The following is a 133,404-nucleotide window of genomic DNA, read 5'->3' as shown; positions in this document are numbered from 1 at the left end:
GCAAGATGTTAACTACCTCGCCTGGTATACAGGTCGTGGGTTCAACCCCGACGCTTATATATACGGAGTTTGCATGTTCTCCCCGGGGTCACATGGATATTTCTCCGGATTCTCCAGTTTTTCCCTCCACATTTAGAAACACGCGTTTAGAGTATTTGGCTGATATACATTTGCACGTGACAAGCCACTTCGTTGGGCTATCATTTGTGATATCCAGGTCGCTTCTGAAAAATATCTAAATCGCTCAGTGGGCCTTATCTGGTAAAATAAAAAAATAGTTTTAGTATCGTTTTTAAAATGTGTATGTTCTCTCCCTGTTCTCCATCGGTTTCCTCCAGGTTATCTAATTCCATACCCATTGATAAATACCATACAATGTAACTAGTATTGGCCAAACATTCCAAATCATAAAAGTTATCTGGGATTACACACACAGTACGCATACTTGGTAGGACCCTCCAGATATGGAGTACTGAGACTCAGCGACGCGATTGTGGTTAAACAAGTATACTGGTAGGAACCTCCTGGTTCCACCAGCCCACAGGGGATTATACTGGTAGGAACCAGGAGCTCCCTCGGCAGGAATGTGTTAATATCAAGAACAATCCATGCTCAACAGGAGACAGAAAAGCTGATAAGAGTGATGAAACAAACACATGGTCACTCCCTTCTGCACAGGAAACATTCTACTCGCCCCATAAACCGATTGGACAAGTGAACGCATGTAGTCCAAAAGCATTTGTTTAAGGGAGAAAACTCTGGGCTGGTTTCGGCCTTTTGGGTCGAGTCGGCAAAGTCAGTCTTGTCAAACCAATACCCGCTGGGTTGCCAGACGGTATCGGTGAGAGCACTCCCTCTCTGCCACGAGGACCCGTTCAGAAAATTAAAAAGCAGTGCTGTATCAACACTCATTTACCCACTGGTGTGAAGCATTCGGGATACAGCGATACCTTGACTTTCCTCCGCTTGACTTTCGTCGCTTCGCTCTTTCGGCCATTTTCAACTATAACCACATCTCAAATTCCGTCCACGCGGCTCTCCTCTTCCGTCCGATTTCATCCCAAACCTTCCGCGACGTTCGCGCTCCGGGCTGTCTTTTTCGTTCAATAGAAGCCGTTCAGTGAGCATCTCTTATATTTGTGTTTATTCATATGATTAATACTGTACTTTTTCTCTGATGATACTGTAAACAATTCATAGTTACATCATGGGACCTCCTTTGCCAGTACCAAAATATGAGAATAGGTTTTCCCCTTTAATCTGGCAACAAAACAGGTGCTAAGTTGTTAAAACACCAAACTGAAACCTTTTACAAGGAATCATGTCTGCATTAACCACAATACTTGTGGTCAGAATGCAAACAAAAACATATTCTGATAATATATGCATTGTCTTTGAAACCTATTCTCAAATTCATAGTTATGTTTGTGATAACAGTACAATACTACAGTGTTCATAGTTACTTTCGTGATTATAAAACACGTGTACAGTATTCATACTGCGCTTATTTTTTATAATTACTGCAAAATAAATGGACAACCCATAACGTTCTCAATTTGCAAGAAGAGCTTGACAAGACCAAACTTCATGGGCAAGGCATGTCCCATGCTGATATAAGTCGCAAGCCCGGCATACCTCGACCCAACAGTCAGTACAATTCTTGAGAATGAAGCTAAAGTGTTAGAGGAAATAAAAAGCGCTACGCCAGTGCATACCAAACTCATTAGAAAACGGCACAGTTTATTTGGTGAGATGGGGAAAGTTTAAAATGTGTGGATTCAGGATCAAATCAGCCACAATATTCCTCTAAGCCAAGGCCTTATCATGGCTAAAGCCCTATCTCTAGTTAATACAATGAAGGCTGAAAAAGGAGAGACATCAGCAGAATAAATATTTGGGGCTAGCAGAGGTTGCTTTGACAACTTTAAGGAAAGGTCCAATTTACATAATAGAGTTACTGTAGTTATTTGCATGTATGTTTTATGCCGGCCAAAATAAATTTGCATGCTAAATAAAGGCTCTGCTTTAACATTCGTCCATTTTTGACATTCGTCCATGCTCTGGTCCCTATCCAGATGAAAGTGCAAGGTATTCCTGTCAAATAAATTAATCAACCTCCTTTCTGGGTATGTTATCCAGCAGCATTTGTTCAAGCAAAGAAAGTGATATTGACGAGACCCAAATGGTTGAAACCAGTCCAGCGTTTGAAACCGAGGCAACATTTAAACTACTTCATGTATACAGGAGAGCGGCACAGAGTCATAGGACTCATTTTCAGGAGGCTCCTTCATTGGGTTTACACATGTAGGTGTTTTCAGTCGATTAATTTATCCCCATACAGATGGGAACAGATGGCGAATAGTCCACTTGCTGTACTGCCTTCTCCTGGCGAGCCAGGGTATGGCACCTCAACGCCCATGGGAAGGGAGTTTCACGTTTCTGTGACCCTCCAACCACCCCCTTCACAGTGCTGTGTTATAGGCGACGTGCGTTGCCACCACCACCACCCAGTAAAAGTCAATAGTGTCCTTTCTGCTGCTTTCATCCTCCCATTGCTATCACACCTTCCACCACATTTAAGTTGGGTTTTCCGATTCCTAATCTCGTTATTTTCCCAACGGTTTGAGAGTTTTGTGAATTATATTTATTTGGCAAATTTCATCCTTTCTCATATCTTCCCTCTTCCCCTTTCTCCCCTGTGGTTACAGTTGGCGTGTGTGGCGGTTACTTTGCCCACCACTTTCTGTGCACTGTCCATGACAATGCGTGTTTATATGCTGGTGCCATCATGTTCATCATTGTTTCTCTTTGGATTTTAATCTGTTGCTGAAAAAAAATCAGTCTAAACACGTGTACCCCTTGAACGATATTGTATTTCTATTTCCTGCCACTTTTGCCTGTAATTAACCTTGTCCCCTGGCTATTTTGAAGACTAACCGGCCACACACCCGTCTGCGGTTACTTCCTGTTGTAAATCTTCTGAGGACAGAGACATCCATAATGTTTCGGGGTTTTTTTTCCTGAGATAATCTAAACCTACACCAACACATTAAGAAAATCAAGTTAATTTAAACTTTACTGTCATCATTAGGGCTCCTCCATGGTCATTTTCAAAACTCATCTTTGAAAAATGTGTTAATAATCTTCATGTCCCCGCAGGCTGTGAACTCTAATAGACACCTCTCTGAAACCTTTTACAAGGACTCATGTCTGCATTGACCACAATGCCTGTGGTCAGAATGCAAACAAAAAATATACTCTGATCATATATGATGCATTGTCTTTGAAACTGATTGGCCTACACCAGAGACAGCTTTCTTTTGAGCCTTGTCTCAAACGGTGTTAGACCAGAGGACGCCAAAAGGCGTCACACAGCACAAAGACAACGCCACTATCAGAGTAATGAGAGCTCGGGGTGAGCATCTACATCATGAGACCTCCTTTGCCAGTACCAAAATATGATAATAGGGGTTTCCCCTTTTATCTGGCAACAAAGCTGGTGTGGACCAATCATTTTCAAGGACAATGCATATATTATCAGAGTATGTTTTTTTGTTTGTATTCTGACCACAAGCATTGTGGTTCATGCAGACATGATTCTTTGTAAAAAGGTTTCAGTTTGATGTTTTAACATCATAACACCTGTTTTGTTGCCAGATAAAGGGGGAAAAACTATTCTCATATTTTGGTACTGGCAAAGGAGGTCCCATGATGTAGACACCTCTCATATTCTAAATTAGAAAGTCCTCCTCCGATCTCTGCTCCTCATCACCTATCGCAGCATTGGTAGTGTCGTGTGTTTTGCCCTCACTTTTACATGAATCTCTTCATACATTTTGTATGCTTCTCCACCCTCAAATAATCTTATTATTGGGCACATGCATTTGCATTACCTTTCACTTTTAGTGATTTGACAGCCTTAATGTTAGCTGGGAAACCCTCTATGAAGTACTCTCGGATCCTCAAACTCCCGGAGAGATGAAAAATTCCACTTCGTAATTACCGTCGCATTTCCCTCTACAGTAGAAAAGGCTGCAACTGTAAACGTATTACCTTCTCTCACTTCCTCCTCAACCTCGCCGAGTCCAGGTATGCCCCATCAGTCTCGTACAGTCTCGTCGTCGCTATCGAATGTGCAGGCGGTCCAACTTCACAAGGGGTGTAGGGGACAGAGTGACGCAGCCACGAGACTCGGGCTGAACGATTAATCGATTTCAAATTGAAATCGCAATTTGAAAAAAATGCGATTAGCAAATCGCAAAGGCTGCGATTTTTTTTGCGATTTGAAAAGTCCAATTACTCTCTTATTGGAATTGTTTTAAAAAAAATCATTATTATAACTTTATTTATTTAACTTAATTGTTCTATGTTTGATTGTTCTATTTCAATTAAAACATTTTAATAAATACATGTTGGAAGCAATTCATATATTTTAAGTTCTCATCCTTGCATTAGAATACATAGAGCAGTTCATATTTTGATGGCATCATGTGGCAATGCTCCATCACATGTTTAAAATCTATGACACAGTGAATATTGAACTGAAGCTTGACTTACAAAAATGTAATCGCAAATCAAATCGCAATCGCAATATCTGTCAGAAAAATCGCAATTCGATATTTCCCCAAATCGTTCAGCCCTACACCAGACTCCAGAGAGGGGGGAGGATTTGACGGATGAGGCGGGAAGGGGGGTCCCATTTCATTCTGTGCACCAGGAATCATGCCAGCTACAGATTTCAACGTAAACAAAGTTGAGTTGATTGATACAGCACTCATCGATTCACTCCAGCAACTCGCTCACGGATAAGCGGTCACCTCCTTATCACCCTTTTATCACTACTATCATGTGTCATCGTTCCCATGAACTTCACTCATTCATTCTTCCTCCCGTGTGGACGACTTAATTTAACCAGGCTGACTGTTTGGTCTCATACGCAGTGTGTGCTCACCACCGTAGCTCAAAACAACACACTCACCCACCCACCGCAAAGCAGATTACCTCACTCCCCTTTCGCCTTCTTCCCTCGCTATCATCGTCAAACTTCTCAAGTCGCATTCTACTCTGCTGGCCCAAAATTGTGTTGTTTCCCCCCCCCCCCCACGACAGGGTGTCTTTGTTTATACACGAGCGCACCTTTCTAAAAAAAGAGAGAGAGAGAGATATACACGCGCGCACCCTTGGGCATGAACACGAGTCCATACATAGCAGTGCACGTATGCATGATCGCGTGTGAATGCGTGACACTTATAACGGCCTCACGAGCGTGACGAGAGACGCGCACCCGGACCACGATGCCCTTTCCCTTCATCGAGGCAAGCCGAGCTCGTCGCGGTCGAAGCAGGTGAGGAATACATCCTTGCTGTCATCCTGCCCAACAGGTTCAGCAACTACGATGAACCTGCACTCGCAGGAATGGCGGTAATGACCTCGCTGTGATTGGTTCGCAAGAGACAGGAATTTGAAATGCTTTGTTGGTTAAATATATTCATTTAAAAAATAAATAAAAAAATATATAGTTTGGATAAGCGATAGGCTATTACAGGTCAAGTGGACGATAGCCCAACACCTAGGATGCGGATCGTAAGAGAATACTGCACCGGATTACAAGACGCACCCGAAAGTTAGACGCACCCCTAACTTTGTGATATTATCTCTCTGCCACGCAACATGTACACACACGCTAAGCAGACTGTAAGACGCATCCCCGACTTTTGATTAAATCTACTTTCGCACCCCTGGTTAGCACGGTTGGTTCCGCGTGGCGCGAAGTTCAGCATACACATGTGCATGGGCGAACAACGTGCGTCGTATAATCCGAAAAAAAAAAACAGGATAGGTCCTACGAGGTGAAGTGCTCGTATATCTATCATTTCCTCTTTTATATCCCCACTGAAACCAGCCGTGATATTACTCACCGAGCGGCGATGTTTGTGACGTCCGCGGCTCAACGTTGGGGGTTTCTCAATTGTGATTTGTTTTTCTTTTTTTTGTTACACGGCAATCATCGCGCCGTGCTGGCAGTCTAACGCCCAACTGCGTGGCGTTGCTGGACCACCTTGTGCCCCCCAGAGGGACATGTTGCCAAACGGGAGTCCCCGAAGCTAAACAAAAAAACGCTGCCTCTGAGAATTTTCGTTATAGTTATTGTGCTTTGAACTTCTTTCGCGCCGTACGTGGCCGACCGTGCTAATCGGATGTACGGGGCGACAGATATTGTTGCAGTGATATAGACGCATTCGTGATATTAATTGTGTTAATATTTCATCACAAAAAAATGTGAATCCGGTACTTTTAAAGTATATACATTTTCATGAGCCTGGATGGGTCACCACCATGCATAAACGAGGTGTTGTCGGCTGCTTTGTATAATTCCACACGCAATTCGATGCGTACAATTTAATAGTCAATGTTAATCACTGGCTAATCCATGTACGTACAGTCGTGTATCGCTCAACCCTTAATGTATAGTCGACGGATGTGGTATCAGAAATATAGTTTTTCTATTAAGGTCGCCACTAACCTAGCTTCCAAAAATAATTGTTACTAAATCACATGGTTTTAGGTGTCTTCAAGCATCATATATTCGCAGTACAATGATAATGATGATCTACAGCCACGTGTCAACCGGTGGCACAGCGGCAAAGTGAGAGGTGGTGTAGGGGGGGGGATGACTCAGCCCATCATCATCATCATCATCCCTTCCTCGGGGGGGGGGGGTCTATGGAATGAGCACCGCCTTGTGGTAAGGGCAACTGTGGTTGTCCCTGTGCCGAGACGTATCCCCCGCCATGAGAGCGTGGAAATGTCACGTGCATTTGGAAACGAGCGCCTCCTGAACGCTTATTAGAGTTTGCACTTTACATGCTGTGAATCCGACGGAGTCCCGTGAGAATCGAGACTCCGTGTTTAGAGAGGTCGCCGATTCTGTCTCCCGGCGCGAAAGATGAAACAATGGCCACAAAAAAACAAAGTATCCCACGGCTCTGTCCACCGGGCACGACAATTGGGGTAGTACACCACCGTCGATCGACAGGTAGGGCTTGATGGGATGAAGTGTGGGTAACTCCCACCTCTTCCTGAGCGTTTGGCCAGAGTGGAAGAGTAGGCCAAAGATACCCGCTCTACAGCGCCCTCTAGTGGAGACCCTTCGACAAACAGTGGCGTGAGCAAGCCATTGCAGGGCTGCCCTTTTACCTTTATACCCGCTTAGGTAATGTTTGGTCCGATGCCTTCTTAAGAACGCTTCCCGTGTGGCACGAAATCGATATTTGTAACTTTTATGAAGTCAACATTCAAGAATGAACTATTTTGAAACACAGCGGTGAAGCTAGCGGCCTCTAGCGGCAGCAGTGGCCACGTAAAGTCAACGCAGACCACGCGTGTTCCCGCTCTCTGTCCATCCACTGCTGGATGAAAGCATCCTCACGCCGTGTCGCCAATGGGGGGTGTGGGTGGAGGGTTTGACCATACTTCACCACGCTGGGGAAGGGGGGAGCGGGCGAGCCACCGATGTGGCCTGCAGCCAGCGTTGACCGATGGTTCCCGGATTCTGCACTGCACAACGGCGAGCCCAGATGACAGAGAGTGCAGTGATGTATACTCAAGCATCGACTCTTATACGTGTCCCTCAACATAAAAAACAATCTCCACAACGACGCAAATGATTGTTTCATTATTATTATAGTCGTGTCTCTCTAAGTTTTCTTCCGGACAGCTGCTGGGTTTGGCATGGAGCAGGTGGTTATGGAGCGTAAGTCACTACCACGAGAACAAATGATAGCTATTCACAATTGTCCAAATATTATTGTACCCTATATTGCTCTAATACCATTCACAGGTGTATCAATGGAACTGCACGACTTGAATAAGGCGAGATGTCCGCGGGTGGCGTGCCAAAAATAATTCCAGGTATAGCATTCCCGCAATTAAGCAGCGATCGCTACAAAGTGACGAATCGATGCGCTCGCTATTCCACACCGAACGCATAGAAAGACACGGCGGGCGAGTGAGTCACGCGTAAGCCGTGACATAGTTCACACGGCTGCTTTGTTGTAATCGCGACAACGGGCGAAGCTGAAATTACACGGGACGGGCACGCGCAAGTGTGTGCAGTGTGACAGAGAGGCCGGGCTTAACCGCATAGCGCAACATGAACCTTTGGAAACACGCTATCGATTACCCGGCGCCGAGCAGCACCGGTGACGAGTGCTATCTAAACAGGTCGTGGTAGCCCCCCAAACACCACCACCCCCCCCCACCACTTCGCCAAAACATTCCGACGTGGTGAAATATGGTCAAACGTCACCCGACAACCGGCACGGCGTGGGGGGAGGGGGGCTCGTCCAGCAGTGGACTAATAAAAAGGCCATGGTACAATCCCAGATGACGGACGCATAATGCATTTTGTGCACGTTGTTAGCGTTGTAATAAAGCAATTACAAGACATAGCCTAGAGGTTGCCTTTGTGCCTGAGTCACATACAAATGCGATTAGCATCGTCAGACAACGACTCTTCAGCTAACCATGAAAACAAATGTGCGAAGGACCATTCTGAAGTCCGGTATTCACACGTGGGCGGCTCGACATTTGACGCGAATACTTGGCCTTCCAAAAAAATCGGCCAGTATGCGCCTGTCTGCATACCTCGCAGAGCCAAGCGTGGGGCTTGAGCCTGGTCAGCGCCTGGATGGGAGGCTGCCACTCGGGAATGAATACAGCACAGGGCGTTGTTAGACGTGGTGGGGTTTGCAAGGTGGCCACGAGATATCGCAGGAGGAGAGTGCCACCCATTCACTCATACGGGTGGTGGGCTTTCACACACTCAAAGCTCGACACCGAATGGTATTGGCCAAACAATCCAAATGCTGGACCCTGCTGAAAATGATTTTTCTTGAGACTAAGTGTGTCCTTCGCGGGTTTATAGTTGGTGTACATTCATTTCTGAAATTATTTTCAGTCTTTTGTCAATGCTGGATGAACACCCTCCCCATGCCGTGTCGGTCACGGGGGGGGGGGGGGGCTGTTTGAGCATACTTCACCACGCTCGTGAATGTGGGTTGGTGAAGGGAGAGGAGCATAAAAGAACAATGGATTTTGCAGCACTGCTGCTCCCTGTTTAGATAGCACACGTTCCATGCGTGGTGATTGCCCATTGATGTACTATCCAGTCTCTGCTCTGTTAGGCTACCGAGATCTGACGCCGCAATCAGATGCATTCCGGGCGATCTGATCACAGGCGTTGTTATTATTATTATGTTTATGGCAACAGCACTGTACGTTCAGTATTACATATGGGGAAGACAACAATGTGTGCCCCCCACATAGACCATCATTATATGACTGCGGAATTTTCACTACTGGCTCAGGGCTGTGAACAAGGAGATGAGTACGTACCACCGCAACGCTCATTTGAGCAGAAAATAATTGTAACATTGTTGCAGTCACTCTGTCACGAATGAACCCCACTGCCTGCGTTTTCATTAAGTTATTATCACTATTGAATAACAAACTCGCTTCACCTCTACATACAGCAGGTACATCACATCTCTGGGACACTTTTTGGCAGGATCAAGGTGTCTATTTTGGTGTTTGTAAATCTTAACACCTGTATTCTTGTCGGAATGGGTAAAGCCTACCCTTTGTTTGCATCATCTTGATACTGGCATACAAATGGGTCCCAGAGATGTAACTGCCTGACCCGAGCTATGAATGCTTTGATATTTGCATTGCCTTTGTGCTGTTCACCTTTCGGCGTTCTTTGGTCTAACGCCGGTGAGAAAAAGTCATAAGGGAATCTCTCTCTGGTGTAGGCAGATGATTTTCAAGGTATTTAACCACACGCATGTGTGGTTAATGCAGACTTTGTGACGGGTGTCTATTTGGCGTGGGAACATCTTAACACCTCCTGTATTCTTGCCGGAGAGGATAAAATACATTTTGTTATCAACTTCTCCAGCAGTCTTTTCAGTCATCCGGAAAATATTCCCGTGAGTCCCGTCTTACACCCAAAGGTGCCTTTCACCTGGCAAATATGGTACATGGGAGGAGTCGGTGTTGCCAGAAAGGGGTCAGTGGGTGAGGGTACAGTGAGGGAAAAAAGTATTTTATCCCCTGCTGATTTTGTACGTTTTCCCACTGACAAAAAAATGATCAGTCTATAATTTTAATGGTAGGTATATTTGAGCATTTATAGACATAATAACAACAACAAAATCCAGAAAAACGGATGTCAAAAATGCTATAAATTGATTTGCATTTTAATGAGGGAAATAAGTATTTGACCCCTCTGCAAAACATGACTTAGTACTTGGTGGCAAAACCCTTGTTGGCAATCACAGAGGTCAGGCGTTTCTTGTAGTTGGCCACCAGGTTTGCACACATCTCAGGAGGGATTTTGTCCCACTCCTCTTTGCAGATCTTCTCCAAGTCATTAAGGTTTCGAGGCTGACGTTTGGCAACTCGAACCTTCAGCTCCCTCCACAGATTTTCTATGGGATTAAGGTCTGGAGACTGGCTAGGCCACTCCAGGACCTTAATGTGCTTCTTCTTGAGCCAGTCGATTGTTGCCTTGGCCGTGTGTTTTGGGTCATTGTCATGCTGGAATACCCATCCACGACCCATTTTCAATGCCCTGGCTGAGGGAAGGAGGTCCTCACCCAAGATTTGACGGTACATGGCCCCGTCCATCGTCCCTTTGATGCAGTGAAGTTGTCCTGTCCCCTTATCAGAAAAACACCCCTAAAGCATAATGTTTCCACCTCCATGTTGGACGGTGGGGATGGTGTTCTTGGGGTCATAGGCAGCATTCCTCCTCCTCCTCCTCAAAACACGGCGAGTTGAGTTTATGCCAAAGAGCTCCATTTGGGTCTCATCTGACTACAACACTTTCACCCAGTTGTCCTCTGAATCATTCAGATGTTCATTGGCAAACTTCAGACGGGCATGTATATGTGCTTTCTTGAGCAGGGGGACCTTGCGGGCGCTGCAGGATTCCAGTCCTTCACGGCGTAGTGTGTTACCAATTGTTTTCTTGGTGACTATGGTCCCAGCTGCTTTGAGATCATTGACAAGATCCTCCCGTGTAGTTCTGGGCTGATTCCTCAATGTTCTCATGATCATTGCAACTCCACGAGGTGAGATCTTGCATGGAGCCCCAGGCCGAGCGAGATTGACAGTTCTTTTGTGTTTCTTCCATTTGCGAATAATCGCACCAACTGTTGTCACCTTCTCACCAAGCTGCTTGGCAATGGTCTTGTAGCCCATTCCAGCCTTGTGTAGGTCTACAATCTTGTCCCTGACATCCTTGGAGAGCTCTTTGGTCTTGGTCATGGTGGAGAGTTTGGAATCTGATTGATTGATTGCTTCTGTGGACAGGTGTCTTTTATACAGGTAACAAGCTGAGATCAGGAGCACTCCCTTTAAGAGTGTGCTCCTAATATCAGCTCGTTACCTGTATAAAAGACACCTGGGAGCCAGAAATCTTTCTGATTGAGAGGGGGTCAAATACTTATTTCCCTCATTAAAATGCAAATCAATTTATAACATTTTTGACATTTTCTTGTTGTTATTCTGTCTCTCACTGTTCAAATACACCTACCAATAAAATTATTGACTGATCATTTCTTTGTCAGTGGGCAAACGTACAAAATCAGCAGGGGATCAAATACTTTTTTCCCTCACTGTATGTGGAGGTGATCGTGGGGGGATGGAAATTGTAGTGGTTACCACACTGTGCTACGTATGCGGCAAACCGAATTCGATTTCCGTTCACAGCCAGCACCAGTGACGATTATGATGGATTATCTGAACCAGTCCTGGGCCTCCTCTAGGTCGACTCAGCCTCAAATGAGTACCTGGTGTACGGTGTGTAAACATCGCCACTGGGGAAACAAAGGCGGTCGGGCGTGGTGTTGGCCACGCACCCCTTCGTGTGCCGTGCCGGCCTTCATAGGTGCTCGCTAACAGCACTTGTCCCAAACGTCTGTTAAGGCTATACGGGGGATCTTTGTCTTGGGTGAGTGGGTGAATGGATGTCAATTGAGGTGGCGATGGTAGGGGGAGGTGTGTGTGCGGTGAGTGAGAGAGTGATTGAGTAGATGGGAAGGCGGATGGTGAGTGTAGGTGTGTGTGTGTGCTGAGTGGGTGAATGGACGTGACCAAAAAGTGGTTATGGGGGGGGAGGTAGGTGTATGTGTGTGTTTTGAGTGAGTGGGTGTGAGAGGAGGCAGTGGTAGTTGATGGTGGCGAGGGAAGGAGGAGGAGGAGGTGCCATGGAGGCGTGGCTCTCCGCAGCCTCTCCACGCGGCATCGCTCGCCGAGCCACAAACGCGCTGCCCGGCGCGATGGCAACAAGTGTCATCGCCGTCTGCAGACGCGCGGACAGGGCGCACGCTCTCCATCGGAGAGCTCTTGAGGGCGGTGATGGAGGGCCTGGGGATGGGTGTCATGGGAAGGATGCTGCAGCAACAGCAACAGCAGCAGCAGCAACTTTGATGAGCAGCAGATGAAGTCGCGTGCGGCGCGACTCGGGAGTCGGCGTGGTCACGCGCACCTCGTCGCCTCGCCACCTACGAGCGCGTTGCGTGAACCTCCACCCACCACCACCACCCACCCTCCCACCCTCCCTCCCACACCTCTCCAGGCGCGGTGTTGGTAACTTGTAACCGATCGCGGCGGTGCGGACCGCGTCCGATTTGCGGCTGGACCTCGGCGTGTTGAATTGTGACCGCACGCGGACAAAGCCGGCTCGCGGCATTGGCGCGACTCCAGCGGTCGCGCGCGATCGCCATCGCAGCGCCAAATTGTCAGTGGTTCCCGCCGCGATGTGCGTGAACGGATTAATCACGGACTCTACAGTACTAACCCACTGCACTCTAAAGAAGTAGGGGCTGTAGTGGTGGTGGTGGTGGTAGAGGGGTTAAGGAGGTTTCGGGAGGGGGACGGAGTAGGCGGACGGGCGGGCGGGGGGGGGGGGGCTTCACAATTTTAATGGGAAACCAAATCGACCGCCTCACTCACCACCGCTACGATGAGGTCCCGCTAAGCGACCCCTCTTACCCGGACAGCGAGAACGGCTCCGCGTGCGTCGACTCGGACACGAACACCGCTTCGTCGCTCGACGTCCGCCAGCTCCACAACGGCGACGAGGAGGAGGAGGTGGTGGGGGTGAGCAGCGAGACGCGCGCGCACGTGGAGGCTTCATCCCCGGCGCGCGCCTACGACTACGAGGAGCACGTCCTGCGGGAGGAGCTGCACTTCGCCGCCTACTACGCGGGCGAGTGCATCTTCCGCAACGCGTCCTCCTCCTCCGCCGCCGCCTCCGCTCCCTCGTCCTTCCTGACGCCCGCGCGTCTCCTCGAGGCAAGCGTGGCCGGAGACCTGCTCGAGTTCACCGCGCCGGGCGGCGGCGGCGGCGGCAGCAGCTGCACGCACTGGGCGGTGAGCACGGGGGACGGTCGCGCCGTCTATGTGCACCACGGCGAGGTTCGCAGCGACCCCGTGGCCGTGCTGAGCGCCGGGCGGAGGGGTCGCGTCGTGAGCGACTGGTACCGCTTCAAGGCGCAGTCGGCCGAGACGGTGGTGCGCAGGGCGCTGGACCAGGTGCTGCTGCAGCAACAGCAGCAGCAGCAGGAGGCGGTAATGGTGAACGGCGGCGGCGGCGGCGATGAAGATGAAGGACGGCAGCAGGCGCACGGTGCGTCGTGGAGGAACTCGGAGTGCTTCGCGGCGTGGTGCAGGTACGGCAAGAGGCAGTTCAAGTCCGGGCTGGAGTTGCGCATCGGGAAGACCCCGTACCTGCTCAAGACGCACCTGGGCGACGGCGTGGCGACCACGCAGAGCTTCCAGTGCCTCGAGGACCTCATCGTTGAGAGGTGGCGCCTCGAGAGGATCGGGCGAAGTGCGCTCCTCCTTGACTCGGGGTTCGCCCAAACGTGCTGCGGGTTGTAGCAAGATTCAGGCGTGCTCACCTGGAGGGGTCACTTGGAGTGGTCACATGGAGGGGGTCACCTGGGCCTGACCTGGACCTCCTGCTGCGACCGCTGAATGTGTTCACTGCGCCACGAACCTGGCACGACCTGCGTTCGATCCCCCGCCACGGCTAACATCGGTGGCCCGCGGCGCCTGAAATGGCTCTGCAACCCCCCACCACCACCACCTCCTCCACACCATAACTCTGAGGTCGACTCAGCCTTGAACGAGTACCCTAGTGCAGTGTGTGAACGTCGGCATTGTGGAGACGTGCTTCCCGGTGTGTCTCTGGCCGCATCCACCTCAAAAATAGGTGTTCGCTGACAGCGCTTGGCCCGATGGTCTACGAAACAAATCGGAGCGCGTTGCGTGTGAGAAAAATGTGTGTTATACAAGTTCGAGTGTATTTTGTTTAACCAGGTGAACGCTCAAAAGACCAAGATGACCCTCGTGTTCAAGAGTGGCATCAGCCGCCAGTTGGGGGTCACGATTGCCGTGCGTCACCCCTAACTGAGTCGTTTGTCAGCGTAAACCTTTGTGCGTGCCGGTGTGTTTATACTTGCGTTGTAGATATAAATAGACTGCACATTGTTTGTGTGTGTATGTGTGTGTATGTATGTGTATGTGTGTGTATGTGTGTATGTGTGTGTGTCTACATGACTGCATACGGCCGTATGGGGAGCCGTAGTGTAGCGGTTAGCGACGCTGCGCTACGAACCCGGCCACCCGAGTTCGATTCCCGCTCACGGCCAACAAGCAGCGACGATTATCTGAACCGGTCCTGGGCCTCCCCTATCGCCGCCAGGGAGACAAAGGTGGCCGGGCGTGGTGGTGACCACCCAGCACCCCCCGCCTCCTCGTGTGCCGTGCCAGCCTTCATGAGGTGCTCGCGAACAGCGACTTGCCGCAAACGCATGTTAAGGCTACACGGGGGATCTTTGTCTTTGTGCACGCAAGTACTGTATGCGTCAATATTTGTAAGGGTTGTGTGTCTGTGCGGCACGCATGTGCGTATGTGTAAGTGTTTCTAAGGTTATTTACGTGTGTGTGTGTGCACGTGGTTGTATGCGCGCGTGGGTGTTTCGATTTTGTCAAACTTTATTAAGGGATGTGGGTGTGTGTGTGAATTGGAGGGTGTGTGTATATTGGAGTGTATGTGTGTATTGGAGGGTGTATGTGTGTCAAGACAAAAGAGCCCCCCCCCCCAACCCCGTATAGCCTCAACAGACTTTTGGGGCAAGTATCTACTGTATGCTGTTACTTCTTTCGCACCGTACGTAGCCAACCGTGCAAATCGGAACCGCGCCAGTGCTAATTGGACGTGCGAAAGAAGTTCAACATACACACCACCCTCACAGCTGTGGTGCTGACCTTCTTCATAGGTGCTCGCGAACAGCTCTTGCAACAACAGTCTGTTCAGGCTATACGGGGGATCTTTGTCTTAGTGTGTGCGCGCGCGTGTCAGTGTGCGCGTCTCTTTGTCTTTGTGACCGTGCGTGCGCGTGTGGCGGAAGCGAATCGGTGTTATTCTTCACGTGTCACGAAGTGGCGTTTTTTTTTGTTTGAGCGACACGCTCTTGCGAGCGGGAGGAGTCGGGGAATCAACCCGCGCATGTCGTGTGGTTGGGTTTACTCTCCGACACGCCGGTGTTGCTGAAGCCGTAACTCATTGGGCTCGTTTCGTGCACGTGACAACCCTTAAGAATTGGGGCTGTGTCGGATGGTGGCTATTTACGCGATATAACCCCCCCCACCCCCGCTCACAAAAAAGTACCCCTTATTTATGGATATTGGTCGGCAAAGCGTAACGTGGTAAACTGCGTGCCTCGCGTCTTCAATGCGCATCATGAGTTGTGGACGCCCGTGGCCGTGAGGCATTGCGGTCGACCTGCCACCTAATAAGCCCCTTAAAAAAAAAGATATAGATTTTAATAGATACATTTTTTTAAATTATATATGAAACATTTAAACCGTTCAAAACATGTGTAACTTAAACAAGTTGACGACGTATTTATTGTTTAGCAGTGTTGTCATTTCAATTGGAATATAATCTATTCAAATAAGGGACCTCCGTCTGAGCGCCCTGATGAGACGCTTCAGGATCTCATTGGATAACTTACAACCACTCCCACCAGGGTCAAAATGAAGAGAAAGGGGCACAAATAAAAAGCCCACTAGCCAATAACAAATCCCTCCTTTCCAAGGCCTCGTGCATAAACATATTCAATATGCAAATTAACAACTCCCCCCCCCCACCCCTCAAACCCTTCCAGCCCCAATTGTTGCAGCCTCACCAAAAATGTGGCCCGCCAGCTGCCGCTCGCTGCTCTCGTGTATGATCGGGACACCCTCGCGGCGGCCGTTTGTCGGCCTTTGTGAGAACATGGCCCACGCTGCAGCCGTAAATGTCTCGTTTTGTTGTCAGCTTCTAGTGGTGTCGACCTCTGTTGGCAATGGCGCCTATATCCCAGGACTTGTTAGCTGGGGTTATTGCCACCACCACCACCTCCACCACCACCTCCACACCGATGGTAATTGTGTCACGATCAGGATGGTTCCTGCCAAATGTCTCTGCTGCTTTCCTCGTGCCTCCTTCGCCATGAAGAAATGTAATCTCAATTCGCTCTTCTTTACTTGGGAACAGCTTGTACACTAATCATCGCCACCATCAGGCCCCGTGATCGATCCACTGCTGAATGAAGGTCTCCTCAAGCCACCTCAATTTCTCGTGATCCTGAGATTTAATAATCCACCTAGCACCTGCACACGAGCTGACTTCATCGTGCCATCTGTTTGGTGGCCATCTGTTTAGAGGATAATCTCTCAGATGAATTCCATTCTTAATTGCCACTGCGTTGCTATTCTGAATCACCGATCATCGTCCCTTCTAGTGACGCGTCGTGCCCAAGTCCACTTTCTTGCCTTAACAGTTTGAATGATGTTATTGCTCTAATCCACGTGTCTCAGTGTAATTGTTCATGCTTATTTGCACACTTGTATGTTCTCGTTTCATTTGCTTGTTAAATCGCACAATAGACTCACCTGAAAATGAAAAAAACATTGTTTAGCTATAGCTCGTTTCAAGACTCATCGCTCGTCTTGTATTTCAACCGAGGTAACTGGGTGGCATAACACCTAGCAAGCATTGCCAGGTTGCTGGCTTTTAATCTTGGTCAGCTAACAGTGATTAAACCGCACAAACAAGTTTGTGCGGTGTTAACCCTGCATATGATTATTGTATTGAATAAATATGCGTTTTTGCACTTCCTTCGGTATGACTCAGCTATTAGGATGTATTCGGCCAAAAGGTTTCGGAGTTCTCATCTCAGCTGTCTGCATGTCTGGTTAGTGCTCAGTCTCATTCTATTAGACAGACCCTCGAGAGATGTTTAACGAATGTCTGTGTTTTTAATTTTGACCTGATGTTTAAATTGCGATTGGTAGCTGATAGTGAATGGCGGCTGATTGGTGGTAGAGAATTATGCAAACAAGGCACTGCACTCTGTCTAGATATTGACAACGTGTTTGTATGGAAATATTAGAAATGCAGATAAAAAAACAGCTAAACTAACTCCAGTGATTGTGATAAAAATGTGTTCTACAATTTGATAGCTTTAGATAAAAAAAAAATACTCATGCGGCTCGTGTGGACATGATCGGCTAAATGAAGATAGCGTGAACACATTTGCAAGCGACTTATAAAAGCGCTGCTGTGGTTGCACCCACACTGCAATTTACACTCCAGTTCAACTGGGGATGGAGCGGTGGTGCAGTGGTTAGCGCGCTGTGCTATGAACCCTGGCAAACTGAGGTTGATTCCCAGCGATGGCTGACATGAGTGACCCGTAATATCAGAACCAGTGCTTCAACCCGCACTGACTGGCTTGGTGAAGTATGGTTACAAAGCCCGTGACTCACATGGCACGGGGAGGCCTTCATCCATTGGCGGATTGAGAACGTCTCTCATGTATTTATATTTTTATGTTTTTATTGATCGTACTGGCATTACATCTGATACTTTCAATCATTGCTTTTCACTGCAGTTCAGTGGTTCTATGTTGGTTTTTATCCTAATGAAAATTCTTAAGCTTCCTAGCATTGTTTGCCTTAACATTTGCCTTATGATGGTCTTGACGAATAACAATGAGCCATTTACGAATATTTCCCTTGTAAATAAACATTTTTCGTCTGGGATCAAATATTTCGATCATGACGTGGCTTGTGTATAAATTAAAAACATTATAAATAGCAACGAAAATCACCCCTCTTCATTATACTTTTTGGAACACACACCCACATACAAAAAATACAGATTAGGCTGTGACATTGTAAATATTTTACGTGACACTGGAAGCAAAAACATTTCTTATTGATAATTGTCGTTTGTAAATGAGCAGTAATAATTATTAAACAAATTAAAACATGTGCAATTTAAGTAAGCATTACATTTATTGAAGGCTTTCGTATGAGCCATTTTTTTAAAGAGCCGAAATGTTGATGTTCATATGTGTGATGTGTATATTCTAACTTATGTGTGTATATCTATATATGTACCATACATCGTATTCAAAACACACAGAGTGAAGTGGTGGTTAGCACACTGCACGATGAGTTTGATTCCCGGCCACGGCTAACATCAGTGGCAGGCGATATCTGTACCGGTCCTGGACCCCCAGCTTCACCAACCCACATTTGCTGGCGTGGTGAAGTATGGTCAAACAACCCCCTTGACCGACATGACGTGGGGGGAGGCCTTCATCCAGCAGTGGATTTGGCAAAGGACCGTGAATATACGCAGGAGTGTATACTTTTTTTACGAGGTGTATCTAGACCATAGAGCAACATTTTTTGCTCCATCATTTCTCGTACGCACCTTTTATTTTAATTCCCTCTCGAAGGGAGCTGGCCAAAAAAGCCGCAATGCTTTTCTTAAGAGCGTGAATTTGCAATTGTATTGTTTTTTTTAAATGTAATCAACACATGCAGCGTACCTGGGAAGCCGCAGTGATCTCACTGAAACTGACATGCCAAGTTAATCACGTAACCCCAAACCTTTCAGCACCATTCATTTAAAACTGAATCCATGAAACCCATCCCATTATACGCACTTTATAATTGTGTGTCTTCCTTCCAACATGCCAATTTTCACCAAGCCTGGTGCTGTCACTGCAATAATTCCACACCCATCCTTGAATGCACCATTATCTTTCGTATCGCAATCATATTATTACACCGCGTGGCATTCATGCAGAGCCAGCAAACCAACAACCGCTTCTGTAATCTTCGTAATAAGAAGTGGTTTCGTGGAAATAATGAAGATTCAATTTGCTCGCCAGAAAAACATCTAAAGCATCGGTGTGTTTATATATTTCAAATGTGTTTTCACCGCAACTGAATTGTGTTTCCATCCAGCTGATGATGGACCCACATGAATATAACATTAGGCAATTATGACCTAGCCACAGCTATTGAAGCTGAACCTAAAATTACGAGACATTTAAATACATTCATAATGAAATGTTAAGCCTCCAGATTTCCTAATCGTGTTGTACATTCCGAGATTGTGTACCTTAAAACAAAGGGGCACTGTGGCGACCTGTGACTCCAAAACAGCATTACGCGTAAGACGCTCAGCGCGGGCAAATAATTATTAATCGGCCCACTGTGGCCGTGTGATAATGCATATTAATCCAGATGAGATGAAATTGCACTCATGACTGCATTCTGGTGCTTTACCAGATTCAGTTTTAAATGAAAGGGCTGTTTTTGTTACGTTGATAAATGTAGTATTTTGTTTAAACGTTTGACCAAGGAAAGATTCTGACATGGCAATAATTACACGACAATTAGTTGATTCATGGATAACAAGGTCCTGGGTTCAAATCCAGGCGGCCACCCATTAACAGTATTAAACTTGGTTCTGGTCACCATTGACTACGTAAAAAAACCCATCAAATTCGATTTGCACTAATTTGGCAGTCTTCTACCACGGCCCAGAAAAGATTCAGTGAAAAATTACACCCTGGTTCAACACTCGAGAGTCGGGTTCATTGGAGCCGAAGGGTAAGGGCGTTAACACAGGCGTAGGTACACAGATAAACTCATTCCGCACGTAGATTATTTTACAAAGCAACGCGCAGGGCACTTGACTCGCAAGCCACGATCAAAGAGAGAGAGAGAGGCGGTATACTGGATGTGGTGCGCTGGGCGCAGAAACATTTTCTGTGTCGTCGACCCACACACACGCAGCCGAAATGGAGCCCCGGCGACACGTTCAGAACGATTACATCTACTCTGCCACTCGTGCAAAACAGACATTCGCTCCAACCATCAACGCTTGGAGCTTCTCGGTAAGCAGAGAAAGGCGACGTCACAACAGGTATAATTATCTGTGATGTAACCTCGTGTGACTTCACATCCTTGTGGAATGATCGCGTGGCTGAGGGTGGCAATCGTTTCAGCGAAATGACTCCGTCTCTTGTCACGCGCTTTGTTGCTCGAACGTGTTGCTCGTGATGAATCACACCCCACGTGCCTCAAGAAGAAAGTGTGAATGGGTGCATATTACCTACTCAGACGCACTCTTGATCAGAAACACGGACGCCGACGGAACAAAATATGAAGAGGAACACGTGGCTTCGAGAACGTGCGCATATTGAAGACATCATAGCAATTGTTCATAAACAGGCTTAGGTAGGACACGTCTCGAGAGGGGACGATGGCCAATTGTCGATTCTAATGACGGAGTGGCAGCGAAGTGAGGGAACCCGCCCGACGAGTGGACAGCCACCACGCAGATGGAGCGATGCAATCATCTTGTATGAGGGAACTCTGTGGTTGGTGCACTGTGAGACTGTGAGAAATAGCAATCAATTGGGTAAGCATCCATTCACCAGTGAATAGGCATGGCTGATGACGATCTTCGGAATGGCAGCTGAGCGATGGTCTCCGTAAGCCTCAGAGCGATAGACTGACGGCAAAACAACGCGCTTGGCGAACGGCCGAGTGATGTCGGTGAATCCGTTGGCAACAGCTGCCCGGTTGTCAGTCCCGTGGCGATTTCTCCATGCGGACTGCAGCTTCAAGACACGGCCGGCCGCAGAATCACCGCATGCGCCGGGTGTTTTAGTCCACCACAAATAACAGCCGCGCAAGTGCGCTGGAGTTATTGGTGTAACAGAGAGAGGTATTCAAGCCAGCCTCGTGGGACTACAAAACGGAAAAAGTGGTTTGTTGTTACGCCTGTTTGGGGCACTTAGGTTTATTAAAATGTGCGCCTCATTTATATTGATTTTAGTTTTGTTGTTGCGTTTTAGCTTCCTCTTCGACCCCCCCCCCCCCTTTCCCCTGCAAATTTGCACCCCGTGACCCTCCCATCCCAATTGGCGCACTAATGATGCCTTTTGCTAAATGAGCACGTAAAGTGTATTACACGTGGTGCCATGCACACGTCTCACTGGCGTGCGTGTCTTGGGCCGTGAAGGCGTATGCCAGAATAATATTGCTCAAGCCTTTGGGGGAAATGTGGAGGTTGCAAATCCAAAGGTTTGACACACACCATTAAATTCTGTATTTTTGCCACGTATCAACAGAGGCCGGGCGGCTCCACCGGCGGCAGAGCGAGCGGCTCACTGTCGGAAGGTTCTCAGTTCGACTCTTGGTTGGGACTCAGCCCATCATCCGTCTGGGGGTCCATAAAATTGGTTGAAACTTTACGGGGAAAGTTAACATTCGTTGTCCTTTGGAGAGACTCCCACCATAGGAATGTGGAATTTCCACCATCAGCTCAAGGCTGTAAACAATGCTAATTTGAGTAGGAGATAACGTTGCCTTGGCCGAAAGTCGGGTACCTTCAACTATGGCTCTTGAAAATGTCTATTTTCTGTTTTTACTTTTTTGCAGTTGTCTTCGAACATTTAAAGAGTTGGCTTGAATCCTGAAAAGGTCAGCGCGTTGACAATCATCACCCACTGCTGGATGAAGGCCTCCTCAAGCTGTTGCAGAGTGCTCTCATGCCGAGATAGAAATATAGAAAACAAACTCGCTGATAGATTAAAACGATCCTGTGATGCGACAATCCACCTAAAGCACCTGCACCCCGTGGGAATTGTGCATCGTGCATACTACAGGTTTCCTCTTGTGTGTCTGTGTTTTTCTGATGTCACGGCATAAAAGGGAGAGGCGGGGGAGATGTAAACGACTTGAGGGTGAATTTGCATCCAGCGGAAGCAAGTTAAATCCCGGCCACGTGTACTCAACAGTCTGAGGGCTTCGTTCAATTGGACCAATCGGCGTCGTAACCCTGATTCGTAACGCGTCTCCTGGGGCCGATGATGAGGGTAAGGCATTGATGGGAAATGTGTATTTGTACAAGTGAAACCTCTATTTTGAATTATTTTGTTTTTTTGTTTCAGGAACGATTTTTTTTCTCGTGGAAAAAAAAGCACACATTTAGATGTTATACTCCCCACAGGGTATGCAAGGATTGATGAAGGTTCATTTAACGGCGCATGTGAAAGGTCTGTCTTGTTCTTAACGCAGGCAACTCGACGCGCACAGTTGAAATGTCGACAGGTAATTACAATGCTTGGAGTCGTGTGTTTCACACGATGTTGAAATATTTTACGTCAAAATAATAACACACCCGGTGTTAATGTGGATCGCGTCAACACAGAGGGTTTCTACCCGATAATGGGATTTTATATGAAACCAATTTGTCCTCGTAGAAAAGCGTTTGCAGACTTTATTACGAGTCGGCGCTAAGTTACGACCTGTCATTTTCAGGACGAAGCAATTAGCCCGAAAGGCGCTAATTGTGCATTATTAGTTATTGTTCGCGAAGCATATATTTAACTCATTTAATGCTATCTTAGAAAATGAGAGGCTAATAAATGCAGAAGGTTATGCTTGTTGCGGGGGGGATTTATTACAGCAATTGAGATAGACCTCTACATATGAATCATCGTCGTCATCATCATCATCATCAGCAACCACGGTCCATTCGCTGCCAACCCCACGCACCAAACGACGCAACAATCCGAGCACACGGACCGATGTCATCGCTCGCATCTCCACGGTGGACGGCCCCTGGTTGCGAGTTCCTCACAACGGTTGCCACTCGTACGCATCACACATCATAAGACGCATTTTACAGCCACCTCCGCTTTAAAATGAGAAACGAAATAACAGACTATCAAGAGACACGGCCCCCCCTACCGCTACCCCCCTCCCTTCCCAATCGTGACCTGAATTCTGCCAGGAACAAGCCACACATAATAGCCCCTCGTGAAGGCGGTCGACTTTCTCGATATATGTACACGGTACACAGGAGACACCCTCGCACCGTCCCTCCCATAGCATCCTCCTAATCGCCCCCCCCCCTCTCCCCCATTTTCTTCCCCCCACCCTCCTCCATCCCACATTGAGTGAAAAAACCCACACCATGCACGTGGTTAGGGAATGCTAATTCATTTGCTTGTAATTAGTGCCGGATTAAGCTAGTGCGCGGCCTGTAGCATATGCTATAAAGGGGCCCTAAATATGAAGGGAAAAAAAAACACGTAAATATTTAAACGCTATTTTTTTACTTGCATTGTAAAGTAATTGTATTTTTTTCCCATTTTTTATACAGCCAGATAATACGACAAATGGCTAACCTTAAACACCCAGTTGTTCATAAAAAATGTAAGGCAGTATAAGACTATAGTAATAGAGCAAGTGCAGAATCACTGTACCGGAATTGATAGCTTGAAAGCATTTAGCGCGGGGCCCTTGAAAGTGCGGGGCCCGTAGCATTTTAGGCGACTTGTGCTACTGGGATAAATCCGGCACTGCTTGTAATGTGAGAACTATTTGAAACGAAACGTATGTGTCATTGCAAGACGGAAGATGCACTTGCAGCGTGTGCTAAACAGTGCTTTGCGATGTGACTTTGGTACTTTCGTTTCGAGTTTGTTTACTCATTCGTTTCCCTCCCCGCAAACAACTACCGGCTGCGCTTCCTCGTTACACACGATTCGTTGTAATGTATAGCTCGCAATATCGCTGCCTATCGTGTCGCCACTTGCGTTCGCACACCAACGGGGGGGGAGGTCAGAGATCATCTCTAGCCGTAAATGAACCCCGATAATTAACGCAAAACAAACGCCAACCTGGCTGCCCACCATGCACACACACACACTATCACACTGTGTGTGTACATGGTGGGCACACTGTGTGTGTGTGGAGACGGTTGTCGCAGTGGTTCGCATCCTGCGCGACGAAACCCGCCGAGCCGAGTTCGATTCTCGCTCACGGCTGAAATCGGTGACGAGTATATGCACCTGTCCTGGGTCTCCCCTAGGTAGACTCAGCCTCAAATGAGTTACTGTCGCGATGTTCAAACATCGCTACTGGGGAGACAAAGTCGTGCCGGGCTTCATAGGTGACCGCGAACAGCACTTGCCCCAGAAGTCTGCTAAGGCTATTTGGAGGATCTTTGTCGCACCAGGCCGTACTGCGTGTAAACACTTTGTACAACACACGGATATGTGACCTTCATGCCTTCTTCGACCTTAACACCATTAGACATTATAAGGTTTGTTATTTTTTTCATGTCGTGCTTAGAAATGGAGCAATATCTGTCATATGACCTTTCAATGGCAATTCTGGTTTGTTGTATCAAGACCACATGTTAGTTCATCGTCATTGCCCATTTATGAAAAAAAAAAATTGCATTGCATGAATACATACAAACTCGCGCTCAGGCACGCAGTTCATACAAACTCGCGCTCAGGCACGCAGTTCATACAAACTCGCGCTCAGGCACGCAGTTCACAAACATATTCTATGAAGAAAAATAAGTGGGCTTGGGCAGAACACATCGCTAGGAGGGACGATGGCCACCAATGATCGACAGTGGCAGCCAAAGTGTGGTGGTGGGGTGGTGGGAGGTCACAACCGAAATACGTCCACCGTGGAGATGGAGCGGTAAAATCGGCTCGCGTGGTGGTGGTGGTGGGGGTGGTGGTGGTGGTGGGGGTGGTGGTTGTGGTGGTGGTGGTGATGAAGGTGATGGTGGTGAATGCGCTGGTGATGGTGGTAGTGATGAAGATGGTGGTGGTGGGGGTGGTGGTGGTGGTGATGGTGGTGGTGATGGTGGTGGTGGTGATGAAGGTGGTGGTGGTGGTGTTGGTGGTGGTGCTGGTGGTGGTGATGGTGGTGGTGATGGTGGTGGTGATGGTGGTGGTAATGGTGGTGGTGGTGATGAAGGTGGTGGTGGTGGTGGTGAATGCGCTGGTCATGGTGGTAGTGATGAAGGTGGTGGTGGGGGTGGTGGTGGTGATGGTGGTGATGGTGGTGGTGATGGTGGTGGTGGTGATGGTGGTGGTGGTGGTGATGAAGGTGGTGGTGGTGGTGGTGAAGGTGGTGGTGGTGGTGATGAAGGTGGTGGTGGTGGTGGTGATGAAGGTGGTGGTGGTGGTGATGAAAGTGGTGGTGGTGGTGATGGTGGTGGTGGTGGTGCTGCTGCTGGACGGACCGTTGCATCGCGGGGCAGCGACGGACGGCGACAACTTTGCGGAGAGATCGCGGCAAGTGTCGTCTGTGGGTATTAAGTCACGTCACTTTTCCAGTCTATCAGCGACCGGGACAATATGCCTCGAGAGAAATTAAACCAGTTCATGGGAATATAAATAACGAGTATCTCATTATAATGAGTATCTCTACCGTGGGTACAGTTTTGAAAACGAAACCCCTTTCATTGCTATCCCGCGCAAATATTTGAGCATTTTATTTTTGGGTCCTTGCTGACACGAAAATGTTGGCAGTGGCCCACGTTGCCCGGACAGCCAGGGCCACGTTCTTCGCAGTCGCCCGTTGCCAGGCTGTGGATTGGGGTGTTTGAGGGCAGCGCTAATCTGCCAGCTCAATGAATATCATTGTGTTCCTGTTGGCGCCAATGGCTCCCACACATTCCTGTGCCGATATGTAAACCTGTGTGGTTGTTTACTGTATTGCCGTCATCGTGGTCATCGCCAGCTATATTCTATCTACTGCTGGGTGAAGCCCTCGCCCAAGATGTCAACATTCGACGGTCATCCAGTTCGACAGTGCACCTAGATGCTGCATGGATGCTGATGTCATCGCTCCATCTTTGTGGTAGACGTCCTCTCGGGCGTGTTCCCCACTTTGGCCGTCACCCCATCGTAAATTTCGACCACCATGCAAGTGACGTGACCTGCCCCATACCCCCTTTACTCTGTCTCATCAGTCAACATGATATATCTAACTTGCGCATGTTCTCTGATCCACGAGCCGCTCTTTCTCTCAGTGCAAGGATGCTTCTTCGTGAAATTTTCTGTCCATAGGCAATGTTTTTTTTGATCTGGGTGTCATAGCAGGTAGGAAGTGTTTATACCCTGAACAATATGATTTCCCTCCAGGGCAGTAAAACAGTGTTTTCTCAAACTGCGTTTGACCGCGTTCTACTCAGCCGATGCAAGCATTTTCGGCGGACCACCCAGACCCCACCCCTGGGGGGAGGAGGGGAGGGCATTTAGATCTAAGGATTAGGGTAGTTTAATCAGGGTAGTTTGCCTAAGTGAACTTTTTAAATATTAGCATCATAAGTAAAAACATTAATGTACGAAAAAACGAAATTGTTGTCCGGATCAACTTGCATTTTCATCAGTCCGCGGACAACCTGGAGGACCATCCCGTACGACTGTCGGTCCGGGGAGCAGACTTTGAGAAGCACAGCCCTAGAGCCAGCTATTTATTATTAATAATACCGGCATATGGGTAGGTGTGCATGCTGCCGTGGTGTGACGGTTCGCGTGGGGGACTTGCAATCCAGAGGGCGCCGATTATAACTCTCGGCGCAGCAGTTGAAACAATGAATGGCACGTTGCTTAAATCTCCCCGTGACATTGTCTACCCAGCAATGCAATGGGCACTCCGCCGCTAGTTACTATGCAGGTCGCGTAAAATGCAGGCTCTCCCACCTCTCCCGAGACGTCTGGCCAGCGTGCAGGAAGAGTAGGCCAAATACCATCGAAGGGGGCTCTCTAGAGCCCCCTCTACTTGAGACTCTTTCGTCAAAAGTGGCATGGGAAGGTAATTGCAGGGGCTGCGCCTTTAACTTTGTTTACGTTTAAATGGGATGTCTTTTCGGCTGCCTTCTTCTAAATATCTTTCACTGGCTTAGTCTAAAGGGCGACCTTTTGTTTCTTTGTTATGAATGCATTCCCCTTTCCAATTGTCTCCACTGGGTACATACTGCAATGGATTGGTCTGTTCCTCAGTGAATTCATCAACGATATTTTACAAGTAAAATCGAGCTAATTGGGACAAAAGGGAGAACTGCTCTTACGTACAACAGTACTTTACTATCGAGGTCGAACATTTATGAGTCAAAAGTTCCGTGCTGAAAAATCACAACGTAAATACAGTATGAACAAACGTGAGTTCACGTGAGCAGCAACGTTTACTAGAAACAAAGCACTCGGGATGCGCCCGATCCCGTAAGATACTTGGAAGCTAAGCAGGGATTTGTGGCTGGATAGCGCTTGGATGGGTGACCACCAAACACAAACGGGCCGTCATAGGCAGCTACGGGGCTACATTGCCATCAGGGAACCAACCAGTGCATCAAGGTCCGTTGTACTGCACGATGCTCCAACGTCTGTGCTCCCCGTCTTCACGAGCCCGCACTGACCAGCGTGGTGATGTGTGGTTTTAATAACCCCCAAGACCCGCACAGCGTGTGGAGGTCCTCATGCAGCAGTGAATTGATTGACCGAAAGGGATGTGAACGGACGCGTGTTTGCAACTTCCCATCTTCAGTGTCCCGCACGCTATGCACACCCCCTTGTTTGACCCTTCACGACGCTCGCCTTACAGCCATCTCTGGCCCAGCTTGTCCGACCATCTCGAGCGGTGTTTCTCAAACTCTTTTTTTATTTGTCCCGCGGACCGCTCAGCCGATGCAAACATATCCGCGGATCACCCAGCACCCCACCCCTGGTGGCAGAACGCATTCGCTTCTCTCTAAATACCGCATGCAAAATGAATCATTTTACTGGAACTGTTTCTTTTACGCAGCTATAAGGTTTATTTTTTTTTTGGGGGGGGGGGGGTGGGATTTCAATCTTAGAGTTAGGGTAGTTTAACCAGGCTAGTTTAGCTAACTCAATTTATTTATTAAATACCATGAGTAACAATATTTATGTACGAAACAAAAGGGATACACATTGTCATTATTTCTAAATTTACATTACAGCCCCGCGGACCATCTGGAAGACGCTTTGAGACCCGCTGATCTCGAGCAATGCTTCTGCGTTGTCATACGGCTCTCCCGCACCACACTGCGTCTCATTGTTCCACCCTAAGCAGCTCCCCCCGCGCAGGATTTTCTTTCTTGATGCGGGAATATCGCCTTTGAAAATCTAATTCTGTTAACAATGAGGGCAATGTTTCATCACAGCATACCAGCGCCTAAGTCACCCTGCTTTGCTCTTGAGCCTATTACGGTACAAAAATAACACTAGATATTCTCAAACCGCCCACCAATGGATAAAGGTTTCCCCTTCACCATCTCGATTGATCAAGGGGGTGTTGTTTTGTTTGACAATACTTCACCACACTGTTGAGTGCGAGTTGCTAAAAGAGCAGAGGGTAGTGTTAGTTTTGATATCATTCGCCACTGATATATTGGGAAGCGTGTTAACTGCTGTGCCACAGCTTCACCACGAAACCTATCACACAAAAGACAAATACCCCCCATATATCCTTGAACAGGCTGTTGGGGCAAGTGCTGTTAGAGAACATCAATGAAGACCGGCACGGCACACGAAGGGGGTGAGTAGCCAGCACCACGCCTGGCCATCTTTATCGCCCTAGTGGCGATGTTTACCCATCGCACCAGGTGCTCGTTTGAGGCTGAATCGACCCAGACGAGGCCCAGGACTGGTTTAGATAATCGTCACTAGTGTTGGCTGCGAGTGGGAGTCGAGCTCGGGTCACCGGCTTTGTAGCGCAGCGCGCTAACCACTTCGCCACCGCTCCCACACAAACTATCCCACACACACACAGTTTTGTTATTTAGCAGGCGCGATTGTGGCTTAGGTCCTGAGGGAATTTTGCTCCTAATCAGGTGGCGGTGCTAAGCAATATCCTCCTCAGTGGGCTCTCTAACAGCGGATGGAATTTTCCGATTAAGTTTGCTCAGCGGATAAGCATTTTTTTCGGAGTACAACGTGAAATTCATGATATTACTCCACGGAGGAAAACCCCAAAAATGCCTTTTTTTTGGGGGGGCGGTAAAATGCGACGTGAAAAAATGTAAACGAAATGCAAGCGTGGCAAACGAGGTCTCACTTCACTCTTCACTGAAATTGTGCTTTGCAAGATTGATAAACGAGCAATCTGGAGACATTCAATAGCAGTACCAGTTCGGTCAATATTTCTGCAGTCACACCGCGAAATTTAAGGGTGCTTGGATAGTGAGTGCCCTAGCTTGGTAGACATAGGCTTTGGTACAAGGAATTAAATCAATTCCCCCCCCCCCTCACGCCCTTCTCCTCCTTCGTGGCCTCGCGCCGGTCCGGTACAGTTGCACCGCCTGCACACCCAATGGCAACTTCACGAGGGTGGGTGCCTTTCGCACCTCCAATTAGCACGGTTGGCTTCGTACGGTGCGAAAGAAGTACAACACACGTATATGCCGTCAACGTTTTTTTGGCAATGCACCATGCTGTATATTTTATTTATTGCGCCTGTAACTCCCAGTAGGTCTGACTGCTTGTGAAACAGCTCTCGGAGAATTTTCACTTTATTTTGAGCCTCTTTAATTTCCTGCTACATTGTAGTGGTGTGCAGTTCACGCGTGACATTTTCATAACTTTTATAAATGTGTGTTCATCGCCCATCAAGTGTGGCTGCGCTTTTGTTGCTATTGTTGTTTGCGCATCTTAGCATTCTTGCAAAGCAGCTGGAAGGCACCGGCACTGCTGTTTCTTCAAATTGTATCCTGAGGCCCTAAATCATCGTTCAAGGTGGGCAAAGTTATTTTCTGGCACGTAAAGGAAATTTTATTGCTGATAAACACAGCTGCCTGGGTGAAGCCGACCCCGGGTGTTTCAGCTTTTATTATTCACATCAAATGGAATGTACAGCAAATGCATCACTGCAACTAATACAACAAGCAGTGCAATGTTGTAGCAAGTGTGTAACAATTAACCCCCACCCCCCGGCGAGTCGATGCACTATCGTGACTCAGAGCCACAATTCCATTCAAGGTTTAATGACCGTATTCTTCAGTTTATATAAGACTCTCCCCCCCCCCACCGTGTTTTTTATTACAGCAAAGGTCGGCGGAGCGTCTTACAATCCGGTAGGTGTCGTGTATGGCCATTTTAATCAACCTCATTGACCCCCAGAACACCTTTTGGGCGCATCTTACTTTTAGGAGATTCTTATAATCCCATAAAAATTGTATTTATATTGTGGTGAATCTAGTGGCTGCTTCCGGCAGCGGGAGTCAAGTTGACCCATGACATATACTGTGTACACGAGGTGCAGTACTGTACACGTACGAACGTATACGGCGCTTTTGTCATCCACTGCTGTACGAAGGCCTCTGTACCAATGTGCGGTGATGGGGGTCATTTGACTACACAGTATATACACACACACCGGGTTGGTCAGTGCGGGTTGCTGAAGGTGGGCAGCATGGGCAAGGAATCATACGCACACTGCAACAGAGGTACAAGTATCTCTAGATTTTGCGAAAAGAGATGCGTCGTTCAAAAAAAAACCACACGCGTCAAAACGAAATTCCGTACATTGGAATGGCTTTTCCCATTGATGTAATGCAAAAATGTAGGGATGGGTTTCGGACAGTCATTCTAACTCAACTTCTAACCTAAAAAAAGTACACATACCACTTTGTGCATTACAAAAATAATAACAATAAAGAACATGAACCTTAAAACCATTCACAAATCATGAATTTAAAAAAGAACAATTATTTACCATTTCGGTGAACACACCAAAAGATGTGCATGTTGGAATGAGTGGAAAGGTGACGTTAGGGGTGCCACCGCTGCACTGCAGGGATACACCAACACGCTGTCGCGAAGGGTTGCCACGGGTTCCCGGGTGTATCTTGTTTGACCTCATGTCGCGTGCGGTGTGAAATTTCGTTGACGTGAAAAATCGATGTCGTTCATCGAAAAGTGTACAAAATATGTCAATTGCGTTAACGCCAAATTTCGTAAACCGAAACGTTCGTAAATCGAGGGATACCTGTACAGTACCGTATATTGCTGCACTGCCCTCTGCTGTCGAGGACGTACCCTCGCAAGTCCTCTGACAACCGGGTGATGTGCTCCAATGGTAGCGTGTTTGCCGCTTGTTATAGAGGGTCGTGTTTCCTTATTTGGCTATTATTGCCGGGTTTATTCACCCTTTCCCGTTCCGAGATGTCTGCAAGTTGCACGGTGCGTCCTGTTCACCTCTAAATCTCGGAACACGCAAACAGTTTATGCATTAATTGTATTTAAAGAGGCATAGCGCCGTTGCTTTTAAAGACATTGTACTCACCGCAGAGAACTGTAGCGACACGACCGCACTCTATGATAGCTGGCGCCAACTGTGCCACACGCCCTCCCGCATGGCCTTCTGGGAGCCTTTGTACCGATAAAGTTATTTTTTTCCAGTTTTTTTATGATGTACACGTACGTCGACGTACACGTATGTGCACGTACGCAATCGGAACGGGAAAGGGTTAACCATCAAATATGCGCCATCAGATTCACTGAGGACGTTAAACATCACGTGATGCCATTCAAAACCAGTATGCCACGTGTGTGCCGGCGTCGCGGTCCAAATTTTGCCAAATTTGAAAGTCGTATCCTGAGTTACTCAATTGTGATCACGCATGGCAGACGAATTGCTCACAGGGCTAGTGCTGAGGAGTCACCTTGTGCCGCACATGGTCGGTTGCCACTGAGGGTGCCCTTACAAATGTGTTGAGATTGTGACGTGGGTGACAGACATGTCGCGTGCAAAGCGGTTTGACACACCCCGGTGCGAAGGTTGCCCTATCAAAAAACAAATAATGATTCTGCCATTGCTATCCAGGCTCGAACCCGCTTATTCTGCCAGATCTAGCAAGATGAGGTGCATTCCGTGTAATCTGGTGAATGGTACGCAACATGTAGCAATCGAAAACTACAAAAAAATGGTATTTTGAGCTTAAGAATCGATATTACTTGGCAAATCGATGCACGTTACAGACCTAATAATATGCGTGACGTGTGTGCTTTCTAAGACAACCCAGCTGGCATATGACATGTGTGAAGGAATTGAAACATATACGATGCTGCGAAAATGAACAGGCTGGATGATCAAGAGCCTCACCAACGCATGCTAATGCATGGACGGTAATGGCCACAAACCAAACACACCGCAGTCTACAACAAAAACAGAGCAGCCTGCGACTGCTTTTCCACGAAATTCACCACACTGTGCAGAGAAGTTATAGGGCCACCCAGAGGTTCCTGGAGGCCCAGGGCAGAATGCCACGTGGGGCCCCTTATTCTCTAGCGACAAAAAAGGACAAGTCTATTGTGGGGGTCCTCTTTTGTGTGAGGCCCAGGACAAAGCTGCCCCCTTTTGTCCCCACCCCTTCCGTCCCTCTGGGTGGGCCTGCAAACAGACACCAGTATGAGCATTTACACTGGGAAACATTCTTAAACGTCATCTATTGGGTTAGAACAGTTTCAGCATATTTATATATCTTAAGACCACAAGAACTCAGGGAAATTTTAAGGTAATCATCACTGGAAATAGTTATCACAACGTTTTTTTTATATAAATATGTTTACAGTTTCCTTGAAAAGTTAGTATCAGTCATAATAAAGGTTTTTGGGTTAGATCGCGTTATTTATAAATGTGTCGCATCCCTCCACCACCCGACACGGCCAATCAGTAAAACATGTGTCAGGTTGACAAAAGACAAATAGTTCACTACTTTAGCCCACCGGTGTGTTGAAGAGTGAATCTACAACATTTACAATTTTTGAGTATGCCGTTTCGCTGGTATCCAGAATCATCGGGCAATTTGCCAGAATATCAGTATTCATCCAATTATTTTAATTGCTCAAATCTGGCCAAATGTGATCTGGACAAATGCGATCACTGCGCCCTTATTGGGTAACCAGGATGACAGCTTCCAATAAGATGACAAATAAAGGTCACATGATGGCCCAAGGATGTGTACTATGAAGACTGAACGTTTTTTTTTATGAATATAACTCTTTAGCAAACTCTTTTCATTAGACAGATGTAACTCTGTTACTCTATGTCATTCCCATACTGCGGTGCTACAGTTGCTCATGATAAATTAGTTGCTGCCTCTAGCAGAAGTTGTTTGAAAATCATAATCAAGCATATGTGGATTAGTATTAGTGTTTGTATGGTGTGGCTCTCCTCCTGAAGGCAGCATAAAACATATACAATTTGTCCTGACCGGGTCAGTTCAGACAAACACAGACCAATTAGAATTTGTAAACGCAGTTGTTGTGTGCGAAAAGTACTTGCTCATTAAAAATAAAAAAATGTGAAATGTCAAAAAACGATGCTTCCAAAATAATGGCCCAAAAAAATACTAATGTTCGTTGAGTGCCAGAGCTGCGGTGTAATGGCAAGCCTACTGCCCGAGTTCGATTCCCAGACATGGCGGCAAACATGAGCACCGAGTTCGATCTGAACCAGTCCTGGGCACCCCCTTTCTTCACCACCCCACCTCAATTAGCATGGTGAAGTAGGGACAAACAACCACCACGACCGACCCTGTATGAGGAAGCCTTCATCCAGCAGTGACTTGGCAAATGGCTTTAACATTCTCTCACAAATAATAAACACTCACCATGTAGGTGAGATCGCGCAAGTATGAATGTTTTGATTTAAAGCTTTCATGACTGCAGGGATTCATATTCTTGGTTCTTTCGGTAAAGTCACGTAGAAGGCAAACAATGAAATAATAAAAATATAAAACAATAAAAAAATTGTTTCCCTTCTACGTGACTTTACCGAAAGAACCAAGAATAAATATGAATGTGTCGTAACCCTCCACCACCCGACACAGCCAGTACCATGAACGGTGCTCTCTTTGTATCATGTTGGTGTTTTAATGAGCTCACGACGTTGGTCATAAACCTGTAAATGTTTCCACATTTGGGTGAATCCATCAACAGATGAGTCCATGTTCAGTGGCATATTGTATAGGATGCTTAAACTTTATTTGAATAATGCATGTTAAAAACATAATTTACTTGGTAATTTTTGCCATAAAAAATGTGTTTACACCGTTTCAATTGCTTACGTGACATTTTTGATGTTACAATTCTGATCTGTTAAATCACTGACATGTTCTGTTTTGCTATCCTTGTACCCCCCTGCTCTGGAGATCGCCCTTGAGGAAGAGCTAACAACCACACTGGAACTTCCCCCGGGGAAACCATGACATGAATTTGAAAAACGCACATTTTTCGCATCGGAATTTAACCGTCTTTACAACATTCAAAAACATTCAACAGAAGCGCGCGCGACGTTCACTTCAAACAGACATTATGCTGGTTATAAGTCGTAGCAGTCCCTGACGAGAGCCATTTCCGGCACCGTCTGATCGCACGGTGATCCCTTGGGCCCTGCGTCGCCAACCGCTCCGAACGGGCCTCCTTCGGCAACGGCTGACTCGACGCGAGTGAAATCTGTCCGGAACCACGGGTGCTCGAGGATTTCCGGCGCCGTCAGCCGCTGAGCCGGATCGTAGCACAGCAGGGCTCGCAGGAGGCAGCAAGCCTCTGGCGACAGGCGCTCCTGGGACACGCCGTTCTGGCCCCAGCACATCCCGTCGCCCTCCTGGAAGGGGTAGCGTCCCAGCAGCATGGCATACAGAGACACACCGAGGCCCCACACGTCCACCGCCCGGTCCAAGCGACCGACGTCCTGCGGAAGGCCCCCAGAACTCGTGCAAAAGTCAGTGCCGCGTTTCTCTGTGTGAAGGTCGCTCGCAAAGTGGTTGTCACTCGGAGCCGAGTGAGCATCTTCCAGGCTGACCAGCATTACGTGGGTCCTGGCGGGAAGAGAAATTATTCCCTAATTATGTTGAGTCACAATTGACGGGTACATCCTGTGTTGAGCGGAGCTACTGCCGGAATCATACGTTGTATTCAGGGGGTGGCCTTCATTCAAAGGGGGTGACTTGGTAACCGAGAAAATATTATCATCAAGAAGCTTTCGTTGAATAGGTACTAGATGAAAGTGGATTTTTTTTAAGTGAAATGATTAAGTTGATTGTGCAGCCATATGTGTATAGATGATATGATAAAAACTATCAAAAGTAAATTGCAAACTATTCTGATGAATTATGGTTGTCTTTCATTATGGTACATCCTGCTGATGAAAGCTTAATTTATATAATTTGTCAGGCTGATATGAGATAAAATGTACATGTGGATGTGCAGCCCTTTTGTCATTCCACTGCTGAAATGACCCAAATCTTGATTTTAGCTGGATCTCTCCAGGCTGGCGAAGGGAAAAATACCTATGCACCAGCTACCTGGAAAATATTCAGCGATAAAATGAAGCCCCGCGTAAAACAAAGGCAACGTTTACAACGCGATAAATAATACAAAGTGCGTCACCTCTCCGCATCTGCGAACACAAAGCGCCGCAGGCTGAGGCCTCCCAGGACCAGACCGTTGCTGTGGCAGTGGGCCACCGCCTCGGCCATCTGTCGGAAGAGCCGGGCCGACTCCTCTTCGCTGAGCCGACCTCGGGAGCGCACGTAGGCACGCGCGTCGCCTCCCGCGGCTCTTCCGAACAGTGCGTACGCGCGCGTCTCTCCCAGCACGACTGCGGACGGGCGCGCTACACATGTGTGCACCGGCAGGTGGAAGTAGGGCGCCAGCACAGCCTGCCAGGTCTGCAGCTCCAGCACCTGACGGCAGCCAGGGGGCATATGCAACAAAAAAGAAATGTCAATTATGTGTCATTAATATATCTTGCCCACATGCTCTGGGTTGTGTTTTGCTGTGGCCCGGTACTTAGCCTCGCTCGTGCAGAAATGCGTGTTGTTCGCACGCAGCGCAGAATAATTCGTGAAACATTTTAGATTCCTCCGTGGATCCCTGTATACATTGCGACTTGTGAATTAATTTAAGTTTTGATTACCGTTTGCTACTTTTGCTGATATATTTTTTTTTGCTGGCAGTATTTGTCACTTGTTCTGCTCTGAATGTTTTCTGCATCGATTTTTTTGTGTGTCCAATGTTTGTTCTGTGCTCATATCTTGTACCACGGGTCTTCTTTGCGAAAGATAATTCCATATGAATGGGTTCGCTCTAGGTTATAAATACAGCTCATTGATTTGTTGTTCTGCTGAGAGATTACCTCATAGTTGGGCTTTACCGATCTAAATGCACACACGTATTTCGGCACTTCTTCCTGGCGCAATGAACAATGTTGACCAAACTAAGATGAACAAACTCCATGGACATAGATTGGTACACTTATTATTCCTGTTTTTTCAATTCAGGTTAGAGGCTACATTTCAAACAGAGGATTTTGGCAGGACTGGCTCGGTCAGTTTATTATCAGCTCTGAATGACCTATTGACCCTATTTTATGGGAATGCCTAACCGACAATCACAACCCGATATATTATCCATCCCCCGTTGCAAAACATTATTTTGGTTCTTTTCTTAAGTCTTGCCAAAAAAATGTAACGATACAATAAAACCGTAAAAAACCGTGATCATTTTCACGCGACTACTTGTAAACATGTAAATGTCCTACTCGGAGCCCTTAAACAGTTGTGCAACAGCCATGTCGGCTCAACACGCCATGATAAAGATTACAACATCCATCGCACCATGTTTGCATAGATGGTTCTCAACTGGGTAAAATAAAGTTCACTAATGGACTACATTTCCTTTGAGCCATTATCAAACCAAGCAAGAAGCCACGTGTTAATTTGTAAAAAAAAAGAAGCTTGCTATCTTAGAATTCCCTATAGAGCCAGTGTGTGTTTCCGGCTCGCATTTATGCTGGGATAATGTGCTTGGAAATTGATCATGTGCTTTGTGTCACTGTGGTAATGGTCGCCGTGCATTGATTTGGCCCAATGAGCACTCAGTACTATCAATGGACACTGAGCATTATCTCCTTGTCTGCACGTGCAGGCCAAGCACTAAGGCCACATTACGTTGGGGCAATTTTACAGCAAATTTTAGGGCAATAGCTACCTGCATTTGTTACCGGCAATAGCTGTGGCGCCATTTTCTTTTGAAAAAATAATTTTCGGGACCAAAATCTGGATGAATGTGATCACTGCTACCCCTAGTGGACAACTGGGATGGCAACTTCCAGTCAGATCCCAAACAGGTCACATGACTCTACTAGATTTATTTTTTCTCTCTAAACCAATCGTTGTTTGTCAAACACACTCTTCAACGAGCTTTTCAAAACGTTGTCACTCATTGCAGTAGTTACTTAAATGAATTATGTTGCCAGTAATAATTTCCGGGTACGATATCCCTAAACTTAGCTTAGAATTTCCCCAGTGCACCGTGGCCTATAAGGACTGGGTTGCCATGGTGATTGCCCAGAGCACAAAGCTGTGTTTGGCACTTAAAATGCACGATTTTATAGTGTATACCCAATGTTACCGATCTATTATGAAGCCCAAGAGGGAGGCGTGACACTCACGCACACGGGTTAAATGACAACAAATAATGAGTAATGCTTACACAGACGGATTACATAACAAATAACAATTGAGAGCGCTATTGCCAGGGGATCACTTAAAAATGGGCACTAAATATGATCCAAGGGCAGGGGTGGGGAGCCTACTGTCCGTGACTTTCATTTCACAGACACTTCGACACAACCCGCAATCGATATTTACCCGTCACTGCAAGCATCTTAGCCTCATACATCGGGTTCTGGAGTGGAGCGTTTACGACCTGGAAACAACACACTTAGTGACAGAAGTGACTAAAGTGTGTGTATATGTTAATGCGGTTGTCTCCCAAAGATATTTGAACGTCCTATTCGGCGCTCGGTAGAGAAAGGATTTCCCAGTCGTGGCCTCCGGCCATCTAGGCTGGGCTTATGTTTGATTTCTTGAAGTAGGGAGCTTCTTGAGGAACTTCAATTTGCAGTTCAGGAACTTCAGTTGCTGAAGCAGCTCCCAGCACGTTGAGCGAAACGGACATCGTGCCAAACAACACACGGTTACTATTCTATGTGAAAACAGATCGGATTAACTTTCATAAGTGCCGAGGAGGGGGCGTCTCGCCTCACCTTGCACACCAACTCCTCGCCCGTGTGCGTGTCCACTGCCGAGAGCATCCTGTCCTCCGACGGGGCCTCCAGCAGCACGTACTTGTCGACGCGTGCCAGCGGGCACACTGGCGAGGTGGCAGAAGGCGGTGCAGGGTCAGGGGCCGCCCTCGCCGAGCAGCCTCTCGGCGAGAGGAGAGAAGGCCTTCTCCTCGCTCCCCTCGACGCGTGGTGCCGCTTGTGGGATTTCATCGTTCGCCGGAGGGAGCTCGACGCGACGCTAGAATCTTGGAGATTCATTTCCGCAGTCGCTCTCTTGAAACTGCAGGCGCAGGGGAGGATTCGCGTCCTCGTTTGTGGCGGTGTCTGCGGACGGTGAAAAGAACGATTCCCAATTTTGTTCCAACTGCGCTACCGTGTATCTTGTCGTGGGGCAAAGTGTCTCTCGGAGAGTGGCGGAATCATTGTTTACGAAATGACGGTCCCACAGAAGCCGATGTTACAAAGCTACCTCTGAGATTTCCATCCACTGTACACGTTCTCTGCATTTGCTCGTGCGGATTTTGTAACGCGAACGCAAGTGCATATCATCGTCATCGTCAGCATGATAGAAGGCCTCCCCAAACAAGCATGTGCACTATGAACCCGGCGACCTTTGTTCAATTCACAGCCATACATCAGTGAAGAACGATAATGTGAACTAGTGCTGCCCCCCACTTTAGCACCCCGGACTGCGCCGCCTGGTGAAGTATGGTCAAACAAATCCACATCACCGACACAGCGTGGTGAGGTCTTCATCCCGCAGTAAATTCACAAATAGCTGTAAACATTTTTTCGTAAGTAATTACTATACTCCATATGAATTCTACGTCGATAAATATAAGTTTACATGATATTAAACATTACTACTTCAGTGAACTCTCAGGATGACGAAAACAAGTTTAAATAGAAATTACAATAATAGGATTTGGGACAGGAAAGGAGGCTCTCACTCTATTTGACAGCTCTTAAGGCTTGAGCCCAGTCAGACTTCCTCCTTAAGAACCTGGCAATTTTTCTTCAATGATAAGTATTTGCAGTCTCACCATCATTGCAAGGCCTGCAATTACGTTTAAAATATAGAAATAAATTCCACAGACAGCACCTACCACAGCGCAACACTTACCCTCCCGCTTCCCGCAGATATGCGATGGCTGAGCATCGATCACGATTCGGCAAGCAAAGGTTCACCTGCCCATCTCTCAGTTCCAAGGAGCTCTCATCACACTTGCGATTGCATAACAAGGCATGGCTGTGAGGAGTTCTTCGTCTCGCTGAGCCGTAACATCATTATTACCATATTCTTGGTTCTTTCGGTAAAGTCGCGTAGAAGGGAAACAATAAAATAATACAAATACAAATCAAAAAATTCTCACGACGTTCCGACTGCAACACAAGCAATCATCATCAGTTGTGAAAACCACAGCAAGAAAATTTGAAAAATTTTCGAAAATTTGAATTTTTTTTGCTGTGGTTTTCACACCTGATGATGATTGCTTGTGTTGCAGTCGAAACGTCGTGAGAATTTTATTGTTTTATATTTTTATTATTTTATTGTTTCCCTTCTACGTGACTTTACCGAAAGAACCAAGAATATGAATCCCTGCAGTTACGAAAGCTTTAAATCAAGATCATTATTACCGTTACTAATTTGCAATGCATGGAGTTACATGCGGGCACGCAAATGCCATGTTAATCATACCAATGCTGGCCAAAGTACTAATAACTCGATGATAGTCATTATTAAGATAGAAACTTGTCAAATAAATGTGGAGTTTCCACAGCTGGATTGAGGCCGACACTGAGGATGAGCACTGCTCCATGCTCATGTTTTAGCAAGAAAACATTTGAACTGACTGATTAATATTCAGAATAACGATGCAATTTATTTATCCGTCACAAGCCTCACGGAATCTTTCCGCTACGTTTTGCTTCAGTAGTTACATAAGTGCATTGTTACGTAACACTGTGCATACAATTATAAGTGTTTACGTGTAAGAGTGCATACGTGAGGATTATTTGAAGACAATAAGAGACGCAGCACATAGACAATAATAATGCAATTGAACCAGGAAAGCTTCACCGAGACTCAAGCCTCTCCAAAGAGCATCCTATTACATTAAGAAGTTTGTCCAATTACGTTCCTGATTGTTTGGCTTCTTTGTAGGAAGGAAATCTGAATGCCTGGAGAAACCCCACCGTGCGTACGGTGAGTGGGAGACACTCAGCACCGCCATCTCCTGGCCACCTCGCAACCCCGTTGCTTCAGCAGCCTGTGGTCACCCATCCGAGCACGAACCAGGCTCAAAATCTGCTTAGCTGCTTGAGATCGTACGAGGTCGGGCGCCTTTAATTTGGTCACATGCAGCGAGACCGCGATACAACGCAACCGCAGCGTATCTCCACTTTACGCCGGATGCATGAAATAAATATGAACACAACTCTCAGACGCACCTTTGCATTTTAACCCTCATTTGCAAGGCAAATGCGCAGTGCACGGTCTGCCGAGGAAGTCTCACCTCCGCGTCGCCAATTCCAGGCGCATAAAAAAAAAGACTTGTGCCGCTACGAAACTTGGGGGCTCTCTCCTGCAGTCGAAGACGGGAGCGACGCTGCCGCTTCTGCCGCTGCCTGTCGCGGTGATGTGGGAGACGGAGTGAGGAGGATGAGGCGTTTTATGACAGCGCCTCCACCGGTCGGCTGGGATGACAACCGCGCGACACTCACCCCACCTTCCCCGTGCAGTCACCGCTACCCAACCCCCCTACCCTCTTCTCTTTAACACCCATGCCTCCCTCCACTCCAGCACCTCCCCAAGGGGGCGCATGCACAGAGTGTACCCAGTCGGAGGAGAGCCACGCCTCACTCGCAATTTCTCAGAGTGCAGCCAGAAGTGCGCGTGCTGGAACACCCTCGCGATGGGCGGGGGAGGGAGGGAGGGAGGGGGGGGCGTTGATGTATTTGACGTTCAACCTCGTAATGGCATTGCGTGCCATTCTGAGAAATACGTCCACCGGGGAGATGGAGCGATGCAATCTCGTGCGCGGGCGCGAGGTGGAACCTCGCAGGGCCACGAGAGACGGCGACGGCTTTGGAAAGCCTTCCTCCAGCAGTCAAAGAATCGGAGCTGATAACGACGACGACGATGATGATGACGATGCTTTACCCGCGTGATGACACCCTGTGATTCTGAGCAGTCAGTAGCATCGGGCTGAGGCCGTCAACTCGCTACGCTTGACAACCCAGTTTCATCACGGACAGGAGGCGTGGATTTGAGCTCAGGAACTCACCGTTGCCTGCTCAAGCGCTCAGACGTCCGAGCCATCCGGAGCCCCGTAGTGCGTTGCACTTCATTAGCACAGCACTTCCCCGAATGCAGCCTCCAGCAGTCAAGAGTGCGCGTGGCTCCCAATAGGAATGTCTTCAGAACAAATTACTGACGCTTGTCGATTCAGGACCTCACCTCCCCCGAGATGAGGTATACTGTATTAATCCCACGCGGTTGGAAGTTAACGGCGATTGGTTCCCACCATAGCAATATATACCGTTTTCTGTCAGTGGAAAAAATGATGGCCAGGTGGTGGAGACTAACGATGGAATGGCAGCCAAAGGGGAGGGGGGAAATGGCTGGAGAGGAGATGGAGCAATGAAATCAGGTCGTGTGCAGGTGCTCGATAGATTGTTGCGTCTCAAAGCCCTGAGAGATGGCGGCCGCTTGGGGCGGCCTTTATTTAGCAGTGCAATGACCATGGCTGATGATGATGAGTTATTTGTCGTGCTGAATTGCTGCACATTTTTGACAAATGTCAGGACAATTCATCCTTGGGATTTTTTTTTTCACTACCCAAATTCAACCCAACCCATAAAATAAATATAGCATCTTTCCTACCCTCATCCAAATTGCCCTAAACAAAGGAAGCATTAAATATATTCATTATCATTCAACTTGCGCCTGATTCTGTGAATGAGCACAATAGCGACAAGTCGTGCCGGCAAGGTTCGCGTGGTCTCGCGAAAGGCGTGTGTCGTTTCCGCGTGGATGCGCGCGTGTGCGCGAGTCGTGACTGGCAGCATCCACCAATCCGGCCCACGCTCACGGAGGCTACGTACGGTCAGCCACCGCAGAAACAGCGGGGGTTTTTTTTTGTCTTTGTGAACGTGCAAAACATCGTCCCGTTGTTATGCGGCGCTCGCTCGCTCGCTCGTACGCCTCGCAAAGGCGCTCTTGATCCCAGAAGGTCACAAGGGGGTGGGTTGTGGTGGGAGTGGAGGGGGGGGTGGTTGGCGAAATGAGGAGAGGCGCTCACGGAACATTCTGTGCTCCGCGCGAGCGGCCTCACGACGCAGAGACGATCTTTATATCGCGGCGGCCGCGCGGGGAAGGTGTTGACGCGTCAATGAGGCTGAATGAAAATCACCCGAAGAACGACTTCGCCACGCACATGTTTCTCGAATGCCTCCGCAGGGAGAGGAAGACGGATCGTTCCAGCAAATTAAGCTGTGTCGAGATGACTCACGCATGCGTTGCGATAATTCCGCGACTGTGAGCATTCTTACATGCACATGTTTGGGCATCTCGCGTTGTTATTTAACTGGCTCGTGAATGCAGCTTAAGATTGAGGTTCCAGTTACATTTTTCCTATTTTTTTCCCCCATTGTGCGCCACTGTAAAAAAAAAAACAACAACATAATTATTACCGTCATCATAAGCCATGATCTGTCCGATGCTGAATGAAAGCCTCTCTACTCCGACGTAAATTCCTCATAGTTTTCCGATGCCCAAACTCCAATAATTTAATCAACCCAGTCTATGAATAACAATAACAATACCCTAGCAACAATGCATCCAATTGGGTGAATTAGTGGTAAGTGCCCTTGCACTGTGAACCCGAATACAATTGTGGCAAAGTGGCGAGTCGTGTCTGAACTTGTCGTGACCACCCGTTCCCCTTTTAAAGATCCTCGTACGAAATGGAATACTTTTTTCAAAAATAATAAAAACACTCACCGACACAGACATCCCAAACCCCCATTATCGGAAAGCCACTTCTACTGTCAAAGCACGTTTGAGTACCAGAGTAATCCCTTCATTCATTATCACAAAAGGATAAAGATCCCACGTTAATAGTATTAAAGTGCATTAGAACATAACATCCCCGGCACATAAGAGTACCTGAGTGTTCACTGACCATTCTGCCATATTTTCCCTGCATAACATTGTTGGTAATAATCGCTTATTTTAATCTGAGTTGACCGAAAGAAGGTCCTCTCTTCATTACTAACATCCCTTCTAGCGACCTATCCTGCCCAAACCAACTGACTTTCTTTAACAGTCAATGTAATTGATTTAAAGCTTTCGTGACTGCATGGATTCATATTCTTGGTTCTTTCGGTAAAGTCACGTAGAAGAGAAACAATAAAATAAAAAAATATATAAAACAATACAATTCTCACGACGTTTCGACTGCAAGACAAGCAATCATCATCAGGTGTGATGATGATTGATGATTGCTTGTGTTGCTGTCGATGATGATTGCTTGTGTTGCAATCGAAACGTCTTGAGAATTTTGTTTTATATTTTTATTGTTTCCCTTCTACGTGACTTTACCGAAAGAACCAAGAATATATAGTCATAATAAAGTATAGTCAATGTAATGTTTGCAATCTGTGTATACGATCTAGTTCACATGTTCCTATTTTTGTCTCTCTTTGTAATTGCAAACATACACCTCTTCATGCTTCATTGCACATTTTCCAATTTTTGCACAATTTAAATCTTGGTGAATGTCCATGTTTCTGATCCATGTCATACGCAGTCCTAAAGCAAATGCAGGCGGTCTCCCGTTTATCAGGGTCCTACGTATATTTATACACACTTCCGATGTGTATGCCACTATGGCTCGATTTACGACGCGCGAACTAGATTTACGCCGTTTCTTCCCACACGACTGTGAACACATTTGAACCTGGTCAGTCTGGTTTCCGATGTTTCTTGGCGTGCAGCTTTTGTTTTTTTCTCAAGTGGTTTCGTGCGTGCATTTTTACCTATGAAACCTGTAAAATATGGTCGATAAAAGGAAAAACAACATCGGCAAGTGATGTTTTGACTGTTTCTGCTGTCTATGTGAAAATAGGGTGCGACTTATGACGATCTGATTTACGATGAGGTTTCCACGATCGCATTGTCGTCAAAGCCGGGACCGCCTGTACATACTTCTGAGCACAAATGCATATTGGAGAGCATTACATAACCATGGATATTCATGCGTTTATCTTCCTTGTACAGTATTATGTTTTGCTTAATAAATAAATGTGAAGCAATTCGTTTATTTAAAACAGCCCGAATGGGTAAGTAGCGTGGCTCCTGTTCACGACACTGTGAAGTCAAATCATGATCAGGGTGGACTTGACCCATCAATCCCTCAGGGGCAGTTAAAATAAGTACCACTTTTCAAGACGTTTACTTTGGTTTTTCTATGTCAAGACTGTTCCCGCCATAAGAATGTAGAATTTTATCACCTCAATCCACCCTCCATCTCTGCAGTTCTTTTCCCGTTAACCAGCTCATTTATTCTCCACCTTCTTCCATCACCCCCTACCCACACATCCGGAAACACCCTAGATGGCTATGTACGGTGCGAAAGAAGAAGTGCAACACACATACATACTTCATTTTCCTCTCTGACCGCACAGCTTCCCCCATCAATACTGATCTCCACCCCCGTCCGATCACCTTCTCTTCACCCTGATCATCACTTTACCCTCCCCTCCCACCTTTGTACCATCCAACCTCACCCCACCCCCTTCTCCGCCACAATCTCCGTGCTCTCGACCCTTCCATGCTGGTCTCCCTCCTATCCTCGAGCACCCCCCCCCACCACCACCACCACTTGTGACTTTTCCTCTCTTCACGATGACAACACCGCTTCTACTCTTGCTTTGGCTCTCTCTCTCTCTCTTCTTTTCTCGACACCCTTGTTCCTCTGTGTTTATTTACACCACCTCCACCTCAGCCCCCCCCCACCTCTGCCTCCCTCAATACTCGGCAAGGTTTGCAAAGCCCCCTCAGCCCAGACCCACATACCTTACCATTCTCTTCTTTCCACTTTTCTTGCAGCTTTTGAATCTGAAGAAAAATAGTAATATTTATTATCCCTCATATCGTCCCTTGCCCCTCATCCTCGACAACTCTTTTCCAACCGTCAACAACTTGCTCCATCCCTCTGCTTCTACCCTGTGTTACTGTCCCTCCTGTTACTGTCACACCTACATCTTCATCTGAGTTCTCCATGGTCATTTCCAAACCAACCCTACCTCTTCCTGCCTCCCTTCTTCCTTGCCTCCTCCCCCCTCATCCTTCTCTACCTTGTGTCCCTTTTAATGCTTCCCTCTCCAAATGTGTCTTCCCCTCCACTTTCAAATCTGCTATTATGTCTCCTCCCCTCCAAACACTTTCGCTTGACCCTACCATTCCTGGCAATTGTCATCCTATTTCTCTTCTGCCTCACTAATTTAAACATTTTGGAACGCCTTGTTGACAACCAGCTCTCACTCTACGTTTCTTTACATTTCCTCTATACCCAATTTCAGTCTGGTCTTCACCCTCTTCATTCCACCGAAAGAGCCCTTCTCATTGTCTAGAACCATCTTGCAAAGTCCTTCTAGGCCGGTATTCCATTCTCGTTCTTTTTTTACCTTTCCTCCACCCTTGACACTGTTGATCACCCCGCTCGTATTTGCACCCTCTCCAACCCCGGCATCTACGACACCCCCCTCTCTTGGCTGAAGTCTTTACCCCTCTTATCACACTTCCTCAGTCTCCTTCAATCACTCCATAGCTCCTCCCTCCCCTCTCAATGTCGGTGTTCCGCAGGGTTTGGTTATGGATCCCTTTCTATTCTCTCACTATATTTCGCCTCTTACATCTATTTCCTCTTTCTGCTTTCCTCATTTCTTTGCTGACGATGCCCAAATCTTATTCTCCTTTCTTTCATTTGCCCCTGACATTTCCTCCTGTCTGGCTGCCATCCAATCCTGGGTGGCACATCACACACTCTCTCCCTCTCTCTCTCAATTTTTCAAAACATCAATCATTTTATTTCCGTCCCCTCTCTCCCCCTCCCATCGCTAACCATCTCCTTCCCCCATTTCTCCCTCACTTCTGTTTCGTCTTCCCCTCAACCTTTGGTGTAATGTTTTACTCTTCCCTCACTTCTTCCACCAACACCTGCCACTTTCGACTATTCAACATCAGAAAATCCGCCCTCTCATTTAAATGTATACCCTCAAACGCCTTCTCTGTTCTTTAACCGTCTGAACTACTGTAATTCGTTTCTTCTTGGTCCTCCTGCCACTGCCCTCCAACAAATTAAAAATGATTTAAAGCTTTCGTGACTGCAAGGATTCATCTTCTTTGGTTCTTTCGGTAAAGTCACGTAGAATGAGAATAAAATAATAAATTGATAAAATAAAATAACACAATAATATTCTCACGACGTTTCGGCCACAACAGACAGTCTCGTCCCTTCACCTGATGAAGGCCGCTTGTGTTGTGGCCGAAACGTCGTGAGAATATGATTGTGTTATTTTATTTTATTATTTTATTCTCATTCTACGTGACTTTACCGAAAGAACCAAAGAAGAAAATTAAAAGTGCTTCTGTACAAGTCATTTTCAATCTCTCCTTTAACTCACACTTCACCTCTCCTCCTTCAACTCCCACCGGCTTCCCATTTACTACACCGCTGTCTTTTCAAATACCTGACGCTTGTCTTTAAACCTTTTCATGACATGGCCCACCATATCTTGCCTCTCTCATCTCCTTCCATGTCCCCTTTCGTCCTCTTAGTTCCCAATCTTCTCTGTACCTCTCTGTCCCTCCTTCTCCTTGTGCCAAATCCCATTTCCGGTCCTTCTCCCTCCTTGCACCCCCTCCACTGGAATAAACTTTCCTTGCACATTGACCTCTTTCTATTCCTCTCGTAAAGCACACCTCTTCTCCATTGTTAAGTCTCTTCATCTTCCCTCCCGTCGCCTCTCCACTCATATCCGTCCCTCGCCTACTCTGTCGTGATCCCTAAGTACCTACTATCGCTGTAATTCATTCCTCAATCCTTGAACACCCATGTCAGCTGCATTATTCCATTCTGTCAAGCGTCTTGAGTGAGGCGCTCTATAAATTAGATTCACAGAAATGAGAACTTCCTGCTGCTAAAATAGGCATGGGGAGACTTTGACGTTCCTTTTTTTTCATGCATGACATCCCATTGAGATCCTTTATTTTACCAAGAGCCAATTTATCCTAAAAGTGCCTAATCTTGTCAAATCTTAGCAGCAAAGCAGGGTGCGACTGTGGTCATCCAGAACAGACCATACACCATTTAATGATGCAATGCCTGATCCACAAATACGAAGGAGAGACGACAGCTATACACTCCGCTGCTCTTGACGCGATTGTCTGGCTTGACAACCTGAATGTGCAATTGTAGTTGTTGCTCAGTATCTACACCAGCCGTATAGAAGAATCCTGGTTTAATACTTTGATAGGAGAATGGAAATATCAGTTGTTATAGGCTTGATATTGCAAGGTGTCCAGGATATGGTCAATAAAGAAGTATATTCTTGGATCTATCTCTGCAAAGGTTTTATTTTTACCCCCCCGCCCCTGCGTTGTTTTTTCGGTTCCCTCCCACATGAAGCCAAACTCTCATTAGTGAACTCTGTCAAACATGCCAATGCAAACCCCTCCTGAAAAATAGTTCTGACACTCAATTAGGCATTCCTGGGTAAATAATTTGCATTGTTATTGTACATATGCACATGCGCTGTATCTCGTATTTTCATCAAATTCTTATAACATATAGTCAACATTTGTAATTATATCCATAATATTACCTAACATATGCCTACGAAAATATTAATATCTGATTCTACGAATGGAAAAAAACAAGTTCAACATACATACAATGTCAACAGTTCATATAATTCATGTACACTAATTGAGCCTTTCCTCAATAAATAAAGGGCATGTGTGCTATACTGTACTTCTGTGAAAAGGTGTTTTTATCTGTCTTTTCATTTTCCAATAAGTGGCAGACAATTTGCGCATTTGGGATATGTGGGCCATGAGGCCATTACACAAATCCTAATGTCATATCCCAGAAACAAGGTCCAATTTATAGCACAGAACACTTTTCTATATAGTGTGAGATTCCCCAATAGACATCAATGAGACCATTTACCAGTGTTAAGGTGTGTCTCCTGAAAAGAGGATACCAGAACATGATGGTATGAAGTCACTGCTTAAATTTGTAAACAGAAATTTGCAACAACAAAAAAAACATTACCTACATGAATGTAATATCCATCATCATTCGCCCTTGTCAATGCACTGATGGATGGAGGTCTCTCCATGTTATGTCGGTTGTAGGGATTTGACCAGATTTTTTATACACTAGTCAGTGGCAGGTTGGTGAAGGTCGGGGGGAGGGGAAGGGGCAAGACAAATTCAGCTGTCACTCGCCCGGTGATGTTATCCGTCACCGGGAATTAAACAAAATAAGGTAACCAGGTTCAGAGTGCAATGTCAAAACCGCTGTGTCAGTGCTTTGCCACACTTGCATGTATAAAAAAAAACGCAGGATGAAAACGCTGCTGGTAACCATTTCCTCTTCGACCTGTACTAAATAATGAAGCGTAATTAACATGAATGGCATTTCAATCAATTTTTTTTATAATGGCGATGAACTGAATTGCTCTTTGAGGAGCCCACAAATCGCGGCTGCCAGCACTAAGCTAGGGGAGCTCAGAAGGGGCTTTTCTCCGCGGGTAGTGCTATTTTGAGCTCGGAATCACCCAGCGAATGACATCTACGAGGGTCCTGCTGATAATCCATTCTGTTTGATTCTCAAAAGGTACGGCAGGAGAAAGAAAAAGGTTCACTTTGTACCGGCGGTGACTTTGTGAGCCAATTATGGCAACTTTGAGGGCGTCGATGCGTTATAAAAAGATGTGTTTAGTGATGTGGCATCGAGCCATGCACTGAAAGGTTGCCAGTGACATTTACATTGCAGACGTTTCACGGATGTGCGTCAAAGTCACTCCATGTACGTATACGGCTCACTTCGAGAGCCAACGTCTCGATGCCGAAGCGGATCGCCGCCAAAAAAGAAAGGACAAGGAAGCCAACCCGGCACTGTGGATTCTAATTCCATCTGCTGCCGCGTGCCCCCAATGCCCAAATATCTGCAGTTCCAGAATTGGACTCCTCAGCCACCTCGAGAGCCACCACTAAACCTGATGGACGTCATCCTCGAACCCCGAGGGACTGCCGACGAAGACAACGTAATTACGCTGTCCCGCTGAAATCACGGATAAAATGGAGCTCATTTGTGTGAACTGTCACGGTAACCTGCAGAGTGGTGTGAATAATATTTGTGCAGTTTTATTTTCGCGATTCATACTCATAATTGTATTGTTTTATATATATATGAAGTTGAGTCATTTAGAGACGTTATTTAGGAGGCAACAACGTTAATTCTACACTTTATGCTACACCGTTACACACGGGACTAAATACACCTATCTCTCACTCTTGTTACACATAGGGCCACACAATACACCTATCTCTCTCGCTTACGGGATAACTATTATCGGATCAGAGCAGCCAACGTGCTGCCTGACCCACGCTGTCGAAGACTTTGACGTAGCACTTGGGATCCACTTCACCTGCAGACAGCCCCGATATACGATCAGAGCTTCCCTTTTATCCTCCTCGGCGCGGCCTGGCTCCACCCTCGGCCGCGCCTACCTCTGGAAAATTCCCGACGGTTCCAGGCTACACCGCACCTTTTCCCTCTCTGGCTTCGCCCTTAACCACGCCCCCTTCGGGAACTCTCCAGACGTTTCTCAGATACTCTTCCCGTGTCCCTTCGTTCACCTTTGGCCCACATTCCTCACCCGGTGCCGGGGTGACTCGTTCTCACATGCCCCCCCCCCCTACCGCCAGCCGCCCCCACCACACTCCCCCAGTGACCGACTCTGTGGCGATTACCTGCGGCGCTGACGGAGGCTGCTATCCCCTACTCTGCCGGTAGGACTCATCTGGTTCTCTTCTTCTGGCACCCAGTACCATGCCCCTAGTGGCACACTGCGTGGTACTGCACGCTGTGTTAGCCTCTTGCGCCCATTTCTATGGCACTTGGCGCTACACACCGTAGTAATCCATTTAACGTTACTACATATTTATAAGAATATCATCATCAATCATAGGCCTTTGTGTCTCGAGAGACAATTCTTTTTGCGCCTTACGAGGTCAGCTGTAGGTTTTGCAGCGCCTAAAATGACTTAGTAGGCCAATCCTTGAGTGACAATCCTTGCCACAGCAATTGCAAGTGAATGCGGTGGCAGCTCCAGAGGTGTTTGTTGCTTTTTCTTTACGTCGCTCCCTCTTGGTCTGCCAAGCAGTGTGTCTTTTCTCCTCGCCTCTCCTGAAGCCTGTTTTCACAGCCTGCTGCCAGTTGAGGCGGTCGCCGGCAGTTTTCTCCCAGTCATTTGGGTTGATGTCGCAGCTCTTCGTGTCCCGTTCACAGACATCTTTTAAGCGCAAGACTGGGCGACCAGTGACCCGTGTGCCTGATGCCAGCTCGCCGTACAAGACATCCTTGGGTATTCTGCCATCCTGCATGCGGCGCACATGTCCAAGCCATCTCAGGCGCCTATGACTGAGTAGAGAATACATGCTGGGAATGTTGGCCAAGTTGAGAACTGAGGTGTTGGGAATGCGATCTTGCCATCTGATATCGAGGATGCGCCTGAGACATCGGAGGTGGAATGTGTTTAGTCGATGTTCTTGATGGGCGTATGTTGTCCAGGACTCAGACCCATAGAGGAGGGTGCTAAGGACGCAGGCCCGATACACTTGTACTTTGGTGTTGAGCGTTAGTGATTTGTTCTCCCACACTCTTTTAGTCAACCTGAACATAGCTGTAGACGCCTTCCCAATGCGCTTGTCAACCTCTGTGACAAGGGACAAATTGTAGGTGATGGTAGAACCCAAGTAGGTGAAGTCCTGAACGACTTCCAGGGTGTAGCTGCCAATGTTTATGGAAGGGGTGTCTCTGACATCCTGGCCCATGACATTGGTCTTTATTAGACTGATTGTCAGGCCAAAGTTGTTGCAGGCATTGGCAAGGTGGTCGATGAGTGTCTGCAAACCTTGTTCTGTATGAGCTGTCAGCGCAGCATCATCAGCAAAAAGGAGTTTTCTAATGAGGACTTTGCAGACTTTGGTTTTGGATCTGAGACGGCCAAGGTTGAAGAGTTTGCCATCAGATCTTGTATGAAGAAAGACTCCCTCTTCTGCTGTCCCTAAGGCATGTGTGAGCATAAGTGAGAAAAAATGCCAAACAGTGTTGGGGCAAGCACGCACCCCTGCTTTACACCGCTGAGTATGGAAAATTTCTCTGAGGTGGTGCCGCTGTGCTGTATTGTTTCTTTCATGTTGTCATGGAAAGAGGAGATGACTGCCGGCAGCTTCGGTGGACAGCCGATCACTTTGAGGAGTTTGAAGAGGCATCCGCTACTGATGAGGTCAAAGGCTTTTGTAAGATCAATGAATGTCAAGTACAGGGGTATTCTCTGTTCTCGACATTTCTCCTGTAGCTGACACAAGGAGAAAAGCATGTCAATTGTAGACCTTCCTGCTCTGAAGCCACACTGAGCCTCAGGATACGTCCTCTCAGCTAGTATCTGTAACCTGCAAAGGTTTTCCCCACAATGCTCAGCAAGGAGATGCCGCGGTAGTTATTGCAGTCCCCACGGTCACCCTTGTTTTTATATAGGGTGATGATGTTAGAGTCTCTCATGTCTTGAGGCACTGCTCCTTCTTCCCAGCACTGGCAGAGAAGTTCATGGAGTTTTGTGAGCGCGGCGGGTTTTGCACATTTCAGTACCTCAGGTGTGATGCCGTCCTGTCCCGGTGACTTGCCGCTGGCTAGTGAGTTGATGGCGTTGTCAAGTTCCTTCAAGGTTGGAACATTGTCCAGTTCGTGTATCGTTGGTAGGGGCTTTACAGCAGCAAGGGCAACTTCTGACACACCGTTGTCTCGTGAGTAGAGCTCTGAGTAGTGTTCCACCCACCTGGCCATTTGCTCTTGTTTATCAGTGATGATGGCCCCTGTGCTGGATTTAAGGGAGCAGTCCTCCTGATGTTCGGACCAAAGGCTGTCTTGATGCCTTCATACATGGCACGGATGTTGCCAGTGTCAGAGGCGAGTTGGATCCTACTGCTGAGATTCACCCAGTAGTTATTGGCGTAGCGTCTGGCAGTCGTTTGAGCTGCACTGTGAGCAGCTTTCAGAGCCGTTAATGATTCTGTACTTGGGTCTTGCTTGTATTTCAGGAGCGCCATGCGTTTGGCTTGGAGGATGGGTTCCAATATAGCCAGGTGTTCCTCAAACCAGTCTGTGTTCCGCCTTGTCTGCTTGCCGAAGGTATTGATGGCTGCATTGAAGATGGCATCTCTGATGTATGCCCACTTTGTCTCCACGCTTCCATCTGGTGTGTCGTGTAGGGACTGCTCAAGGCTGTGTTGAAATAATTGAGTGAGCTCTGGGAGGGATGTCTTGGCAGAGTTGATGCGTAGGTAGCGCTTTTGTTTGAGTCCGTGTATCTTTCTGGGGTGTAGTCTGACCTTGCTGGATACCAGCGAGTGATCGGTGTCACAGACTGCACTGTGGTAGCTGCGTGTGATGAGTACCGAGTTGAGGAGGGCTCGGCGGGTGATGACGAGGTCCAGTTGGTGCCAATTAAGAGACCTTGGATGTCTCCATTATACTTTATGGCATGGTTTTGTGAGAAAGAATGAGTTTGTGATACAGAGATTGTGGTATGAACAAAGCTCCAGTAGTCTTTGGCCACTGGCATTCATCTTTCCAATGCCATGATAGCCAAGGCATGCGGGCCACACGTTGTGGTCAGCCCCAACCCTTGCATTGAAGTCTCCCAACAGAAACATGAGCTCAGAGCTGAGGATTTTGCGAACAATATTGTGAAGCTCTTCATAGAACTGGTCATGAATCTCCGGAGGTGAGTAGAGTGTTGGGGCGTAGACACTCAGGATGTTTACATGGCCAGAAGCAGTGAGAAATCTCATGAGTAGAATCCGCTCGGAGCCTGCAGTCGGTGGTTCTATCATGCCAAGGAGTGTATTTTGACGGCGAACCCAACACCGTGTTGCCTTGGTTCGTTCTGCTGTTTTCCTTGCCAGTAGAAAGTGTAGTCACTCTCTCGTAGTGAGCCACTGCCAGCAAGCCGGGTCTCCTGCAGTGCTGCAATATCAACATGGAGTCTCGCCAACTCTCTGTCGATAACTGCAGTCTTGCGGATGTCCTCAATCTGCAATAGATCTTCAGAGAGTCCAGAACACATTGTACGTACATTCCAGGTTGCAAAATGAAGGGCTGGAACCTTCTTTCGTTTTGTTTTGCTTTTGTCTGGTGCAGGTTTTGCAGCCCACTTGTCTGGTGATGAACCATAAGCTCCAAGCACCCATTGGAGCAGGTGAGCCGTGGCGGGAAAGCACCTTATTGGCCGGGGGCTGCCCAGCTTTAGGCGGGTGGCGGTAGCTATCCATTGGGGTGCAATGACCCCTCCCACCGACGATGGCAGCCCGTGGTGCCCATTTTTTACGCCAATCTAAAATGAGCTTATAACACGTGACTGCTGCCATCCGTGTTTCTTGGCCACGATTAGGTGGCCGAGGAGTGTCCTCTCCCCATTTTTGCACCTCTTGTTGGCGCAAAGCCCGGGGCAGGTTATTCTGGAAATCCTGGGTTGCCCATGCGTCAGGATACCCCCCTCGGCCTTGCTGGTGATGTCCAAAGGAGTGCGTAGCACGACGTTTGGTACCAGTTTGGCTGCAGGGGCTGCCGGGATTGTGCCGCAGTGAGTCACAAAACCGCCTGAGGGGCCCCACTCCTGATTTTCTGTCGGGGTTTACTCCCTTAGCCATTGACTCTCCCGAGACACTCACAAGGCAGTGAGAAAACCGCGTAACCCTGGGAGGGGCCCTTACCAGGTACTGACAGCCGGGCCAGCTGTGCCTGGGACTCGCGTAAGGGAGGGTCGTGACGCCCTGAGGTAGTTTATCACAAACTACCCGCTTCCACAAAGAAGAATATCAAACGTATAAAAACAAACTTGGTATCTTATTGTTACATTTCAGCTGACAGTGAACGAATCTGTATAAACCAGATGGGGGAGGGTGTGAGGAATGAGATACAATACAAACGAGACAATATAACATGAGACAAAACAGTTGATTATTGAGAGGTGGCCAGGTAGATTAGAGGTCAGGGTTGGAAATGCTGAGATACTGGATTTGAATTCAGGCAGCCACCTGTTTAACCAGATAATGGTCTCAGCCCAATTTACAGTTGGGGCACAAATAAAAAATGTAGTCTTGGCAAATGTAGTCTTGGCAAAATGAAATTTCTGTGAATTAAAAGCCGCAAAATAACAGTCTGGACTGCCATGCGACAAATATGTTGTCCACGGCAGCATGTGGGAAACTGTGCCCTTTGGTATGTGTGGGATTTAAATAATATCACTTGAAGGGATTTTTAGGCCATTATATCTTCTTCTGCAGGACATTCTCTAAGCACACAGTGCGATGCACTACTTGCCGGTTTCTGGATGTATATAGTTCGTCTCATGCTGATGGCAGGATTGGAATACAATTACATGGATAAAAAATATACTGTATGTAGAATTTATATATATGTCAAGCCATTGGTCAAGTGGGCCCAGGTTTTAAAAAGTCGATCCCCAGGATCAATGGGACAATAGAACAGTGGTGGAAATGGCACATTTCCTTTGTTGAGGACCAATCTTTGCTATAGTAATCCCATAGCTAGCTCTCACCTGCAAACGGATGATGAGCTGAGTCAACCCCTGACCTTCATTTGAACTCACAACCTTCTGTGAGTCGGGCACCTGACTAACAGATAACGATACGGCCTCTAGGAATTTGATGAATTGTCAAGATTTGGGGGTTGTGATTTTATTCCAGAATCTATATATTTGTTGTTGTATAATTTCCACTGTAATATGTTTTACTGTCATCATCAAATGTGTATAATTGGTAAATAATTTAACATGAGCTGTGAATGTAAAAATTAATTGACAGTAATTAATAAATCGGGTTATGTACGTTCCTGTCTCGATCCTATCTCAAATCACTGTACCACCTGGTTGATCTTCAAATACTGTAAATACGAGTAATTTGTAGCGGGCTTCCCAGGAAACATCGAATGCTGGGCAAAGTTGGTCAAACATTGCATGTCTACTGGGTTTGTTGGCGTTATATTGGCTTTAGGATCCCATTGTTCATAACAGTACCTATTGGAAATATGTATTTGGATTCAGCAACATTCAACTTCTCCAAAATTTGTATGGACACTCATGGATTCTTTTACGCATACAGTACATTTGTCCTCAGAAGCATTTAATAGAAATCACATGTAATGCCGTCACCGAAAACAGAGGGGAGTGCAAGACGTGTGACATCGCCGAAAAGACTGGCCCATCATCACAGTTTATTTATCACCAAAATTTGACAAACCCTTTTATCAAAATTCTCTCTTTTCTGCAGAAAAAGTCCACAACTTTAGACGAATATTTCATTTTAAATGGATCATCTTTACAAGGTTTGCCGTAACCCCACATTACAAACAGCGCCAGTTCATTAACAATTGAAAACATAGTTACAAAGTATTACAAATGAAAATGTTTTTCGGAATTTTAAGTCAGATTTCATATTTTCAATCAGCACCCTTGCATAACCTCTGGTTATATGTATTTGGCGTAGGTTAAAAAACATTGTATAAAAAAATGTATGTTCTAGTTATTGGCATAGACTCGACAATGTGCCCGTCAATAATGATACAATCTCATTCACTCTTCAGTCACTCAGTCGCTCACTCACAACCGTCTATATACTCAATGTACCTGGATTGAACATGAAACACATTGATGTCCAAATTGCTCTTGAGATCAAACAAACTTAATATATTGTGTAACACCTAGATTCGACCTTGCATGTTCCATCACCGCCATGTTCCCTGACTTTGCCCAGGCCAAAAATAATATCACACAACCTTGTGAAATGTTACAGCTGGCATGAACAGACCTTGGAATGTGGATTTAAGGAATTTTGTCTTTTAGGTTTATCCTTGATTCAAGGTTAAAAAAAATGTGATTGAATGATGCGTCGATTACAAAAAAAGATTCCTATGCTCACGACACGTGCTTGCACGTTCGAATGGATTCAAGATTTATGCAATTAATTTATCTGAGAATTTCATACTGTTACATATGGACCGATGGAGTGAATATGTACAAACCAATCAAAACAAAAATCAGAAACAATAGAAACTATCTGTGGTCACGTGAGTGGAGAAATACTGCCCCCTAGCGTGTGGACCAGAGGTCCCTTTAAGGGATCAACTGAAACTGAAAAGACACACAGTGAGTGACATGGAGAAAGGCGAACATTGAGGCAGACGCATGCAGATGGAGACACACAGACGGACAAAGGAAAAGTCCCGCCATTGATGGTAACATCCCGGTTGTTATTTGAATGCACACCTTATAGATTCCACCGAGTCTCAAGACTCATGCAAATCCAATTCCAGTTTGAATATGTTTTGCGAGTGAGTGGAAATCGGAGCTCCTCGAGAAACCCCACACAAAACGTAAAGTTTTATGCAGTCGGCCTAAAAATCTGCTTGCTGCGATGTATACAGTACTGTATTATAATTGTCATTGCTGTACCTCGTGCATACATTTGGCTAAGTGGCGCTGCGTAAAACACCAAATTAAAACCTTTTGCGAGGAATCATGTCTGCATTAACCACATACACTTCTGGTGAACATGCAAAAAACCCACAAGTATATGTGGTTAATATAGACGTGATTCCTCGCAAAATGTTACAGTTTGGTGTTTAAGCATCTTAACACTTGTTTTATTGCCAGAAAGGCTAAAACCTATTCTTATATTTTGATGCTGGCAAGAGAGCTCCCATGATACACTCTACTGTATTGTGATAGTTCCATGGAGTGACCGGCTTACGGCCATGGGAATGTGGAATTTCCACCGATGGCTCAGAATTGGTAATAGAGGTGAGAGCATCACTGCATGGTTCGTGGGAGCAGAAAAGGGCGCTCTGATTTGATTGTACAATGCAACGGGGGTGTTTTCTTTTTGCAACCGTACTTTGCAAACGTTTTCATTTATTTCATTAGAAAAAAACCCGACTCAATTGTGATGATGCATTAAGACTATCGCCCCCCACCGCTATTTTCGCAAACCTAGCAGGACCCTCCTGCGAGAGAATCAGACAAGTCAGTGAGGCTTTCCTGGCCAAAGACAGGCGTAAAATATTAACAATCGGACAGACACATCAAGCTCATTCTCAGCCTTTTGTGTCTCACACATGACCCACCAGGAGGTGCTCTTGCATCGCAGACACGAAACAAGCGGGGTCTCTTCATTCACACCCCCTCTTCAGTGGGTTTGTTTGGAATCAATCGCGTTTAATTGTTTCACTCAAAGTGAATGAGCAGAGCCGAAGAGGTCATGGGCCAAATTGTGGGCCTTGCGATGCATAAGAGCAAATGGTGGTGGCCATCACAATGGGCCAGTGCAAAAAGTATGTAAAGCCATAATACGTATGTAAAGCACTTACGTGTGTCGGTGCTTAGGACAAGAGTTCAAGGGAAACTCTGACATATCCTTGCAAAAATAGTTACTGAGTGCGCCTGAGCATTGGTGGCCTTGTTTCTTTTGGCTAATACGAAATCGATTGCCAAATGCAGGACAATACGAGGGAAAAGTACGCGTGTTTTCAAATACGTGTATATAAATGTATGCTGCCGTGGTATAATGGTGAGCACACTGGACTCGCAATCGATCTTCCGTCTCAGCCATTAATAATGGACACTTTTATTAAATCCCTCCTGCCTATCCGCGCCCAAGCAGTATATATTGTCACGTCAATCAATCGATCGGCAGGTAGCGTGTGGTGGTGGAGTAAAGTGTGGGTACTTCCACCTCTCGAAAGACGTCTGGCCAGCGGAGGAAGAGTAGGCCAATATACCCTCAACTCATGGCCTTTAGAGCTCAGCCCCTTCCACCACCAGTGTCGTGAACAAGGTCACTGCAGGCCTGTGACTTTATTATTATTATTTTCATATATATTAACGCGTGCAACGTAGTAACCTATTGCCCTGAAGCAGGGGTCACCAAACTTTTTTTCACAGTGGGCCGGATAACTGAAAGAATGACGAGCGCGGGCCGCATAATAAATCAATATTTCTGGAGCGTCGGGACCTGTGTTGACAGCTGGAAAATCTTGGGGGGGGGGGGGCGGGAAAGATGCGTGTTTGTGTGTGCTGCCATGGAAACCATGGTAACGTGTTGCCATGACGTTGCCATGGAAACCATGGTAACGTCAGAGCGTAGGCGGAGCTACCACTAGCCGGGGAAGTACTTGGGATGGCGCGAAATAAGCAAACATTACAATAAACAAATTCAAGTACCGTCGGCGGGCCTGATGGACTGACGTCGCGGGCCGGATTCGGCCCGCGGGCCGCAGTTTGGTGACCCCTGCCCTGGAGCATCAAATATCGACTCACATTTTCAGAACCTCTCTTTACAGAACTCGCAGACCGGACAAGGCTGTTTTTGGTGTCGTGCGTAAATTAATTACTTCAAATCAAGATTAATTACGCTAAATTATTTCCAGCGGATTCGTGGCTTCACATTCCAAACATCTCACGCAGGATAACGACGTTTTGCCACTGCAGCGGGTATATCGAAAACAAATGGCTTTACCACGAGTCAGTTCTAAGGGAACCTTGGGACAATTGCACCCTCAAATTAATCACGTTTAAACGCGACGAAAGATTTCAGGCGTGGCCGCAAAACGCGCGTTTATTTTCCAAGCTTATAAGCGACCGAACAAAAGAACAATAAGGAATTTTCATCAATCTGACTTGGATTAACCTCAGACCAACGCGTCTCGCGGAATCATGATATTTATACTGGTAGGAACGAAGTTGTAAACTGAGTGTACCAGCCTGCAATAGATTAATGTGTCCGTCCGTCCCCTTTCAATACTTTAACGAAGTGAAATCTCGTGCTGTTGGGGTGTAAAAATAAAATTGCGCAAAATTCCAATGTTCCTACCAGCCCACCCTGCAGGGACCTGTTATTCTGAGAGTAATCCGATGAGCTATGAAGCTCTTTTTTCACATATGTCCAGTGTCACCCCGTGACTGCCTCCAACGCGGCAGCATCGGCAGCCTTCGGTCATTGCCAACGGCCCTGTTCACCAGCATTCGTTCCAGCGAGCATGACCCCACTGATGAGAAGCTCAAACGCCCGAAACCCGGTCCAATAAGTGTGTTAGAGTAGAACCAAATGGCTGCTGAAATTGTGCACTGTCAGGATGTGTGTAAAAAAAAAATACTCGTGTTTTACGCGGAGGGTCAATATTTGTGAAGGAGGCGCGCGTGGTTTGGGTTCTGCTTATTTATTCCCCATAAGGACACTAGATGTTATTTGTTATATTCCGTCGCTAGATGTCGCTAGATAAACCTTCGAAAGAACACGTGTCACCAGACAAATTGACCCCAGCACCGCTTAGCACTGTCCCAAGCTTATTTGGTTTAACCAGGTGAGAACTCAACAGGCCAGTAAGACTGTCACTCGCAAGACAGACCTGGCTCGCCAAAATTATGTAAGCAAAACGAAACATAGCAAAGTACTGTAATCGTACCTATGTCTGCAATAGGGCGGTCCATATGTCTTGTGACCCCCCCCCCCATTTAAAATCTCTAAACAGGTGTGAAAACAGAGATGAATACGCAAAGGGGGAAGGAATACGAGGTTGGTCAATTAATTGTGGGTCACAAGCCATCTGGACCAACGAACCTGCAGATGGCTCCTAATCGCTGCGGATGAATGCGCTCGGGCTATTCTTCTTTCGTGTGGCGTGTTGTAAGAGATACAGCGACTGATTTATGGAAAAGAACCACACTTTAAACATTCAGACCCAGGTTCTTGGGCCATTCAAACGGCATTGTCTGTAAGCTCATTCATTGCGTCAGGCGACTGGTGCAGTAGCCTCCGATGGGTGTGGGTGTCAGTCAGCAATTGATTACGTTCAACCAAAGCTGTAAATGACGATTTAAAAGAAAACAAACCCCGCCATCATAACAGAAGAAATCTAGTGCAGCCCGGAAAAGCACACGTTTCAAACAACGTCCAAAAGCACGCAAATGGAACTTAGCCTTTGAAAAAGCGCTCAGCCCCAAGAGTGCTTTTTACGCGTTTCTATTCGTGAAGTCACAACTCCTCAATCTTATTCATAGCACACTTCTGAGCTCGCTCGATATTCTCAGCGCACTGTTTGCCCACCTGTATTTGCGCGGCCTCGGTTAAGTCGAGAGATAGGTCCGGGGAGGGGGGGCTGACGGCTGTCTCCGCCGCGATTAATGGAGAGGGGAGGGCAGGAGGTGAGGGGCTGGATCGGTCATTGCACGGCACGGCGAGTTCGCCTGTTGTCGCTTGCGAGCGACAAGGTTTGTTTTGTTTTTATAATTCCCAAATTTCTTCGACACACCTGTTTGCTGGGGTGCACCGGTCGCGAAGCTCCGTGTTCATTGACCGTGGCTGTCCTCCGCTGTTTGTTCCGCTCCACAGTCGCAGGTGAAATTGCTTTTTTTTTTCTCTCCCTCTCTCTCTTCCGCTTGTGTGGAAGACGATTGAGTGCATCGGCCGTGTGATGTCCGAATGCGATTCTCACCGTCCCAGTGAACATGGAACGTTGGGCCCACAATGGGCCAACGTTAACCCAACGGTTCCAACCACATTGCCAGCGTTGGCTCAATGTTGTATGAACGTTGGGCCCAAGTTGGGCCAATGTCGGTCCAATGGTTCCAACTGCTTGGCAACGTTGGCTCAACGTTGCATGTATGTTGGGCCGAATTCTTATCGAAGATTAAAGCATAATTTTGACCTCGTACAAATAGACGACACACCATGAGCATTTAAATAACGTCTAATTCTTTGAAATTAGTGGAGCAGTATAGGAGGGGTTTTATGGCCAATTGTGTATACAGATTCCTTGTCATCACTCATTGTCATTCCACTGCTGGATGAAGACCTCCCCATGCCGTGGCTAATTCTCACGGTCCGGTGCTGCTACCATCCATCTCACGCTTGCGCATGAACCGATCTTATTGGTCTATCCCTGTAGTGGTTCGGTCTTTTTGGACACACTCTCTCATTTGGCTGGCATTCCATCACTTAGTCTCGTCCATCGCTCATTGAACAGTCTAGCGATGTGTCCTGCCCAAGCCCATTCGCTAGTCCTTATTGTCAATATGATATCTCTGATTTGTGTTGCTTCTCAGATCCGTGTGTTCCATTTTCTGTCTCTCAGTATAATGCAAGGCCGTAATTATATTTAAATATGCTCAAAATGTCGCCCCCCCCCCCCCAATATATTGCTATAAAAATAATTGCTAAGCTATGTAAATAAAAATAACTATTTGATAAACCTTGGCCACAGTATCTGGACTTGTCTTCATATAAATGAATGCTTAGATTTCTGTGTATATGATTGTGGTTATGGTTATACTTTATTAATCCCTAATCTTTGCCATTACATACAATGAAACAAGAAATGGTAAAAAAGTAAAAAACAGAGCAATGTAATACAATACTGTACACTATTCGACATTATTGTAAACAAATAATAAAAAGTCCATCCCCTGTGTTCGTGATTTTTTAAATATTTTAGGCAGGAAATGAATTTTCAAATGTAGATACTTTTCTGGATTGGGACCCCCAAACACCCTGGAAGATTTGGTTCCCCCCCCCAATGTTGACTCCATGGCTACGGCCTTGGTGTAATGGCAAGTAGATGCCTCTCCATGCTTCTTTTCACACTTTAAATCTTTTCCGGTTTTTTTCTCCATGTCAATGTTCCAATTTGCTTCATAACTGGCATATTGCACTCGTGAAAATGTTTCTTCTCTAGACACAATGGTGAGTTGCTTTTCCTAAGGTCAGTTGGTCAAAAAAATTCCAACCTATTCTCGTCCATGTCTTTATTCATAATTTTGACAAATGGTCGGCCTTCAATAAGCGCCATAGGCATACATGCATACTGTAATTTTACTTTCATAATGAAACATAATTCTATGCTTCGTACAACACGCACATGAATGAGGCAAGAGCTGCTATATAAAACGTGTGAATAACCCAATTAAAACTATTTAACAGTTATCTTTGAATGTCCGGGTAATCGCTGAAGTATAACTTAATTGCAGCCTACTCGACGTTCCCGTTCTGTGACTATATTTTATTGAAGTCAGCGGTGTGAAATTGGCCGCAGCCATTAAACCGTTGCTGCACTCGACACTTATCAATCACCGCTCGGTCGTAAGGTGACACTGCCACACTAAATAAGGTGGCCTTCGTAAGATCAAAGCTTTCCAGTCGAATCAATGTGCTCAGATATAGTATTAAAAATTATGGCAGGCACTCAATTTCCGAGCCCACGTAAGAACCTCCCGGTTTCAATTTGCGCTGCTTGCAGGGACTGGTTTGTATTGCACCGCATTGGAGCGTCGCTTAATTGTCAGATGCGGTCATCTCCCGACACCAATGGAGGATTAAGAATTGCCCACAGTGTAACTGCGGTCAACAACCTCAAACATTGGACCCCATATTAACACCGTTTTGATCATTTTGCTGGCAGTATTTCCGATACGCATCAGGCTACTTTTGAATCCATCTATTGGGTCATTAACCTCAACATGAAGATATAAAGGTTGCTGATCTTGTGCTCCCCTCTGTACGACAGAAGACGATGGGAAGGGCGTGGGAGCCACACATGTAAAGTTTAATTATCTCCAAGACGACAGTTCCACCCCAGAGTAGCTGTATAACACAGCCCGAGTACACAAATACTGGGTTCATTACACTTGCATTGGTGGAGCGATGGGTGCCTCCTATCCCTATAATTTACGGTATCAGTTGGGGCGAAACAAACACTGCCACGGGTTTTAGAGATTCGTATGAAATAATGCATACGAAGATCTGAATAATATGCATATGTTCAGGTGGCACATACCATGGTACATGTGAACATCTATGTTACAGGCCCTTTTTGTCAATCTTATGCTGGATGAGGGTCTCGAATGTCGTGCCGATTTCCGGGGGTTATTTTACCGTGGGTCACCACAATGGTGAAGGTGCTGAGCATAGGTTTAGTCACATCTAAGTATAGTACAACAATGCATTTTGCTGCACAAAAGGGTATTTTTCCCCAAAGCTTTGCCGTAACATTTATTGCGCAAAACATACTGGAGACAATTGTAATGAAAAATAAAAAATTCTAGTAAAAGATACAATATTGGGGAAAACTGATATTTAGGGAAATTGACATATATTGGCTAAACTCCCAATGCCGTAAGGCACTCATGACAGGATATGTGCACAGCAGCCCATTCAATTACCAGCCTGAGGAGGCTGAACATGTAGCCTCCAAAGGCTGGTGTAATGGTCAGTACAATGGATTTGCAATCAAGAGGCCATCGGTACGATTCCATCTTCTCGCGCAGCAGTTGAAAAAATGGGTATGTTATTAAACCCCTCCACCTTTGTCCACCAAGCAGCATATATATGTATTCCACAGGTAGCCAATTAGCAGGTTACATATGGTGGGGTAAATTGTGGGTATGCCCACCTCTTCCAGGAATTTTATGGTCAACGTTAAAGAATAGACCAGATACGCGCGAGAGTTCACTCTGCAGAAGGCCCTCTTTTTCCAGCAGTGGTGTGACCAAGCAATTGTCTGTCTGCACATTTTGGTGTTCTGAGAAGTATTCTGTGGAGCCCTGATAATACTTGGAAACAAGAAGAAACATTTACAGTTTTTTTATCACCTTCAACAGCTTTCCAAGAGTAGATATTGAGTATCAAATGAAGCCCTCATAAGTTCAAACACGCAAACATAATTATGCTGCTCCTTGTAAAGCCACTGTTGGACGAAGGCGTCCCTACTCCGTCGGTCATGGGGGTTGATTGACCGTACCACCGTTGGTCAGCTTTGTGTGTTGGGAGGGCAAAATCAATCGCCACTGGCTGAGAATTAAACTCAGGTTCTGGGTTCATAGTAAAATTGTGATAACCCCCAAAATTAAATATATATTCGTAAACTGGTTTAGTTTATATCATTCATGTCTCATTATGTAATGGCTGACAAGGGAAGAAAAATTATAAATGTATTTGTACTCGCACCAAAATGGACTGAGATTTAAAAAAATAGATGCAAAACACGGTGTATAAATATCAAACAAATAATTTGAGATGTTTTTAAAAAGTAAAAATAAAACTCTTTATAATTTTAGACGAACATCCATACACAAAACTGTTGACATTGATGAACGCAAACCTCGCACAATAAAGCATGGTTAAATATAGGGCACTCAAATTGCATCTGAATCAACTGTAATTGGTTAATTTGCCTCTTAAAGCGTCAGAGAATGATTGCCGCTCCCCGTGTCGTTGAACACCCACAATTTTCCAGACGAAGCTTATTCATGTCAAGAGGAGGCAATGAAAGTTCCCCCTGTTACAAATTAAAGTCGAGTCTGTGTTTGCGGTGAGACATAGCAGCAGGCAGCAGCTATCCGTGTCTTCTCGTCGCGGCTGTGTTGCCACGAGATGTGAGCAGTCACCTCCAGCCGGCTGGGTGTTTTCGTGGAAACACTCAGCCGACTCTGCTAAACTCCCCTCCATATAGATTGCATTCATCTTACAACCCATTGCAGTGGTGTTGGTGATTGATTTTTTTTACTTTTTGTGTTCCCTAAGCAATTGGACGCTGAATTATGGACATCGGCAAAGAGTTTGGAAGGACGGTGAAAAATAAGTGAAGCTATGAAAAAAAGACGGAGAAGCGTGGAGATTTGGAATTACGCCGACAAAGAGAGAAGCACGGTGATGGGGAACGCAGAGCAAATTAGGAACGTGGTGTTGACCATTAGAGTAATGGCTGTCGCACGAGATTGGAGATGGAATGGTAGCCAAAAGAGCAAACAAGCCCAAGAGGATGCCCAGAAAGGAAATCGAGCGATGGGATCAGCTCGTATGCGGCAGCGAGATGGATTGCGGTATCAACAAGAATGGCAACGACATGGGGGAGACGTTCGTTCAGCAGTGGATAAAACACGGCTGCTGATGATGATGACAGATAGTAAAAACGTACGGGATGGCAAATACAAATTAGCTACCGGTAGAGCAAGACTAATTGTTGCTTCAGCCAATTTAAATCAATGCCATATACAGTGTATGGAAGGAGGGAGTGGGGGGGGGGTCAAATCAATCGTTCTGCCAATAGACCTTGAAGATTCATATTTTTATTTGAAAAACTGTGACAAAAGATAACGTTATTCAGTGTCCCGTTCTTTTGGATCATCAGTGAGTCATAGTAATTTCAACACCTTACCGAATTCCGTGGTGACGTCTGGATGTAAATAGGTGGGAGCCATCGTGAAGAGCCAAGGGCCCACTTAAAAATAAACTGAAAATTAAGGTGTTAGTGAGTAAGTAACTAATGTAAATTGCAGCTTCAGTGAATTAATTTAATTGGACCACTGTATGTAAAGATGAATGTTTTCTCATGAATGTGTGTTCCCATACTCACAAACATTAAGCAGGGTTCATCTCCATAGGCAGTCGCTATCCAATAGTGGAAATTCGACATTCTTATAATCGAGAAAGTATATCCATCTGAAAGCCAATCTTCATTATTAGTATATCACCACTCCAGCCATATATATTGATTATGCTGTGAATTGTTACATTTTTACACATTGCAATATTAAAAAGTCAATTACAGCCCTTTGCCAATCCACTGCTGGATGAAGCCTTTCGTATGCTGTCTTTGTCATGGGTGTTCTTTGTCCATACTTCACCATGCTAGGCAGTGTAGATTGGTGAGGGTGGTATGTCCAGGACCGGTTCAGATATGACTCGCCACTTATGTTAGCCGTGGCCAGGAATCAAACTTGGGTGGTCGGGTTCACAGCGCAGTGCACTACCTTCTGCACCACTGCTTCACGGCCATAATGCTGTCTACAAAACCTTAATATATTATAATAGAATGTTCATGTTATTCCATTTATAAATGATGAATCATCATCCAGCAGTGGACTGAACATGACTACTGCTGATGATGATGATAGTGGCCATTACCCTGTTCTAATCATCAGCCACCATCAATCTACTGCTCGATGAAGCCCTCCTTAAGCCGTCGTCAACCCTCACGGTCCCGTGATGCAATGGTTTAGTACACAGTGTTCATTAAATTATTGTAATCCCTGGAGATTGAAAGTCTCGTTTGTAGGGTTGTCCAGAGTGTCGAGTGACAGATGCATGGCAAACACATGATGCATATACATTCTAAAATCTACAATGTACACATTTAAACACCGTCCAATACTTTCATACAGTGTCAGGAGCAACAATCAAAACACCAATTACAGTCCCATCATCACAGCGTGTGAAACGTAAACCAAGTATTCTCTTTTTAGCCGACTGGCGCTTCGGGTCAATATTTTCCATTGGTAGAGCAGGGGCAGACGACGACACCTCTGGATTGGATCCCCCATTGACTTCACAATCCTTTTGCACCCGGGGACAGTCACTGCGAGTTGGACATGCGCGTGTCATGCAACGAATATCTACGGATTGTCCGCCTCTGGGCTTACAAGGGGGAATCATCGATAAACCTGACAGAGCCCCACGTTTGCAAATTGGGATTAAGCCGTGTCTCTGGTGCAGGAGCTAATATTAGCATTGTAAAGCCAGTGTAGCAGCAGGCAGAGATGCGTGCTTGGTATTAGGGTAAGATGCAGAAAGAGGAATGCGTGGATTATAGAACACATGCGGGTTAATGGCATCAGCCAGGCTGTAAAGAAAAGCAAGTGGGTTTGTGCAGGACACGTTATGGCTAGATGTGATCGTGGCCGATGGTCAAGAAAAATAGCGGCGTGGCAGCCGAAGAACGGAACGCGTCCACCGAGCAGTGGACGTTTACCGGAGAGATGGAGTGATTAAGTAGGCCCGTATGCAGGTGTTGGGTGGTTTGTTACATTGCCAGATCACCAAAGATGGAGGTGGCTTTGGGAGGCCTTCATTCAGCAGTGGGTTGACCATGGCTGATGCTGTTGAAAGCCAGTGTGCATCACGTCAAATGGGATGGAACGCAGGGGGCGATTGTAATTGAAAGGGGGGTGTTTCCACGCACCATTTATATCGCTGCAATATCTCAGGATGTCGATCTCTTGGGCACTTGCTATCCCAGCGTCGTGCCCACAGTGCGTGATTGTATTCAACGTTTGTATGCCCTGTGACCGCTACGCACGGGCGAATACGATGCCACCGAATTTTAATGCGAAATCCATCTCCAGACGGCGGATACACCGACTGGCTGGGCTGTAAATGCGATGCCACCGAATTTTAATGCGAAATTATTCAACGGACGGCGAATACACCGACTCGTTGGGCTGTGAATGCGATGCCACCCAATTTTAATGCGAAATCCTTCTACGGGCGGTGGATACGCCGACTCGCCGGGCTGCGGTACTCATTAAATACGGTTCACGACTGTCTCCCATCATGGTGCCAATACACTAGAAGCGGAATGTATTCATTTGATTTATCGAGGCCACTGCACAACATATAAAACGTGCACACATACTATACAGTATCGCTTAAATGTGTTTGTTTTTTAGGATATGTTATATGAAGCCCTTTATTTCTCTTACAATGCACAAAACATGCAAATCGAAAACCATTATTTGCGGTATAATGCCTTGAAATGCTTCATGTTTTGAAGTAGTTTTTCCGCTTAAAACAATGTATTTCATTTTTATTTAATAACGCTGTCTCTAAAAATAGCTAATTACATTCCTGCCGTGGCCTTGTGACTCTAAGGTCCTTGTTGCTTCAGATGCCATTAAATATCAAACACGAGGTTCATGTGAAGATTGGATGGTTTCTGTGTATTAGTCGGTGACTCAGAGGGATTATCATAGTTATGTTGGTGATCAGGCCTCTGATTAAATCAGGTTTCTGGTCTATCGCAAATTGATGGTCTCAACTCAACCACGATCGACTGCACAATAAAAATCGTAGACATTTTTTGTTCACTTTGGCCCTGCAAATCTCCGACAGTTAAATACTCTGATAATAAAGACGTTAATTTATTTAAGAAAATCTCACTGATTCTCAAGATAGAGCATTAATATGGATAATTTATGATTTATTAAGACTTTACAAATGGAGTTAAGGAATGCTGAAACGTATGTATTGTATTTTGGTAAATTTGTGGGAAATAGCTGGTCAGTTAACATTGTATCAGTTGAAGTCGTGTTTTCCAAGAACGTTATCCCGACTTAAAACTGATCATGGCAAGTAGTGGCTTTACAAAATAATCCTGTACCCAATAGGGGGTGCACTTTCCCAGACACTCTGCTTTTGAGATTGTTTATCGCACGACAAGCTGATGTTTTTGAATCTCACAAGCTGCAATGTTGGCAATTTAATTGCAAACCCACATTTACGAGGATTATTGTCTTGTATAGGCATCGGTGACCAGGCTTCAAACCACCAACCCACTACACTTGGGAACCCAATATCATCACGGGCATCTGAAATGTGTCTCCGAATTCGATAATCTCAATGGTGTTGGTTCAGTGTCTTTGACCTCTGAGCCTCCTGGCCACATCAAACTCGCAGCATTCAAATTCTGCCACAGCCCCAACTGGATGATGACATGATGACTATTATCAACATCATGATGATGATGACATTGATAACTGTGCTTCACGGTCCAAGGGGGGTGTTTTAACATGCTATGTGTGCATGGGCGTGAATGCGATATTGCCTGCAACAGGTTCAAACCCTTGCGACTGCGAGGGATGAACGCAGTGGGCCCTCCCGTGTGAGCCGCCTGCCGTGACACGGCAGACGCCTGTTTGGTTTGGTTCGCGACGACGAACTTGCAACGCGAAGTCACGTGGGCGGGGCGTGATGATTTCACTGCGACAGACGGCGCTCCCAGCACGCGCCCTGTGCCGTTGGCGGTGACCGAACTGAAAACCTTAAAGCTCGACGATTGTCTTGCCTTTCCTCCCACGGCTTGCGTTCAACGTTGCCCTTCTGTCGATGAAACTGGCGCTCGCTCGACGCCCAGCGCGTTTCAACAACAATTCCGTGTTTTTCGCGCAGAAATTGGACTTCGATAGCAAAAGGATGGATAGATTTGGTTTTTGTGTGTGTGTGTGTTGCTTCTATGCTGACAAATGTTGCGTTGGTTGTTGAACCGGGTGAACGGATGACAACGGCAATGAAGATGGCCTGGGAAAAAAAATGACATCGTAAATACACAGTAAAAGTAATAAAAAAAATGTATCCAACTGAAGGCAGTTGCACCTCATTGAACATGTAGAGCGGAGTAAAACGTCAGTTGGGAACATGAGAGCAGAATTTATTTTTAGACTCACAATGGCCGGGTCTCTTACCTCCTATAACAAATGGACATTGACGAAGAAAAGAGCGCAATGGAGCATAGAGAGATGCACACTCGGACGTGCACTGAGAGAGGCCGCACGAGTCCCGCTGAGATCAGAGAATACAATAAAATATATATATTATTTTTATTATTTTATTGTTTCCCTTCTACGTGACTTTACCAAAAGTACCAATAATATATAGTATATGATATCTTGAACTTGCATATATTCTCTGATCTCAGCGGGACTCGTGACTTTACCGAAAGAACCAAGAATATGAATCCCTGCAGTCACGAAAGCTTTCAATCAAAAATCATATACTATGTTTACTGCTAATCAAAGTAAGTCGAGATGATGAAGGTGGTGAAGGCTAGCGACGGAGAGGCAGTGATGAAACAGAGCGATGAAATGAACTTGTGTGCAGGAGCTAGATGGATTGTTGCATGGGGTGGTGATGGCTTAAACAGGCATGCTTTCAACAGTGGATTGATCATGACTGTTGACGGTGAAAGGCCATGTCAAAACATTGAGCAGGAAGCACAATGGCATGAGATGGCCACCTGCATGGCAATGAGGTGCCATTCAGAAGACGGTACAGCAAGTAGGTTCTACACGTTCGTCACTGAGGAACGTTTGAGTGTTATACCTCCCTGGGTTTTCTCTGGACACTCTCGTTTAATCCCATATTCAAAACATTCTCAATAAAATGTGCTCAACCCGACAAAGCAAAACCATCCTGAGAAAGTAAAAAAAAAACTCCAACTTTCCTGGCTAATACATTATTATTGTTAGTCACCACATTATAAAATCTATGGTATAAACTGTGATTGTTTTTCATCCCTCCAAGCCTCTAGATGCCTGACATCCCTAGGGCTGGATGAAAAGGAGAAAGCGGATGCCTGAAGCCCAATGTTGAAGATGCAGGGTATCATCCATTATTAATGAATTATAATTAAACAACAGTTTGAGCGAAGTCAATACTACGGCACAGACAAAGACCCCCTGTATAGACTTTAGCAAACTGTTGGGGCAAGCGCCGTTTGTGAGCACCTATGAAGGCCAGGATGGCACGCAGAGGGGTGACCAGCACCACGTCCTGCCGCCATTGTCTCCCTCGTGCTGACGTTTTCACACCACGGCAGGTACTCAATTTAAGGCTGAATCGACCTCGGGGAGGCCCAGAACAAGTGCAAATATCCACCACTGTGGGAATCGAACTGCACCACCGCTCCCCTTACTTGTCACATCGAGAACTGAGAGTCCCAGATGTTCGCCAACGTCTCGGTTGCGAGTATTTCCAATGCGTCCCATTATGTGCTGCTGTTGAAGATCACTTGAAGGATGTCTGTTTGTTTACAAACCTTTACTATATAACTAATGTTCTCAACATTTCAACCGGACACTTCTTAAAACTGCTGCCTCATTTTACATAACGGATGATACCTTTCTGGCCACACTGTACATTTTCTTTAGGTTGTTAGTGTTGATGCTTCACCCGTGCAGACAGACTTCAGAGAATGATTTATTTGGAACCCGAGGTCAATGCTATAAAATAACCCTTTTGTATAATTTAGTGCTCAATATTGATTGACGCTGGTGCACAGTATGGGTCCTGGGATCTATCCCGGTCTCTTATGATGCCTCGCGTCCAGCAGCTATTTTACAGTCCTTTGCTAAACTACTGACGGATGAAGAGATCTCTCCCACAATGTGTTGTGGTTGTTGTTGGGGTTGTTTATCCAAACATCACCGCGCTGTGGTCAATGCGGGTTGGTGGGAGAAAAAAAAAACCGGCTCTCAGATATCACTCGCCCTCTCATGGTTGTCCTCTTTCGGGATTCAAACCTAGGTCGCTGGGTTCACAGCGGACGGTTGGCACTGACCTCTGCGCTATCCCCGCAGGGCAATTCTAAAGCAAGGGGATTCGTCTTAGCACATCGTAAACGTGCAAGCTCTGGGCAGGTACAGGGATGTCGATTGCCATGGGACTTGCTTACCCGGGGCTGTTCCGTCACGGGTCAGTGTGTCTTGACTTGTGTGGCGATAATGAGCCCGCTACCCGTGGACACCCCCTGAGTGTTCCGTCCGTGTGTACCGTATCTCGAATTAAAATATTCGCGCTGAGCCTCTGTCGTGTGTGCTTTAGGGGGCTGTGCCGCGTGTTCTTCTTCGGCACGGTGTCCGACGTTTCGCTGCACGTGCAGTCAAACCGTCAGACATTATGCCGAGTAACAACGCGGTACAATCACCCCGCTTCTTGAGGGCGCTCTTAAGGCTCTGGGTGCGCGCATGTGCGTAAACTCTACCGTCTGTTACTACTATAATAGGCCAATGATGTCTGTCTGTGTGTAACGCGCGTGACGTCACTCCATATGCCGCACCCCCCACTGTGCTGGTCATGTAGGTTAGTAAAAGTAGGGCCCAGGACTGGATAAGATATCACTCGCCACTGATGTTAGCCGTGGCTGGGAATCGAACTGCGGGTAGCCTGATTCAGGGCGCAGTGTGCTAACCTCTGCTGCACCAGACATCCACATTTCTCGCACTGAAAGTTAGCGTTGTTGCTGTGCTATTTTTCACGTCACTCAGGGAAGCCGAACGTTCCTCTTAACGTTGCTGATATTCCCGGCGTCGCATCAGGAATTACGGCGATACGAACGGCTGCCCCAGCCGGTGCCCTCGTCACTATCGCTACAGACTCGGCAGGCAATGTCAAGAGGAATGTTTGGTTTCCCTGAGCGATGTTGAATAGCGGATGTCGAACATCGCTCGGCAAAAAAGTTGAGTGTACGTGCGACAGATCCCGAGGAGATGGAGCGATTATATCAGCTGGTGCACAGGTGGTCTGTGGATTATCCCATCGCAGCAATCGTGGATGATGGAAGCGGCTTGGGAAGGCCTTCATCTCAGGGAGAGAATTGACCATGGATGATGATGAATGTGTGGGGTGCGGCAGTGGCGGGGGAGTGGTTAGAGGACTTCGATATGAACCCGTTAATCTGAGTTTGATTCTCAGCCATGGCGAACACTGTTAGCATCTTAACACTGTTAGCCACGGCGTCTAGTAGCCATGTTAGTCATGGCATCTTAACACTGTTTGCCCTGGCATCTTCACCATCCCAGGCTGGTTAAACAACTCCCAAGAGTGACACTACGTGGGGAGGCATTCATAAAGCAATGGATTAATAAAGGGCTGTAAAGTTAAAGCAGAATTCGGATGTTACAAATATAAATTAATATACAGTTACAATTTAACATGAAATTGTTAAAATTTTGCAGATGCAAACATGTGCAGAATGTAAATGCCATATGTGTTTCTCTCTCTGAAATTCAAATTGTTTTTACGGAAGACATAGGCAATTGTTTCTGATTGGTGCAAGATTGCAGACAAATTTGTTCTGAATTCACTGCAGTTATAGACATTCGTACTATTTTTGAACCGTTTGACATCCCTTGTAATTTTCAAATAATGAAACCACAATCTTGTTTTCATTCATCCCCTATTTTTTCTCTTTCACCGATCTGCTTGAGACCCAATGCATGTCCTCCAATTGCTTACGCCTAGCACCACCCTTGGGTATGGAGGAAGGCAGGTTACAGAGACAGGCACTGGAGTGAAACCCGGAGGTTGGCAACCAAAGCCAATACCTAAAGGCAGATGGTGGGATAATGTACGAGCAGACCTTGAAGGTCAAGTGTGGATCTCAAAACAACGGAATCTGGCTTAAAGAAGGAAGCGGTGGAGAGGTGTAGTGGCTCCAACGACATTGGCCATAATGACCTCTTGACCTTGATTTAGCCTCCTTTTGATCCCAACCAAATCACTGTCATCTATTTACGAAGCTGTCCTTAAGAGCACAGATTACAACAAACAAATATTAAACAAGAGATAGTAAAGCATGTAGGAAAGAACAGCGTCTATATTTGTTTTATTAGTGACACAGCATGGTCGAGTATGTTCAATGTACATGTAGTGATGCAAAATTATTTATTAAAAAGCAAAACATCCTCCGAGATATTATTACAATAAAAGCATTACGCATTTCCACTACCCTGATAGTTTTCAACAGCATTCTTTAATCACACAATGACAACGCAATGTACCAGTGAGAACGCACGATACTAACGTGTCACTGAAACAAACAAAAATAACATGTGTAACTCATGTAATCTACTGCTATTAGCAAGTTAATCTGCAAACTCTAATGCGGAAATTTCCATTTGAATAACTAAGACACAAGCAGCAGCTATCAGCAAGCCTGCGCACATCATAGCCCCGGAAGGTTTTCAGACCCACGTTTTTACAGGGATAACAAAATCGATAAGCAGACAATCGTCTCCTTCTCCGCATAATATATACACGTTCTCACACAACCCATCTGCTCAACGGCCTTCTGAAAGAGTATAATTTCAGCAGCATTGATTCAGCACGAGTAAATTCTGAACCGGTTTTGACATCGTGCCTCATCAGCAGCCAGGCTTGTTTGATGAATCAACGCTGGTTAACTTGCAGATGTTATTGGAAAGCGTCCTTTCTTGAAGCTTTCGGTCCGATTACAAGTATCGCCCTGCGAGATGTGTTCTCGTTTTGAACCGCGTATTTTCCGCACATCATGCCGAACAACGCATTATGTTACAACCCGACAACACTTCAGAGAACTATACAGTACAAGCGCGATAACCGACGCGGTGGAGCTATATGCAGCGGTATAATATGGAGAGGTGACGGCACTGGGCGTCGACAGAGCACACAACACGCTGTTGCCAAGGAATCAAACCCAATTTGAACGTTCCATTCTAAAACATATGGCAGCGGAGGGCCCGGCGCAAGGTCAACAATTTATTAAATGCGATTTCATTCCCCCTCCCTAATCTCACCCTAAAGACCAGTTTTATGACAATCATTGCCAGCAATCGTTACGGGCAATCCATTTACTACGAGCAGCTGTGGCAACTTATCATGGAAATGGCACAGAGTGCCGGTACTGTATCTTAGACTATAACTCTGCTGATGCGACACGGCATGTCAAAACCGGTCCAGAATTGGCTTGCGTTTAACCAATGCTGCCGATAAGATGCATTTCCAGAAGGTCGCGCTGTCAGTGGGTATTGTGAAATAAAGATTTATTTTGTAGGGAGACAAGAAAACCTAGGCATTATTAATTGTGTTAACATCACAACCCGAAATTATGATATGTTAATAAAAACAGTATATATCTTCACTTAAAGCATTCGTGACTGCAGGAATTCATATTCTTTGGGTCTTTCGGTAAAATCACGGAGAACAAAAAAAATGTACTAAAAAAATGTACCAAACAATTTTTGGTTTAAAAAAAAATGTGTTCTACATGACTTTACCGAAAGACCCAAAGAATAAAAACAGAGTATGTTAAAAAAAGAAAGTTAATTTCATGAACAATGATTGGTCTACATTCATTGTGAACTGATTGTAAGTTGCTATACCAGTTGTCCACTCCGTGCAACAGTGATCGTATTCATCCAGTCTTTTTGTTCTTACGACAGAAAACGGTGTGGAAACTTATTCCTGCCAACAACTATCGCTGCACAAATATATCACACGACCTTTGTGATCTTATTCTTGGGTCTTTCGGTAAAGTCACGTAGATAGGTTCAAAGAAAATAACAAATTACAAAAAAACTACGACCTTTCGATCGCAACACAAGCAACCATCATCAGGAGAGAAAAACATAGCGGGAAAGCTGCTGAGGCAGGATGTTTTCTGAATGTTTCAAGAATATGAATTCCTGCAGTCACGAAAGCTTTGAGTCGAGACTTATGTGATCTTCTTGTGATTCAGTGACTGCTGCACAAGTTAAACGTTTCATTAATAAGCTGGCTCAGAGGGTTACTGGTCCTGTCAAATGCCCTGAACCAGCATTCCTGAAATCTTTGGTTTGACTCCCTGATTAATATGATTAATATATTGAATAAAACCAATTTTCTTTGAAGCTAAGGTACAGCACTGTGATTGTGTAGTTGCAACCGGGTTAGCTACAATTATAATTTGCAATTGCTCAGGGCAACAACACTTCCGGAGATTATCGAAAATATATTTTGTCGCCAGAAAAAAGGGGAAAACCCTATTATATATTTTATATGTTCAACAGGCAAACATGGCAAAGCTAAAACAAACCTTTCCTCTGACTGGCTTGACAGATGTCACTTCGGAATAACTTACAATTGCACAACAAAAAAACTGTCCCTACGAGCTTGAAGTGACAGACACACAGCTACAGCTCCTTTTGAAGCCAGGGATGTCAAAAGTTCAAGGAGCTTTGCAGCAGGACCTCGTGTACCTGCACTACGTGTAGTTGTGTTAGTGACGGGGGGGGGCATTATTTTGTCTTGTTTAGGGCACCGAAATCAATAAGGCTGGCCCTGGATTTCAGCAGCCAACAATAGGTGCTAAAAAATAAGTCGTCAAATATGTTTAGAAATTCCGTGGCATCTCCTCCAATGTTCTGTCAATATTTGTGAACGGACGGAGGTAATGTGTGGTGTGCGTTGGCGTGTTTCTCTAATGACGTCTTGTGACCTTTTACTGTATACAGGGTTCCAAACAACACAAAAACAATTGTACAAAGTACACAGCCTCTGTGGATACGCAAACACCATTCGAATGTTCCTGTAGAAGTGCGTTGTGGTCCTCTTTTCTTCGGTTTCCATGAAGCTTTACGTTGATAAAATTTTACCACCTATAACTGCTGCCGATAAGTCGGTCAAATTTGACAAATTATATACAATGAAGACCTACGACAAAAGGAACCACAATGCACGTTTTCAGGAAATACTGATGGATTTTTTGCCTAAAGCGCAGGGGCTATGTAGCTTCTGCACAGTTTTTGTGTTGTTTGAAACTTACAGTTGTCCACCCTGCACTATTATTCTGTATTATTCTGTTGTGATAATGGGGTTTTCTTGTAATTTCCAGAATGTATTATTGCATAAAGGGTTGCGGTTGAAGTCAGGAACCGTAGCGATTTAAGCACTGCGCTGTACGTATCATTGTTGTTTACTGAATACACTCGCCCAATGTGCGAAGATCAATGTGGACATGTTGATTTATGTTCAAGCATCCTGTGGGGGGGGGGGGGGACAGATTGAGAAGACTGTCCAAGGATTCATCTTCTTTGGTTCTTTCGGTAAAGTCACGTAGAATGAGAATAAAATAATAAAATAACATAATAAAATTCTCACGAAGTTTCGGCCACAACACAAGCAGCCTTCTTCAGGTGAAAGAACAGAACTGTCGGGACGCCAGAGCTTCAATGCGACAGTTCTGTTCTTTCACCTGAAGAAGGCTGCTTGTGTTGTGGCCGAAACGTCGTGAGAATTTTATTGTTATTTTATTATTTTATTCTCATTCTACGTGACTTTACCGAAAGAACCGAAGAAGATGAAACGCTGCACAGTTCGAGCAACTGCTATAATTCGCTGTATACGCATGCGGTTCCCTGACCCATTGGACACCCTGCGCCTTGACGTATACACAGCGAGGCCTAATATATTAGCACTGATGCACGTTATGCCCTTGCCAAAGGAACCGAGGCCAATTTCAACGTTCCCTTGTAAAGTGCAGGAGAACGCCTCTTATGCGCGTTGATGTGGGGGGGGGGGGCGAATATCGTGGATCTTGTTATCTGTGATGTGATCTATCAGATTTGCTCAATTTTACCCGTGAAAATACGGATCATGGATATTGCCCTGCAGATCTCACTACACGATTCTGCGAATTGCAGATAACAGGAAGCTGTTCCGCAATGCAACATGGGAAAAAGGCGGATTACAGGAAGAATAGAGGCCCATATAATAGTTTTTTTTGCGGATCATATAGGCTACACGGATAATATGATTAGCAAAAAGAGCTGCTTATTCAATATATTCTACGGCATGAGGCAATGGCAACAATGAAAGGTCGTTTGTTGTGTAATGATGAATTATAACACCTGCTTTTCAAAGTTGTTAACATTATAAAAAAAACACATGACAACAAGAGGAGGGTGACGATGATGATATCAAAAGCTAACACGAGGTAGGGCTTCATTTTAGAAGGTTCTGTCTCGGTCGGTGACCTGGAAAATATTTTTTTCCGAACCCAGAACACCAAATCCAACATACCCCTCGCGATGTCTGTGGCAACTAGTCACGTGCTTATTCCAATCTATCAGCCCCAGATAACGCCACTGACTAAACAAGGGTAACAGTCAGAAATAACAGTCAACATATTCTGTGATTCATGTACTGCACTTTGCATACATTTTATGTATACTGTAACTGGGGGAGGGGGTGGGTGGCAATGGGGGAGTAGTGTGGAGTGGTTTGCACGCTGTGCTCTGATCCCAGCCAGTGACTGTTTCTGGGCCCCTCTCTTCACCAATGCACACTGACCATAATGATGTTATTATTAGAGTACAGTCACACAAGCCCTAGGAACCACAAGACATGGGGGAGGCTTTCATCCAGCAGTGGATTGACAAATGAGACGTAAATAGGTATTTTTCCGTAATGTAAAAAAAATGTGCTTCTTATGCAACGTGAAATCACCCTACATGACATCCAATTTATATTCCCCTCAACCTGTTTTTTTACATTTATCAAATAGTTAATATTTATGTATTTTAACATAAATAACGCGTACCATTATGCTCACGATCAAATCATCCCGAACTCGCCCAATCCCGTCAGATATTGGAAGCTAAGCAACAAGCCGGGATAAAGCTTTGATGGGTGACCACCATGCAAATCAGGTTGGTGAATGTGACCGCAGAGCCGTGATTGCTTCTCGGTGTCGCAAAATCCTTCGTGGGACTTTGCTTCTTTGCTTCCACGGCTATGCCGACCGTCTTTTGGACCTGCAAATTGACCGTGCAAATAGGACTGTGTAATTTTTTTTTTACCGAAGACCATCAAAATTATACCATGTGGAGGTCCTCGGCCAACAGTGGCTTGACACGAGGGCTTTACACGGACGTGTACTACTGTTATAATGGACAATAAGAGAATACGTTAACAGACTGGTGAGTACCCATGTGAAGACAAAGAGGCTTCGCTATACAGTATTGTATTGTGACATCTGTAAGAGGTTCTGTCTTGACACCGATAGCATAATTGTGGTGTAATGAGAGTGGCTCACACACGTTTACATTTTCCTACTTACAAGCTCAATTTGGGCCTGTTTTGCTAACTGCATCTACAATTCGTCGCTGTTAATATGGAGTAAATGTTTTAAGCTGCTGGTTTTAAACACCGACAGGTTTTACTGTTGCTTCATTACAGTTCGGCCTTCCACATGAAAATTCACCTTTGAGCAGGTAACCAAAAAGTGCCCAATAACGCCAGATTTCAGAAGCTAAGCTGGTTTGAGCTTGGTTAGTAATTGTAAGGTGAACCACCAGGCATTGCCAGGTGCTGACAAGGTGTGTGGCTAGGTGTGGTCAGCATATGGCAATGCCGAGTGTCGCCCTCCTAGTTCACGTGGTGGACTCTCTGGTTTTCTCCCACACGAAACAAACCATTCGTGGGATTGGTCAAACATCCGAATTCAGAACCCCTCCGGAAAAAGGGTGTTGAGATTGAGCAACCCGTGACTGGGTAAACAACAGGCACCTGAGCGTCTTCAAACACACTGGAGAGTCTTCAATCTGTAATTGTCTTGATGACGCACTGTAATCCACACAGAACAAGTATACATTACCAGAGATATGTGTGCTTATTCAATGGCCACATAATGACAGGGCACAATGTATTAGGCTGGGTTCACAGGATTACTGAAACTCCATAACGACACTTAATGCGCCTCAAGCAGCAATTCAATAACATCAAGGGGGTGTAATTCTAATGTACTGCAAAGTTCACTCGGTTGAACTTTGCGGATTGGTACGTGACACGGCAGCCAACCGTGGTTGGGGAGGCACAAAAGGGGATATTGCTAAGGTATTTTACATGTTATGATAGGTTTGTGTTGTCATTTATAGGATTAGCCGCGATTGACACGCTCTAATGGACAGCGTTGAGTGATGAATAGGAGAGGAGATAGTATTCTTGTGGCTGTAAGACTACATTGTACGAGACCTAATGTTAAGGACACTAGGGGAAAATTATGTAATTCTTGAGATGTTATTGGTGTGAAATTTGGAGTTCAGTGAATGTCTGTTGTAGTGGAGTAGGAGGCATTGGGAGGCTTGGACCATAATACTTGAAAATACTAAAATGTTAGTTAGAGATATTAATATAATAATGATTGATCATTTCATGTTATTGATCAGATGCGATAATTGTTGTAATGTGTTATGCCTTTTATATATATACAAACAATTATAGTTTTTAACTTAGTTTAGGCCTAACCCAGGCCCAAACAATGAACAGGCACCACGTGACACACAATGTGACCCTAAAGTATCGAATCACCCCTGTGGGGGGGAGGGGGGGGCGAACACGTTCCGTGCAACGTCAGGTACTCGAGGTTCAGTGATCCCCGTGTGTAAAACGTCGTGGAACTCCAGCTTGGAGAAGGCAAGAGCAAAAAAAAGGGAGCAATGACACTTGGAAAAACTATTCTTGCAGTTGACAACGGAAAAAGGATGGCGTGAATTCATAAATGATATACAGTAATCAACCAATGGCATATGCATTCGTTTTAAGTTCTCACATAGCGTTTTAATTAAGTTCCAATTAAAAGTGTAGTTTTTCAAGACGTTTAATTGACTGAGCGTAACGCGTCTGATATTTGTGAATTAGGGTTTGTTTATGTTTTCAGTCCAAGCATTGTGCAAACTTTATCTGCACACGACTACAAAAGCAGCTTCTCCTGTCTTATTCTTGGTTCTTTCGGTAAAGTCACGTAGAAGGGAAACAAAAATAAAAAATATATATAAAACAATAAAATTTTCACGACGTTTCGACTGCAACACAAGCAATCATCACCTGATCACCTGATGATGATTGCTTGTGTTGCAGTCGAAACGTCGTGATAATTTTATTGTTTTATATTTTTATTATTTATTGTTTCCCTTCTACGTGACTTTACCGAAAGAACCAAGAATATGAATCCCTGCAGTCACGAAAGCTTTAAATCAAAATTTCTCCCGTCTTGTGAATGATAAACAAATATATTACACATAAATTGACAACTACACGAGTCAAATTTAATATGCGGTCAAGATAATAAAGATAACTTGATATAAAGATTAAGCAAATAGCTTAAAGCAGTATTTAAAACAAAACTCTACACCAACATCACAATTTAGTTAAATATGCAAGACAAGTTTAGTCGAAAAAAAGTGTCGAAAAATGGTGACGATTTTTGTTTAACTTGTACCACTGGTTTATGTTATGTAGACAGTACTATACCAATACATCTGCTAACATGGCTACAAACGACTCATATAGTTGCATTTTAGTATTTTACACAACTTCAAATACCACTTATCCACAGCCCTATTATCTGCAACTCCAATTATCCGCAAGACCTATTAAATAGGGCTGTGTTTAATTCCCCCTATTCTCACCTGCCACCATCCTCCATTGCAAAAGCTTCCTACTTTCACATTGTATGAATAAGTGAAGCATGGCAATTCATCCTATTATCCACGGATTCTACACACGATTGATTTCTTTTCGCAGATAAATGGGAGTAATTTCACAGATAACATTGCAGATAATGGAATTTTGGTGACGTTCGTCACTCACATCACCACAGATAAGTAGGATTCCTGCTGTGCATACTTATGTAATTGAGTAATAAGGACAGTCTCCAGGTTCACAAAAATGTGGTTTTCCACAATTAGCACTAGTCTTCGTAGTGAATGATTACACCAAAATGATAACAAATTAATAGCATTACATGATTTTATGTCCCTTTATAAACGAGGCATTGCGGCCAAAGTGGAGTTGAAGGGGGCCTTAATGTTTGGAAACTTTCTCTCTTTGTGAAAAATGTATCCACTGCATCGTTAGATGTCAATGCCACACTGTGCATCGCATATTTGGTTGCTGCCGTTTGATCTCTTAGTCACTGAAATCAGCAAGCACAACAGTGATTTTGGGAAAACGGGAACGGCGCACGCTTGACTCCATGTGTGCCGATGATGATGAGTTGTGCTTATTCAAATCAATGCTTCCATGATGGACACTTGTGGCTGTCACACTAGTAAGCGTCACAGTTTATAAGCACACGGACAGTTATACTCAAACAGTTTGCATTTGCCTTTACACACTCGGTATGATTATTATACAGCTGATTTAAAACTTTAAACAAAAATCACACCACTTGTGACCTTTCTTTCACAAACCCACAATTATCTGAACAAACACAAAATTACTCTTATCTGTGTCTCATTTACATCTGGTATAGTAGTATAGTAGTTCTAACAGCAACACAATTGTTGGAATGGTAAAAGTCATTCGCTGGATTTTCAAGAATGAGTTGCTTAAGATTCTGCATTATGATTATTACTTAAAATTAGTTGAAGTAAATCTCTTTGTTTTCAGTTTTGGTGCTTGTGAATTGTAATGTGAACAAATTTTTACACTGGTTTTAGAACTAAATTTGTTTGTAATTGTTGACAATGCTTGAATGCTTGTGGTAAGTCAAAAGGTTTAGAAACCAAGGTCCAAAGCACTACACGGTAATTTCGGCCTAATACCAGGATCATCATGAGGCTCATCTCTATGCTCTTTAATCCAGATATCATGTAACTCTCTCAGGGGTAGAATTTCCTCAACGTTAGAAAGTGGTCTGCACGCACACTATAACTATACACATAATTCCTTAAGCTTGTGTCATTGCCCGTTATGTATTTGCCACAACTGTTCGAAAATTACAATGGGGAAAAACAACACATATTATTATGCAACAAACGTTTGTGAAAATCCGGCTTTTTTTACATTTTAAGTGAATTCTAGCCTCCTCTCTTTGCTCTCTCTCCGAGGAAACTCAGCAAAGGGTTTGATTCCACCACCTGCATTGGTTGTACAGTGCATTGGTTGCCATCAAAATCAACCGTATAACCCTACTTCCAACACAGTGATAATACCCTAAATACTCCCAAGAAAAAAAATGTCTTCTTCTCGTAAATTGTTTAATATATTTTTCCTTAAAAACCTAACGTTCAATTCAAAATGTATAAAATATTTTCCTTATGCAATGTACACACACTGATCATGCCGTCAGCATGTAAGCACTGCCTGCGATCTATTTTCAGCGAAGGCATCGGGAATCGCTGTGCCTCCCACTCGACTCCCGACGCTTTACATTCGGCACGATGTTTCCAAAAACCGTAGCGGTCGAACTGCCCCGGTGTCTCAAGCTATAGAGCCACCTCCTCACCTGCAGGAAATTACCTTTCCCCTCCTCACACAGTTGGTACAATCATGAAGCCTACGCTACGATTAGGAGAAAAAGGAACCAAAGCGAGCGGGTCAGGTTTGATTGCGTTCCATCCTGGTTGTTCGGGGCGTCGTAGGCTCGGCCGTGCTCAGGTTGGCGTGGCTGTAGGCAGGCAGTCGTCCTCACTCCTTGTCGCCTCCATTTCCATCGTTGCCCACCACAGGATCCTCCAGGGTTGGCGTCTGGGCCTCCTGCGACGCACCCTCTGCTTTGAAGAAACGAAGAGTCGGGGTTACTACGCTGCACACACATTTTCATTTTGAAAGGCTTGTTGAATCTGCATGAAATTTAGAGCCACGGTTTACAACTTTGCTTTGTAAATGTTTTTCATCAATTGCACCACGTCATGACATGAAGAATGAATGTGGAAATCTCACAGAAAGGTGCACCCCATGTCTTGGAGAAAGGATGCTGAAGATACTTTTCACAGGACTTCTCCAGAAAAAAAGTCTTCAATTGGTCGTTTTGTCTCTGCACAATAAAGGGTGCATTTGCCCACACACGCTTTTGGACATGTCTCCTGAATCGAGACACACCTGTACTCTGAAGGCGCCGGGTGAGTCAGATGGACATGTTTCCTGAAGCGAGACACACCCCTACTCTGAAGGTGGCAGGTGAGTCAGATGGACATGTTTCCTGAAGAGAGACACACCCCTACTCTGAAGGTGACCAGGTGAGTCAGATGGACATGTCTCCTGAAGCGAGACACACCCCTACTCTGAAGGTGCCAGGTGAGTCAGATGGACATGTCTCCTGAAGCGAGACACACCTCTACTCTGAAGGTGCCAGGTGAGTCAGATGGACATGTCTCCTGAAGCGAGACACACCCGTACTCTGAAGGTGCCAGGTGAGTCAGATGGACATGTCTCCTGAAGAGAGACACACCCCTACTCTGAAGGTGCCAGGTGAGTCAGATGGACATGTCTCCTGAAGCGAGACACACCCCTACTCTGAAGGTGCCAGGTGAGTCAGATGGACATGTCTCCTGAAGTGAGACACACCCCTACTCTGAAGGTGCCCGGGTGAATCAGATGGACATGTCTCCTGAAGCGAGGCACACCCCTACTCTGAAGGTGACCAGGTGAGTCAGATGGACATGTCTCCTGAAGCGAGACACACCCCTACTCTGAAGGTGCCAGGTGAGTCAGATGGACATGTTTCCTGAAGTGAGACACACCCCTACTCTGAAGGTGCCCGGGTGAGTCAGATGGACATGTCTCCTGAAGCGAGACACACCCCTACTCTGAAGGTGCCAGGTGAGTCAGATGGACATGTCTCCTGAAGCGAGACACACCCCTACTCTGAAGGTGACCAGGTGAGTCAGATGGACATGTTTCCTGAAGCGAGACACACCCCTACTCTGAAGGTGCCAGGTGAGTCAGATGGACATGTCTCCTGAAGAGAGACACACCCCTACTCTGAAGGTGACCAGGTGAGTCAGATGGACATGTTTCCTGAAGCGAGACACACCCCTACTCTGAAGGTGACCAGGTGAGTCAGATGGACATGTCTCCTGAAGCGAGACACCCCTACTCTGAAGGTGACCAGGTGAGTCAGATGGACATGTCTCCTGAAGCGAGACACACCCCTACTCTGAAGGTGCCAGGTGAGTCAGATGGACATGTCTCCTGAAGTGAGACACACCCCTACTCTGAAGGTGCCAGGTGAGTCAGATGGACATGTTTCCTGAAGTGAGACACACCCCTACTCTGAAGGTGCCAGGTGAGTCAGATGGACATGTCTCCTGAAGCGAGACACACCCCTACTCTGAAGGTGCCAGGTGAGTCAGATGGACATGTCTCCTGAAGTGAGACACACCCCTACTCTGAAGGTGGCAGGTGAGTCAGATGGACATGTCTCCTGAAGCGAGACACCCCTACTCTGAAGGTGACCGGGTGAGTCAGATGGACATGTCTCCTGAAGTGAGACACACCCCTACTCTGAAGGTGCCAGGTGAGTCAGATGGACATGTCTCCTGAAGCGAGACACACCCCTACTCTGAAGGTGACCAGGTGAGTCAGATGGACATGTCTCCTGAAGCGAGACACCCCTACTCTGAAGGTGACCAGGTGAGTCAGATGGACATGTCTCCTGAAGCGAGACACACCCCTACTCTGAAGGTGCCAGGTGAGTCAGATGGACATGTCTCCTGAAGCGAGACACACCCCTACTCTGAAGGTGACCAGGTGAGTCAGAGGTCAGAGCGTCAAGCTGGCCCCACAGATTATGGGTCCAAATCTGGGGAGCCATCCGTGACTAAACTGAGTTCTCAAGTGTAGGGAGTGGATGGTCTCGGCCTGGTCACCAATGATTGTGCAAAAAGTAGGTATATTACAATTGGTTTAACAACTGATTTGTAAAAACACCAGTTCTAAGAGTGAAAAATATCAGCGTGACCGTCATGTGATGAAGAGGGAAATGGAACTTACACTTTAACATTTACGAAGAGAGGACAAAGTTGATAACAGACAAATAAAAGATGGTAAACATGTATAATTTAGTTTAGAGGGAAATATAATTTAGACTGATTCATATCTCTCGAGAAGCAAACAAATTTAAATAATGAACACATTAACTTTGTAAAGGAGTTATCTAAAAGTGAGGGGAAAGTAAAAGAGCATATGTAGGAGTTAGTTCAATTATCAAAGCACGTTGGAAGGAAATGGGTGACATGAAAAGAAAACATCCCAAAGACAGAACGTGCAGAGCTCTGAATTCAATTTAGAAATAAATAAGAAACATTAAGAATATAACGCAAACATGATTGAATATCTAAACGATGGCAGCATGAGAATAAGGAAATGGTAGTTGATGATTGATAAGTCATAAATAGTACTGCTTCGAGAATGGTGTGAAAGATCAGGCCAAATACCCGTTAGAGGCATCCATTATGTACATAATTATGGTAATTTAAAAGTGAATTCCTGTAAGAGTATAGGGGTGGAGGAGCGTTGCATTGGTGAGCACACTGCGCGACGAAACCTGCCAACCTCAGTTCGATTTCCAGCCACGGCTAACTTTAGTGGCGAGTGATATATTAACTGGTCTTGGGTCCTCCTCCATCGACCCCCAATGACCAGCCAGGTAAAGTATTGTAAATAATATTGTAAATAATAATAACAATAACTATTCAGTATGATCAAACAATCCGCACGTCCGACATGGTGCGGAGAGGTTCCCATTCAGCCGTTGGTTTGTAAAGGATTGTAAATAATAATAATAAAAATTATATTCTTCGCTCTTTCGGTAAAGTCACGTTGAAGGGAAACAATAAAATATTTTAGGTATATATATTTTATTATTTTATTGTTTCCCTTCAACGTGACTTTACCGAAAGAGCTAAGAATATGAATTACTGCAGTCACGAAAGCTTTAAATCAAAACAAAAACTATTCATAAAAAAGGTACGGAGGACAATTTAAAAGCAAATGAATATCCACTAAGTAGCCTACATACATTGCTTACATAACAGTCTTTCCATATATGTGGTCAAACGAGAAAACATTATTGCAATCAAAGAACAATACTCCACAGGGGTATAATGCCCTTGATTGCAAGTTTAATTATAGTCCATGGAAAACAAACGTACCTACTGGAGTATAATTACATAAATTAGGTAATTGATGTTTATATCTGTTAAATTATACAATTAGTCGATGATAATGTAATGTTGTCATGAATCAAACTGCAATACAACATTAAAAGTTACAAATTTGGATGTTTTTTCAATACGATGTCATAAATTAATCCTGGAATATGTACAATGCTAATCACATGCAAATTTATCCCATCCAAATACACAAAGCGCACGTTTATAAATATGGAGGAAAAATGTGGAGGGAAAAACCGGAGGACCCGGAGAAAAATCCACGTGACCACAATGAGAACATGTAAACTCCAAATATGCAGGCGTTAGGGTCGGGATCAGACCCAGGATCTCCTGCATACCAGGTGAGGGAGTTAATATCTCACCACCGTGGTGCCCGCAATTAGAGATAATTTTCAAATTAGAGAACACATGCGGGTTCAAGACATCGTACTGTTTGTTAAGAAAAGTAAGTGGGGCCTGGTCAGGACGCGTTGCGAGAAGAGATGAATGGCCGGTGATGAAGTGACAACCAAAGAAGTGAATGCCAGATAGAGCACGTCCACCATGGAGATGGAGCGATTAAATGAGCAGATGTGCCGGTGTTAGATGAATTGTTACTTGGCTAAACCCCGAAAGTTGGCAAAGGCCTGCAGAGGTCTTCATCCAGCAGTGTACTGATCATGGATAAAGTTGATGAATTGTATCTAATTGGGGCCTGCATAATTGCAATGCATGCTCACTTTGCACCTTGTAAAGAATCTATTCTGCAAAATTATTATGGGGAAAAAATGGTTATAACTGATTTCACTTTTGATTTGGATATCCGTGAAATAGAACTTCGTAGATCATCAGATTATTGGTCTAAATAAATAATTAGATTCTGATTTGTGCTTCACCACTCTGAAGCACCCAGTTAAATTCCCAAATAAGCAATAGGCAGGAAATACCAAGTCTGTATTATGTAACATGCATAAATGGAGATGCTGCAAAAATATGTTTTTGGGGGGTTTAAAAGACCACACGTGTTACAGTTGACACGGTGTGCTTAAAAACTATAATTTAGAAGAAAAAAATTGTACTGAACATTAGCATTTTTTGAACAAATATTACAAATTACACTTTAAAATATACAATGCGGAAATAGCAAGAGTAATAATACCGTCAATTATTTACCCACAAAAGCCTCACTGAGTCTCAAAATTACTTCCAGAGGGTACTGCTACATTGGCATATTAGGCAAATTCCATTAATGAACGTTTGGCTCCATGTGGGAGGAAACGGGTGAACCCGGAGAAAACCCACCATGCATACGAGGGAGAGACAATTTAGCACTTCCATCTCCTGGCCACACCTCGCAGCCTGACATCTACAACGCCTGGCAAGCCCTAGTGGTCGACTCATCCAAGTACATTTTGTTTTTGTTATGATACATATCAATTTGTGCAACCTAATGACCACGTGTCCAGGTGGGTGGCAATGTAGTGAAGTGCTATACACTCACAATTGGTAGGTTTCAAGCGCACAATTCCAGTCAGGTGTCAACTCAGGCCATCATCCTTCCTGAGTTAATAACATTACAACTGATTGCGGGTCTGCTCCCCATCTTTCCCCTGCTTTTCATAACCGGTTTAGTTTATGTTGACGATGTGTACGTGTGTCACAATTTTACATAAACGGGGCTTGCCCATTGTCTCAATGAACAAAAATGAGAACTGATTTTTCAGATAGTAGACAGTGGTTGTTTTAAAAGTAGTTTGACCCTTCCCATGGGAATGTGGAATTCCACCACTGCTTCTGAGCAAGGTGAAATTTTGTCATGGCTTTTTGACTTTTGATTCAAATATCAACAATAATCAAACACTTTGTGCTTTCCTGAAAAACCTTTTTATATCGGTTCTTATGAGGATGTTGGGCCAAATAATATCTGCCAATGTAAATAGGGGGAAAACCAGAGTTTCCAGAATACTGTGGGCTTTTAGTAAAAACTCAGCACAAATAGACGAACAACTTATTTGCTTTAGTTACTCTTGCAGATAATTTGCTGCCCTTACATCCATGCTCGTTGAATTGCAAATCATGTGAATTATATAATGCAGTATCATGGATTAAAAATCACATCCTATTAATAGAATAACTGCTGAATTTTCAGCGCATGTGACAATTCACAACGAACCCTTGCCAATCCTCTTAAATCCACTGTTGCTGCAAACGGCAGGTCCAAGACAAACATTTGCTTGCCACAGACCTTTAACTCGTACCGATCTTGGAAGCTCAAGGGATCCTTAATCCATTTCTGTCAGAGGCAGATATGAGAAATAGACTCCAATTCCACACGCCTGCGAAAACCCACTTGGCATTCAGGTTGTCGTACTCATGGGTGTCTAGGTGGGGAGTCAAAAGCAGCTATGTTGCTGGGTGACAGAATGTACAGGTGGCAGACAGGCTAATTGACTGGCTACGGAGTAAAGTGCCTGGCATGTTTGGATTTATTTTCTCTTACTCGCTTGGTGGCTGGGAGGATGGGTTGATGGACAGCAGGATGGCTCAGCGGCTGGGTGGCAGGATGGCAGAAGTTATGGGTGGCAGAGTGGTTACGCCATTGGTTTTCTGGTTGCCTGCATGATTGGCTGCCTGTGTGTATGTGTGGCTTGTTGACTGGATGCATGCTGTGGCTCTGCGGTTTAGTTGATAGCTGGGTTGCTAGGTGGCAAGGTGTATGGGTAGTTGGGCGACTGGCAGGTTCAGTTACGATGTGATGAGATATCTGTACGTAAGACTGGGTGCCTGAGTAGCCGGTTGAGTGAGTGGCTGGTTGACTATATGTCCGAGTGGATGTGTGGCCGTGTACATTACTTGACCAGGTGGGTTGGGTATCGGTGTGTGGCTGTTTGACTGGGTGTCTTTATGGTTCATTGACTGCGTGGCTGCATGGCTGTGTAAGGCTGCGCGATCGAGTACGACTGGGTGCTGTAGTGGCTACGTGGCCGTGTGGCCGGCTTGGCGTACCGGTCACGGTGAGCTCGGCGAGTTTGAGGGGCAGCTCGCCAGACGAGGTACCAGATGGGGAGCCCAGGATGTCCGGCAGGGCGTTACGCCGCCCCGACCTGCCCGACGCCGCGAAATCCGACAGAGACGCTGGCTCAACATCCGTCATCTCTGGCCAAATCCGTCATAATCAGCATCTGCAGGGAGAGACATCAGCAGTTGTGGTTGTGCGCTAAAGCAGATTAGAGCAAGGGGCAAAACGCAAAAATACAAGCTGACCAGTCACACGCGCGCACACGCGCGCACACCATCCAAGGACAGTGACAACTTGGGCTAAATGTGAATCTTCTGGTGTTTTTATTCCACCATTAAGCGATGTCATGAAACTGTCACATTTGATTTGTGTCTTCCAACTCGACTGCTAATGCATTAGTCCTGTCCATTTGTCTGTAACGGGGAAGAACTATGGAAATTGTAAAGATAATCCAAAATGAACGGGGCTTTGGGAAAACGTTCCGTACCGACTTGGGAGTTACCCTACAGAAAAGCAGTCAAATTAATCATTGGGTTGTGCAAAACTTGAAGAAACAAATCAGAGTGAATAGGACTATTTTCCAAAATACAAGCACATTTCATCCTGACAGATACCTGTCGCCTTCTACACCGCTAATTAGATACTTCCAATGACAATGTACGTTGGAGAGCGGCACATAATTCATGCACGTGCACAATGTTTTTCAACTTGTTTCAATACCTCTTTCATCATTAATGCCACAAGATGAGTCCAAAGACTCTAATTCGCATGTATTCTGTCCAGCTTATTTGGTAAACGATGTAACATGCTCATTTGTGTGTAGCAGGAAACTGGAGTGTCCAGAGACAAATGACACACAGGAAGGCACAATGCTAAAAATAATCAATAGAGACAGGGCAATCTACTTGCTGTACTTCCATCTACTGAGAACTAGCATAGCTCCTTGGGGGAGGTGCCTCGCATACGCGGCGACCTCTGCGTGGGCCGCCGACCCCTAGGTAATAGATTACAGGCGTGCACTACCGTGGCCAACATTTTGCAGAGTCGTTCTAACCCTGTGAATAACATGTCGTCTCCCCCCTCCTCTTTTCCGAACATAGATGGACTCGTCCATCTAAACAAACTGTCAAATCGCTCTCCGTGGTGCTAACGTTAAAAAACCGCCACTTTTTTTCAAATGTTCTTGCTGTGGTTTTCACACCTGATGATGATTGCTTGTGTTGCAGTCGAAACGTCGTGAGAATTTTATTGTTTTATATTTTTTATTATTTTATTGTTTCCCTTCTACGTGAATTTACCGAAAGAACCAAGAATATAGCTATAGTACTTAACATTGTGAAACAAAGGGGAGCAGGTATTCAAATACCTGGGGGTGGGGGTACACCGGTTAGCCCAATACAAACAACCCACATTGACCAGCATGAAGTATGTATATATATGTTGAACTTCTTTCGCACCGTACGTAACCAACCGTGCTAATCGGAGGTGCGGTGGGAGGACAACAAACTAAACACGAAAAGCAGTTCTAAAGAAATAAATTTTCAATCTAGATGATTTAAAAGTGCACAGCTCCAGTGGCTTCCTAATATCGGAAGAGCGTTCCAGACGCCCGCAGAAGCGCACCTGAAAGCGCGCGATGCGGTGACCGTCTTTGTTCCATGGTTAGCCAAAAGCTTCCTGCGAGGTTCACTGCAGGTTGTGTGATGGTGTATGCTCCTTGACGAGATAAGCAAGGCGTTGTGTGAGCTAGCATCATTGCTCCATCTTCAAGGTGGACGTCCTCTTTGGCGTTCCCACCTTTGGCTGCTACTTTGTTGTCAATGTCAACTGCCGGTCATCATGTGAAGCCCAATCAATTATCTTAACAGTCAATACTCTGTCTCCGCTTTTTGTCCCGTATTTAATCAGCCTGCTGGTATGCATCATATTTTTTTACAAGGGAGACACGGGTCACCATAGTTACAGAATTGCTTCGGGGTTTTTTTTATCGTCTGGAGATAAGATCCTTGAATTTTTTTTATATCAAACACTATGATGCCATTTATAGCCTATGAAAATAAATTTGGCTCAGTGGAAATGAATGCAGCTGTCCAAGCACACAAATTATTGAGAACAAATTGATAGATGGAAGAGCTACACTAGTTTTTTCATGAAATAACAATACAGTACACAAATCATAGGAGTCACGCAAGCCTCTTCACACCAAGATTATAAAAGTTTTCTTAAAACATTAATCCACTCAAGTATTACTGATGACACAGTCATGACAACCGATTAAAGCAACTACAGAATATGCTACACGGGTGGCAAAGTGATTAATGCACCAAGTTCAATGCCAAAGCCACCTGAGGTCAATTCCCAGCTATGACTAGCGATAGCAGCAAGCAGTCATGGCCACCTGCCTCAATCTGCAGCCCCCTCCAACCCAGCAGATTGCGTGTGGGCACTCCCTTCTGGCCAACGTGGAAGAGTAGGCCAAAATACCCTCTTGAAGAGCGACCCTGTAATGGAGGCCCTTCCGCAAGCAAAAACATGAACAGAGCAATTGGAGGGCTGAACTTTCACTTTTTGTGCAATAGTGAAAAAGTCCATCTTCCAAGACACAGAAGCGGAATAATCTAATTGGACAACGAATCTATACATTGGTGGAAATTGCTTTTGAAAAAGAGTGAAAGTGACGAAATAGAAGGAATGAGGATTTCACCGTGGCCTGTCATCACGTCACGGAGCGTTTCACTGTGTCCAGAAGCACACGGGTAGATACAACAAGGAGCGGCAAGAACAATGCTCCCCACGGAGCCTTTCCATCACAGTGGCATCACTGCCTCGCCGGGGTCTCCCAACCGCTCCGAAATGGCTTCAAGTGCCACTGCGAGATTTGACAGTTGATCCGTATGATGTTCGAGAGAGCACGGCAAGTGTAGGCTCCAATCAATTTTGCCTGTCGTAACGTTATGAAGGAAAACATTGGCCAGTCATTTGCACGCGGGCGGCAGCGTCCGTCCAAAATTTTAATCTTTCTCTGGTAAATTGATATTTTCTTTCCATTTCCATTTTTATTTAACGGGGCGAATGTGTGTGCTCCTTCCCAATTGTGTGCGCACAATATCACTCCCAAGTCTTATCACAGCAGAATGTATTTGACATGCACACTCATTATCACTGTCATAATGACCGCTCCAAAAAGTTAAACTGCATTTGTGTTTATTTCTTGTGACAAAGACGGTTTAATTGTAGACCATGAATATTGCAGCTGCTCAGGTTCAGATGTAATGTATACGTGTACGTGTTCATCCCAATTTGTTAATCCACTACTGGATGAGTGCCTCTCCGCAGGGGGTTATTTGAACATACCTCACCACGTTGGTAAAAGCAGGAGGCAAAGATGATGGAGGATGTGACAAGCACAATAAAACAATGGCTATGCTGTACTGCCCACTGCTGCCCACCACGCAGCCGCACAGCCTATAACACCTGTTACTGATGATGGTCACCCACGCAAGCACCATCCAGGCTCGACCCCTCTTTGCTTCTGAGATAGGATGATATCAAGTGCATGCCGCGTGATTTGGTGATTTTATCATAGGTTCCGATATTAACGTCTAAAATCATTTCAACATTAAATGCGATTGACGATTTCTTTAAAAAATATATATTTCACTCGCACAGAATAACATTGCATCTGTGCCTTATCTATTATCTCTACCATCCGAAACACAGATTCAACCTCTCATTGACATTTATGAATTGAATTATTTTAGAGGGCGATATTTATGATTGGGTAGAGCGGTGACCTGAGTTTGTTTCCTGGCCACGGCCGACATCAGTATCAGCACTGATGTCGGCCACGGCTAACATCAGTGGTGAGCGATATCACCACTGATATTGGCCATGGCCGACAATGGAGGGGAGTGAACCTGTCCTGTCCCTCTCCTTCACCAACCCGCATTGACCAGCGTGGTGAAGTATGGTCAAACAACCCATAATGCCCGTGCGGCGTGGGAAGGCCCTTGTCGAGCAGTGATTTTGTATCATTGCTATATTATATTTTATTGCAGGCAACCATACAGGCAATGTAAAGAGCATTCTCCATTTCAGCTACATTTGAACCTCTCAACAAAAAATCGGAGCTTTCGTATGTTGCCCATCACAAAAGCCAGAGGATACCCACGCTTCATGAGCATTGGGTGGTTGAAAACTCAGAATCCGATGAAGGTCTCCAGTCTCTCCACAGCACAACTGTTGACGGTCCTACAAAGCATTACTCAGGGATGACGGCTGATGGTCGACACGAACGGCAGGGCTGGTAGCAAACGGGCACTGCTGACAGGGACACCACTTGCGGGGATTACGCAGTGGTTACAGTCTTCTGCATCGGAAGACCGCAAGAGATAGTGACGGCTTAGGGAGGCCTTCATCCAGCAGTGAATAAATCATGGCTTTTGGCGATAATGCTCGAGTGATGGAGGTTTTTTTGCTTTGCGTGTTGGCTTATATAATTGCAGGTTTTAACTTTGTCTTGCCCTGGGTTTTGCTTGCACCTGTTCAATTTAATTTTTCTCCTCGATCTTCATTGCGAGCTTTGACAAAATGATGGCAATTGACCGACTGAAAGGCTCAGAGTGCCAATGACATCCGAGTCACCTTAGAACTCCTGATATGCCTATTAAAGGTCTTAATATTTTATTTATAAATCAACCTAGGGTGCCGCATTAAAATATGAATCATGTGACAGGACTTGAATTTATGTCCCTCTTTTATATTTATGAATTTAAAATGACAAAGTAGATAAGCCAAATTTCACGAAGTTAAACTGACATTTTAGTAATTTATCTTAACAGTGGCTATATCCATGATCGCATGCACTATGTATAAAAGTAAGTGGGCTTGGGCAGGAAAAGTCACTAGAAGGGGGATGATGGCCAGTGGTCGACACTAACAACAGGAAGGAAAACACCTGAGATTACATCCACTGCAGAGATTGATCAAAGAGATCAGCTCTTGTGCAGATGTTTAATTGATTGTTGTGCTGCGGGACCAGATAGGGGAGACCTTCATTCAGCAGTGTATAGTCATGGCTGATCGTGATGAGAATAATATTGATCAGAATATTTAATTTACCTAGAAGAGGTTAGACCGAGTCTCAAATGTATTTTCTGGAGAATCATGCTTGAGAAGTGTGGCCAATGTCTTGCTGAACATTGTTTTGCTTATAGCAAGAATGCATGAATAAAACCAATGCATAAAATAGGAATACACTTAAAATGTACAGCGACCAACTTGCTGATACACAAACCCCCATCTTGAAAGCAATGGACACAAGTAGACGGGGACTATGCAGCGATTCATCATTTAAAAATGATTATTTAAGATTTATGGAATAATATGTTACATTTAGACTCACGGGGCCAACAGAACTGTATAAATGAGGAAAGATAAACCCAATATAAACGTGATGGTGAAAGCAAGACAAAAAATAACTCATACTGGAATCATATCTTAAATCCTGAATAGTGGCAATTCATCGAATCGCTGAGGGAACTAATCATTACATTCCTAAGAATAGTAAAAGGTAAAGGTGCAGTCCAGCAATGGCTTGCTCATGCCACTGTTGGCAGAAGGGACTCCACCAGAGGGAGTTTTAGTGAGCCCTTTCTAGAGCGTATCTTGGTCTCCTCTTCGACACTGGCCAGATGTGTTGGAAGATCTTGACTTACAGCTTTCGTGACTGCAGGAATTCATATTCTTGGGTCTTTCGGTAAAGTCACGTAGATAGGTTCAAAGAAAATAACAAAAATAACAACAAAAAAATACGACGTTTCGATCGATTTTGGGAGTACTTACGATTGGGAGTATACCTACACTTTACCCCACCTCACGTGACCCCCTGGGTCTGGGTGTACAGGAGGTGGGGTGGGGGGGGGATTTCATAATTTTGCCCATTTTTTCGATTGCTGCGCCAGGAAATCGAATCGAGATTGCGACCTCTGAATTGCAAAGTGGAGTGTGCTAACTATTGCATCACGACAGCATCCCATCTCAAAAGGGAATGACATTTACATTTCACTTACGTTTGGTAAAAGACTTTGCTTTGAAGGCCTAAACATTCTAACCTTCAACTGATTGAAAAAAAAGTAATTTTATGCATTGCAGAAATATCAGTAGAAATGTCATTCAAGTTCTTAAACCTGCCATGGTAAAACATGAATACATAATCAGCCACTTTTAGAGTCGGGTGGCTGCAGAGGCCTGCAGAATACAATACAGGACAGGAGTTTTCTGACTAATCTCTGCAGAAATGTGAGCGTAAGCTCAGCCATAATGTCAGCACGCCACATCCAGCTGATACCGTGATGGTGGTGTGTGTGAAGGTGTGGAAAAAAAAACTACCGAGAAAAGTGCTTAGAGTCACCAGATGACCTTATAGGAATATACGGTATAATAATATAGAATTATGTAAGAATAATGCCCTACTCCAATCCAACCTGGCAGCATTCTGAAAAATATCTAGTGATAAATTCAAGCCTGCTCACACCCATGGGTTTCTGCCAGGTGTCACACGAATTGACCAAATGGCCCAAGGAGAACCTTCTCGTAAGATAATTTTGAGAAAGTACCGCAATAATATCACAAGAGGAATTTACAAATCTCCGGTGCCTTCCGTTCTAATACAAAGCATTCGTTATTGCCGAGTGTGTTTTCCTCCAGTCCAGTAGATCAGTACAGACGATGCTTAATAATAAAAAAGAGCCTTCAAGTTTATCCAAAACAGCAGTATAATTGCCTGCACTGGCAACGGGGAAATATAGTGTCGCGACTGCTGCTCGTAGTGGGGAGATTGTTGTTCGATGATGGGTGTGCAGGCCCGGTTGGCTGCACAACCTCCAACTAGGTTACCACTTCTGAGGGAGAGAGAAAACGGGACATTTCATGGGAAGAAAACATCTCATGGTAATAGGAAGAGGAGAGAAGAACTACGTGTAAATGCATTGTCTTGAGTGATTTATATTGGCAAATTACAAAACATGAAATGTTAATGTCCTGGGGAAGATTTACTGATTTCATTAAGACAGCTACCAAAAAAAATTGAAAGATCCTGAAAAAAACTGGGAAAGGTGGCATTCCTAGCTCTAACCTGCACGACGTTAGCATTCGCCCTGTCCACTTTGAGAAAAAGAAGATCATCAACATCAGCCACCATCTATCCACTGCTGAATGAAGGCCATCACAAATTTGTTGCCATCTCCCTCATGGTCTCATGCTGCAACACATCATCTAGCTCCCGCACACGACACAATCTCACCGCTTCATCTCCACAAAACACATTCTCCTGTGCATGTTCCCTCGTTTGGATGCCACTCTGTTGTTAGTCTCGACAACTGGCCATGAAAACATTCTCGCGATCTGTCCTGCCCGGGCACATTGCGGTTCTTAACAGTGAACACGTGCTAGTGCCACAATTTTGATTCCCGGCCACGGCTATATCACCGTCGAGTGATATCTGAACCGATGCTGGCCACCCTCCCTCTTTCACCAACAAGCACTGACAATGGTGGTGAAATATCGCCAAACAATTGCCGTCAACGACATTGTCGTGTGTGTGGCCCTCATCCAGCAGTGCAATGATGAAGGGTTGTACATTATCATGAAAGTATTGTTTACTCTGCAACACACAAAATAACTCTTGTATTAAACATTTAGAAAATCCTGCCCTTGTTATTTGAGCAGAGCAAGAGTCGGGTGGGGGGGGGGAGTTCGACTTGCATGGAAGGAGCTTGCTGTATTAAAGTGTTACTCGGGTAGACAGGGCAGCGTCTTCAATAATTCACACACGAGGGCCGAGGCACACTTTGGTTTCATGGTTTTTATTGTTAATGTTTTGTAGAAGTCGAGTTCAAAGGTTTGGCTCGAGTCTTGCTTTGGTGATGTCTTCATAATTTGTAATAGCACGACCATGTGTCAAATATGCATTTGAAGTTTAAATTAAAAAGATCACTTCCTACACACGAAGAGAGAGGGCAGGGCAACAACAAGACAAGGGGATTATGGCCAGACGCCATAAAGTCACGTAGAAGGGAAACAATAAAATAATAAAAATATAAAACAATAAAATTCTCACGACGTTTCGACTGCAACACAAGCAATCATCATCAGGTGTGGCTTTCACACTGCAACACAAGCAATCATCATCAGGTGTGGTTTTCACACTGCAACACAAGCAATCATCATTAGGTGTGGTTTTCACACTGCCACACAAACAATCATCATCAGGTGTGGTTTTCACACTGCAACACAAGCAATCATCATCAGGTGTGGTTTTCACACTGCAACACAAGCAATCATCATCAGGTGTGGTTTTCACACCTAATGATGATTGCTTGTGTTGCAGTCGAAACGTCGTGAGAATTTTATTGTTTTATATTTTTATTATTTTATTGTTTCCCTTCTACGTGACTTTACCGAAAGAACCAAGAATATGAATCCCTGCAGTCACGAAAGCTTTAAATCAATGATTTAATAATTATAATAATTTAGTCCTTTGCCAATTCACTGCTGGATGAAGGCCGCACTGACGTGGGGGGGGGGGGGGGTTGGCCCCCCTACTTTGCCATGCTGGTCAGTGTTGGTTGGTGTAGGACCATTTCACGTATCACTCGCCACTGACATTATCTGTGGCCAGAAATAGAACTCAGGTCATGGGGTTCACAGTGCAGTGCACTAACCACTGCGCCATCGATCAACCTCCGTATTATTCAGTATATGGTATTATTTCATCATTTTTGTATCTATGAAGGAACAGTATCAAATGCTGCCGTATCTTCTTTCAATATTGAAGCATAGCAACAAGAGTACTTTACATCAGGTAGTGCTTTTATTCTTAAATTGTATTTTTTTCTATCTACGTGACTTTATCAAAAGAACCAAGTATATTAATAGGTTGTACACAGTGCCGGATTAAGCTAATGCGGGGCCTGTAGCATATGTTATCAAGGGGCCCGCCTTAAAAATATTAAAACACATACATTTTTAACTTGCATAGTAAGTAAAGTAATTCTATTTTTGCATTTGCTACACAGCCAGATAATACGACAAATCGCTAACCTTAAACACCCAGTCGTTCATAAAATTTGAAGGCAGTATAGTATTATAGTAACAGAGCAAGTGCAGAATCACTGAACCGGAATTGGTAGCTTGAGAGCATTTAGCGCGAGGCACTTGAAAGTGCGGGGCCCGTAGCATATGCTGCTTGTGCTACGAGAATAATCTGGCACTGGTAGTACGGCATCAGAGAGTTTGAGTGGTGACCCACGACAGCATTGTTAGATACATGAATACCGTACCAGCAATTACTGTGAAAAATAAGAATATTGGTTGCACGTCATAACCAGTCAACCACATCCAGATACTGTGGCTTCAATGCTGTACTCGATATATCAGCGAGCGTCACAAAGGGCAGAGAAACATCTCGTGTCTGACTCTGGATGAATTGTAATGAGATGATCAACTCAAGTGCCGTCACAACTCCAGTGTTCCTTGAACTCGAGGGTTGTGGGGGAGGGAATATATTGTCATCTTCGAAATTGGTGAAGTGGTGATGGAAGACAGGATTCATTCTCTGTATAAATTGCACGTGGGTTTTTTTTAAACTCACTGTTAATTTTCGGCAGCAGTCAAAAATCTCCTTCTGCTTTAGAAACAAGAAGTAGTGAAATGTAATGGGCAGTTGCATTATGGGGTTTGTGAAAAAAAACTTTTATTATTCAGCAACGAATACAAAATATATAAACATATTATTCGGCAGTATCAATGGGAAAGTAATTTTCACCCAAACTTAGCAACCTGCATCCCAATTCGTGGCCACGGTCCTGGCCCTTCCCTTCATCAACCAGCACTGACCAGCGTGGTGAAGTATGGCCAAACAACCCCCGTGACAGTAATGGCGTTGGAAGCCATTTATCCCAGCAATGGACTGGCCAAGCTACTGTTGAAAATGACGCTCACATCATGACAAGTGTGATCACAATCTCGAGGGTGGTAATCCTGTGAAAATCACGGGAAGACATCACAACGCTATTTCCAGTATAGCATTTCTTCACATTCCACATTGTGGCGTCTTTTACAGTTCATCTGACAAGTATAAATGAGTAGCAGAGATTGTGTAAATGGGCGCAAATCCCTAGCAGCTCCTATAGCTCCGTTTCCCAAACATTTGTTTTCCACCCAGGGCTATTTCCCTGCTTTGTTTAGTCAAATTTAGCTCGGCGATGACTCATTCGGCCAGTCATCAGCTCCACTCGCATGTAAATCACCCTCCCCAATTCCCACATTGGATGAAACATCGTCGTGCAAACGCACAGATGCCAGTCTATTATTGTGCAAATCACTGCCGCTTTTGTACAAACAAATCAGTTTACGCCTGGGATCGGCGGAAAACCAATGCGGAGAGTAGCATTATTGGGTTTCCAAAAACCCGTTTTACAATTAGGAATAATGCATAAGAGGTGAATATCGGGGCAGTGACTCATCGCTTACATCTCCCGCTGATATATCTCTACCACGATATCCAAACCGTGTGGATGCAAAGGTGCCAGCTGCTACTGCGCCACATTTCACCAAGAGCTGCTGTCAGCGACAGTTGCCTGACTGTGCACGGAACTCGATAGGGACTTGTCAATACAGGACGACATGTGGCATATGGAGGGTGACTTCCTTGCTCAGGTCATCGCCCCAGTCAGCACTTGTGTGCTCGTTGGTGCTGGACGGTAACGCCGTGGTGAGCAGTGCCATGGGGGGGGGGGGGGGGGTGAGGAATTTAGATTGGCCATTCCCTTCATGGTATTTGGATCCACCACAGCGGCCAAATCAGGGCTCTGGACGGGTTTGAGGGGCTGGTAACCTTGAACTAAATTACCACTAAACCACGTGAAAAATATATCCAACTAAGCTTGTGCCGGAGGCCCTGAGGGGACAGGCGTCCATGACCTCTCCTGGCCAAACCCAATTTGGCGGAGCCAGGAGACTGAATCCTTACCCTCGGGGATCTTCCAGAAACAACAAAGAGCCACTGCGTGTGACCACGTGGAATGTTCGAACGCTCACTGCGGAGGAGAGGCTGCCACTCCTCTGTTGGGAGCTGAAATGGTACCGCCTGGATCTCTGTGCTATTCAGGAAATTCGGTGGACCGGTTCTGGCTCCTGCCACCGTGAGGGGTGGACAGTCATCTATTCAGGACAGGAGAGTGCCAAACAACAGGGAGTGGCTCTTTGTCTAAACAAAAGAATGAAGGGGGCGTGGGAGCGTGGCGGTGAGGTGTGGGAAGCTGTAAGCCCCAGGATACTTTGGGCTTGCCTTCCCATCAACCAGAAGCGAGCAGTGGTGGTCGTGGTTATTTATGCCCCCACCAAAGATGAACATCAGTGGAGGGATGCAGACAAGGCCCATGAGTCAGATGCCTTCTATGACCTAGGTGCTAGCTGAAGTGTTAAAGTGTTGGGTGACTTAATGCCTGAGTTGGTCATGATGCTGGCACTTGGTCTGGAGTGATTGGAAGGCATGGACCAAATCACCTCAATAACAATGGTAGGAGGCTGCTAGACTTTTGTGCAGCCCATGGGCTTGTAATTACCAATACGCTGTTCCGGCATTGGTGCATCCACACAACATCATGGATGCACGCCGGGTCCAAGCAAAAACATCTGCTGGGGAGATTGTTGTTCGATGATGGGTGTGCGGGCCCGGTTGGCTGCACAACCTCCAACTAGGTTACCACTTCTGAGGGAAAGAGAAAACGGGACATTTCATGGGAAGAAAACATCTCAAAGAGGAGAGAAGAACTACGTGTAAATGCATTGTCTTGAGTGATATATATATTGGCAAATTACAAAACATGAAATGTTAATGTCCTGGGGAAGATTTACTGATTTCATTAAGACAGCTACCAAAAATATTGAAAGATCCTGAAAAAAACTGGGAAAGGTGGCAATCCTAGCTCTAACCTGCACGACGTTAGCATTCGCCCTGTCCACTTTGAGAAAAAGATCATCAACATCAGCCACCATCTATCCACTGCTGAATGAAGGCCATCACAAATTTGTTGCCATCTCCCTCATGGTCTCATGCTGCAACACATCATCTGGCTCCCGCACACGACACAATCTCACCGCTTCATCTCCACAAAACACATTCTCCTGTGCATGTTCCCTCGTTTGGATGCCACTCTGTTGTTAGTCTCGACAACTGGCCATGAAAACATTCTCGCGATCTGTCCTGCCCGGGCACATTGCGGTTCTTAACAGTGAACACGTGCTAGTGCCATAATTTTGATTCCCGGCCACGGCTATATCACCGTCGAGTGATATCTGAACCGATGCTGGCCACCCTCCCTCTTTCACCAACAAGCACTGACAATGGTGGTGAAATATCGCCAAACAATTGCCGTCAACGACATTGTCGTGTGTGTGGCCCTCATCCAGCAGTGCAATGATGAAGGGTTGTACATTATCATGAAAGCATTTATTGTTTACTCTGGAACACACAAAATAACTCTTGTATTAAACATTTAGAAAATCCTGCCCTTGTTATTTGAGCAGAGCAAGAGTCGGGTGGGGGGGGGGGATTCGACTTGCATGGAGCGAGCTTGCTGTATTAAAGTGTTACTCGGGTAGACAGGGCAGCATCTTCAATAATTCACACACGAGGGCCGAGGCACACTTTGGTTTCATGGTCTTTATTGTTAATGTTTTGTAGAAGTCGAGTTCAAAGGTTTGGCTCGAGTCTTGCTTTGGTGATGTCTTCATAATTTGTAATAGCACGACCATGTGTCAAGTATGCATTTGAAGTTTAAATTAAAAAGATCACTTCCTACACACGAATCCAGCTTCCTGTGCAGTATTAACAAAATGAGAGAGGGCAGGGCAACAACAAGACAAGGAGACTGAATCCTTACCCTCGGGGATCTTCCAGAAACAACAAAGAGCCACTGCGTGTGACCACGTGGAATGTTCGAACAACAACTGCGGAGAGGCTACCACTCCTCTGTTGGGAGCTGAACTGGTATCGCCTGGATCTTTGTGCTATTCAGGAAATTCGGTGGACCGGTTCTGGCTCCTGCCACCGTGAGGGGTGGACAGTCCTCTATTCAGGACAGGAGAGTGCCAAACAACAGGGAGTGGCTCTTTGTCTGAACAAAAGAATGAAGGGGGCGTGGGAGCGTGGCGGTGAGGTGTGGGAAGCTGTAAGCCCCAGGCTACTTTGTGCTTGCCTTCCCATCAACCAGAAGCGAGCAGTGGTGGTCGTGGTTATTTATGCCCCCACCGAAGATGAACATCAGTGGAGGGATGCAGACAAGGCCCATGAGTCAGATGCCTTAATGCCTGAGTTGGTCATGATGCTGGCACTTGGTCTGGAGTGATTGGAAGGCATGGGCCAAATCATCTCAATAACAATGGTAGGAGGCTGCTAGACTTTTGTGCAGCCCATGGGCTTGTAATTACCAATACGCTGTTCCGGCATTGGTGCATCCCCACAACATCATGGATGCACGCCGCGTCCAAGCAAGAACATCTGCTGGACTATATGGTGACGGAACAGTGGATGCGAGCCCATGTCCTTGACACCAGGACCTACCGTGAAGCTGATCTGCTCACTGACCATGGGCTTGTCATCTGTAAGATGCACCTGCTATTCTTCCACTCCGGTGGAGGGTGTACACCCAGGACCCCATTCAAACCCACAAAGGCCTGGTCTCAGCTAGCTGATGTAAGTTGCAAGTGAGAATTTCATCATCGCTTGCAACTAGGGTTGCATCGTCCCCCACTCCTCCTGATGCCGAGGGGAAATGGGCAAGGTTTAGGACTGTGGCTCTTGCAGCTTCAATGGCTTATTTGGGTACGCGGTCCAGACCTCCACAGAAACCCTGGCTGATAGAGGAGGTGTTCAGGCTGGCTGATAAAAAGCGACAGGCCCACTCTCACCGTCTATAGCATCCCACGTCAGAGAATAAGGAGGCTTACTGCAGCCTTCGCTCGGAGGTTTGGAGAGCCATGAGGCGCTGCAAGGATAGGTGGTGGTCGCGGGTTGCTGAGGAGATGGAATCTGCCTCAGTGGCCCACGATCACAAATCACTCTTTAATTCCATCCAAAAGTAACTTGCAGTGCCACACCTATCACTATCATTAGGGGAAAGAACCGTGATCCAATCTCAGGAACAGGTTTGCAGATTTTCTGAGCATTTCTGAGGTCTTGGGGGAGGGGAAATCCCTCAGCTTGGAAACATCATGGGGCAAAATGGGGATGACCCTGCTGAGGCTGCCGTGCCTCAAATATTGGAAGTAGTCACCCCCTGTGAGTGGCTGGCTGAGGTGCCATCTGTTGAGGAAGTACTGAAGATGATCCAGACTTTGAGATCTTCCAAGCAAAATTCTGAGGGTGGCGTTTGTGCAAAGACTGCCCTACATGACATCATAACAAGTCTGGACCACTAGACAGGTTCCGCAGGATTGAAAGGATGCCCTGGTGGTCCCCCTGTTTAATAAGGGAGACCGAACAGACTGTAACAACTACAGGGGCATCTCACTCCTCAGTGTGCCGGGAAAGGTCCTGGCAATGATTAATCGACATTGCCTTGCCAGGCACACTGAGGAGAGGCTTGCGGAGCCCCAATGTAGTTTCAGGGAAGGGCAGTCCTGCACAGATGCCATTTTTTCTGCCCGCCTGCTACAGCAGAGGTGTAGAGAATTCCAACAAGACCTACATCTCTGCTTTATTGACCTGGTCAAGGCCTATGATACCATCAGTAGGCCTGGGCTCTGGGTTGTTCTTCATGCTTTTTGAGTCCCTGACTCTCTGCTCACAATCATTAAGGACCTTCATGATGGTGAGCGGGCCCGGGTAAAACTACGTGGCCAGGAGTCGGAGCCATTCCATGTTCATCTTGGGGTGCGACAGGGATGTCCTCTGGCTCCTAAATTATTTAACATCTATTTCGACCATGTAGTTAATGAAGCCTTCGATGGCTGTACCGGGGGATTTCCAACTAGTACAGATACAATGGGAGGCTGATCGATGCCCAGGTGCGGTCAAGAAACGACTCCCTATTAGTCAACCATATTATGTATGCCGATGATTTGGTAATTGCTCCTCACTCAGAGGAGGAGTTGGAGGCACTGCTGCTGGACTTGGAGTGTGCCACTAAGAGGTAGGGCCTTACCATCAGCCCCACCAAAACTAAGCATCTGCCTGGGTATTTTGTACCATCAGACACTCCACCCCCACAATTCCCAATTGGTGATGGGGCAGTTGTGGTAAGAGTGGAAAGTTTCCCATACTTGGGCAGTGTGCTCATGACCGGCTCCGGTTTGACAGCAGAGGTCTCACTCCGAATCAGTCGAGCAGCATTATATTTTCATCGGTTGCATAATGCTGTGTGGAAGCTACCTGGTCTGTCGCTCCATACAAAGCTTTAGGTCTTCTCGGCCAGTCATTCCCTCCCTTCTCTACGCTTGCGAAACGTGGACCCCCCTAATCAGACATCTTTGCCAGTTAGAAACATTTAGGCTGGCCTGACTACGATCCATCCTGGGTTTAACTAGGCTGGATTGTGTGAGGAGCTCACAAATCCTTGAAAACTCTGGGCAAGGTCCCATTGGTGAGCTCCTCCGGCAGGCAAGGCTGCGTTGGCTGGGTCATGTAGCCTGCATGCCCAGTCACCGCATGCCGAAACAGCTTTTGTTCGGCCGGATCAAGGGGGCTAAACGGGCGCGGCACGGGCTAGAGAAGAGATGGAGTGATGTGGTACAAGAGGATGTGGAGTTGAGTGGACTTGCCGATGACTGGTACCAGTGGTGTCAAGATCGGCCTCTGTGGAGGAGGCTCGTGAAGGACGCTGCTACTGGGCACTTGGAGGCAGTCTCCCTCCAGCAACAATGGAGGACAGAGGAGCAACGCTCACATCAACGAGCGGAGCGCCAGGCAGCTAAAACACAGCAAGTTGGCACAATAGGGGGCACAGGTGGTGCATCGGCCAGTCATCTCAGTTAGTCGACCCATGGCACCTGGGTCTGCTCCGTGACCGCCTACCGGCGGGCGTTCAACACTTCATGTGGCCTCAACATGCACATAGCCTGGCACAAGCGCCGTGGTGAAGTCACCGCCACTTAGTGGCGAATGGCGGTTATTGTTGTACATTGTGTGCCTCTGTGTGCAATTTGTATGCTTATAGTTTGTGTATGAGCGCGTGCAATGGTTAGGCATATTGTGTACTGTGTGGGTCTAATTTGTGTGCATATTGTGTGTGATTGCACTGTGTGTGTAGGGCAGTGTGACATAAGCATGTTTGTGGTTTTGTCTTTTTCAAGGCGTGTTGAGCTTCAACAGCACTTAAGCACCCAATAAATGCAAATCGTTAACCTGAACTCAGATGAGGCACGGGTAAAACAATAACAACATTCTAACTCAGTTTTACAACAATTATAAAACCTTCATGCTGTACAGTGTAAGTGTGTCAAAGGTGGAGCTGTTGTGTGGTACTTAGCACACTGTACTGGATTCAATCTGGATTCAATTCTCAGCCAGGGCTAACGTCAGTAGTGAATATCTGACCCAGTTCTTGACCTCTCCTTGGTCAACTGAGCCTTAAACGAGTACCCGGTAAGGTGTGTAAACATTAGCGGGGCCTAGGGCGGTCACTCCGATTCGCCGTATGCTAGGGACAGAAAGTCTGGTCTCAGCCACTGTGGAACTTAAAAGTGGAGAGATGGCTCATGAGGCCAATGCTCACAGCAGAGCAATGAGGCATCACCACTGAGAACCTGGCTATCATATCCAGGTCTCAGCCATACATAATTATTAAACCATGTTTCTGAAGCACAGTGAATTGATGGTTTTATCCAATGACTTATCAGCCATACATAATTATTAAACCATGTTTCTGAAGCACAGTGAATTGATGGTTTTATCCAATGACTTATCAAAAATAATTTTTTAAATTAGATTCACATTTCAGATGTGAGAATTAAAACTGTCAGCGTAATTGTCAATCAGTGGCATAAATGAGTGCCGTTTAATGTTGGCGAGAGAAGGCTACTGAAGTGAGTCTAGAAATAGTTATGTAGATATCTTCCAAGGTCATGCCCTGACAATGTGATTTACCATGAGAATTTCAGATGAACGTAGCTTCATCTCGCAAAATTACGCAAACACTGCAATGTGGAATATAATAACGTAAAAGTCTCTGTATCCAGGAACGCCTCATTGAGCCTAATGATGGTATTTATGAGGGTTCTGCTAGGTTGAGATGCTTGGCCAATTATGTTAACGAGCATTTGGAATGTGGGGAAAAAACTGGAGTACTGGGAGAAAACTCACACACACAAGGGGAAGACACTCAAAGCTACGCATCGATCAAGTCAACAATCCTTTGCTGTACTGCCACCTATCAGCCCAAATTTACAAACCCTGGTGTAGTCTCCCATTAGCATGTACTAAACAGGCTCAAACCAGCTTAGCCGAGATCTGGACTAAAATAAGACACAGGAGTAACATTGAGAATAAAAAAAACAAACTGGGACATCTCTGCTGCAGCTGCTGCAGAAGAAGCGGGTTGATAACTCTCGTTCCGTCTCAGGTAACCCTTGGTGTACCTTCACAGTGTGCCGTCGAGTCAATTACAAAAAAAAAACAGTGGTCACGGTAGCGGCTTGTGTGCAGTCACTAATGAGCGCGCTGAGAGCACCGACCCAATATGCACGGGAATTGTTTTGTATCTCAGGGGTCAACCTGAGGCTTGAATCCGTGATCACAGACTTGTCGGCCGAGTACATTGATATTGACGATAGCACCTCCGAGCCTCCAAGTCATCCAGCCACATCGTCACTGGGCATTGATAATTAGGTTTCACGTTTGCAATGAATCAATCATTCATGTCAAATAAGCTTTTGCACTGAATGCAGGAGAAAGGCAAAATTATGTCAATAGAACATTGCATCCTGTCTACCTCCTGCTTATGATGTAACTATTGAACCTGATGCGTTGCATCGAGAGTTACAAGATCGGCTGAAGAAACGTTATGCATTATTAGTTATTTAAATGGTGTAGTATCTTTGATGAATTGGCGAGTGCTATAATGAAGGTATTTTACTGGTTCGTATTTTCCCCGTACCTGAGGTAAGGTGCCCTCATCACCATTGCTATGCGTTGACATTAAAATGTTGACACTTGAGAAGTTTGTAACAAACAAAAAAGTCTGGCTGGGTGGCGCTGTGCTCCTGGCTGGTTGCGGGATGGCCGGGGTGGGGGTAGTTAATACGCCTTGGAACACCCCTGATGTCTGAAAAAAGAGTCGCACTTTGTGGAAAACCATCGATGGTTCTCTTATGGATGTGTAGTGGCTTCCACGGAGGCAGACACTTCTTACTTGGAGGCAACACGTTTATTATACACCCCAACAGGGTAACTGCATAACTACACACACACTCGACAGGATAACGATACAGGGTGGTGACCACCACGGTAACTACTTCACCACTGGACGGGATAACTAAATAATCGGACCAGGTCAGCTAACACGCTGCCTGGTCCAAGAGCGAAACCCGAAGAGTGCAGCTTGAAGAGTTGATCCCAGAGAACAGCGCCGCTCCGCTCACAGGACCCCCTTCTTATTCCCCTGAGCGTGGCCTCGCTCCGCCCTCGGCCACGCCCCCTTCGGGATCTTCCCAGCAGGTTCTGGGACCTCACATCACATGTCTCCTCGGTCCCCCTCTGGCCCCCGTCCTTATCCTCTCCTGGTCACGTGCCCTCTCGGGTTCACCCACCCTGTCCCATATGCCACACGCACTCTGGTGACAGATGCTCTAAGATGCACAGTAACATTCCTCTCTCAGTGGCTAGTGCTAACACCACAGTGACTCAATATACGTCACTACAGATTGAATAGACTGGTCCTCCTGAGATTAATGTATGTTTGGTTATGGCTTTCCCACCGTACGTAGCCAACCGTGATCATCGCATGTGCTGGATAGGGTGACAAATGAAACAGAAAAAGCAGTCCTAAAGAAATTTGTTTTAAATCTAGATTTAAAAGTGCATATAGCTCCCGTGTCTTCCTACTATCAGAGAGAGAGCGTTCCAGACGGCCGCAGAAGTGACTGTCTTTGTTCGATGGCCAGCCAAAAGCCACTGCGAGGATGACCGGAGTTTGCGCTATGGATTATTCTACTTGAATGGCTGAGAACCTACCATGCAGATGAGTACAGCTCAAGCTCATTCATGTGTAGTGTTCATAATGACAAATAAACTTCTTATGAGGCACACTCTGTTGATTGTAATACTTCTCTTTACACAGTCCTTAACACACAGAGGGGTATACAGTCCCCTCACCCGATACCCTAAGAAGGAACAGCCTCCGGACTTAGCATGACCTACACACAGGTCTCTTCCTAACCTAAGGAGGTACAGCCTCCTGTCTTGGCGGGACTTACTCACACGTCTACCGCTATCCTAGAGTCATCCGGCTGGGGCCTAAGGGAGGCTATCTGACCCACCGCTGGCCCGGCGGGTCTTGACCACTGGATGCGCCGAGCCTTAGCCCTCAGAAGGGCTGGGAGGCTGGGTCCAGGGTCCTGGCTATCTTCAGCCCGGGCTTCGGTCTTCGTGTAGGGAGAGAACTCCCCGCGCTCTGTGCGGTCACCCTTCTTATACCCGTTTGTGGCCAGGTCTAACCAATCACACATTCCCACGTGGAACTGTCTGATAGGTTCTTACCAAACTGTGGCTACGATCCACTTCACCTCGTCTGACTCCAACCGTTATGTACACAGAGGTAACGCTGCACTGCCCCTTTGATACCTAGTGGCAATGCAGGTTACCGAACAGTGAGTAGTTAACACCTCTACACATGCATGGAGAAAGTCATTTGTTTTCATATCATCCAGATACACGCCCAATCTCGGAAGACAAGCAGGCCTGAGTCTAGATAATGCTTGGATGGGCGACCACCATGAAGAACAGGTTGTCATACGCTACAGGGCCATGGAGCTACGTGGCTGAGCAGCAAAGGGCAGTGCAGAAAATAATATTGCCCTGCTGCACTGCTAAGTTCCCGCATCTACCATATGCTCTCCAACATCGCCTACCCGCACTGACCAGCAAGGACAAGTACGGTCAAACAACCCCCAAAATCTGCACGGCGTTCGAAGGGCTCTTATCCAGCAGTGGACTGACAAAGAACTGTATGTGTACATATAAGGACGAAAACATTGGTGGTACTCTAACAAACACAGGAGGAGGTCCTGTGGCAAAATAAAACCCACCAGCGAGACACAAGGATTGATGAAGAGATAATCAGTCCAAGACGCCCTAGCTCTTGCGATTAAACAAGTGCGACTGAACACGTATGCAATGCGGTGGCGACGTGGTTAGTGCACTGTACAAAGATCCCAGCAAACCGGAATCAATTCGTGGTCCTAAACCGCGGCGTTATTATCAAGTGTGCAGGCGGTGCAACTGCAAATGCATCCATTTGCAGATTTAAACATGATTTCTTTAGAACTGCTTTTTTTGTGTTTAGTTTGTTGTCTTCTTTGGTTCTTTCGGTAAAGTCACGTAGAATGAGAATAAAATAATAAATTGATAAAATAAAATAACATAACACAATAATATTCTCACGACGTTTCGGCCACAACACAAGCGGCCTTCATCAGGTGAAGGGACGAGACTGTCTGGTAGGACAGCGCTGGAGTTCTACCAGACAGTCTCGTCCCTTCACCTGATGAAGGCCGCTTGTGTTGTGGCCGAAACGTCGTGAGAATATTATTGTGTTATGTTATTTTATTTTATCAATTTATTATTTTATTCTCATTCTACGTGACTTTACCGAAAGAACCAAAGAAGATTAATCCTTGCAGTCACGAAAGCTTTAAATCGAAATTTAGTTTGCTGTCGTTACCCCGCACCTCCGATTAGCACGGTTGGCTATGTACGGTGCGAATGAAGTTCAACATACGTACGTACATACATGGGTCAGAGGAGCTAAGGTGCCGGGTTATGATTGGACATGGGGCCCCCATTTAATTCCTTACACCAGGGCCCATGTTAGCCATGCTAAGCCACTGGTCATACATGCTTGCCTGGTCTCCCTATGTTGAGTTAGCCTGAAATTATATCCTTGAGCAGCGTATCAACATTGGAGAGACAAAGCTTGCACGACAACCCCGTCATGTGCAGCGCTGTGCTTAATACGTGCTCGCGAATGGTATTTTTTTTCAGCAATCCACAAGACTGGATGGGAGACCATGGGACCTCCTTTGCCAGTACCAAAATATGAGAATAGGTTTTCCCCTTTTTTCTGGCAACAAAACAGGTGTTAAGATGTTAAACTGAAACCTTTTACAGCCTTTTGGCGTCCGCTGGTCTAACACCGTTTGAGACTAGGCTCAAAAGAAAGCTGTCTCTGGTGTGGACCAATCAGTTTCAAAGACAATGCATATATTATCAGTGTTATGGTGTTTGCATTCTGACCACAAGTAATGTGGTTAATGCAGACATTATTCCTTGTAAAAGGTTTCAGTTTGGTGTTTTAACATTAAAACATTAAAACACCTGTTTTGTTTCGATTTAAAGCTTTCATGACTGCAAGGATTAATCTTCTGTTTCTTTCGGTAAAGTCACGTAGAATGAGAATAAAATAATAAAATAAAATAAAAACGGGAAAACCTATTCTCATAAATGGGAGATCTTTATCTTATACAAATACATATAGAGTCTACTTTTATATTATGCTTTCGCTTGGGAGCCCCAAAAACTACATTTGCAGCCCTGTATATACAACGTCACGTAGATATTGTGTGTGAGAGGTGGCAGCAGCTTCTGGAGGTCCTCATTCAGCAGTGGATTAATTATGGCTGATGTTGATGATTGTGTCTATTTTTTTTGTCCTGAAACTACCAGCACTATTGCTACCACTATAACGTAGGTTTTGCGCTTGTGCTGTACGGCTTTCTGAAGCGCGTTCCCGTTGGTACCAGGTGTTGTTCGGCAAAAAAACGTCGGATATTTTAATCCGCGTGGCCGAACGAAATGCGGCGCAAACCGCAAAACTTATCAAGGAGCTACGATACTATGAGCGGCAGAATCTAGCAATCACACATCACCAATACTCAGTAACGATTTCAAAAAGGGGGCCATGGCGCTAATGCAATGTAGAACATTCCAGAAAAATACCGTAATGAATAAAATCCTCAAAGACAATATGTGTTTTTGAGGATTTGGCAAGCAAAGCCAGAAAGGCCAAAGCATCATTAAACCCGCGGGTAGGGCACGTACAAAAAAAACACATTTTTACCAAATCGAGGCTGAAATTGAAAACGCGCCTTTATTACACTGCAAAACTAAATTTGCATTTTGCATTTGTTACGGTTGCGCCATTATTTGCAATTGAAACTATATTCAATTCAATTTCCTCCTTTTTTCATGAAAAGGCAAAGAGAAAATGTTAGCATAATGTTTATCTGAATGTGAGACCCGGGTTACATTTCAAGCAATGGTTGGTCATCATCATTATTATTATCAGAAAAATACTTGAAGTAGATTTTATATTTACTTCATCACCATCATCAGCCATGCACAATCCACTGCTGAATAATGACCTCCCCACAATCGTGTGATGTAATAATCCACCTAGCAACTGCACATGAGCTGATTTCATCACTCCATCTCCATGGCCGATGCAGTCTTCCAATGGCATATCCTGCCAAGGCCCACTTGCTTTTTCTAAGAGACTTACATGAATTTAATTGGCGCCTAAATGCAACTACTTGCATTTCAAGGCACAGCTGTATTCCCAGGTTAACAGATCAAGCATTTTCTTATCGTGCATTAAACTCTCATAAGGTGGTAGAGAAAATACATAGTGGACGTGAATTCACGCAACGCCATCCAAATTGTCACAATTTGGGATCTTGATTCGATGCAAGAATAGCAGCACCTCTCGTGGCAGCCCAGGTTACATTACCCAATCACAGATCATGTTCACGTGGAAATGTATCTATTATTACACGTACGAATTCATTCATGTATCATCAGCATAAGAATTGGTTTAAATAAAGTAAGAGATTAAATGTGTACTGACCTATAGTTGCAGATACATTTTTTGTTTTAAACAGTAGCACCTCACATCCAAAATACTCAAAACGAAATTGACCAACATTGGGTTATCATTAAAAATGTAAGCGTTCATAGATTTATCAATATCCGCATCAATGGCATTGCATGTTGTTTTTAAACCTCGTTATTTGGACCACAACATATGGTCTGTACCCGCCAATGCGGACATTACGTGGTCTTTAACATCAACCTTACAGCAAAGTGCACGCTGCAGCACTACCAAGCTCTTACAATGAAGGGAATAAAAAGCCTGACCCCAAGACGTTGGTGTATGGCACAGGTCCATCCTCATCGGGTGTGATTAGTCGCGCGTTGGGCAAGGTTCGCCCACGACCAAATCCTTCAGGATGCACCCGGTCTCATTAAACATCAGAAGCTAAGCGGGGGTCGAGCCAGGACAGTGCCTTGATAGGAGACCACCATGCTTCAAACAGGCGTTGTACGTTGCTACGGAGCTACGTTGTCAGCAGAGGGTAAGGTACATGGGAGCAAAATCCATTGTTGAACTGTACTATGCGCCAACATCCATGTACGAATCCATCCATTTACCCTATCCTTCACCAAATCGCACCGACTGCTGCGATAAAATACGGTCAAATAACGCCCGCGACCCACACCGCGCCGTGGCGAGGCCTCCATCCAACAGTTGATTAACAAAGGGGCTGTAAATGTTGCACGTACGGTCATTTGTCACAAACGTCCGCTGGACGGCTCATGGTCCAGGCGATATGGGGACGACGGAGGGGGGTGGTGGGGTGAGGGAAGAGGAGGAAGGTGTCCCTGGGGGTGTCGTCGGCGGCGGCGGAGTGAGGGATGGGAGCTGGGACTGGCTCGAGTTTAATCTGCACAGGGTGTACCGCCACAGGCGAGGGTGGACAATAGGAGCCTTTGTGCTCGCTCTTAGGCACTTGGGGACCATTGCGCTGCCCCCACCACCACCACCCCTCTACAACGCCCGGAATTTGACAGCAGCACGCTTTTATACGCGCGACAAGTGGGCTTCCAGAATGATCTTTTCTGGCCACTAAACGCAGCTGCAGCTTGCACATTTCAGATTGCTCTTACGTCCGTGTATAAACCGGTGTGTGTGTACATGTTCGTGTGTGCGACATGCACATGAGATGAAATGCTTGCGCGGTAATTGGCATAATGGGCCAAAATGAAGCCATTACAATTGACATTCCGATCTCACCTGCACCACTGTCCTCCTTGATGCAGCCATCCGAAGGCGTTAAATTAATACAATTGGGTCATTAGTCGTATTGTACAGAATAAGGCGTTTGTGGTGGTGCACGCCGTGACATTCAGCCACCGATATGCCTCCGAGGGACAGTACAGCAAGTAGAATCCTGTTTTTTGAGGGGTGTAATTCCTTTACGTGCGTGAATTCTCTCCGGGGGACTGGAGTTTCCTGCCAGGAGACTCCGGATTCAGTGTCTTGACACCAATTCAAGCTTTTCTGGGTGAATAAAATATTCAAAACATCTCGTGATAATTCACACCCTGTTGTCAATGTAATGTTGGTCGTGGGGGTTGCTTGATAATCATAATAATATACTTCACCACGCTGGTCAATGCGTGTTACTGAGGGGGCAGGAGGGAGGGGGGGCAAGGCCGGTTCAGATTTTCACTCGCTATTGATCTTAGCCATGGCCTGGAATCGAACTCTGGTGGCTAGATTTATAGCGCAACGCATGGACTTTACACCAACGGTCTGTTGTTAAGATTTCAACATCAGTGCCTATTCAGTGAGCATGTTTGTACAAACGTTTCTATCATGCTATTGAAGCGTTTAATAATGAATGTGTGAACACGTACGAGTGACAGTTAAAATGTGTTTAAAAATGCATGTTCACACGTTTAATGACAAGGACGTGCTTGCAAACTATGCGGAGTCTGTACTCAGCGGTGCACATTATGGCTGAACGATTAATCGATTTCAAATCGAAATCGCAATTTGAAACAATGCTATTAGTCCTATTACTTTCTGATTGGAATTGTTTTCTTTTTTAATTATTATAACTTTATTTATTTAACTTAACAATTGTTCTATGTTTGATTGTTCTATTTCAATTAAAACATTTTAATAAATACATGTTGGAAGCAATTCATGTAATTTAAGTTCTCATCCTTGCATTAGAATATATTTTGATGGTATCATGTGGCAATGCTCCATCACATGTTTTAAATCTATGACACAGCGAATATTGAACTAAAGCTTGACTTTAAAAATTTTAATCAAATCGCAATATCTGTCAGATAAATCGCAATTAGATATTTTCCCCAAATCGTTCAGCCCTAGTGGACACTGTCCTGTCGGGATTGATGAAGCAAGCCCTCTCCTTCTCCCCCTGCCTCTGTGTTTCTTCCATCATCTGTCTTCCCCACCCCCCGTCATGCCCCCTCTCTCTTCCCCCTACCTCCTTTACACGCGTGTGCCCCGAGTGTCGCCTAGCAGCAACAATTTCACTGTTAATCCTCAAGGAAACTGTTAACTTAGCTGGGTGTCGTACCTTGACACGGGGTGTTTGGGGCACCACGCTTATGGACGTGGCAACTTGCATTCAATTCGTGGCCATGGCTAACATCGGTTGGAGTGTGATATCTGAACCAGTCCCGTTCTCCGCCCCCTTTAATGACCCACATCGACTTGCTCCAAGGGGAGTTCTTCGTCCAGCGGTGGATTGACGAAGCGTTTGTGAATTGTTATGGCTCATTCATTTAGAAGACACTGACGTGACAATTTAACGTACTCTGGCGGTTAAGTGATATCTAAATCCGTTCTTCGCGTTACTCTTGCAGCTGCCATATCAAGCAACGCTCATGATGTGGCGCGGAGGAAGTGGCCTTGATCTACTCGTGCCGAGACGCAGGGCTGTGTAAGTTACTATTCTTATGAACCTAGCACCGAAGTTTTCGCAGCCGCTTGCAATCCAAGCGTGGTTTTACCGGCTTGCGCCACGTCTTCAGCATGTCTTCTCTCGAGCTTTCACCGTGCACGACTGCAGACATCGTCAAGAATCGAATAAAACTCCTGACGACCCGCAGAATCCGCACCTGGCTTACCATTATTATATTTTTGACATGTATCCAAAGCATAACTCCACGAGGCTGTGACTCATCTCCAGCAGCTGCTTTTGGCTAACTATATCGAGCAAAGACGGTCACTGCGTCGCGCGCTTTCAGATACGCTTCTGCGGCCGTCTGGAACGCTCTTCCTTCTGATATACGAAGCCACTGGAGCTATGCACTTGTAAATCTAGACGGAAAACGAATTCCTTCAGAACTGCTTTTTTGTCTTTAGTTTGCTGACCCCCCCCAGCTCCCCGCACCTCCGATAAGCACCGTTGGCTACGTACGATGCGAAAGAAGTTCAACATACATACGTCACTGTTCCTGCACATGCTCCCCCCTCCACACTCGCACTTACCTGCGCTTGCATCTCCGCACGTGGGCCTGCAGGGTGGCGTCTCCTAGCAATTGTCTGGGTGCCCCTACCCACCCCACCTCCAGGCACTGCTGGGAATTTGTCGTCGCTCACTGATCGACAGGGGCAGAGGAGCAGGGCGTGCTGGGCATGGCAGCCGATTGGCTGTCGCATAGTTCAATCAAACAATGAGAATAGGTTTTCTCATTTTTTTCTGGCAACAAAACAGGTGTTAAGATGTTAAAACACCAAACTGACAAGGTTTCATATAATAATAGGGTTTTTCCCCTTTTTTTCTGGCAACAAAACTGAAACCTTTTTGCAAGGATTCATGTCTGCATTAACCACAATACCTGCAGTCAAAATGCAAACAAAAAACATACTATGATAATATATGCATTGTCCTTGAAACTGATTGGTCCACACCAAGGGACGGCTTTCTTTTGAGCCTCGACCTAATTGGTGCTCGACCACATGACGCCAGAAGGCATACGCCTCATGTGGTCGAGCACCAATTGGGTCGAGGCTCAAAAGAAAGCCGTCCCTTGGTGTGGACCAATCAGTTTCAAGGACAATGCATATATTATCATAGTATGTTTTTTGTTTGCATTTTGACTGCAGGTATTGTGGTTAATGCAGACATGAATCCTTGCAAAAAGGTTTCAGTTTTGTTGCCAGAAAAAAAGGGGAAAAACCCTATTATTACATTTTGCTACTGGCAAAGGAGGTCTAATGATGACAAGGTTTCAGTTTGGTGTTTTAACATTTAAAAAAAGGGGAAAACCTATTCTCATATTTTGGTACTGGCAAAGGAGGTCCCATGATCAATCAAACAATGCAATGCATTTTACTGAAGGTAGTAAAAATCATGCATAGGCTACGTGTAACGCACTCCAACGAGCGTTTGTCTTTGGCGGTGCGCAATTAGCGGTGTGGAAGCAGATGGGTAGCTGCGAAGGTAAAAAGCGGTTGCGTATTAGCAATTGTAGTGTAGTTAGTTCTGCTCTGGTTTGTACTTTCAGGTTTTGGACAACTCTTTCATCCATTTGGTCGGTTATCATGAGGATAAGTGCTTCATAGCAACACGGCTTTATACGAAAGGTTCGTTTATATTGGATCATCTTTATGATAATTATCGTGATTCCGGACGGGGACGGACATACAGCACTATGTATTACTGCTTTGAACATGAGTTGTAAATCATTGATGAAAATGTGATTGTTTCTTGACATAATTTAATTTTGGGGGGAAATATAAATAATTCAGCAGGATTTTAAAACATGTTGGAACTGTACTGCAGACAGAATATCAATGTAGCGTAACCTCACTATGTTGCGATTGATCATTATTATCCTTGCCTTATCCCCTCATTTACCCCAAATGCTACTCTGATTGGGAGGCAACACACTATGATAGCCCCATTCATAATACTGTACAATACCAATTCTAATAGAGGTTTGCAAAAATGTACTCAGGTTTAATTAATTCAACCAGTGCTACGGACATGACCGATGGCTCTTGTGTACTCTGAAGCCAAATACTGTGCATCAGCATGGACCAGAAGTAGTCGCACTCCACTTGTTGATGTCCAATTGAACACTGCAATCGGAGTATCGATGGAATCCTCAAGTCGAACCCCAACACTCTGGCTGCCTGTGCTGTCAATATCCCTTCCCCACCCATCCTCTGCAGTCTCCTTCCCATTGATCAGAATTTCACTAACCTCCTTCAGCATCACTTTAAGTCACGCAAAGCTCTTTTGGACCCATGCGCTTAACCTTAAACAATATGAGCTCAACACCGGTGAAGCCTGGAGAGCTAAATGGAGTTCAAAATAACTCACAAACACCTTGTGAAAGACCGAACGCAGAAGATCCCTGGGTTTGATCTTCCATAAAGCTCATGGTCGACCGCACAAACCATGGCAGATACGGATATCTGATGCACAAATGTAAAATTAAAAAAACTCTCCAGTGTGTGACTGTGGTCATCCAGAACAGGCCATACGACAAACCTTGCCCGTTTCCACAAATACGAAGGACACATCACAGTGATAGACTCCGCTGCTCCTGACGCGGTTGTCTGGCTTGACCACCTGAATGTGAGATTGGAGTTGTTGCTCGGCACTTACATCAGCAGCCATACGAAAGAAGAAGTTGAACCAGGTGAGTCGAATTTGCAAGTCACATGACTCACCAAAATTAAATTACATATGGGCCTTTTACTTAACTGTATACTATCTCAATCGGTGTCCAAATGCAATTCAAACCTTATTCTTTATTATAATCCTACCATTATATCAACTGAACTTCAGACGGGATGATGGCAGAGTGGTTAGAGCACTGTGATATAAACCTGGATACCTGAGTTTGAAACCTAACCATGGCTAACATCAGTGATGAGTAATATCTGAACTGAGCCCCCCCCCCCCTTCACCAACCTGTTTTGGAAGGGCGTGGTGAAAACAACTCCCATAACCGGCATGTCATAGAGAGGCCGGTTTTTGGCCTGTGGATTGGCAACGGGATGCCATGTTGTTATGTTTTATCCACTGAACTTAACACGACCAAAAACCTTAACCCTGACCAACTACAAACTGTAATCCTTTCACAATGGCTGCTGTAGACTAAATCCAATGATAACACTACTTCTAACCATAAGCCTACCAACAACCCTAATAATAACTAACTCCATTATCCCCCAATCAAATTCTTACACCTACCTCTATTCTTAGCCCTTAATACAACCCCAATTGATTTCTGATTGTCAGTCAGTCACTGAATGTCAGAGTCCAAATCCTTAGTCTTAAAACAGATTTCCATAAGTAAGTAGAAGAAATAAGAGGATTAACTTAACATATTCAATTTTAAATTGTCGCTTTGGATTTGAATAATGGCGTTGTTTATCCAACATCCACAATTGTGTGCTGTGATATGTGCATCGCTTTTAGAATAATATCCTGGTCATCAAGGCCTGTAATTGGATGGAATACATCAGGCGTAGCCGATTCAGACTCTAAACTCATTAAATGCATCCCAAATAAATGTATTTCAACAAAGTAAATAAAATGTAAAAATGTGTTTCCAGTGCACACACAGGAAACGTTCATTGGAAGGATGTAAAACATAATCCTTGCTATATCGATTTTACAAACAACTCTCATTCAAATAAACACCACTTGAGAGTATTTTATTTAAAAAAAATGAGAATTGGAAACCCGATAACAAAATAATTTGCTTTGGATGGCTAGTTTCTTTGAAATTCCAGCGCAACCACACACGCACAGCAGAAATGCCAGCAAGTATCAGAATATGTATTCATACTGGAGGAATCCGATGAGTTATGAAGCTCGTTTTCACAGATGCCTAGTAGTTCAAACATGTCCAGTACAGGAACGGTACTGCCATTATTTCGACCGTAAAGACGGCGGCGATGTGTCGGTGTCACTGTGAGATGCTGCTGCTGCTGCCCTGTGACTCGGCGAGCACACAAAACACACAAAGCGCGCCACAGCATGCGCACTGGGACAACATTTCCACGCGGATTCATACTTCCACCGGGTTGAGCCCATTTATGGAGCACTGTACCGTATTGTATTCTGAAAATGGTCGTAGGGTGGCTTCATGGGGTCAAAGTATGGAGCCAACACCGCTGAAAACCTGGCGTCGAGTCCGTGTTTTTCAGCAGCCCGGTGATTAAAATGGGTTCTCGAATTTGGCGAATTGATGGGCTTGACCTTGTCACCGATGACTGCATGAAAATGAATAATGTTCGATTTGCATTGCACTTAATTTGGATAATGCAGGCTTTGAGAATTCAAGATTCCGGTTTGATTGCAATGCAATGATCACTTGGTAGGGGTGGAATGATAAATGCATTGCTTAATACAGTATACATTTTTAAGCTCATAATATTTAATGTCGATTTCTTAAGCTCTCAGCGCATGTGTAAGAAGCAATGTGGTTGATGTGTGGAAAGTTGGTTTACATCGCCACCACTTCCCATGAAATAAAAAAAATTGTAACTAAAAGTGTCTCTACTTTTCATTTATTTTACTCACATTTCTTCTGCTATTCGTTGCGCACGGTTGCAATTTTACTTTTCTCGGTCGGTGTTAGCCGCTGAGAGCGTGACGGGTTGACTTTTTTCATTCCCGTTGCTGTATACCCCCTGTACATGGTTCCCGTTCTGCCATAATGTGCACTGATGCCTACTTTATTGTCGGCGATATTGACACGTAAAATATTGATTGATTGCAAGCACTAATGAAGCTACTCTTTACTGCAATGATATATTTTCAAAAAAACCATTGATCCAATCATGAGTTTAATCGCAACTATTCACTGAATCACAGGGGGAGGGGATGAATCATGCTACCCATAACGGACACTCTCTGCGTGGCATGCAAAATTATCCAGTGTGTTTGCACTAGTGATATCGCCACGCGTCGCGAGATGGCATGATGACGGTCCCAAATGTTCACAGCTGGATTATGCTGCTATTGATGTTGAACGCGTTAAACGAGAGCGAATATGCCATGTATGTGCGTGGATTCTGTACGGCACTTTCCAACAAGCGTTCGTCCACGGAAATTTTCAATTTGTAGTAATAACGGCCGCGCAGGACGCTGCGATAATGCAGTGATTCCGCAAGTCGCAAAAAGACAACGAATGGGGCTCGGACGGGGCCTCTGGAACTCTTTAATCAATTTGGCGGGTTTCCCGAAAGGGTGAGTAGTCCCCCAACAGCAACAAAACATTCTTCTACAAATGTGTCCATACAATATACATGGTGTTTTAAAACGATGGACCCAATTTCAAAGCAATATATTTCACGATGGCAACATGTTGCAATTACACAAAAAGTTACAAACGGTTTAATGAGTTATCAAGTTTTAGTAACCATTTAATAAATGCTCTGTGTGCCCTCCACCTACTGTACGGACAACATCGATACGATCGTTGAATTCGTCCAAAACAACTCTCAAAGTGTCTTCTTCCACTGAAGTCACTGCTGACGAAATTCTGTTTTTGAGGTCATCCAGATTAGTGGCTAATGGTGGCACAAAAACACGGTCTTAGACGTATCCTCACAAGAAAAAGTCGCAGGGTGTGGTGATGTCTGGGGATCTTGGGGGCCAAGAGTGTAGCGCCAATTCTTGGGGTCCCGTGTGACCCCAAGATGGACCCGATTTCAAATCAAATCGGGTCAATCTTTTTGAAACACCCTGTAGTCTTTACGCAGTTATCATGTCCCCCCCCCCCCATCGTCTCCCTGTCGTTACAGAGGCTAACAGAGCTAATTCATTAATAGTTTCAGCCTTGTAGCCAATTAGTAAGCGCCGTGCTAAAACCTGATGCAGGCGGACAACCAGTGGGCATGACCTTTTACGAAAAGAATATTTGTTGGTATGGGGACAGCAGATAGAAAAAATGATCCGGGAAAACGCAGGGATGGAACGCACGGCTTTGCGACCAACTCAAACGTAACTTACCGGCCCATTTTTACCACGTATACACACACACACAAAGAAGCATTATGTACGTACGGCGTGTGTCTTTGTTTTTGCACGCATGCACCATATATGGGATAGCCAAAATATTTGGAGAAACAGCGGTGAACTTCTGTTTTTCATCGCAATGATCTTCAACAACGTGTAGTGATGCAACGAAGAAAATCAAGTATTAAGTCACCATACACGCATCCAACTGCGTGCGAGAATCTATTATTTACCATTTATGAATATTATATGCAGATCACATGCTCACGTCACATGTGGCCTAATGGAGGGGGACAAAGCCGTATCAAAACGAGACGGATCAAACGAATGAGACAAACCGAGTGAATTCTTGAACTGAACGGAAACCAGCAATCATAGCAATTCACTGAATCTCTAGGGGGGGTGGGGGGGAGCAGGAGGGGGGAGAGAAATAACAGTTACATGCCAAAATTATATTACAATGTGTATAATATGTATAACAAAACTCATCCAGTAAAGCTAGGTTACTCTGACTTTTATAAACTTCATTGCTCAAAACGTTGCCGGCTATGGTGACACGCCTGTATTGCAGTGCTTTTGGACCTGGGGTTGGTGGATCATGCAGAAATCATCATGTGCCCTAGACTCTCGAAACTGTTGTGCTAAAATTGTGGCCAGGGGGTGGAGGTACGGCAAGTGGGTTGATGACCTGTCTATGTAGAATTTGAACATTATGTCCTCGTATGCGTGAGTGTTTTCCCGGTTGCACCCTTTTCCAGACAAAAATACTTAATAAGTAACTGGCCAAATATTCCAAACAAGGACCCCCGATTATTGTCTTCAGACCCAGTTGAAGCTATTTTGGGTAAATAAATAATGATACTCCAGTGCAGTACATTTAGATTCGCGTTATTTAATCATTTTTAGACATGATTGCGCATATTTTAGTCACACTAATCTACTACTGTGTATAAAAAAAAAACTATAATTGAAATCGTTCACAGCCCTCTTGTCAGTCCCCTGCTGGATAACGCAGTGTGGCGGTCAGCGTGGCTCTGTGAAGGGAGGCCCAGGGCCGCATTAGATATCACTCACCGCTAATGCTAGCTGTGGCATAGAGAATAGATCTCAGGTGGCTGGGGTCATAGTTCAGTGTGCTAACCGCTGCGCCACCACCCCCACCATCTTGCATAAACTGTACTACTGTACAGTAGTAAATATTCCCTTGTGCAGTCATAACGCTTTCAACTGCAAACACAAACCGTAAACGAACGTTTAAGCCGTTTGCACAAATGACAACAAAGACAAAGAACAAATGAACACATGCGTACGGAAAGTTGATGCTGTATAGTGTATACAATAATGGAACCGGGTTTACTCAACAGTGATTAATTACGTTGCGTGTTCTTGCTGCAAGAATCAAGTTACTATGTAAGCAACACTGTCTCCCACTGCGATCTCCATTTCCTTCTCAGTGCAATATAGTATTGAAAAGCCGCTCATAAAATTCACAAATTGTACAAAGCATTGAATATAGTTTTTTTTTTAGAGGTAATCAAAAGAGAAACACGTTGTCGTTTACACAAGTTGCAAAGAAATATCGAATATTGGCAATGTGTTCTTGTAACAAAAAAACTATTTAACAACCATTGCCATTGCATGTAAAGCAATAAAACATGGTTTATATTTCTTTATATTTCACAAAAGGATAAAACATAAAATGTGAAGAAATGTTTGGCCTTGTTGGTCCATGCAGGATGCATGCAGATTAAGCTCATTGTGTTGCTCTGCATTTGAACGTATTAAAAAATACGATGAATCTGAGAATGCGTTTGGCTTTGCAATTCGAAATATCCTACATTCTAATAACAATAATAATAATATTCCTTTATTTACCCAGGAAAGCCTCAATGAGTGTTTAGGCTCTATATTTGTGGGCTCCTTGCGTATAATGTTTGCCCAATTCTCTGTTCAGGGTTTTGCATGTGGGGAAAAAACAGGAGTATTATCCTGAGAATTCAAACACATTTTGATCGAATGAGGTTGAAAAATAGTTGTGTATTATTAAGTTAGAAAGCCACTTCTAAGCACATGATAACTATGTGATCCACCAACCCCACTGACCAAGCAGTATACAGATTGGTCTTTCTTCCTTTGGTCTTTCCAATTGTGCTATTAATGGCACATCATGAAACAAATAATCTATTTGGAAATTGCACAGCCCTGTATGTGAGAGAATGACCATGGTAGAGATTTTACAGGATCTCTGAAAAATGTCTTCACAGTAGAGGTCCCACTTTCTCCCACACTCTGCTATGAGATTGTGTGATACATAACTGTCAATCCAATAGTTTTTTTTTATTCTGAGAAGAGCTTAAATGTACCCAATTTAAGTGGAGAATAATATTTATTTTCACGTAATTTTTTTGTGCGCAGACGATGACGACTGAGCAGAGACCATCAACTAGCTCCACTAGAGAACCCAGTTTAATCCGGAGTGGCTGCCTGATATCAAACCAACACCTCCACTTAGCACGGTTGGCTACGTATGGCGCAAAAATAAGTTGAACATACATACAAAGCCAGGATCTTATTGTATACATACAAACCCAGGATCTCAGCAGTGGCAGCTCAATACCGCAATGTCTGAGCCAACCGACCACCCGAATGACCTTTAAAAAATAAATAATAGAATGCATTAATTGGAATCAACACAATAAGGCTTAAACGTGCAGCATATACAATAGAATATACTTATCATGAGGCGCCAACACCCCGCTTTTGCACTGTAGCCCCAGCTGAAGTAGCCTTGAACAATTCTGCTGCATCTAGCGGAGGGCAGTACAGCTACCGTAATCCGATGTTGTGCTGTTCCTCTATGCACCCACATTTAGACTCTCCACCTTCACCAACTTGTACTCACCTGTGTGGTAAAGTATGGTCAACTGACCCCCACGCTTCCCACACGATGTTGAGGAGGGCTTAATGCAGCAGCGGATTAAAGAGGGCTGTACATGTACAACGAAGATTCAATGCTTGGCTAAGTAATTGATTGTTGATTTTGATCAATGCCTCCTGCCTTTTAAGAGTCTTTATATTGTTTGCATTATTGATGAGTGTTAATATTTCCACAGTATAATGGTGTATTCATATAAATTAAGGGTTTGTTGCATTTTACATATTAGTGTATTGCTATTTTTGAACTGTTTCTCTGTTGTCAGCTTTTTGTATTTCGATTTAAAGCTTTCGTGACTGCAATGATAAGCTTTTTGTATATTTACTTTTTTCATCTGTCCCCTTTAACAATGAGACTTGTAACCTCTATGACTTCTCAATGAGTTATAAAAAGTTATATTTTTGTAATGAAACTTAACATGGCACTGAAGTGTAATGGACATATCCACCGTGGTAATAATAGTGTGAAAATATTGACAATACTTCAGTATCGTTGGAATAACTATTGTATTATAGCCTTTGATGAAAGCCCCTGTTTGCAAAATCTTGTACCTTAACCCACATGTTTTTTTTGCTTTTTTATTGATTCATGTTAATATGTTTTAATGTTAATTGCATTGAGATACTGTAATGTATTTATTTTACAAACGGAAAACTGTACAATGCACAGGCTGAAGATGAATGAAGTTAAATATGTTCATCATCATTCACTGCCTATACACTGCTGAATGAAGGCATCCCCAAAGCCAACCATCTCTCACGATCACTTTGATAAGATAATCCACCTAGTATCTGCACACCGACCGACTTCATCACTCCATCTCCTCTTGATTTCTCGCACTTCAATTTAACTTTGTTTGCCGAGTGATGTCCGACATGTGCTATTGAACATCACTCAGGGAAACCAAACATTCCCCTGAACGTTGCTGGCCAAGGCTGTAGCGAGACACCTTTCCCCCACGGTCCCGTGACGATGTAATCCATCTCACTCCTGTGATCCCTGTTATCGCTTACATATTAACCAGTTACAACACATCCGTCTCATTTAGCCTGGCGGACACTAAACCAAAAAACGTTTTACACGCTTTTAACCTTTTTTTTTACAGATGAGTTTTACTTTTTTTCTTTTGTTTCACAGCCATCGAGCAATAACGCTTTAAAATCAGAATGCAGCCTCACTTTCTCAAAGTCAGTAATCAAAGTCATGACTTTGTTTTTTTCTTTCATTCCATTTGAGCCATGCGGCTCCCTTGGGCACAGCCCCAGTTATATTTCAGGATGAAAGCTCAAGTGTGAGGGCCCTTAGTTAGGCCTGAGTTGAAAAAAAAGAAATGACCTCCACGACATGGGAACTGGAAACTCAGAGAATCCCCAGGAGAAAAATAACAGTGGGAAACATTTGTAGCGGCCGCGTGATGCAAAGCGACCAAACAACCATGTCCTTAGAAACCCGGGCATCCGTTGCGCATGAACAATTCACAATTTTATGGATAATAAATCAACTTTCCTCCGTCTTCTTCCAGGAAAACTCAATTCCAAAAATGTGCTGCTTAACGCACATGATGTCTTGAAAGAGATTACGTAAAATGATGTTATTATTGGTTAATTTTAGTCGACAGTACTTGTCCTTCTGTCAGATTGGCGCCCGCCAAAGGAATGTGGAATTTCCAAATCTGGCTAAGGGCCCCCATATGGAGGTGAGCACCACCAAATGCTCATTTGAACAGAGATGCATTCACTTTTTTGTATTTTGATTTTAAGGAAGGGCGTATTCTACACAGCTCGCCCTGATAGTGCTTTTTTCCGTGGCATTGCACGAGTGATTTGTTATGCACTCTGAGCAAAAGGGCTTACAGTGTAATATATTTGCATTTTGTGACCTCAATTACTTCATTGCAAATGCAAGCCTCGGTCATATACTGTGCAGTTTATTATTATATGAATGCTCCTGTGTAAAGCGACTGATATGGGCACATTTGTTATTCTTAATCTCACTGGTGGGTATCTGTGTTGTAATAAACAACAAAACGTTACTGTCACTGACGGAAACATAAAAACAAGATGGCCTATCTGTCTCATGGGGCCATGACCAACACGTGCCTCTCTTCACTGCTGCCTAAATACAATTACCTTTCATGACATATTGTCTCCTATAGTGGCAAGATATTCGTTTTTAAATATGTACATTCTGTAGAACATGAGCTCTTTTAACCTTGGCAAGCCTCCACTAAAATCAAATCCTCTTCATGGGGGTCCTGTGGATGGGGGGATGCTGCTGTGCTGTAATGGGTAGCACACAGGACTTGCAATCCTGAGGTCACCAGTTAAGTCCTCCCAGCTCTGCAGTTGAAAACTATGGGGCAAGTTTATTCAATCCTCCCGCCTCTGTCCACCCAGCAGCATAAAGGGGTAAGCCACAGTCAATCGGCAGGTCACGTGTCGTTGACCAAAGTTTGGGTATACTTCCGCCTCTTTCAAGATGTCGGGCCAGTGTGGAAGAGGAGAACAAACAAACTTCAGAGGGGAATCTCTACAGCTTCCTCTTGTGGAGGCCCTTCCGCTAGCAGTGACGAGAAATTGCAGGGCTGAGCCTTTACCCGTTTGGCCAATCTGTCACTGAATATTTTTTTGCACGTGGGAACAAAGTGGAGATCTTGGGGAAGAGAAAAACATATACCTCATGCATGAGGGGAAATCATAAAACCTCCATACTGATAGGGGAGACACCTGCCTAGCCTTGCAGGTGCCACGTGCAACCTAGGTCAACCATCACTGAGCAGGAGGACGTTTGTTCTCTGCTGTTGTTCCACATTGTCTGGAATTCCTTCCTGACCCTTCCCCTGTTCCAGTTCTGGCTCAAGACTTTCCCATAATCTTTGGCCTATAACTGGATCTATGAACTGCTTTCATTCCACACTTCTACCAGAATGTTGTCTCAACTCCCTATCTGGCCTGAACAATGATATATTTTCTCTTTCTGTACTCTGGAGTAGTCCTGAAAAACAAGTCCCGCAGTAGGTTTAAATGCTCCAGCTTTATCCACATCGTCTTCCCCGTGTTTTTACAGCTTATTGAGATGCGGATGCATTTAGACCGCTTTATACTATAATTCCAATTAGAATACCTCGTGTGAAGGTGCATGGTGAATTACTACATCACAGAATAATAAGAGGCCGTGGAGGCTCGGAGCGGTCTTCAACAAGCATTGGACTGCCCGGAGCTGAAGATGATGATGAATCAAGATTGTATTACATTTGGTTATGTATACATGGTCAACAATCTCCGCCCCCAAAGCTGTGGATTAAAGGCACGTGCTTGTAGTTGGCAACTCTTAAGACACAAAGCGTAGAGTGGAACTACATGCTTCAAAATGAATGTGTTTGTACACAAGGTCAGCTACCTCAAATGAGGAAAACCAGAACGGGTGGCAAATCCTACGTGTGCCGCTGTGCCCAGAATATCGACGGTATGTCTGAGTGACGTGATTTCAACATGTGAGAACCAGCCACCTGTGTTTTTGCAATGGAAGACTTGGACCAACAACACGTGACAGCAGTGTAGGTGAATCCAGAATCTTTGCTAAAGATCACCAGGTAAATAGTGTCTTGAATCTAGCTTCTTCGAAGCAGACACCTTGGTTTGACAAAATAATCATGTTGTTTAATTTTCTTGTTATTGCTACTTTATATACAGGACTGTATTGCAGTAATCCTGGATTACAATGCAGGATCCTCCTGAAAGAGCCTTCAGCCCTCGGTGAGGCTTTCCTGGATTTACAGTGGAGGTATTTTTAAAACCCATAAGTGACGTGGCATTGGGAGGCCTACACCCAGCAGTGGCGTGACAGGCCATTATATTAGTAATTTCTAAAATAGCTGTGGCGATTTATGTCTGAAAGGTTCTGTGCCCCACTCTGCCCCCCCCCCCCAACACACTCTTGACTACCATTGACCAGCGTGAAGTGTGGTAAAAAAAGACAATAACTCATAATCGACGTGGCATGGAGAGAGGCCTTCATCTAGCAGTGCACTGACAAAGGATTATAACTTATTGTAATTATAACTGCCACTCTTATTACATCGACTTTCTCAGCTCTTGCCTCACGACATGAATGTAGGTTGAAGTTTACTTGCTGTGCTGTGCTGCACATTTTCCTCACTCGGATTACATCTCGAAGACCAAAGTTCAAGTTTATATTGAACGCGCAATAACAAACAGCAAGGAACAGCCCAACAACCGGGCACTTTGGATGGTGAGTACAGTTTGTTCATGAACACATTTGCACGAATGAAACCTCCACGCAACCGGCCGGGGTCAATGGCAGTAACGAATCGGTCTTCCGCGGAACAAATCTAAACGTTATGTTCGTTACAATCCCGTCGCAACGTCATTTATTCCTTGCAATGCGCGCGTGGTGGTGCGTCGTGGATGCAGACTGATGGGAGAGCAGAGCTCGTCACTTTAATGGGGCAGACAGAAGGTAGTGTAGTGCATTCCAAGGCAGGCATTGCGAACAACTGCGACTCAGCATCCTCGACAACACCGCCCTCGGCATTGCAGTGTCTCCACGACAATGCCTGACTCCCAGCTTCATGATCACAATATTTATTTTGTACCGGAGGAATCCGATGAGCTACTAAGCTCTTGTTCGCAGACGTAATGCCCACTTCAGAATCACAATATTTATTTTGTACCGGAGGAATCCGATGAGCTACTAAGCTCTTGTTCGCAGACGTAATGCCCACTTCAGAATCACAATATTTATTTTGTACCGGAGGAATCCGATGAGCTACTGAGCTCTTGTTCGCAGACGTGATGCCCACTTCAGAATCACAATATTTCTTTCGTACCAGTAGAAATCTGATGAGCTACAAAGCTCTTGTTCGCAGACGTAATGCCCACTTCAGAATCACAATATTTATTTTGTACCGGAGGAATCCGATGAGCTACTGAGCTCTTGTTCGCAGACGTGATGCCCACTTCAGAATCACAATATTTATTTTGTACCGGAGGAATCCGATGAGCTACTAAGCTCTTGTTCGCAGACGTGATGCCCACTTCATAATCACAATATTTATTTTGTACCGGAGGAATCCGATGAGCTACTAAGCTCTTGTTCGCAGACGTGATGCCCACTTCAGACTCATATTTCTTTCGTACCAGAGGAATCTGATGAGCTACAAAGCTCTTGTTCGCAGACGTAATGCCCACTTCAGAATCACAATATTTATTTTGTACCGGAGGAATCCGATGAGCTACTAAGCTCTTGTTCGCAGACGTGATGCCCACTTCAGACTCATATTTCTTTCGTACCAGAGGAATCTGATGAGCTACAAAGCTCTTGTTCGCAGACGTAATGCCCATTTCAGAATCACAATATTTATTTTGTACCGGAGGAATCCGATGGGCTACTAAGCTCTTGTTCGCAGACGTGATGCCCACTTCAGACTCATATTTCTTTCGTACCAGAGGAATCTGATGAGCTACAAAGCTCTTGTTCGCAGACGTAATGCCCACTTCAGAATCACAATATTTATTTTGTACAGGAGGAATCCGATGAGCTACTAAGCTCTTGTTCGCAGACGTGATGCCCACTTCAGACTCATATTTCTTTCGTACCAGAGGAATCTGATGAGCTACAAAGCTCTTGTTCGCAGAAGTAATGCCCACTTCAGAATCACAATATTTATTTTGTACCGGAGGAATCCGATGAGCTACTAAGCTCTTGTTCGCAGACGTGATGCCCACTTCAGACTCATATTTCTTTTGTACCAGAGGAATCTGATGAGCTACAAAGCTCTTGTTCGCAGACGTAATGCCCACTTCAGAATCACAATATTTATTTTGTACCGAAGGAATCCGATGGGCTACTAAGCTCTTGTTCGCAGACGTAATGCCCACTTCAGAATCACAATATTTATTTTGTACCGGAGGAATCCGATGGGCTACTAAGCTCTTGTTCGCAGACGTAATGCCCACTTCAGAATCACAATATTTATTTTGTACCGGAGGAATCCGATGAGCTACTAAGCTCTTGTTCGCAGACGTGATGCCCACTTCAGACTCATATTTCTTTCGTACCGGAGGAATCTGATGAGCTACAAAGCTCTTGTTCGCAGACGTAATGCCCACTTCAGAATCACAATATTTATTTTGTACCGGAGGAATCCGATGGGCTACTAAGCTCTTGTTCGCAGACGTGATGCCCACTTCAGACTCATATTTCTTTCGTACCAGAGGAATCTGATGAGCTACAAAGCTCTTGTTCGCAGACGTAATGCCCACTTCAGAATCACAATATTTATTTTGTACCGGAGGAATCCGATGGGCTACTAAGCTCTTGTTCGCAGACGTGATGCCCACTTCAGACTCATATTTCTTTCGTACCAGAGGAATCTGATGAGCTACAAAGCTCTTGTTCGCAGACGTAATGCCCACTTCAGAATCACAATATTTATTTTGTACAGGAGGAATCCGATGAGCTACTAAGCTCTTGTTCGCAGACGTGATGCCCACTTCAGACTCATATTTCTTTCGTACCAGAGGAATCTGATGAGCTACAAAGCTCTTGTTCGCAGACGTAATGCCCACTTCAGAATCACAATATTTATTTTGTACCGGAGGAATCCGATGAGCTACTAAGCTCTTGTTCGCAGACGTGATGCCCACTTCAGACTCATATTTCTTTTGTACCAGAGGAATCTGATGAGCTACAAAGCTCTTGTTCGCAGACGTAATGCCCACTTCAGAATCACAATATTTCTTTCGTACCGGAGGAATCCGATGAGCTACTAAGCTCTTGTTCGCAGACGTGATGCCCACTTCAGAATCACAATATTTCTTTCGTACCAGTAGAAATCTGATGAGCTACAAAGCTCTTGTTCGCAGACGTAAGTGCGCGGTGGTGCGGCGGTTATCAGAGCACCGCGCTCTGAACCCAATGCAAGGGCATCCGAGTTGGATTCCCGGCCACGGCTATTTGTGACACCGGTGGCGATTTATCCGACTGAACCTGCACCACCCACCCCACCCAACCACCGACACAACCCCTCTGCCAACAAGACTTGACCAGCCCACACCGAGTGGGGTGGTGAAGTATGGTCAAACAAACCCCCACAACCGACGACATACAACAGTGGCTCGCCAAACAGGGGCATGCACATCATTTTTAATTGCACGGCTGTGTTGCCTTTGAAAGTGTTTTTAGAACGGTGGAATGTGTAAACATTTGTTGGGATGGTTACAAAAACACCAACAACATTCATGAAAGCATTTCCCTAAACCCTCGCTTTACGTACAATACAATCGTGAAACGTCGCGTAGAATAACGTATGCAGTAACACATTAAGCACACACATCATCATCACCACCACGCTGCCCGGTCCCCCACCTGTTATCGGTGTCCAGCTCGACACACATCGCCACCGAGTGCACCCGAAAATACAGCCGGAGCAGTATTTAATCTTATCTCGCGATCCGGAGGCCTCGCCTCCCGACGACTACGTACTTGTTAGACGAACGCAGCCCGCAGGGAAAGAAAGTGAAACGTCTTCTTTCTATTGCTGTTGTCGTTGCTGCTGCTGCTGCTGCCGTTGCCGAGCGAGGTGGAAGAAGCGAGTTGTAAGAGGGAAAAATCCCTCGCTCCCTCTGCCTTGCTCGGTCTTCCCCGGCTCACGGCACAACGCGGACGCTCTGCGCGGCCACAATTGTAAGCGCCGCCTCCTCCCTCCTCTCTCAACGCGGTGCTATGTGGTAACAAAACGTCTGGCGGGGCTGCACCATTCTCGCTCTTACCCACTCCCTTTCTCCCTCCTCCGCTTGACGCAACTCTGCGAAGGCAAACCACTCGAAAAGGACGCGCTCGGCACGCTGGATGATGATGATGATGACGACGAGCGCACGTGGCGGGGCGTGCGTGCGTGCGCTCGTTCGTCGACTCTTGTTGCGTGAAACCCCAAAAGGATGAAGAGGTCGAACATAAATAACCCCACGATGTTCTGGCGTTACTGTTGGCAGCAATGATTGTGTGTTGTGTGTGTGTGTATTATGCAATGATTTTTGCTCTTACCCTAAATGGGCAGGGGTGTCTGAGCGTTTCGCAGTAATGGTATAATCCAGTGGATGGCCTTATCACACACCAACAGACCTCTCTCCTTTTTGCTCCTAAGCGCAGTCTCAATTTTGGTCAATAAATGCAGCCAGTCATACATATTTCCACGGATGATTTTAAAGCGTGTTATCAGATGTACATTTTTCTTTACTGAACCTCAAACTCCATCCCATTTTTACCATATTATACAGTGTATAAACCCCACTAATCCTCCCCGTCCCGCTGTATTCTAAAGCAAAAGTTGGTGGTCCGGTAG

At 45.4% G+C, this 133,404-nt stretch overlaps 3 protein-coding genes and 1 long non-coding RNA gene across 8 annotated transcripts; 2 read left to right on the top strand and 2 right to left on the bottom strand.

Annotated features, from left to right (window-relative positions):
* The first annotated feature begins 12,953 nt into the window (after nt 1-12,953).
* On the top strand, nt 12,954-18,401 carry LOC116953602 (protein LRATD2-like). Its single transcript, XM_076074015.1, has one exon. It carries the CDS (start codon nt 12,991-12,993, stop codon nt 13,948-13,950), a length of 960 nt encoding a protein of 319 aa, XP_075930130.1. The 5' UTR covers nt 12,954-12,990; the 3' UTR covers nt 13,951-18,401.
* Nucleotides 18,402-28,095: 9,694 nt separating this feature from the next.
* Nucleotides 28,096-35,376, top strand: LOC116953597 (uncharacterized). The gene is made up of 5 exons (XR_004404608.2): nt 28,096-28,809; nt 29,926-30,005; nt 30,315-30,343; nt 32,285-32,396; nt 34,424-35,376. It is a non-coding gene; the product is annotated as an uncharacterized LOC116953597 (long non-coding RNA).
* On the bottom strand, nt 34,022-41,138 carry LOC116953587 (tribbles homolog 2-like). Of its 2 annotated transcripts, none has more exons than XM_032973927.2 (4): nt 40,798-41,138; nt 38,326-38,670; nt 35,664-35,959; nt 34,022-35,092 (listed from the first exon to the last, which is right to left on the bottom strand). In XM_032973927.2, exons 2-4 carry the CDS (start codon nt 38,602-38,604, stop codon nt 34,594-34,596), a joined length of 1,074 nt encoding a protein of 357 aa, XP_032829818.1. In that variant the 5' UTR covers nt 38,605-38,670; nt 40,798-41,138; the 3' UTR covers nt 34,022-34,593. The 2 variants fall into 2 exon arrangements, with proteins under 2 accessions (XP_032829818.1, XP_032829808.1); XM_032973917.2 differs by having other exon boundaries at nt 40,863-41,136.
* Nucleotides 41,139-73,904: 32,766 nt separating this feature from the next.
* LOC116953565 (cAMP-dependent protein kinase inhibitor alpha-like) lies at nt 73,905-133,101 on the bottom strand. Of its 4 annotated transcripts, none has more exons than XM_032973896.2 (3): nt 132,833-133,101; nt 90,007-90,182; nt 73,905-83,619 (listed from the first exon to the last, which is right to left on the bottom strand). In XM_032973896.2, exons 2-3 carry the CDS (start codon nt 90,152-90,154, stop codon nt 83,534-83,536), a joined length of 234 nt encoding a protein of 77 aa, XP_032829787.2. In that variant the 5' UTR covers nt 90,155-90,182; nt 132,833-133,101; the 3' UTR covers nt 73,905-83,533. The 4 variants fall into 4 exon arrangements, with proteins under 4 accessions (XP_032829787.2, XP_032829777.2, XP_032829797.2 ...); XM_032973886.2 differs by lacking the exon at nt 132,833-133,101 and adding an exon at nt 132,546-132,826; XM_032973906.2 differs by lacking the exon at nt 132,833-133,101 and adding an exon at nt 132,546-132,826 and having other exon boundaries at nt 73,905-83,616.
* Nucleotides 133,102-133,404: the final 303 nt, after the last annotated feature.

This window comes from Petromyzon marinus, chromosome 3 (assembly GCF_048934315.1).
Source record: "Petromyzon marinus isolate PM22_M1 ecotype Great Lakes invasive population chromosome 3, UKy_Petmar_22M1.pri1.0, whole genome shotgun sequence".
In the NCBI taxonomy this organism is placed as follows: domain Eukaryota; kingdom Metazoa; phylum Chordata; class Hyperoartia; order Petromyzontiformes; family Petromyzontidae; genus Petromyzon; species Petromyzon marinus.
This window is presented reverse-complemented; position numbering and strand designations above follow the sequence as displayed.

Bases quoted from the DNA above. Each gene is read 5' to 3' on its own strand.
- LOC116953602 (XM_076074015.1), top strand. From the start codon at position 12,991: ATGGGAAACCAAATCGACCGCCTCACTCACCACCGCTACGATGAGGTC.
- LOC116953587 (XM_032973927.2), bottom strand. From the start codon at position 38,604: ATGAATCTCCAAGATTCTAGCGTCGCGTCGAGCTCCCTCCGGCGAACG. The intron at 35,960-38,325 runs GTGAGGCGAGAC...GGCTGCCGTCAG, and splicing joins GCGAGGAGTTGGTGTGCAAG to GTGCTGGAGCTGCAGACCTG. The intron at 35,093-35,663 runs GTGACGCACTTT...TCTTCCCGCCAG, and splicing joins GTGTTCGCAGATGCGGAGAG to GACCCACGTAATGCTGGTCA.
- LOC116953565 (XM_032973896.2), bottom strand. From the start codon at position 90,154: ATGACGGATGTTGAGCCAGCGTCTCTGTCGGATTTCGCGGCGTCGGGC. The intron at 83,620-90,006 runs GTACGCCAAGCC...GTTTCTTCAAAG, and splicing joins CGCCGAGCTCACCGTGACCG to CAGAGGGTGCGTCGCAGGAG.